At 48.4% G+C, this 133,071-nt stretch overlaps 4 protein-coding genes across 4 annotated transcripts in view; 3 read left to right on the top strand and 1 right to left on the bottom strand.

The window, feature by feature from the left end:
• Positions 1–52,827: 52,827 nt before the first annotated feature.
• Positions 52,828–55,104, bottom strand: LOC144100336 (uncharacterized). Its single transcript, XM_077633311.1, has 2 exons — positions 54,607–55,104; positions 52,828–53,313 (listed from the first exon to the last, which is right to left on the bottom strand). Exons 1-2 carry the CDS (start codon positions 54,840–54,842, stop codon positions 53,028–53,030), a joined length of 522 nt encoding a protein of 173 aa, XP_077489437.1. The 5' UTR covers positions 54,843–55,104; the 3' UTR covers positions 52,828–53,027.
• A 16,625-nt stretch (positions 55,105–71,729) lies between these two features.
• Positions 71,730–128,712, top strand: LOC144101676 (transmembrane channel-like protein 5). Its single transcript, XM_077634810.1, has 18 exons — positions 71,730–71,942; positions 78,237–78,308; positions 87,024–87,158; positions 88,666–88,844; positions 90,637–90,819; positions 92,150–92,314; positions 99,807–99,923; positions 101,812–101,966; positions 105,050–105,200; positions 107,418–107,579; positions 109,187–109,329; positions 112,095–112,158; positions 112,524–112,732; positions 114,047–114,250; positions 117,119–117,292; positions 121,031–121,109; positions 122,872–122,953; positions 128,418–128,712. Exons 2-18 carry the CDS (start codon positions 78,239–78,241, stop codon positions 128,582–128,584), a joined length of 2,439 nt encoding a protein of 812 aa, XP_077490936.1. The 5' UTR covers positions 71,730–71,942; positions 78,237–78,238; the 3' UTR covers positions 128,585–128,712.
• Positions 82,992–86,749, top strand: LOC144101507 (uncharacterized). Its single transcript, XM_077634683.1, has 4 exons — positions 82,992–83,405; positions 84,081–84,209; positions 84,849–85,243; positions 86,727–86,749. Exons 1-4 carry the CDS (start codon positions 83,062–83,064, stop codon positions 86,747–86,749), a joined length of 891 nt encoding a protein of 296 aa, XP_077490809.1. The 5' UTR covers positions 82,992–83,061.
• Positions 128,713–131,679: 2,967 nt separating the features above from the next.
• The window catches only part of LOC144101672 (E3 ubiquitin-protein ligase RING2-like), a 21,941-nt gene continuing 20,549 nt past the window's right edge, over positions 131,680–133,071 (top strand). The window contains exon 1 of the mRNA XM_077634807.1: positions 131,680–132,112. Within this exon, the coding sequence (XP_077490933.1) occupies positions 131,870–132,112 (243 nt within the window). The 5' untranslated portion in view covers positions 131,680–131,869. The remainder of the gene's footprint in view (positions 132,113–133,071) is intronic.

Genomic DNA, 133,071 nt, shown 5'->3' with positions numbered 1-133,071 from the left:
GCTAAACACCGCATTGTAGTGGATGAAGGCGAGAGGCCTGTACAACACCACCCCTATCGAGTGTCTGCGAAAGAACGGGAGGTGATTCGGAGGCAGGTTGAGGAAATGCTCCGCGACGAGGTTATCCAGCCGTCAACAAGCCCGTGGGCTTCGCCCGTTGTGCTGGTCGCCAAGAAGGATGGCACTCTCCGATTCTGCGTCGACTATCGTCGCCTCAACAAGATTACTAAAAAGGACGTTTATCCGTTGCCCCGAATTGATGACTCGTTCGATCGCCTGCGTCATGCCTGATACTTTTCCTCTCTTGATCTACGCAGTGGGTACTGGCAGATCGAAGTCGATGAACGTGACCGTGAAAAGACCGCGTTCATAACGCCTGACGGTTTGTACGAGTTCAAGGTGCTCCCCTTTGGCCTGTGTACCGCTCCTGCCACCTTTCAAAGAATGATGGACACTGTCCTGGTTGGCCTCAAATGGCAGTCGTGTCTCATCTATCTTGATGATGTGGTTATTTTCGCTGCGACCTATGAAGAACATCTCAAACGCTTTAGTGCAGTATTGACGGCCATCCGATCAGCCGGTCTCTCTCTAAAACCCGAAAATTGCCACTTCGCGTACCAACGGCTTAAGTTTTTGGGCCATGTTGTGACACCTGAGGGTGTCAGCCCCGACCCCGACAAGACGGCTGCTGTAGCTGCGTTCCCGACTCCCACTGATAAGCGAGCTGTGCGCCGGTTTCTTGGCCTCTGCGCATATTACCGACGCTTCGTGCAAGACTTCTCCAGGCTGGCTGAGCCTCTCACACGGCTGACAAAAGACGATCAGCCTTTCGTCTGGGCACAGGAACAGCAGGACGCCTTCGAAAAGCTCCGCAAACGCCTACAAACAACGCCCATTCTTGCCCATTTTGACGAGGAGGCGGATACAGAACTTCACACCGATGCCAGCAACATTGGCCTCGGTGCAGTCCTCGTCCAGTGGCAAGTTGGTGTTGAGCGTGTGATTGCTTACGGCAGCCGCACGTTGTCTCGGTCCGAGGCAATTACTCAACCACTGAAAAGGAGTGCCCAGCTGTTGTGTGGGCGATAACGAAGTTCCGGCCCTACTTGTATGGTCGCCCGTTTCGGGTCGTGAGTGACCACCACTCACTGTGCTGGCTCGCGAATCTTAAAGACCCCTCGGGCCGGCTAGCTCGTTGGAGCCTTCGCTTGCAAGAATTTGATGTAACAGTTGTCTACAAGTCGGGCAGCAAACACAGCGATGCAGACTGCTTGTCCCGTGCTCCTATCCCGTCCAGCTCTGATGACCTCGAAGATGACCCCCTCTTTACAGGTGCTCTGACCACGTCCGACCTCGCTCAACACCAAAGGAACGACACGGAATTGCGGCCACTCATCGATTATCTTGAGGGTACCGCCTCGTTACCGCCTCGTCTATTCGCGCGTGGCTTATCGTCGTTTTGCTTGCGAGATGGCGTCCTCTACAAACGAAATTACGCCCCGACGGACTCTGGTTACCTGCTCGTGGTTCCAACGGCGCTCCGCACTGACGTTTTGCAGGCATGCCACGACGAGCTTCCTTCCGGCCACCTTGGGTTTTCTCGAACGATGGCATGAGTTCGTCACCGTTATTACTGGCCCAGGCTTTCTGCGACTGTCAAGCGTTATGTACGTACTTGCCGCGAGTGTCAACGTCGGAAGAAACCACCTTTCAAGCCGGCTGGCTTGCTCCAACCCATTGCTCCGCCGAGAATTCCTTTCCACCAAGTCGGCATGAACTTACTGGGCCCATTTCCCACGTCATCATTGGGTAACCGGTATATTGTGGTTGCCACCGACTACCTCACCCGGTATTGTGAGACGAAAGCCCTTCCCCGCGCCACTGCTGCTGAAATTGCTGACTTTTTCATCATCAGCATAGTCCTCCGCCATGGCGCCCCTTATGTTGTTTTAACTGACCGAGGCACAGCGTTCACGTCCACGCTTACTCAGGAAGTTATGCGGCTCAGTGGCACAAGTCATCGTAAGACCTCAGCTTACCATCCTCAAACCAACGGCCTAACCGAGCGCCTCAATAAGACTATCGCTGATATGATTTCTATGTACGTCGACGACGACCATAAGAACTGGGACGAAATCCTTCCGTACGTCACGTTTGCCTACAATACTGCCCTTCAAGAGACGACGGGATTCACGCCATTTTGTTTGGTACACGGTCGTGAAGTCGTGACTATGTTGGACACGATGTTGTTGCCCGATATTGCCCGCCCATCCGTTGCCGACGCTGATACATTCGTTCGCCATGCAGAGGATGCCCGCTGGCTGGCTCGGCAACGAACCTGCGTGCGGCAAGAAGTCGATGCTCACCGCTATAACCTCCGTCACCGCGAAGTCATTTTCCAGCCTGGCGATCAAGTGTGGGTTTGGAGCCCCATCCGTCTGCGCGGTCGCTCCGAGAAGCTTTTGCGCCGTTACTTCGGCCCCTACGAATTACTCCGCCAACTCAGCGACGTTACGTATGAAGTGCGCCCGCAAGGGAGTGTTCGTTCTTCCAGACGCCCGCCGACATCCGAAATTGTGCACGTCGCAAGACTCAAGCCATACCATGCCCGCTAGGACAACTCTCACCACGTTCGGTGCCTGGGATTCTGTTAACACCAACACGTGGCTCCCCCTCACTGTCAGGCATCGAGTCGATGCCTTTCCAGAGGGGAGGGGCAATGCCGCACTTAGTTTAGCCATCACGCTACCGGCTCCCCTGTGCGGTCTGTCTTCGACCTTTGTCGCGCGCCGGACTTTGTCCTCTTCCGCTCGGTGCTAGGCCCTGCCGGCTACGCTCTGCGCAGTGTGCTCGCCAGGTACTGTTCTGCCAGGGCTTGAACGTCCTACCGGCGTCCGTGACAATATCGAACCCACAACGTGCAGGAGCATACGAGGCAACAAAGCTGGCTTTTGAGTGACGCCACGAAGGACGTGACGTTCCACCACTCTTCGCTTTCGCTGCGAACTTAAGAACAATGCCCAGCATTGAGTCCGAACACTGCGCGCACACTCCGAAGGCGCTCTCCGGGATGGCCAGCCGGTAGCGCACACTGAAGCAGCAATGGCGGTTACTTGACGATGGAAAGGGTGGCGGGTGGAGGATGTATATGTTTATGGGGTTTAACGTCCCAAAGCGACTCAGGCTACAAGGGACACCGTAGTGAAGGTCTCCGGAAATCTCTACCGCCTGGGGTCCTTTAACGTAGGGTGAAATAATGGATTTGGCAATCGGCTGCTTATCCCACCAGCATCGATGGAGCCGAAATTATAAACCTCCTGTGTGGTCTCTACTACATCAGTGTGTGTTGTTCTTCACAAAACAGCCGCTGGTCAATTTCGTTCGGAGCACGCGATGCTGGAAAATATCTTGAAAGGCATAGCAGTGGTGCTGGAGGCCGGGGGTATTGTGAAAGGGCGCACGTTTGTCTAATTCTCTAGTGGTCACTATAGCTCGAACGACTGCACGATGCATGCTACGCGTGGAGCACAACTATGGGGTGTCTGGTGTCATGTCCAACCTGGTAGAAGTTCCGCAAGGGCCGCACACTCTCATTTACGATTCGATATGGAGGCGTATAGGTACCCCTTGCAAATGTTTTTAGGCAGTCTACAGATTGTCCATTCACTTCGGTCTATAAAGTCTATAGACTCTCTGCAGACAAACACTACAGAACAGCCTATAGGCAACACCTATCATATAGACAGTAGACTTTTTCTGTAGACAGTCTACAGAGTATAAATAGACAAAAATAAATATCTATAGCAAGGCAATAGTCTATAAGAAGTCCATCTATAGGCTGTCTATAGGCTGCCTATAGACCATTTTCGTAGGCGACGTTCCCTTATTCCACATCATTAGAGCGAAGGACTGCAGTTCCATTTCTCCAGGGTTGACACCTAAACAGGGCCCATTTGAAAGATTCGTCAAGCAGTGCAGTAGCAAGGAGAACAGCAAACGAACCCACACTTTCCTGTTTGCGCAATCTTTCTTTTTTTCGCGTACGTCAAGGAAACTTTTGCACTCGTCACCGTGACATCCGTCAAGGTCACCGACAGTTGCTCACCCGCGCCAGAGGGGCAAGTGCAGAAGATATAAGAGACTGTGCATCGGCAAGCACTTGGACCCGGCGTTCCACAAGTGTTCCTCCAATTTTTAACGCGCTCTACTACAAAAACGGCATATCGAAGCGCACGAGCCAGTAATGTGCTCAACTCTGGCGGCGGTCCTCCACAACCTCACCTGTGAGAGCTTCCCGTCCCCAGCTGACAGGTGGGACGGCGTCGGCGTACCGTCAGCACCCACGCAACGAAAGCACTGCACAGAGTGTCTGCGATTCCTCACCCTGGAACCGCCCAGCCGCTGCCTTCTGCGGCGAGGGATGCGTGAGCCTGACGGCAGACAGGAACAGGCACCCGCCCTGCAGTTTGACATGAAATGGCGATCAGCGATGATCATGACAAAGGCAACTATATCGTCAACTGCGAACTAAATCGCGTTTCTGTTGTTTATTCGTTGAGAGCACAAGCAGAGCGCGCATGCACCGGAGCTTGTTTTCCGTACGCAAATTCGGCAAAGTTTCGGCTACTTAATTTTACTCTAGAGCGTGAGCTATGAATCCCCCTCCCTCCGTGCCATATACCGCAGCGGTGGCCAAGTGGTTCACGTCCGCCTCGCATGCGGGAGGTGCGGGTTTCGATCCCCAGTGCCGCCGGGTACCACCGGTTATACAATGGGTACAACCTTTTCCCTGGTCTGGTGCTCGGCTTATATAGGGTGACATGTTTGGAAAATGGGTCTCACCCTACCTTGAGAAATTGAAAATAACTTGTGTCACGTCGCTCTTTGGCCATAGATGCCCTTGCGCCATAAAAATTCATAATCCTGAACGCTCCGTGCCAAGAGGTCTTCTGTGCCCTGGCAGTCGTTTGCATGAAATAATGACGTCACCACACAGCGAAGTCACATGAGTAATTGTTTTCGGACACTGTCATGTAGAACATTGACCGCAAATCGGTAATCCGGCTTATTCACTAGTTCTTATCACCCAACACGATCTGCGCTCACATCCTTGGTTCAAAGTTTCTTACACTTAAACCTGACGGTGCTTGAAGGCAAGTACAAGCGTTTCAGCGTCAAAGGTGCGAGGGTCGGACCTACTAGCCGTACATCTCCAAGCGGCTAGCTTGGGGCATTTCGCCACCTATTCTTGTTTTCCGGTGTCATAATGATTACGGTGAAGCTTCACCGCTTGATTAATGACACAAAAAAGGAATATACACGTATACACGAATATTCTACACGGATAACTACAATGGACTGGCATATAATGTGAACTAATAACAAGAGACTCGGATACACTACTGGCATACGGATTAGCAACTGTCAAACACCTTCAGTAAAATCAGACAACCCAGAAAATACAATCAATATGCAGCCATTGCCCGATCGCCGTTCGCAACCTGGCACTGCGAAAAGAGCACGTAACACCCGCGTGAATCGCGCTTGTATATAGGCGTGTCTAGCGCTCTGTCGCCGCGTGGTTTCAGGCGAATGGTTTCGCCTTCGCCTGTATTCCGCCCCGAAAGTCCTTGCACCGCAGTGGTGACGAGAATACAGTTTTAGAAAATTTGAAACAGATAAGGATGCTATCTTACGCTGTGCTACAAACCTTTCAATAAATGAGATGTCTTGCAGTAGAAGTTAACTATTCAATTAACACGTGTTAGGTGTATTTTGATGCACACCACCACTTACAATGCAATGCCACACACACAGAGCGCTAAAAGTCTGTTTAAACAAATTTTTAGCCATAGATGAACACCCTGTATACGCCAGGCAAAAAATTGGATGACGCTTAGGATTCGCGTTTAAGAGTGGACGCGACAGCGTTTTGCAGCGTTATAGGAGTCGTTCTACGCGACGCCTTGCCCGTTGGACAATTTAATGAAATGAGGTCTGTCTCACATATCTCGGTGGACGCCAATGCCGCGCCGTAATGGAAGGAAAATGAAATGAAAATTGGTTTTAAGGGAAAGGAAACGACGCCTGTCTCACAAATCTCGGCGGACACCCGAACCGCGCCGTAAGCGAAGGAATATTTTCGAAGCGCGTTGTCGACAACTATACGACGCCGACGGCTTTTCGGCAGAACGGGCTGTGTACGCATTCGCAAAAAGAGAGAACGCACCTTTGACAGGCCACACAGAACATGGAAGTAACAATAAACACGGCACACATAAACACGACAATCGCATTTCTAACTATATGTAAAAAAAAAGATCACCATGCGTTCTCCTCCATGCCCCGCCGCGGTGGCTCAGTGGTTAGGGCGCTCGACTACTGATCCGGAGTTCCCGGGTTCGAACCCACCGCGGCGGCTGCGTTTTTATGGAGGAAAAACGCTAAGGCGCCCGTGTGCTGTGCGATGTCAGTGCACGTTAAAGATCCCCAGGTGGTCGAAATTATTCCGGAGCCCTCCACTACGGCACCTATTCCTTTCTTCTTTCACTCCGTCCTTTATCCCTTTCCTTACGGCGCGGTTCAGGTGTCCAAAGATATATGAGACAGATACTGCGCCATTTCCTTTCCCCCTAAAACCAATTATTATTATTATTATTATTCTCCTCCCCCGCCTCCTCCGAACGGTCTGTACAAGTATAAGGAGCTGCTCGGCTTTAGAGCCGTAGTACACGGGTTCGAAATCGACTGCGGCAGCAGCGTTTCGATGGAGGCGAAACGCAGAAGGCGCCCTTTAACTGTGCGATGTCAGCGCAGCAGTATCTCCTTCAGACAGTGCCTGGAGCGCGAGTAGTCCGAATGTCTCCCTGTCCCTCTCTTGTTCTCTCGTCCAAATTGGGCAATAGCGTAGCGCCACTTAGCTTCCACGACTCCGAACTACTCTCTAACGCACACGTCTCGTGGAATTTCGCTCATTTCCTATCAGCTAAAGTACTTTCAAAAATTTTTAAAGCTATTGCAATCATAATTTCTATAATAAAAATACTAAAAATAAAACTAGTGAAGTTGGGTAATAGGCTGCCTTCACTACATGGCCCCTCAATAAAACAGGTGGACAATCGCAATGCTGTGGAAAAGGGCAGGGCTCTGCACGCACTTACTAAAGGAGGTACCAGTTAAAGATCCCCAGCTGATCGAAATTACCCTGCAGACCTCTACTACTGCACTTCTCTTTCCCGCCTTCCACCCCTCCATCACGGCGCGGCTTAGGTGTCCATCGAGAGGTGAGACAGTTGCTGCGTCTAATTTTCTCAAAACAGATTTTGAACCCGCTGTTCCCGGGTTCGAACCCGACCGCGGCAGCTGTGTTTCGATGGGGGAGAAATGCTAAGGCGCCCTTGAGCACTGCCATGTCAGTGCTCGTTAAAGATCCCCGCGTGGTCGAAATTATTCCAGAGCCCTCCACTACGGCACCTTTCTTCTTTCACTCCCTCTTTTATTCCTTCCATTACGGCGTGTTTCAGGTGTCCACGAATATCCGAGACATACACTACGCCATTTACTTTCCTCAAAACCAATTTTAATAATAATAATAATAATATTAATATTAATTGGTTTGGGGGAAAGGAAATGGCGCAGTGTCTATCTCATATATCGTTGGACACCTGAACAACGAATGAAAGAGGTACTGTAGTGGAGGTATCCGGAATAATTTCGACCACTTTTTGATCTTTAACGTGCACTGACTTCGCACAGCACACGTACGGGCGCCTTAGCGTTTTGTCTCCATAAAAACGCAGGCCGCCGCGGTCGGGTACGAACCCGGCAGTCCTCAAAAACCAATTTTCAATTTTTTTCTTTCATGTAGGGAAGCAAATGTAAACGCCCTGTTTTCACCATCCTGAGTGTACGCAGTAGTCAGCTTGGAAAAGTGAACTGCTTTCCAAGTATCCATTACCGGTCAGACCATAAAGACAAGTCAGGCTTAACGTCGGCCATGGAGAACTTCAGTATGTTCGTCAGCCCACGCAGTAAGCTTGGCAGGTGTCTTTATGACAACTATTTCAATGGAGCTAAATATTGCTGCCAAGCGTGGTTCGTGGAAGCACACCTTAAAATGCGTGTTCGCGATAAGGGTAATTCTCGCCGCAAACTTGATAGCGTCCTAATCGTCGGCGGCGTCTTAATAAGCCGGCAGCGTTCTGTTTCAGGTTGGCAATTTTCGATTCCCAATCACAGTCAGCAGCGTACTAAACTCATTCTAAGAAGAAGTCAATAGTGTCAGTTTTGAGAACGTAGCGTTCCACTCTCGGTCAAGTTTCATTTTCAGTCGGGGGCGTTTCATTCTTAACCTCGGTCGGATGCGTATATGCCCTGCAGTGCAGTCTTAGTGGACAGACACACAATACATCGTCCCGTCAACTGCGGCGACGGGCAGCAACCATTACAGAGAACAGATTTTTACTCGGCTGCGTACAGAGACGCCCGCGAACTGCGCCGTCTGTCCGTGTGGCAGTGCATTGGGGACGTCCGTGGAGAATGACAAGTTGGAGCTGTCCAGAACCAGTAGCTCCCGTACGTACTACTCGGAGGCGCCGAATGCACTGGCAAAAAAAAATTTAGAACAATCGGAACTACTAAGCCTACCCCATGGTCGCCCGGCCTCTAAGAGAGCCTGGGCGGCGGCCAGAGTCCGAAAAAATCATTCGCCATCCCGTTGCTATAATGAAACGCGTCATTATTTTATTCCAAACATTTTGATCGACGCACTCTAATGTACAGAATTCTTTAAGTTTCAGTAGAACGTGGCAATTCCCGACGCTAGGGATAGTCGCAGAGACTCATGGCCACCATAGCCTCCCCGACCGACGGGGCGCCGTGAGGGTGAATCGCCGCCATCTTGCACCGCTTCAATCTATTATAGGCTTAGCGAATACGTAGAATCCCCCTCCCCAGTAAAATGCCTCGCAGGCGAAGCACGCTGTCGAGAATCAGATCGCACACTCAAATGCTGGCTACACCAAGTTACCGGCCGTAGACTGAAAGACAGACGCAGACAGTTCATCGGCTCAACTAGCACAGAAGTGCGTCGAACTCTGCAACGCATGCAGCTGCGTTTGCAGAACAGAGAACGCTTCGATCGCCGGGCAAATGAAAATGTAGGCTGCTTAATAATGCCTTGACGCTCAAACCACACGGCACTGAAATACATTTGTCTCGCTGTGAACCCCCCTGCCTACCATCACAGCTCTGCTACGGATGGAATCGTTTCGCATTACATGTGGACCCTGCAGTACTCACCATGTGGGGTGACGTGTCGATCCGCCGCAGTGACTGCCGCTGCTGAAAGCTGCTGCCGGTGGCATGTAAGTACAACTGCAGGTGTCCTCCAGAGTGTATCCGATAAGTCCAATTTCGGACCGCGGAGAGTGGGTACTGGCTTCCATCCTCCTAGCCACAAGTTAAAGACGCGACTGGTTAGGCGGATAGCTGCTCTGTGGGAAGCCCACTTCAGCGGATCACCGCGCGATCACGTGACTTCCTTTTCTCTCTCCTTTCTTTTAGTAGGGCTATTTTTTAAACGTACACTCAGTGCAAGCTGGTGTAGGCGAGTGGAGGGCGTGGCTAAAGCTGTGACGTCAGGCGCTGCACTCGTCTGCACTAGCGTCGGCCAATAGCGTGATACCGATCGTCGCCGTCCTAGGGAGCAGACGACAAGCTCTGAATGTTGGGGTCGTCGTAATATACTATAAAATAAAATGAGAAGTATACACTGCAAAAAATTTTTTGTGCGGCGTTTATGAGGGTAGAGAAATGCAAAGACATTTTCGTTTCCCCTCAAATGGAGCGCAACACACAAACTTGTCTGCTCAGCGGATGCATGGAGCGTACCACACAGCTGTCGCTAAATTTCTTGCACAGTAAGTCGGATGAAGGGTCGATGACGGGTTCCTCGTGCGAAATACAAAGCATCCATTCTTCTGTCGTGACTAGGGGAACAGCTTTATTCGCCGCGTTAAAATTGAAACCGGCGTTCCGCGGCATTTGGGTGCGACTTTCGATGACTGTTTCTCGGCTCTCAGTCAACGGGCTGGCCGATCGCTTCGAAACACCGCTGTATTAATACACAGACATGAAAGACAATACTGCAAGCTTAGGTACCTTCACACTATTATACATAGATACTTAGATTACCATGTATGCAATATACCTATATTTTTCACGTGAGTCGCCCAGCGCAGATACGAACTGAACGAACGCGGGGGGACCGCCAGGGGGCGTCGAGGAGTACGGACGCGTTTCACGTCGGCTCCGCGAAATCAGTGATTTCATGGCGGATTTTTTCCTACGTTGACCGTAAATGTCCTTGAAACCTGTTTCCTAAGGTGCAAGCAACCCGAGGATACGACATCTGTGCCTGTAAGTGCATCTTTAAAGCCTATATCGTCACTCCAAGTTCGCCAGCGCTACACGCTACGATAGGCCTACTTCGACCGGGAAGGCGGCGACCGGCGAGCTCCCGCCATCGCCGACCGCGCCCGGCTCCACGATGACGATGGAAGTGGCGGTGGTGGGAACCGACATCGACCCCAAAGAAACCGAAAAAGAAGAATGGATTATGCGACTGAAGAAGCGAGCGGAAAAATTGGAGAACAACGAACGCCACCTAGGACACCGACATGGTGCCGGAGACGCGGCGGCAGCGAACGCCGCCACTGTTGCGACGACCAACGGCAGCGACACGAGAGCCTACAGAGAGGCGGGACGGAAACTCGCTGAACGTTCAATAGCCTCAGACCTCCCGAGACTTCCAGCGACCGGATGGAAAGTAGTTCTGCGTCCCAAAGAAGGACTCACAATGCTGAAGAGCACCACCGAGATGAGAATTGCGGCGGCCATCAGGGAGAACGCCGGAATCAAGGACGAGGAGGCACTGAAGGACAGACTAGCTATAAACGCCAAGCAAGGAACGATTACCTACCACTCGCCTAGCTACGCAAACGCGAGGAAGGTGGAGAAACTTGAAACTGTCAAGATCGGAGACAAGGAACGCGGTGTGACCACCTACATGAACGCACCAGAGAGTTGCGGCAGGGGAGTCATCCATGGAATTGATGTGGAATACACACACAAGTATGTACTAGAAGGACTGAACATTAACGGATTCAACCCTCTAGTCATAGATGCACGAAGAATGGGGAAGACTAAATCTTTCCTAATCACCTTTGAAGAAGAGAAAGTACCACGCAGAGTAGTCTTGAGCGGAATCACTTTCAAGTGCTTTCTATACAAGAAACGCTATGAGGTCTGTTACAAGTGCGGAGGACTTGGCCACCGCTCGGACGTCTGTGACAGTGAGGTGACCAAGTGCCGCGGCTGTGGCATGACATCGCCCCCCGAGGGGCACCAATGTACACCGCAGTGCCAACTATGTGGCAAAGAACACTACACCGGGGACAAGAGGTGCAAAAATCTCTTTCGCACCCCTTATATTGTCAAGAAACGCCAATGGGAAGCCAAACAGGAGGCTGAAGAAGCGAAGCAAGAAGACCGAAGGAACAGCCGCTCCCGTGATAGATCCGGCAGCAGAACGAGGTTTCGGTCAGAGTCGTTCCCCCGGCTACAAACCGGACAGCAACAGCCACGCAAGGAGCAAGCTGCAAAGGTGAGCTGGCCAGCTAAAGTTTCCCAGGACTCCGAGACAGTTAAAGAATTAAAAGAACTTATTAAACAGCAGGCAGATCAGATTAAGACTTTAACTGATTATATTAAGAAGCAAGAAGAGCGGATCAAAATGCTAGAAACGACAGCTAAACAACCCGAGGAAAACAACCCGCAACAGGAAAAGGCAATGGCGCCTATGCAAGTGGAGCAGGATAGAGAGGTTGAGACAGAGAAGGTTGAAAAACTCCCTTCAAAAAAGAAACGTACCAAAGAGTCGGATCTTGAGACCAAATTCGAACAACTAAACGACAAACAACAACAGGACATGAAACTACTGAACGGAACACTAATGCAATTCATGAAACAAGTCACAGAAACGATCACAGCAGAATTTGCAAAGCGAGACGCTGCTCTCAAGGCGGAATTTGAGAAAAGGGACCAATGGATATACGCGGAATTCCAAGCAACCAAAAATGCCTTGGCCAAATAACAATAATACTATCTGGCAGTGGAACTGTAGGGGCTTTCTGCGTAAACGGGCCGTTTTACAATCGTTCCTTGCAAACGGAGACAAACCCGAGATTATAGCTTTACAAGAGTGCGGGAAAAACGCGAAGCTGCCCGGTTACAAGTCGTACCCGGGCCGAGGGGACAACACGCAGGTTGCCACCCTTGTCAAACGCAACGTTACCGCGCTGCAGCACGAGACAGGGCACGTCCAATTAGATCACACTCTAATCGAAATGATACCGCGTAAGCGGAGAGAGAAAAGCCTATTCGTCTTAAACGTATACAGCTCTCCGAAACCGAGAAAGGATTGCGGCTTCGACAGGCTATTCGCAAAAACGAAACAGATAGCGGGCAAAAACCCTATCGTCATTGTCGGGGACTTTAACGCTCATCATCCCGCATGGGGATACAAATATACGCAAATCAAGGGCAGAGAACTCTGGGACAGCATTCTCCACAATGAGCTCATCTTGATCACTGACCCCATCAAACCAACAAGACAGGGCAATAGCGTGAGTAGGGACACTACACCTGACTTAACACTCACCGGAGGCCAAATCACGGCAAGGTGGTGTAACACGGGGGAGGACCTAGGAAGCGACCACAAAATTATTGAGATTGTGGTAGAAGACGGACCGCCCACACCGAGACCCAAAAAGGTCGCAGCGGTAAATTGGGATCTATTCAGGGCGAACCTTCCTACCCGAGACGCAATCAGGGACATAGAATCTTGGGGCACAGACCTTCTCGCAGCAGTTAAAGAAGCCACCGAAGAGGTGGAAGCAGACGAAACGCAAGAGGAGGTAGACAGGCGTATGATAGGCCTGTGGCGCAAGAAAAGGGAGCTAGAAGAAAAACTTGCTCAAAACAAGGGGAACAGAAACATACGTAAGCTCCTAGCCAAACATAATAGAGATATCGAGGAGCACGCGCTGAACTTAACCAGACAAAACTGGGGTAGTATCTGCGAGCAGATGGACCGCAGAATCAGCAAAGCCAACACGTGGAAAGTGCTCAGACATCTCTTAGACCCGGACAAGACAAAGTATGAGGCACGACAACAACTACAGAAACTCGTATATAAATACGAAGGCACTAGCGATCAACTAATCTCTGAAGTGAGGGACAGGTACTTGAGGTGCACACCACCCACACCCCTCCCCGAGTACAAGGGCGCAGAGAATCCTCTTCTAGATGGGCCCATCACCATCGCAGAGGTTAGGGCGGAGTTGAACAGACTCAGAACTAAAACTGCGGTAGGTCCAGACAGAATCAGCAATCGCATGCTGAGGAATTTGGATGATGCATCAATTAGAAACCTAACAGCGTACATGCAGGAATGTTGGGACAAGGGCCGAATACCACCTTCGTGGAAAGAGGCCAACCTAGTCCTTATTCCAAAACCAGGTAAGAAACTAAGTCTCGAAAACCTGAGGCCCATTTCGCTTACCTCATGTGTAGGTAAGCTAATGGAGCACGTTATTCAAACGAGGCTAAACAGATTCCTAGAAGAACAAAAGCTTTACCCCGACACAATGATCGGATTCAGGACACATCTTTCTGCATGCGATGTTATGCTTCAACTTAAAGAACAAGTGCTAGACAACGAAACAGCTGATACCAGAGTAATAGTCGGCCTTGACGTGGCCAAAGCTTTTGACAACGTTGACCACGCAGCCATACTAGAACGCTTAGCAACTCTAAATGTAGGGGGAAAGGTATACAACTACGTGAAGGACTTTCTTTCAAACAGAACAGTTACTATCAGCCTAGGAGGGAAGGAAGAGAAAGGCATAAGGCTGGGCAACAAAGGTACTCCCCAAGGCTCGGTCCTATCACCGACACTCTTCAATATTGCAATGATTGGCTTACCACAGAAATTGACGCGTATAGAAGGGCTCAACCACACAATATACGCGGACGACCTCACCCTCTGGGTTACCAGAGGCAGTGACGCGCAGATCGAAGGTACCCTCCAAAGGGCGATCGAGGAAATTGAGTCGTACCTAAAACAAGTAGGACTCAAATGTTCTGCCGAGAAATCTGAAGCGCTCTTCCTCGGCCCACAAAAGAGACAAACAAAGCCCCATGAACATGGGATAACGCTAACGGTAAACGGGGACAAAATACCATCAGTGGAGATGATTAGAGTACTGGGTCTTTGGATACAGACAAACGGTAAGAACACCGAAACGATACGAAAACTCGAATCGAGTGTAAGCCAGACGTGTAGGCTACTCAAAAGAAAAGCAAATAAACACGCGGGAATGAAGGAGACGAACCTCTTAAGACTAGTTCAGTCATTTGTAATCAGCAGAATCACATATGTGGCACCATACCTACGGCTAACCAAAGCAGAAAAAAACAAGATTGAAATCCTAATTAGGAAGGGCGTCAAAACCGCTCTGGGCCTCCCCCCGTACACATCCACCCAGAAAATTCTGAACATGGGGATTTCAAACACCCTAGACGAGCTCATTGAGGCTACCAGAGTAGCGCAACAACAACGACTTCTACGCAGCCATTCGGGGCTAAAAATACTAGAAAAGCTAGGCTTCGAACCTCGTGCGCGGCTCAAACACACGGAGAATATCCCAACAGACATAAGGAACAAAATCAGAATCCCACCACTCCCAAGGAATATGCATCCGGTACACCATGAGGGTAGGCGAAAGGACAGAGCGAAAGCTCTGCAGAAAAAATTAGCCAATAGACAGGACGTGGTTTACACGGACGCGGCGGAATATGAAGGCAGAACGGGTTTCGTAGCCCTGGCGACCAGGGAGGGCGGAGACCGAGTCTCGTGCTGCAGCACCGAACAGAGTGATGCAACAGCGGCTGAGGAGGTAGCCATTGCGCTGGCTTTAACTCAACGGAATGTTAGGGTGATTATAACAGATTCCAAATCGGCTATCCGCAACTACAACGCAGGCAGGGTATCTGTCGAAGCAGTCAAAATTCTCACAGCCGGCCCGACACCGGCAGAACTAATTAACCTTGTTTGGACTCCGGCCCACGAGGGCCTCCGGGGAAACGAGACAGCGCACGCATTGGCCCGAGGACTCACACACCGGGACCCCAGTGCGGTCTCGTCGAGTAGAGAGTCCCTTCAGACGAGCGAGGAGCTGAACACGTACCAAGATATTCTTAACCATTACAGATTAGGAAGACAGACATTACCTGGAGCATGCAAGGGCCTCAGCAAAAAGGAAGAGGTCATATGGAGAAAGTTACAGGCGGGAGTTTTTCCGAACCCACTCGCACTAAGCAGATGGCATCCGGCGATCCAAGACCCCAGGTGTAAACAGTGTAATGAAATAGCAGACATGATCCACATGGTGTGGACATGCCCTAGCCACAACGAACCAGACAGGAATACAGAGTCCTGGGAGGCTTTAATGGCCAGCCAGAAAGAAGAAGAACAAAAAGAAGTCATCCGTCTGGCCCTGGACACCGCTGAATCCCAAGGGATCCCAGCCTGCTGAAAGGGGAGGAAGATGACGGCGGTCAAGACTCGTCTTTTTCGCCCTCTGATTCCTTGACGGGTGCAAATAAAGTTATTTCATCATGAACGAACGCGGCGTATACCTAAACGCGAAATAGCGTTCAGCAGACTAAAATATGTACTTTCAGTCGTGCAAGCGATTTTATCTTCGTCGAAGGTAAGGTTGCCACTATATTAGGGGGATGGGTGCACCGCCACAACGGTAACGTCGTCCTCGCGGATGAACTTCACAGACTTGCGAGGCTGCGCTGCAACCGCTGGTGGCATTTACCATTAAAAAATGGCGTTGTGCGTTTGAAACGCGCGCCTTCTTTTTTCACCTGCTATCCTACACCTCCAAAGAAAGCGGTGCAGAAAGTGTAGCTTTCGTTCTACACTACGCGTAAAAGAAATGCGTCCGTGTAGGTTGACGGGGCTGCACTTTTGCTACACTGCAAAAAAAAAAAACAAACCATGCTACACTGGGTGCACTAGTGTAGCCAGTGTAGGTAAAAAAATGGCCTTAGTGTCTTGTGCTCCCCCTCGCGCCAATCTTCTGTCCCAATTCCTCAGTTCCACTTAACTCGTAATAATGGTAATTGGTTTTTGGGGAAAGCAAATAGCGCAGTATCTGTCTAATATATAGGCGTAGACCTGAACCGCGCTGTAAGGAAAGGAGGGAGGGAAAGAAGGAAAGAAAACGTGCCGTAGTGGAGGGCTCCTGAATAATTTCGACCACCGGGGGTTCTTTAACGTGCACTGACATCGCACAGCACACGGGCGCCTTAGCATTTCGCCTCCATAAAAACGCAGCCACCGCGGTCGGGTTGAAACCCAGGAACTCCGGATCAGTAGCCGAGCGCCCTAACCACTGAGCCACCGCTGCGGGTTCGAAAAATTGGTCGAAATTGGTTTTTGGGGAAAGGAAACCACGCAGTATCAGTCTCACATATCGGCGGACACCTGTAACGCGCCGTAAGGAAAGGGATAAGAGCGAGTGAAAGAAGAAAGGAAGAGATGTGTGCAGTAGTGGAGGGCTCCCAAATAATTTCGACCACCTGGGGATCTTTAACGTGCACTAACTTCGCACACTACCAGACTCCATCAAGACGCTATTTTTGCCGCAGGGCAGTGCGCGCACTTGTGTGCGAACTTTGGTAAGCCTGTGTGCATTCCTCGAACACAGGGGCTTGACGTCCCGTCTGTTCTCCGTCAGGTAGTTACACGCAGGGACCGAACGCTCCGCGAGTTCTACCTTGAACGACTAATAACTGGATGCCCCACTCCAGTTATAACCAACACAGTGCTGTGCGCGTGAGTTTTAATTCGTCTAAAATGAACTAATCACGCGCACAACTTGGACACACTTATTATTGTGTAAATAGGTTGTATATATTCCTTCTCGCCCCATCCTCTCTTCCTGTCGCCTCCCCTCTTACGACCACCACATCGCACAGCACCTTAGCGTTTCTCCTTCATCGAAACGCAGCCGCCGCGGTCGGGTTAGAACCCGGAAACTCTGGATCCGTAGCCGAGCGCCCTAACCACTGAGCCACCGCGGCGGGTACGTTAAAGATCCCCATGTGGTCGAAATTATTCTTGAGCCCTCCACTACGGCGCCTCTTTCTTCCTGTCTTCTTTGACTACCTCCTTTATCCCCTCCCTTACGGCGCAGTTAGGGTGTCCGCCGAGATGAGATACAAATACTGCGCCGTTCCCTTTAGCCGCCCAATACAATTTTCTTCGCTTACCCCGGCTACTGATCCGGAGTACCCGGGTTCGCACTCGACCGCGGCGGCAGCGTTTCGATGGAGGCGAAACGCAAAAGGCGCGCGTGTGCTGTGAGATGTCAGTGCATGTTAAAGGTCCCCAGGGGGTCTAAATTATTCCGGAGCCCTCCACTACGGCACTTCTTTCTTCCTTTCTTATTTAAGCCCGTCCTTTATCCCTTCCCTTACGGTGCGGTTCAGGGGTACGCCGATTTACGAGACAGATACTGCGCTATTTTCTTTCCCAAAAACCAATCTCGCATTCAGTAAGGGCGGGGAACGCTCTCAACGTTACAGACGCCAAAAAGGGCCTACTTACCCAATGGACCACAGGTTTCGCTCTTTAATCAGATTAAGCAGTAGTAAAACCGCAGCTAATTTTTTTCACCGTCCGCTACGGCTCCTCATTCTCTCTTCTTTCAGTCCCACCTCCCTCCCTTCTCTTACAGCGCCGTTCGGGTGTCAAAAGAAATGTGAGACAATTACTGCGCCATTTCCTTTCCTCAAAAAACCAATTTTAATATAATAACAACAGCGTTTATTGTGGGCATTTCATGAATGTTTTCTTTTTTAGCTCTGTCTCCTCTTCGCCTACGTGACATTTCTTCTTTCTTTGTAGCTCTCGCGAATTACGTCATACCGTTCAAACGTTCATCACCATCGCTACCGTCCGCTCGTGTTGTGCTCGTGGCGCAGAATTTCTCTGGGGCACCTTGCAGTGGACGTTAATAAAGGACCTGCTGGTCTCGCCATATGTTTGTAGTGTTGCTACCTCTAAATGACGAGCAGGGTGTGCCATACGAGTCATTCATCTTGCTCTGCCTCCACAGTGTATGAAGAACGAGAATGGCAGTTAGACGCGCTGATGGGGATTACAAACACCTAAACAATTCTTAGAGCGAACAACCTTACTCGATGGCAGTGTTGAATGATACGGTAAAGTTAAAACTTTCTGTAACCTCAACGCAGCCTCAGTTGTGGCTGCCAGTTTGATTATTATTGTAGCGGAATTGTTATTTAGCTCTGCTGCTGTTGTCTTTTTGACCCTGAACCGGAAATAAACAAAAGCACCGGCAACATTCTGTTGTGTGGTGGCCAGCGAAGCTTCTCTTCACGACATTCCGAGGCAGAAACACAGGCGCAGAGAAGTCAAGACAAGGATTTCAGGAGACCTGGCTGACTTAAGACACTCATACAAATACAGCCATGGTCCATCAACATTTCGAGCAGCCGTCTCTACACCTTCGATGCCAAATATTTACTGTATTAGTCTGCCTCCTTAAAGTAATATCTTCTCGTTCTGCAGTTCAGATCGAATTCCAGTATTCTCGTTCATGTTGCATTTCAAATTGATAGTGCATTGGCATCACGCGGCTCACGGGTGTCTGAAGTCGCTCCATGAAAGGCGACCACTTCGGCCGGGCTTCCTTGAGCTCAGCAGCAATAATAGCATGGAGTCTTAACACCGTAAGGATTTAAAGGTGGAGGGTCAATTTCCATTCCGCTGAGGGGTTGCAGGCTACAGATCTCAAAGAAGGAGGCCTAGCATCGGCAGATTCCAATCCTTTTATTATAACCGGGAATTTCGCTCCGAGTTTCTTGTCTCAAGGGCGAATCCCGGCGTGATATCGAAACAGTGCGGTATGGCGCGCTGTTCGATTTGCTAGACGGAGAGCGCGGATGCATCAACAGACGCCGCCAAGAGTGCTCCAGGCGCAGGTGCTGACTCCGGTGGCTGTCGTGAGCAAACAGCTCACAGAAGTCGCGCGGGATGCGTCCCCCAGTCTTGTGGAACCGCCTGAAGGAAGCGGCTGCGTTGCGAACTCTGCGCCGCATACCAGGCAAAGCCGCTCTTTGATGTGCGTGCCCACGTGCAGAGCGATGGTGGCCTTGCTCCCCGCAGTGTTGCTGGCATATGCGACACGTCGGGGCGCAGCGGCCGGGGCGTCGTTGCGGTCATGCTCTTACACTTCGTGGGTTGCGAGCCTGGTGGAAAGTTGGAAGTTGACTCGGCACTGCAGAACGTACTGGAGCCGTCCTCTGCGCTGGGAGGTGTGGAGTTGCTGCATGGAGGAGAAATCGGGGTTCGTATGTACTATGACGATTAAACGTTTACGGGACGTGAATGTGCGGTGGTGGTGGTGGTGGTGGTAGTGGTTTTATTAAAAATAATAGCAAAAAGGAAGGAAAAGATTTTTGCTAGCCCCGGCATCTGCCATCGATACTGAAGCACCTGAGCTGGGGCAGCGGAAATAAAGGATATGACTCTGCGGGAGGAAGCTAATTTCGGCGCAGTCGCGTAATCCAGTGGCCTGAAATGTGTTCAGGTATTAGGAAACCTGCGTGCTCTGCCCACTGGTAGCAATACCACGCTCATGGGCTGCGAGGCTGAGCAATAAAATTGGAAACCACCCAGTTGCTCACTTTATGTGGAAACCTCAACCGCGCCGTTACAGAAAGGACGAAGGTAGGAATCCAAGAAGAAAGGGGTGCCGTAGTGGAGGTCTCCAGATTAAATTCAACAATCAGGGTATATTTTGCATGCAGTAACGTCGCACAGCACACAGGCAACTTCTTCGCTTCCCATCGATCGAAACGCTACCACCGAGGCCGGATTCCAAGTAGAGATGTAAAAGGCCGGAAAAAAAAACATTTCTGGCAAAAAACGCTTTCTCTTTCCTTCTTTCTGCAACTTAGCACGCGAAAAGAAAGAAGAAAATTTCCTAATAGCATTCTAGAGTTATTGCTTAGATTTGCGTCATTTTTAAGAATTTTTACGTACATCAGATGTATGCGCCGGGCTGAACTTAAACAATAAATATTTCATGTTTGATCTCAGGGATCCAGTAGAGCAAAATCGCTGAACACGCTGCAGCCTGACGCACGCGGCACAAAATGTGAAATGTTACAGCACACGTAAGCGGTTTTCTCCGAATAGAATTAATCTGAGCGAGCAAAGGCCTTACTTAGTAGGCTTGCTATGGTAACGTCTAGTGCCGCATCCAGCAACAATCCCTGCGCGTCCGACACGGAGTGTTTATTGGATAGTTGTGTAATTGAACAAATTTGTCCCATAAATATCAGTTTATATCTACACATTCGTTTTAACTAATGGCCATTGCTATTGAGATCTGTGCTATATAGAAATTAAAAATCTGTTCTTGTCGCGTTTCTCAGTTTTAGCAAAATTTCCCATTTTCTTTAAAAAATTCGAAACATTTTCTTTAATGCCATTCAAACTTTAAGGAAATCTTGCATGTCAAGTTCGACCCCATGTATTCCTGCTCAGTAGCCGAGCCTCCAAATCACTGAGCGACCGCGGCGGGACCCATACAACCTGGTGTTCTATGGCGTGGCGAACCTTTCAAATTAGTCAGGGAAACACATACGAGCCTTGAACAGAACATATGTGCCGACCAGCTCGGGCTACGGACGCATGGCTCGTGCAGGGCGAGGTAGCGTCATTGCGTCGCGTGCGATGGAGAATATTTCCCTTTTTCTTATTCCCTTTCTGTACATGTTATAAAGAGATAAGTTCCCCTAACTGAGCCGAACATACGTGGAAACGCCGCGTGCACATCAGTGCATTGAACACTGCGTTCAGCTGCAGTTTCGGTAAAATGAAAGCTCAGCGTACCGTTGTGCAGACAAGTGCCACCTTTGCATCACCTGCCGCGGTAGTTCAGTGGCTACAGCGCTCGTTCCAGCGTTCGAACCCGGCCGCGGCAGCCACATTTCGATGGAGCCGAAACGCAAACGCAGCCGTGTGGTGTGCGATGCCAGTGGACGTTAAGGATTCCCTGGTGGTACAAGCTATTCCGAAGCCCTCCACTACGACATAACTTTCTTACTTTTTGAAGCGAAAGTTTCACTACGCCAGTTTTTCATGAGGGTACCGTCAGCGCAACCTTAACCAACTTGGGTCGCACAATCCCTACGGGTGGCTGTGATAGGAGCAGCCACCTGTCTGTGCAGTGGCGCATCACTTAACCGCTGCCCCACTGCGCTGGTAGTGGTATGAGGACTCGCTGCCATTTATGAATGTTAAGTAGAGAATGAGCAATTCTGCATATATCGACATTAAACCACAAAATACATCGTGTCAGTGCCTCCTGCAACTGAAGAATCACCACCTGCTTTCGAACGTCTGCTCGGTTTTACTAAGTTAAACCCCTACCAACCTCCCCATATGATGCGGTTCGATTGTCCACCGAGATGTGACACAATTACTGCGCCATTTCGGTTCCTCAAAAATCTTTCTTTTCGTGCATCTTGAGCAGTGACCGCACATAGTCCGCACCCTAAAAGAACTGGTGTGGCTGCTCTCGATCTTCGCCACCCGAAGCTAAACACGCCCTAGGCGACCACCAGAGTACCATCGCGTCCGCTAGGATTTCCGACGGTTGGCGGGAGAGAGCAGTGCCTTACCTGCACAGCGGACAAGTCAGAGTCGAAACTGACAGCGGCCTCTCCTAGATACTGCGCCATTTCCTTTCCCCAAAAACCAACTATTATTATTTTTACTCTCCGTGCCTGGCTGCAGTCTCCGGTCGGGAAAGCCGCCTAGCAATCAGGAGCCTGACGGCGGCCTGAGGGTCCATGCCACCGGTTTTCTTGCAGCACCAGGGACGTGGCTCAAATGCGGGGCCAGTGAAGGTGCAACCGCCAACGTGGCAGCGAGCGGCGAGACTGGTGGGGCGGACGAACGCCCAGGAACGCTGTATCGAAATAACCAACCAATGGCGGCTCGAGCACGACACGCAAGAACGGATTCGAGGGGTGAGCAGTTTTGAACTAGCAATAATGCACTTCACTGCGTACGACATCGCATCTGCGCAAAGCATTGGCTACGTGTGGCCTGGGGAACGACGGGTGCGTCACGGAATCGCGACGAGTGATGTGTGTGATTGGTACGGTGCAGTGGAAAGACTAGAACACCTGTTCCTTCACTGTGCCGCGTTCGCCGATGCTCGTCGCGATATACTCGCGGCCTATAGGGCGCAGGGCATACTACCAGACTCCTTCAAGACGCTATTGTGGCCGCAGGGCAGTGCGCGCACTCGTGAGCGAACTTTGGTGAGCCTCGGTGCATTCCTCGAACACACGGGCTTGACGTCCCGTCTGTTCTCCGTTAGGTAGAGTTACACGCAGTGACCGAACACTCCGCGAGTTCTAGCTTGAACGATTAATAACTGTACGCCCCACTCCAGTTGTAACCAACACAGTGCTGTGACCGTGTATGACTTAATTCCTCTAAAATGAAGTAATCACGCGCACAACCTGGACACATTTCTTATCGTGTAAATAGTTTGTACTTATTACTTCTCCCCCTATCCTCTCTTCCTGTGCCCTCACCTCTTTCATTTCATTTCTCCATTCCGTCTGCTATCCTTTATTTCCGCTGCCCCAGCTCAGATGCTTCAGTATCGATGGCAGATGCCGGGGCTAGCAAAAATCTTTTCCTTCCTTTTTATTATTATTTTAATAAAAATCCCTTACTGCTGCTACTACTGCTATTTCCTTTCATCAAAAACCAATTTTAATGTTATTTTTCTTAATAGCAAAGGCGATTTATTATGGGCACTTTACGAATGTTTTCTTTTTTTTTAGCTGTGTCTCCTCTTCGCCTACGTGGCATTTCTTCTCCCTTTCCGTGTTTCTTCTCCCGTTCACGTGTTCATCACCATCGCCGCCGTCTGCACGTGTCGTGCTCGTGCCTCCATTCGTAGCGTGCCTCGATGCAGCATTCGTCGCTGCTAGTCCGCTCTCGCTCCCCGCTGCCACGTAGGTCGTTCTACCTTCATCGCCGACGCAGCAGTGGTGGGTACCAGCTGTTGCAAGAGTACCGGGGACATGGGCACGCCTCTCACCCCCTGCCTCGTTTCCACCTGGCGTCCTTCCATAGCGGAGACTGAAGCGAGGCACACGCAGGCTGCTGACAGTTTCGACTCTGTGGAGGTAAGCCCTGACTCTCTTCCGACAATTACAGGCAGTTCAGGACGCGAAGGTGCCTGCTGGTCGTTCGGCATGTACTAGCTTCAGAATATGTTTGAATGTAGTCGTGCCATTTCTATCGGGGGCACCGATAATGACAATCCTTCCGCACTAAGCGCATGTGCCAGTAGTCTGAATGAAGCCGGCAGTTGTCATTTTTCAGAAAGAGTAGCTGAACAAAGGGTAGATGCATTAACGTCCGCTTTCCGTTTGTATGTATGCTCGGCCTATTAAGCCTATCATTATTGTTCAAGAGACGAACCGAAGTGGAAGACGAAAGCTATTTTTATAAGAATGTTATAGAACAACCACGATGAGTGCGCAGGCCCAGCTCACAACCTAAGCTGCTCAAGACGCTCTGTTAAGGGAACCTTTCCGCTAGCCGTTATCGCAGTCTGACCAAACATGTGAAGCCACACGCCGAAGCGGCTTGCATATATCCCTTAAATGGAGTGGTAGGACATGAGCGAACGCGCCTTCTGAACAGAGCGTCTTGGCCGACGGCCTTGCTCTGTGCTTGAGCAGCGTCCGAGGGCGGCGCCTAATCGGTGTCATTCCCCCGCTTCCGATTGTAGTACAGGCGTTCTTGCTATATGTCCGACCGATTCATTTCTCAATTTTTCTACGCCATTCCTTGGCTTTTAGCAACTTATTCTGATGTAATCAGTGACTAATCAACGTAATTCACTGCGCACTGAGTGTTCGATGCTAAAACACTTGTTCACATTTTTAGACGAGTTTTCCATGAATAATTCTGGCCCAGCATTCCTGTAGCAGACTCGCTCTAATAATGGCGTTAGTACTTTAAGAGCGAAAGCTCAACTCCTCTACAATGACATTCAGTGCCTCAAGAGGCCAAACCGAACTTAACTGCGAGGTGCTATGGCCCAAACTATGGTAGCATGACCACGTTATCATATGACAGCATTCAGTACCTAACCTGGAAATTTGGCTCTGAAATTTGATTTGAGATAGTGGAGACCAGGCTTAACAGAGCTTTCACTCGTATAACTAGGTTCAAGCCACGTTAAGCCCAGATTTTTTTCAAAGAATATTTACAGTGAGCGAGAGCATTGCCTCATAATGAAGGACGAAATCTCTATAACAATGTGCACTGTCCGAACAGGCAGCATTTGATTATCGCACATCGGAGAAGGGAACAGCAGCTACGAGTGAACGCGAACCTATGACTTACATACCGATGAACTCCCCTTCCTTGTCCATGCAGCAGCTCCACATGTCCCAGCGCAGAAGGCGGCTCCAGTCAGTCCTGCCGCCTGGGGAGCAGACCATCCACGAATGCTGGGATTGCCGAGTCGACGTCCAACTTCCGACCAGGCCCGTAACCCACGAAGGATAGGAGCATGATCGCTATGACGGCCCCCTGTTCTTTACTCCGCTATGCCGCATGGGCTAGCAACCGTGCAAGAGCCAAAGAACAATGGCCCTGCACGTGGGAACCCACATCGGGGAGCGGCTCTGAAAAGCGGCGATGAATCCGCCGGCGCAGCCGCTGCTCAAGGGCGTTTCTGCAGGACCTAAGGAGACTTCTTGCGCGGCTTCTGCAAGAAGCTCTTCGCGCAGAAGAGTGACCGGGACGAGCACCTCCGCCTGGAGCACGCCCGTCGGCGTCGATTTAAATATGCCTGCTATCCCACTGGAGAATATCCCAGCGCTCCAGAGTATACTGATTCGATACCACGCCAGAGTTCGCTTTTTACAGTAGTAACTGGAGTGACAGACGTGGTTGGAATAAAAATATTCACATCTGTGCATGTTCAGAGCATCTTTTAGAGCGGTTGCTTGCGACTCATCGGCGAGACACAGAGTCCCAATGGCACCTTCGGAACGCAACGCTTTAAGCTTTGCATGGATGAAACGACAGCTTGTGTGTTGCGACCAACCAGGTACGTGCAAAAATCCGGGGTGAAGTTAAGCTCCGCCTTAACGGTGTGACGTGTTACCGCTAGTGAGTCCCTTCAGCGGCCTGGGGTTCTCTGTGCACATCACACTGCAGGCACGGAAAAAATTCTTTCAATTTCTCCAACATTTAATTTTTACAGCGAAAGCTCTTATGGCTTTGTAATAAGCCATTTAGGAGCTTCAACAGTAGCAATTACGCTTAATGTTACGCGGGCTGCTTCATTTTTCTCAGTGAGGGGTTCAAGTGTCCACCTAAAATGTGAGCCAAGAATGCGAATTTAATTTCCTCAAATGAGAGTTTACGCCCTTTACTTTTTTATTGGTCGTCGCAGAAAGAATACAAAAGACGAATGAAAGAGAGAGGAAGCCCAGTCCAGGTAATCTCCGGATGCTAAGACCCGCCGCGGTGGCTCAGTGGTTAGGGCGCTCGGACACTGCTCCGGAGTACCCGGGTTCGAACCCGACCGTGGCGGCCCCCTTTCGATGGCGGTGAAACGCCAAGGCGCCCACGTGCTGTTCGATGGCAGTGAATGATAATTGGTTTTTTGGGGAAAGGAAGTGGCGCAGTATCTGTCTCATATATCGTTGGACACCTGAACCGCGCCGTAAGGGAAGGGATAAAGGAGGGAGTGAAAGAAGAAAGGAATAAATGGTTGCCGTAGTGGAAGTCTTTGGAATAATTTCGACCACCTGGGGATCTTTAACGTGCACTGACATCGCACAGCACACGGGCGCTTAGCGTTTTTCCTCCATAAAAACGCCGCCTCCGCGGTCGGGTTCGAACCCGGGAACTCCGGATCAGTAGTCGAGCGCCCTAACCACTGAGCCACCGCGGCGGGTGAGCGATGGCAGTGCACGTTAAAGATTCCCAGGTGGTCGAAATTATTCCGGAGCCCTTCCCTGCGCCACCTCTTCCTTTATTTCTTCCTTTCTTTCTTTCTTTCTTTCTTTCTTTCTTTCTTTCTTTCTTTCTTTCTTTCTTTCTTTCTTTCTTTCTTCCTTCCTTGTGTGCCTCTGTCTTTTGAATACTCATGAATAAATGTTTTTCACCACCGCCGCAGCGCGATTTGTGTGTCCCTTGACCTAGTTGTGCGCCTTTCCTTTCCTCAAAACGAACGGAGGTTTTAGACTGCGAATAATACAACAGAGGGAATAGACTACGTGCTTCCTGCAAGCGGGTCCTGTAGTCCGAGAAATATGCCGGGTGGTGGTGGCGGAAACATTTATTGCCAAATACCGAGGGGGGCAAACACCCTAACATGGCACGAGGCAACCATTAGGGGGCTGTCCTTACAGGGCAAAGGACAGTCCTTGGAGGGCTATCCGCTTCAGGGCGTCGGTAATTATCCGGCGCTGGTCAGCAGCAGTGGAGCTGGCCAGGAGAGCCTCCCAGTATGACTCTACCGCGGAGCGGGATGGAGGGTGTGGGAAGGCAGGAAATGTGAGGAGGACATGAAGGAAGTCTCCCGGTTTCTCGCAGAGCTTACAAGAAGAAAGGAATTCATCTACTTTATGCCCGCTACCCCGATCAATATGCCGGGAACACGATCGGAACTTAGGCCGCAAGCAGAAGATCGAATATGCACGTGAGCGTATGAAGTCCAAAATGGGCCTGTGAGACGCCCTACTGGGAACCCGCCTGTCAAACGTCAGATTCAGCCTACCCCTACTGGCCTTTCGGCCGCTAATATCAATAAGATTTCGCTGATTATTGCGCTAAGAAGCTGAGAGCTAATCTTTTTTTATGTCTTTTCACGCAAGTGCGTCTTGAAGGAGCGAAAGTATTTGAAGGTGCATCTTCGAAAGCCGTGTTTCGCTGAGACGTCAGTCTAACGCCGTGAACATGCAACGCCCCAAGAATTCTAGCACGATACCGCCATTACCACTGTGAACACCAACAAGAAAAAACAGCAGCAACACAATATCACAACACCAAACTAGAGATATACTCGGATACCCATCAATCTTTTGACGGGTGCAAATATATGTTATTTCCCTCTCTCTCTGTCTCTCTCTCTCTCTCTTTCTGTGGCATACGAATGCATAACACTTGTTAAAGCAAAAAAAATGATTTTGGGGGCAAAGGAAGGGGCGCAGTATCTGTCTCCATCTCGGCGGACACCTGAACCGCGTCGTAAGGGAAGGGATATAGGAGAGAGTGAAAGAAGAAAGGAAGAAAGAGGTGCCGTAGTGGAGGGCTATTAGTGCGATGCCTTGGCGAAACATGACGTCTGAGTCCAAGCCTTGAAACCCCTCCACTGTCAACCCGCCGCGGCAGCTCAGTGGATAGAGGGCTCCGCTCCTGAGCCGCAGTTCGAACGCGGCCTGGAAGGCAGCGTTTCAGTGCAGGCGGACGCAAAACGCGCTCATGTACTGTGCGATGTGAGTACACGTTATATCCCCAGGTGGTCGAAATTCACCGGAGCCCGCCACTACAGACCCGCCGAGGTGTGTCAGTGGTTAAGGCGCTCGTCTACTGAGCCGGAGTACCCGGGGTCGAACACGATCGCGGCGGCCGCGTTTCGATGCAGGCGAAACGCAAAAGGCGCCCCATTGCTGTGCGATGTCAGTGCACGTTAAATATCCGCAGGTGGTCGAAATTATTCCGGAGCCCTCCATTACCGGACCTCTTTCTTCCTGTCTCCCCTCAGCCCCACTTTTAACCCTTCCCTTACGGCATGGTTCAGGTGTCAGCCGACATGTGAGGCAGTTGACTGACTGATGTTGCTGAAAGAAGGAAAAGGAAAGTGCACGGGCCTGCCTACTGGCTAAAGCCGAGCCACGCTCGCTGCCGCGTGCAGAAAGTAGAAGGGGGTAAAGGATAGAAGAGTAAAGAGTGAAAGAAAAGACGCGCCGCGCTAATATGCCCCGGGCCGATCCCGGAGGCAGTGCAATACCGGGCCGACCCGTGCCAGAGTGCTTCAAGCCAAGCACTCGGCCATTATCCAATAATAAGTTTAATATTTTCGGTCCAAGGACCCGCTGCAGATATTAAATCAGGTATCAGATATCATCGTGGTGATAAACCACCCTGCGCCATTTCCTTTAATAATAATTATTGGTTTAATATTAATTATTGGCAACATCCCGTGCCTTTTTAGATCTCGTATTTTCCATAAATTTGGTTCAACTTGTCAGCACGCCTACACGAATGCATGAATCCGGAAAATCCCTACTTGATTTAGTCTTTCTGAGTCAGTCAGCAACACAATATCATTCACGCTGTGACGTTATGAGTGGTCTTTCCGACCATATGATGGTAATCGTCCGGCTGGACATCAAGTGCCAAAAACCCAACCCCGCAAAAACTGCGCTAGTCCCTGATTTTGCTAGAGCAGACGATGTAGGAGTACTGGATTGTCTAGAACAAGGCTTCGACGGTTTCAGTAATTTTGTAACTCTTGAATCAACATCTGTAAATCAAGCATGGGAACGGTTTAAGAAAGTAATTCACAAATGCATAAAATCCTTCATTCCTATGCGCATCAAGAAAGTTTGCAAAAGAAATCCGTGGATATCACGGAATATTATTCACATGAAGCGCCAGTTAAAACGTATGAGAACAAGATGCGCAAATACAACCTCAAATGCAACAGATGAAAGGGTTAAAAACCCTTCCCAGGCATTTAAAGCAGAGATTGCGAGAGCAAAATAGCGGTTTATGAATGAATCATTGACTACGTTCATTAAAACATCTCCGGGAAAATTCTGGTGGTACCTGTCGAAACAGAAATCCCCCATTCCGTTCTTGAAAAAATGCTACTTGCACAGTTAGTGATAGTAGTGAAATGGCATGCCTTTTCAACGAATATTTAGAGTCCGTATTTACCTGGGATGATGGTACAACACCGCATCTAGAAGACTCACCAAACATACCGTCTTTACCGGATATAAAAATTAGTCACGACGGAGTTCTTAACCTTCTTCTTAATCTGGACACGAAAAAATCCGTGGGACCGGACGATATTCATAATACCTTCCTAAAAAGGTACGCAGAATGGTGTTCCTACTATCTTGTAGAAATATTTAACAAGTCTCTTCTATCTGGTGACGTCCCTGGCGACTGGAAGTATGCCAAAGTAATACCAATACATAAGCAAGGAGCAAAACATGATGTAACAAACTACCGACCAATATCCTTGACGAGTACGTGTTGCAAAACACTTGAACACATTTTAACTAAACACTTAATGGAATTTGCTGAAGCAAATGGGGTGCTGGGAAGCTGGGGTGCTGACCTATATCGGTCAAACGGGCCACTGCCTTAATGTGCGCTTGCAAGAGCATTTTTTGTCATTGAATAAGTCGCCTTCATCTAATCTCGCTAAGCACTGTTCGAAATGCAGCGGCTGCAAGCCTTTGCTTGACCAAACTAAAATCTTGTTCCGACATCCTAATCAGCTAACCAGAGAGATTTCAGAGGCCTATCACATCCGTAAGAATCAGCACACGTGTGTTGCCGACCGTATGGTGGTTTTGCATGAAAGAGAGTTTTGTTATCTTGACGCACCTGTATGAGCACTTTTCCTGTCACGCCTGCGCGATGGCTTTTGTTTTGTTTGTGATTGTTCTTCCTTTTGTGTGTTTCTCGAATAACATGACATTGCCAAATGTATCGACGAAAGAGGGCAAATAGATATCATCTTTATCGATTTTAGGAGAGCGTTTGATAGAATATCCCACCAAAAGCTACTACTGAAAGTTCACAACTTATTGAAAAATAATATTGTAATAAAATGGATTGAGGCATACCTAACGCATAGACAGCAGTTTGTTTTTCTTAATAACGTTGCCAGCTCAAATAAAAATGTACGATTAGTTGTTCCACAAGGCTCTGTGATAGGTCCTTTGCTTTTCTCTTTGTATGTTACCGATATGAGCACCGGCTTTTCACCAGAGATAACGATTAAACATTACGCAGATGATACTATTATTTATTGTAATGTAAAATCTTGTGATGATCAGAAGAGACTGAATGACCATCTGGACATAATCAGTAACTGGTGCAAACGGCGGCAAATGGACATGAACACAGAGAAGACCAACCCTTTGTATTTTCTTATAAAATTCATGATGTCATTCTAAAAGATGTCGCTAAGTTCAGGTACTTGGGCTTCTGTCTCAGATATGATCTAAATTGGTCATCGCATGTAGATCAAGTTTGTGATAAGGTGATCAGAAAGCTTTGGACGCTACGGAAGAAGCTAACTGATGCCACGCCAGATGTCAAGTTGTTAGCATATAAAATGACAGTCCTGCCACTTCTTACCTATGCAAGCCCCATTTGGGAGCCATACACTGAGCAGAATATTTTGAAATGTGAACGTGTGCAGAACAAGGCTCTTAGGTTCATTTATAATGATTATTCTAGAATGCAGTCAGTTTCAGAACTAAGAATAAATGCTGGATTAACCCCTGTTAAGAAGAAAATGAAACACAATAGGATTGTTTTCTTTTATCATATTTTACGTGGCTATTACAAAGTAAACCTCGAAAGGTACATTGTAGCAGACAGTTCCATCCAGTCAAGGACAAAACACAGTAAACATATCAAACCATTGACTTACAAGACACTCTTTTCATTATTCTTTTCTCGTGAGGACAATAGATGGCTGGAACAAACTACCCAATGAAGTTATAAATTCTGAGACTAAGGGCTTTGAAGCTGCACTACGGGAATATTCTATGAGTGCATAAAAAAAATGTATTGTATACTAGCCTTGTCACCTGTCACCCTCTAAGTGATCTATGTACATTGCTCTCTGTTTTTTTTATTTAACTTTTGCCAGTCGGACCTACTCTTAATTACAATTGTACTTTGCTATTACGGCCACGCGCCTTTTGTTCTTCACATTGCACCACAGCGGTTGACGTTTTTGTGCGCTATTCAAATATTTTCTTTTTTTTCCTGCCGTCAGTGACGTGCAAAAATTCCTAATGTTCAAAGAGTTTATTTTTATTTTGGTTGTATTTTACATGCAAAAGTTCTAACAAGATGGGTACTTTGTAAAACTGCAACTCCTTCCTTGGCCTGTGCCGGCAGTATGAATAAATAAATAAATAAAATGAAATGGCGCAATATCTGTCTCATATATCGTTGGACACCTGAACCGCGCCGTAAGGGAAGCCAATTTTCAGTTTTCCTCCACTTCAGCACCTCTTCCTCTCTTCCTTCACTCATTCCTTTATCATCTCTTACGGCACTGTTTGGGTGTCCACCGAGGTGCGAGATAGTTAATGCACCATTTCCTGTCCTAAAAAATTGCTCTCTAGCTTTGCTGAGCCCGAAATTGTATAATAATAATAATAATAATAATAATAATAATAATAATAATAATAATAATAATAATAATAATATTAATAATAATTGTTTTTTGGGGAAAGGAAATGGCGCAGTATCTGTCTCATATCGTTGGACACCTGAACCACGCCGTATGGGAAGGGATAAAGGAGGGAGTGAAAGAAGAAAGAAGAGGTGCCGTAGTGGAGGGCTCCGGAATAATTTCGACCACCTGGGGATCTTTAACGTGCACTGACATCGCACAGCACACGGGTGCCTTAGCGTTTTTCCTCCATAAAAACGCAGCCGCCGTGGTCGGGTTCGAACCCGGGAACTCCGGATCAGTAGTCGAGCGCCCTAACCACTGAACCACCGCGGCGGGTTAATAGTGTGCCAAAACACGGTTTTTTGCAGGTGGACACCACCGCACGTACATCAAAGCGCGATTGAGATGTCCACTGACCCAGGGAGCCAGTTATGTGCCTTTCTTCTCAAAATCGACTGGTTCTATACCTTCCGCTGGTTTTGAGAAAAGGAAAGGCGCATAACTACTTTGATTTTTACGTATACTTGCCACTGTCTACTCACATCAGTTGTCCACTGACCCAGGCGGGTCCAAATTCGCCGCATTAAAGTTTTTCTCTCTGTCTGTCTGTCCACTGACCCAGTGAGCCAGTTACATTTGCTACTGAAGCCCGGGGAGCGCCGATAGAAGCGCTTCGCACTAAGAAAATACCAAGGAACGCAGAACGAATTTTGTAGCCTTAGCAACCAGGGAGGGCGGGGACCGAATCTCGCGCTGCAGCATCCGACAGACGGATAGGATAGGATACACTTTAATGCTCTAACAAGGTGTTTCGGTCAGACAGAGGTCTTCATCTTCAAGCAGATGTCTCCCTCCGTCTTGCAGAGGTCGGCGCCCCTATTCCAGGGCACAGCTGAGTTTGGCCGCTCGCTGGGCATGGATGACCAATCCTCTTTGGCTGCCGCTGGAGAGCACACTCTCCCACTGCTCCGCACTCGGATTTTCTGAGCCATGGAATGCTTTATTTCTGTCACATTCCCAAGTAACGTGGTATAGGGTGGGTGTTGCACCGCACCATGGGCAGATGTCCCTGTATTGGTCCGGGTACATTTTGCTAAGGATGTGCAAATTGGGGAAGGTCCGGTTTGCAGCTGCTTCTTGTTGATTTAATTTGTTGTGAGGAGGAGGATACTTTAGTCTCGTCCCTCTGTAATAATTTAGAATGTCAGAGTACGTCGGGATTACCCTCATGAAGTACTCCGGGTCTTCGTTCAAGAGTGCGCGGTTAGTGTACTCGCGAGCGACTCTATTGACCCTTTGGTTGCCTTCTATCTCGGTGTGCCCCGGTATCCAGAAAATGGTGTGTCTAATGTGACCTTTGGGTAGGCCTGCGCGGAGGAGGATTTGGAGTGCTTTATGACCTATTCTGCCGTTAATGTAGTTACGGCATGCCTCTTTCGAATCTGTGAGGATTGTTAAGGACTTATTCGCGCGATAACCCTCCGCGGCCGCTAGAGCAACAGCCATTTCCTCTCCCTCGGTTACCGTGCAGTCCCGTGCCGACGCGCAAGTGATCTCCTTATAGTCTGAGCCTATTACTGTCGCGACGACTTTTTGCTCTGTTGTTCCCCGTCTCCGGGGGTACATCGCGGCGTCCGTGTAGACGGTGTTCGCCTCGACTGCCAAGTATTTTTCTACATATTTCGCTCGGGAATTTCGCCTAGCTGCGTGTAAATATGGATTCATATTTTTGGGGAGCGAGCCTATTTTATATGGTGCTGCGGAAATTATCAGGCAGACTCGCTGTTTTCTGTTCTAAGCGTTGCTTGATGCCCCAGTCTTATGAGGAGCGCTCTGCCAGTGGTCGTCTGCTGGAGCCTGTCTCGTTGGGACTCTAGTTGCGCTTCTTTGAGTTCCTCGAACGAGTTGTGAAGTCCGAGGGCCAGCAGCTTCTCCGCCCACGGTAGTTTACAACAGCGAGCGAAAAAGCATCGCGATCATGGTATTCGGCGGCGTCGACGTAGACCGCTGTCTGATCTGTTAAATACTTTTTATGCAGAGATTAAGCCCTGTCCTTGCGGCGAGCGACATGGTACTCTGGGTGCATGTTTTTCGGGAGAGGGGTAACCATAACGTTGCTGTGGCTATGGGACGGAAGCTTGGCCTTGTCGGCGACGGTCGTTTCGAAGCTTATTCCAAGCTTGTCGAGTATGTGACGTCCCGTTGAAGTGCGGGTGAGACGCTCATACCGAGCGTTGAGATGAGCTTCCGAGAGCTCCGTCACAGTGTTGTAGACACCTAATTCCTGTAGTTTATACATGGGAGTCCGGTGGGGGAGATGGAGAGCCGCCTTGTATGCCTTTCTAATAAGGCAGTCAACGCGATCCCGTTCCTGGCAGCTAAGGTAGAGGTAAGGGAGGGTATATGTGAGGCGACTGATAACAAACACCTGAACAAGACGTCGGAGGCCAGCCTGTCGCATGCCTCTATGTATATTAGCAATGCGACGACTTATACGAATGGTCTGGCAGACAGACACTGTGAGTATAGCCAGAGTGTCGGTGTTTTTCCGATTTCTCTGGATGAGAATCCCCAATACCATACTTCGCGTATGGGTTGGCCACTAGCGGTAATGCAGATGGGAGGATGGCCGTGAAGGCCGGGTTGACCTCGAATGAGCAGCAGCTCGGACTTCTGAGGTGTGCTAGAGAGGTCGGCTCTGGCTACGTGGCGCTAAATGACATCCACCGCTTGTTTAAGTGCAGATTCAACCTCAGCATCGTTGCCTGTTGAAACCCAGAGGGTGATGTCGTCTGCGTATAAGGTATCGAATAAGCCGGAGGATAGCGTTTAATTTTGAAGGTAGCGTGAGCAAGGCGACATTGAAAAGAAAGAGGGACAGAACGGATCGTTGGGGGCTGCCATTGCTACCGAAGGTTATAGGGTCAGAGAGGACAGAGCCAAAGCTAATTTTTGAAGGTGCGTATATATTCGTAGCTACGATGACCAGGATTTAGCGGAGAGAGGTTAGCGAGAATAGCTCCGTGCGAGACATTGTCAAATGCTTTAGTTAAATCAAGCCCTAAAATGGCCTTTGTGCCCGCTTTGGTAGAGGGGCACAGTATCTCGAGAGAGAGCTGGAGCATAATGCCTTGCGTAGAGAGATTTGAGCTCAAACCAGTCATGGTGCGAGGTAGGAGATCATTATCTTCAACATAATGATTAAGACGGTTGAGAATGACGTGCTCCATCAGTTTCCCAGCGCAGGAAGTGAGGGAGATTGGGCGGTGGTGTTCGAGAGCTATAGTCGTTTGCTATAAAAACGCATAAAGCGTTTGTCTTCTCAAAAAACAAATACGATGAAGCTGTCAGTGGCTCGGGATGGAGCGTTCGCGCTAGGTCAGCGGCCATTAAATCGTATCTCTGCCACAGTTCATCGCGCCTCATTCATTGGCTGGCCGCCACGGAACAATTTGTATTGTCGGAATTCTATTTTCCGAGTGGTTGTGTCGGCATAATACACTTCAAAAAAACTGCCTGTAGCGGGCAATGAAGCTTAACCTAAACGATCTCAGAATGCTACCAAACGACAACACACTCCAAGGGCAAACAGATATTGATTTATTCAGTTTTATTAATATATTTAGGAAGAGAAAAGAACAAAAAAACCTTCTCAATGGCTGCCTCGGACTGCTGTCTTTTGCGTCCTAAAATGCGTTGCTAATCAGCTAAGCTATAAAAGCAACCGATGGTAGTAGAGTATATTGTTACGAAAACAACAAAGCTTGCAGTGGCACGGGACGGTGTGCTCGCGCCCTGCCGCGGCCATTGAATCATACCGTCGTCCATGAAAAGATTTATCTGAAAAGCTCTCTCTGCTCCGCAATCCTTGGCTGATCCCCGTTTGTGGGCATGAGCAATTTTGTGAAGGTAACAACAACATATCTCTGTCATCGCCCATCGTGCCTCATTCTTCGGCTGGCCGCCACGTAACATTTGGTTGAGGTGCGGGGTTTCATCCCAATCCTGGAGCGTCGGCGTCCACAGTCAGCCATGGTCGTCGGCCGTGAGTTCATGGCCTGCGTCGCCCGGCCGTTTGCCAGCCTTTCAGACCTGAATCGACCTCGCCCCACCACTTGACACAACGAACCTAGGACGCAACGACCATGGACCTCCCGACCCCACCGACCCGAGACGCCACCCACCTGCGAGGACACAGCCCCCCTGCCCCAGACGTTCGGAGCGTCCAAGGGCTTCGGCCATCGGCTCCTGGCGACCTGCGGGCCGCAAGCTTCGCGAACCAGGAGCCATTTGCCCATCTCCTACATCGTCGCGGCCAGCACCTCATCACTTTCTCCTTACTGTTGAACCATCCCCTGAAGCCCATCACCATATCGGGCGTCTCTTCAACGATCGGGACAATCGCTCGGTGGCCCCGGGTAGTGTGACTAAGACGACGAAGCTGGCATGGGACAGAGCGCTCGCCCTAGGCCAGCGGCCAGTACGAGAGAACATCAGATATGTTGCTCGTTATTCGAGGTTACGAAGTCGCGTGAATCAGAAAAGAGCCTCGGGTATCCTCACCTTGAGTGGCACTGAGAACAATTTCAATTTGGTCAAATGTTTAGGGGAATCCCCCAAACTGGAGTAGATTCGTAATACGGGAGTTATTGCTAATTGGCATCGACCCAAGCGCAGCCAATGGCTACAAAGGAAAGCTTTACAGCTTGCGCAGAAACTTCGTAGTCAAAGAAAAAACCTACCTAGTCCAGGGTTCGAACCCGGTTCCACCTGGGCGAATCCCACTGTATATTTGACCAACACTGTTCCCACTTTGAGTTATTCATGAATTTTCTCTCGCCCTACGATATGCAAGTATAAGCTAGGAAAGGTAAGAAACTGAAATACGTCTTCACTGAATTCCAACCGCTTTAACCGTTAAGGCCCCATTACCCAGAAAATCCGGCATCAGCGTGTTCGGCGTTGTGAGCAAAAAATCACGAGCAAGACTCCGCAGAGAGCAACTTATAACGCAGGTGGGCCCGCTAGGTCACGTTACCTTGTGGCATCCTCACAACTTGCCCACCGGAATGTGACCAATGTGCCCACTGTGATAGGTGGATAGATAGACAGACAGAAAGACGAACAGACTGACTGACTGACTGAATAGTTGATTGACTGTTTTATTGATTGATTGATTGATTGATTGATTGATTGATTGATTGATTGATTGATTGATTGATTGATTGATTTATTGATTGATTGATTGATTGCCAAACAGACTGCCAAGATTGGAATGGATTGGATTGCATTGGTTTGGAATGCGATGGGATGGGATGGGGTGGGTGGATGGATGGACAGGAGGAAAAGCTCTTGAAGCAACGCCCAGTGGTTGGGGATATCTCCGCAGCTGATCACACCTTGTGTCAAAAAGCCACACACACTCGTGCTGTGCATTGCACATCGTCGTCTATATCAACTTCCATCTGCGGCGCGAACAGATCAGATCAGCTTAACATCGATCAGAGCTTAACCTGAGTCCAATATCCCAGCAAAGCAAAACCCATCCAGGAAACCAAAACCATAAGCCAACCAAGCTAAACACATGCTTTCGGACGTCTACTCGGTTTAACTACGTTTTAAAACCCTATCACTTCTTTAGGTAGTAGAACAGACTGACTTCGGCCAACGCATGGCCAATATAAGCGCCAGTGACTGCAAAACAAGAAAACCTCATGTAACGGCCAACTTATTTGGCCATTTTTTTTATTGCAACTTAATAATGTCAAGGCACACAAACAACAAAGTTGGCGCCCGAAATATTCGGACAGCCCATGAAACTACAAAAACAAGAAAATCCGTCGATCGCCTTGCGAGCCTGCAAGAAAACAAAAGGGTGGAATTAGTGGTGGCTTGGCTGACTTAGGCTAATTTCGAAATTGTTCCGTCGAATTTTGATCAAAGGCAGCCCGAGCCTCTAACAACGAACACCACCGATTAATAATTGCTCATACCAGGCTCGCTGAGCTACAACTGAAATATACTGATCATGCATTTCTTCCAAGAAAATAAACCCCTTACTTCATTGTTTCCGATTGTTTTCTATTTTTTTCGATCGCAAAGAACGGTTTTTGATCTCTATGTTCATCACATTGGTATCTATAGAGTATGCTGCAAAACAGTGACAAGTGGCACACACAGCGATCTCACAGAACGTACACCGAGATCCATGCTTCCGCTCGAAAAGGCCAGTGTCGCCTAAATAGGCAAATAGAAAACAACTCACCGCTATGAATTGAAGTCTCACCATTATACACTTTTCATGCAGTGAACACTGTCAGCCCCTTTGTAGGACATACTGCGCATCACCATTTAATGTCTTGTAGCGTTACTTGTCCATGTACCTCAGCCCAAATTAACTGCCCATTTATGCCTTGATCACATTTAAAGTAATTTTTTATGGTTTCACTGCTATAATGACATTTTCTGCGCTTCTCTGCTTGCGACTTTCTCTCCCCAATTCCCTTTCCCACGCAGAGTATACTCTGAACAGAAAGGGGTAAAAACGGGGTAAGAAAGAGGAGCAAGCAATCCTGTGCGCTAGAGGGCAGCTTACTCTGTTTTTTTTTAATCCCATATGGGCGTATATTTGTGTTTGGAGTGTAGCATGCCAGCTAAAATCTCTGGTTGAAATTAAAGGACTTCTCCTTCTCTCTATCGCAAAGGGATACCCGCGGGGCTTGACAATTATCTGACGCTATGCATTTGAACGTCGCGAAGGCTGCGGTTTTCTAAAGTTGGATCGCATTTTTGTGCAGCTACGAAATGGTCTCAAGCAGCACAAATTCAGTTTAATTTAGTTCAGGCTCTTCTGCCCTATATACAGCATGTATGAGTAAATCAAGCAAGGGCACATGCAGCGAAAAAAAAAGAAGAAAATATCGCCGAAGACTGGTCAATAGCATTTTGTTAAGAGCAGAAAAAAAATGTATCAGGCGCATGTACATTCTAAGCAAAATTTTGGTTGTGCGCTCATAGAAGATGCAGAGGTGAACTAAGCGCAATTTAACAAGCACGTGAAAGCCACACAACACAGGGCAGGCGCTGTGTGTTCATGTCGCTGTTTTGTTGCGCCGGTGTCATACCTGTGTAGCTTACAATGAACCAAATTGAACAACCTTAAATTTCGATTATAGAATTTGGATCAAAATTCTCTAGTTTTAAATTTCATCTGGTGGTAAAATTTTTGTTTAGGTAACACAAAAAGAATTTACAACCGACTATTTTTTTCGTCGTGGAGGAATTCGAAGCAGCGGCCCTGAACGTGGGCGGAGCAGCGCTCGACAGTTAATTCGTCTCTCACTACAACAAAACGCATTAAAGAAATGTTGCTGTAGGGCATGCGTGAAGCGGCGATCGTTATCGTCCATCCCATGGATACCGCTTCACCTGCGCCTTGAACACACAACATTGCGACGCCAAGATGGACGAGAGAAGATGTCCACTGCGTGTCACGTATATCTTGTCCTCTACGTTTTGCGCACATGTCCAACATTCTTGGACAAAAATTTTGAAAATTGGGAATCTAAGATACTTGTATAGAAATATTCAAGGTTCATTCTTCCGATATGTGGAAAAACCTTCCTTTTATTGTGCTTCCATCGCTCGCATCGACAGGTTAAGTCTGTCATAGAAAAGCAATGAGGAACGCTTTGGACTGTAGCAAAAACATTAATAGCAAAAAAAATGCAAGCCTACAGGTGGCAGGTTGCGGATATATTGATCGTTGTAGTAGAAACTTACAATATATGAAGAACACTGCGCTCATAATACCCTCCCTATACCCTATGTAACACCTTCCCTGCAAAGGCCTTTAAACGCTTTCCCGTTCAAAAATGCTTTTCTCCAGAGCTGTTGCGTATGACGTCAGTGGTACGCCTCCAGGCTCACCGTAACCGGAATGCAGGGGCAGCGGAGAACCTCCTCCATTACACGAAGTACATGGAGGCCTGCAGTTCCTGCAGCACCTTGACGGCCTCCACGTATTGGGCAGTGGTCAACACTGCGTCCCCGCCGCCCTCAGGCGACTCCCTGACAAGGCCGGACGTCTCCAGCTTGCTGGCGATGTGGTGTTTTGCGCGGAAGGCGGCCAGGTGCGCGTAGTACACAGGGGCCGGGATGCTCACGCTCCTTGCACACCGGGAGTATGTGTGGTACAGGTAGAAGCTGAGCTTTTGCAGATCGTCCGCGCTGAACTTGGAGTCATCCCACACGATATAGTAGTGGGCCGGCCGGCTGGTGCCCTGCGGGTGCGCAGAGGAGTACATTTATTCACATGCGCAGATTACGAGTCCCGTGTCGGGTTGGGTCGCGTCGTATCGTGGTATGTGGTGGTGCAGTGTGGTCCTGCTTGTGGTGCGATGTGATGTGACGTGATGCGTGCGGTTTAAATACGCTTATTTTATTAGCACACATTACGTGGGAAGCAGAGTGTTTAAACGCAATATACAAAAACCGGCGGTGCCTATGATCACAGCACGCGCTCGCCCTGCTCCTAATGCTGCATGCACATGTTTCTGGCTTTATTTGGCGTAGATGCCCTCCCGCCAATAAATATTGTGAATAACTATTATTTCCTGGCTGGCGGTCATGAGCGCATTGGTCGGTCATCGTCATCTATGTCGCTGTCCCGACTTCGGGACAGCATAAAAAACGCGGCATACAAGCCGACACTATATTAAAAAAATATCAATTTTTGGCCATTTTTTGAGACTTCAAAGCCGCGTCCCGCTTTACCATACGAGCAACCAGGCCCAGCCGAACATCAAGCGCTTCTCTTTTCACCCAAGCCTATGCATTCATTGTCTCAGTACACGCCACCCCGAAAAGAAAAACTAATGACCACACACACATGACGGCATCGCTCCGCACTGGCCCTAGAGGGCCCCCGAGCGCAACTTCCGATAACGCTTCCTCAAGGTCGAACGAAAACGTCTCAGTCACACACAGTGCTCCTGGTGGCCTCAACGTAAAGTGGAAAGCTTCCGTCACGGTCTCTCGCGCAGGTGATCACGGAGGCCTTCCGTTTTCCCAAGCTGTGGAAGGCATACACCGCAGGCGCTCCTGGTATTTGTAGCGCACTAACGACGCGACGCGACTGTGGTGACACCGGCGCCCGGACTATTTCCTCCGCAAATTCATAAACGAAAACACCGCAGACCATTTGTTCCCGCTCACAATAGCAACAAGAGCGGAGAAGAGGTCGCCTACCTGGATGCCGAAGTGGCTGCAGAGGAAGAAGTCGAAGTCCAGCGGGTGCGTGACCACCGAGACTACGGTCGTGCCTGGTGGGACGTTGCGGAACTTGCCCACGCCGTCGCGTTCGTTGGCGGGCATGAACCTCGTGTGGTGTCGCTTCTGGACCACGATGAACGTCAGCGGTGGCTCGTAGGTCTCGGTGGGAGACATTTCCGCACACGCCAGCCGGATGGCGCTCACCTGAGAGATTCGAGAGCGGAAACAAAAAAACTTGGTCAGGGTTTAAAGGTCATTCGACGAATCACGATATATACTTGGTTCAGAATGTAAACAAAACACTTTAGACCTTCACGAACTATGCTGTCCTATCTTATACAATTATCGTTTGAGAAAAACTGTATGGAGAAGAGCAGCGTTTTTTTTTTAGCAATGCTGTTATGGGTGATTTTGTGGTTAAACGAGCAGTTTCAGCTACCGTTCAGAACGGAAGTGCAGCTTTTCCAACCGACGCTGAAAGGAATAGCAGTCGGCTGCAGTTACACGGCACACTCCGCTAAATTGAGTTCATGCTGTTCACATTCTGGATCACGTGATCGGTTTATACATAACTCTAAGAATTAATTCCCTACTTGACTTCACTCAACTAAAACTTCTGTGCAAGCTTAGCGTTTGAGTATGACGCTAGTGAACAACCACACAGAGCAAAAAAAATTCGGTACAGGCACGTCCGGCTTCACCGCTCAGCCGTTGTTTTCCTAGTGCCACTTCGCGGGATTTTTTTTTCTGGCTACACTAATTCGAATATAGTCGTATACAACTCAAGAATGAAGCTGCTTTTCCTCGTTAAAGGACACCCTTCCAGCCAATGGCGTCGGCTTATTCTCACGAACCCGCAAGGTTGACAATGCAGCGAGCGCCGTGACAATGACAATACTGACAATAGTCTCCCCTGTGAGGGGGGAGACTAACCCCTTTCATCTGCCGCTCCCTACATGGTTACCCAAGCAGGCTCATTAAAATTGGTCTACGCCATTGGCTGCAAGAGAGTCCTTTCAGGGGGAAAAGCCGCTTGCTTCTTGAGTTGTATCCGACTATAATGGAAGTTGTAGTTGTACTTATATTAGCCAGGATAGCAAGATGTGGCAGCCGGAAATGCCGCCGACTCGGCCGATGCAGCGGGTCAGTAGACTGGTCTAACTGCGACCCCTTACTGAGCTGAGATCTCAACTGCAAGTCGCGCTGCCTTTAATTACCCGTGCCACATGTGCACTAGAAATAACCGCAAATGTTTGCAGCCTTATGTTTTCCTATGCCATTATTTTCGGAGCTCGCGCTACATGTCTATATTTAATGACATTATTATTGACAGAATTATTGGCATTACAGAATCGCGACTATAACAGAGGAGATTACAATCGAATAAAAGACGAACTTCAAATGTTTTCTGATAATATCCTGATGACCTCTTTTCAATATAGGTCAGTAGAAGATAACCACGGGTTCAATTTAGAGACAAGCTCGTCGAACTTGTAGCCAAACATGCCCCGCTTATCACGCTATCACATCATAAATCTAACCCTTGCTTTACAAGAAAGCATCAACGCATGAGAAATAAGAAAAAACGATTGTACAATATTGCAAAGCACGAATGTACGCCCTGCGCGCGTACTGAACACATGGGTTGAACACATTACCGCCACTTTCGCTAATGCTTCCCGGTCACTAGTTTTCATTCGCCGTAACCTGCAATGCACTACCCATCACGTGCGTGAACAAGCCTACATTACTTTTGTCACACCGCAGCTAGAGTATGCTTCGTCCATCTGATCACCTCATCAGAAATATCTAATAGAGAAGTTGGATGCTGTCCAGAATGAGGCTTGTCGTTTCATTTCGCAAAATTACAGTTATCAGTCCAGTATAACCCAACTAAAGATGAAACGTTCACTCCATCCGTTGCAAATTCGTCACGAGATTGCCCTTTTATCTATTTTGCACAAATACGTCCGTGCCACTGATTCACCGCCAGCACATCTGCAACGTCCCTCCTACTTATCACATAGATTACATAACTACAGCTATGCCTGCATTTATGGCAACACACATGCTTTTAACTTCTCATCACTCCGTCGTGCCATCCGTCTCTGGAACGATCTTCCGGACTGCATCGCCCAGCATGGTAATCATGACACCTTTCTCGAACATCTACTCAAACACTTAACTGATAACGCTTTGCACGTCATTTATATACTCAGCATTCGTATAACTTCGTTTTCAGCAGCTTTGAGACTATTGCCTCTTTGGTTCTGTCGATGCGCAGCGTTGCTCATTTATGCCTGATATGTTTTCTTTTGCTTTTGTATAACTCTCTGTGCATTTCGTCTGTTTTTTTTTTCCACGACGCAGAGTTGTTTTTTACTTTTATCCCTTTTTATGAATTGTGATATCTTATCTGAACTCATCTGTTTTTGTGTGTGTTTTGCTGTACTTTTACTATTAATTTTTACTTCTAAGCTATTTTGCACAAACTTCTGTATCCCCCCCCCCTTACACAATGCCTCTCCGGAGGCCTGTAAGGTATCTGTAAATTAATAAATAAGTAAAAAAATATTTTAATAAGTCACGGTGCCGATAACACCTTCAAGGCAGTAAAAAATCACCTGAATATAAAGAGTGTTAATGAGCCAGTATCTCAGCAATGTTATTCAAATATAATATAAAAATTAATTTGTAGAAAATGCCACTGTTCTTGGTTGACAAGTCGTAAAAGCAGAACTCGCGTGCCAGCTCACAGGCTAACAGTACGGCAGAATTGTTGGTAAAAATGGTGCTCTTTATGAAAAAACCATTATCCACAACTTCTCACACAAAAAGTTGCATGTTTTTCTGCATGCGGAATGGGGACAAGAGTATACAGTGCTCAGGAGAATGAGTGTTGGCGAACTCAGAAGGTCGCAAACGCCAATTAGTCTGTCTAATGCCATTAAATACGAGTGCATGGCACCGCGCCAATGGCGTTGAAACTTGATCTACTAAGTAACTGATGACATTAAACTTGACCGTGTGGCACGGGTATAACACCTCGAACTGTCGTTCAGTTCAACGGACGGTCAACTGCACAGCCGTTAAAATCGCCCGTGCGTAAAAGGGATGAGACGCGGAGCGGATACGCACAAAACCCAAAAGCAAGCCTCAGTCTTGGATGTTTACAACTTTTGGGAGAGGTCCGATCAAGCTGACGTCAGCTAACGCAGAGTAGATGTCTCCAGAAATGAATGTCTCTGATGTCCTGAATTTATATCACTGTGGAGATATATTCGGTGCCGTTATGTATATGCACAGCTAGTCCGCTTCTCAAAAGACAAAGGTTATCCAATGACATTAGCGACATTGAATGCGGGCAAAGCTGTCTTAACAAGATGATCGTTTAGTGGGCACAGTATTGTAGTAGGCGCAGTTGCTTACCTCACGGTTACGGACTTCCAAGAACTGCCCCTCGCTCACTCCGTTCCTGTAGAAGACGATCCGTTCGGGCTTGTGCGCGGTGGCGCGGTGGAAAGCCAGTAGCAGTTCTTTGATCATGTCCTTCAGGTCTCTGATGATTTCCACACGCGCCTTAGCCTCGGAGTCTTCAATCTGTACCCGAATGGTGGCGTGAAACTTGGACAGTACAGAGTCTAGGCTTCCGACGCACGCGGCGATGGATGGCCTGATCTTGTCTCCAGGCGATGGGTGCGACACGTCTGCTCCGATGACGATCACGGGCCTATGGAATAGCTTCGGCTTCTCCTGCATCAGGAGACTATTTTTGATGCCGCCCATCTTGGCGTTGATCTTTTGGCACAGGTTTTGGATGAGCGCTGCATTGCACTTTTGGACCACGTTGTTGTCCAAGATGCACTGTGTGCGCAGGGAGAGCTCAGTCTCTGCCACCTGCTTGATCTCAGCGTAGTTCGTGCCTTTTGTGATCACAGCCACAACCATCTCCGATTGCGGGTGCTGCTTGCGCTGCTCCGTGAGAATGGTCGGCATCGGCTTGCGGTTTGTGTCGAACGTGATGACCGCAAGCGGCTGCGCAATGCGCATGCCCAGTTCTTGGCCGATGCGGATCAGCATCTTGATGAAGTTGTCCAGGCAGTCCTTCTGCGCGAAGCGGCTCACGTTGCGAGCAATCCACTGTGTCATGGACATCGCCTTGTAGAAGCGCTGCCCTCGGAGTTCCCACGTACCGTCGCGCGGCTTGCACATGGTGTTGTTCTCAAAAACCAAAGACGGCGGGTCGAGCACTCTGCCCACAACCTGAGTGGGTTCGGTGTTATCTTGACGCCGAACTCTCGCAGGTACTTGTCCGTGCTGCTGACCAAGTCGCGCACAGACTGACGATTCTCCTGGAAGTGCTTGGCTAGCGGCTTGGCCGTGCGCTTGATCATCTCGGCAGTCTGACTCTCGTCGAGCTTCTTCCGACAGTGCTGGCCTTCGGCCAGCACGCACACCTCCAGAGGAATGTACACCGGATGCGTCGGGCTGCCACTCTGCATGCAAGGGAAGTTCGGGTACGACAAGCGCCTGTAGCGGCTCTGGAAGTAGTCGGCAACGGAGATCTGACTACCTTCTGATTCAGAATAGATGTCCTTCGCAGCATCCTTCGTGATCCTGACCACTTTGTACTTGCGCGGGTACGCAAGGTGCGTCACTTTGACGCGGAGTCCCTTGAGCTCCCTATTCAGCCGCGCGTACTGGTTGTCGCGCAATGACCGGAAGTCCGCAGGTGTCATCACACGCCGGCTGTCGCTTAATAACCTGCACATGAAATCGACCAGTGGTAGCGACTCGTAGAATGCTGTTGCTGACATGTCGACGTTAAGCATGGGCTTCCATTGAGCGGGTCGAACACTCGTGTAGTAGCCAAACCACACCTCCCGGCCTCCTCCGAGGTCATTGTGCTCGTTGGGTCCCGGCGGTCTGAAGAACGAGCGTCCAACCGGCGCAAGCTTTATCGAGGGGCCGTGCCTCAAGACGATGTCGATGGCCTGGAGGACTTCCTGGGGCACAGTTTGTACGCGCTTTTGGAAGACGCCATGCAGGGCGTCCAGGTTCACGGTGGCCGCGTACTGGATCTTGATGATAAACTTCTGGATTCTCTGGTCTTCCTCCAGGTCGACTGTGAATGTCCGCTCACGGAAGTTGAGCTGGCGGCGCGTGTACAGGTTCTTGCGGCCATCGAAAGCCGGGATGCAGTTGGCCAGGTCTTGCCGGTACTTCTTTACTAGGAGCTCGATGACTATCCTGTTGATCTTCGTGCTGAGGCATCGGTACTTTTTCTGCTCAGGAACCTTGGTCTCCTTGACAATCTCCGAGAAGATATCAACGTCGTAGTGGTAGACGCTGCCGGTCGGTATCTCAATGCTGAAGTGGTTGGCAAGAAGTTGTATGGTCCGGCCCAGCTGGCCGTGGGCGGGCCGGCGCGGGAAGTGAGAGGGCAGGGTTCGCTCGAGCTTCTGCGCCGTGATTGGTGTTAATTAGAGCAGAGGATGAACAATTAAGTATGCGCGCACTGTTTCGTGTGTTGAGCGTCACATAAGTCTGACCGAATGGTCTCCGATCTACACTACAGTGCAGGACCGGTTCCGGTGTGTCTTAACGGGAAAAGCCTCCTGCACCCCGTGTGTTGTAGCGACCCATTAAGGGACGGCGCTTGAACATGAATATCCTCCAGTGAGAATGTTTTAAATGTTTTGTGCAAGCAAAGTTATCTGCAGTTAAAATTTAAATTTCAGCGCCTTCGAGCCTTTCTATCTCCTTTCATCACTCTTTTCATGCTCACAGGTCGGCACTCTTCAGCCAGCCCTACACACTTGGCCCCACCGCCGGCTGCCGACGCGTTCGGCAATTCCCCCCCAGGGGGGGGGGGGGGGGGGGCATCTTGAACCGCCGAAACGACGCTTACCACTGGCAGTGGCCATAGTAGCTGCCTTACTTCTGAATCTAACCGAAAGGCACATCTGAAAAAAAATACACAGGAGCGCGACGCGGAGAAATGCGCGGGCATGAAAAAGTCGCTGGAAAGAGCTCGCCAACCTTAGCTCGGGATTGTGGGTTCTGTGCTCAATGTAGAAATATTTGGTTCAGGTGTTTATGACGAGAGAGCGTAGTGACTGAGCGAGGTTGTGTTCACGGTTGGTCAAAAGTTCCGGGGCCACAGGGCTTGCTTCTTTCATCGATATATCGTGGCATTTAATATGCGAATAAAGCTGTCAAGGTTCGCAGAGTATAGAACGATACCTCTACCGCCCTCTACGGTTATTTTGAGTCTTTGGTGGTGTCATGTCTGCCTGATTATACAGCTCAAAAGCAGACTCTATGGCCTGGGAACTTTTGACCGACCCTGTACTTTCCTCGGAATATTAAAGCGAAAAGCTTCACTACGCTAGTCAACACCGCGCTTTGCGCGAGCCGGCGTGTGTCGGAGCACGAGTGACGTCACGCACGGCGCATGTGGCCGCCGCCGACTCTTTTTCTCTCTATCACTCCCTAGTGACTACTGCTCATGCGCCACTACTAGCACTGAGCCACAGGTGTTCCCCCGATCTTTCTTCTTTCCCTCCCTCCATTATCCCTTTCTTTACGGTGGGGTTCGGGTGTCCACCGAGATATGTGAGACGGTTACTGTTTCATTTCCTTTCCTCAAAAACCAAACAAAACAAGTGAGCCGACGGCGTTCATAGAGTTCTTTCCCGTTGACAACTTTGCAAAGGACGTTCATTTTCACTGAAGGAAAGGCGCAAACCGGCTCCGTGGCTCAGTGAAGACCTCTGCACAGCGAGTCACGCGGTATGAGGTCACTTGCCACGCCACCGCTGCGCCGGCTCGAGGTCAAGCGCGCACCAAACTTGACATTGGGTTCGAACCCGGGAACTCCGGCTCAGTAGCTGGTTAGGGCGGATCCGGCTGATCCGGAGTTCCCGGCTTCGAGCCCCACCGCGGCGGCTGCGTTTTTAAAAATGGAGTCAAAACGCTAAGGCGCCCGTGTGCTATGCGATGTCAGTGCACGTTAAAGATCCCCAGGTGGTCGAAATTATGCCGGAGCCCTCCACTATGGCACCTTTAATTCTTCCTTTTTTCTTTCACTCCCTCCTTTATCCCTTCCCGTACGGCGCGGTTCAGGTGTCCACCGATATATGAGACAGATACTGCGCCATTTCCTTTCCCCAAAAACCAATTAATATTATCCTTATTAGTTGTAGTGCGGCGTTGTAGAGCAAGTTGGCTCTAAAATGCAAGAGTACATAGTATTCCTTCCGATTAACAAATAAGCTAAGGCCTGATTGATTAGCTACAGAATTGGTTTATTTCAGTTTCGGCGTGTACTTTTTTCGTAACGACACGCTTTTAGGAATTTCTTGAAAAGGGATACATCAGCTAATGCGTCTACGATTGCTCCGCATGTACAGTCTTTGTAAATAATATACAGCACAACGGGTTTGCTTCTAAGCCCTTGAAGCGGAACTCTTAGGCGCATCTGACAGTCCTAAGTTTGGGAGGGTCGAGGACTTTAGTTCCCCCCGCCTTCGTGAGATTGGGCCCCCTGAGTATGCAAGAGAAGCCGCGCTGCAGGGCTCAGAAGCAGACCCCTTGGGGTGTATACTTATGTACATGTAGTGCTGAATGCTCGGTGAGGGTGTTGTCTCTCGTGAGACCGGGGTTGGGAAGCTCGTTAAGCAGACACCGGGGACGTAATAAGCAGCTTTGTAGAATTAAGTGACATGCATATCGACTGAATATTGCCTCTCTCACATTTACATTTCTCCGCGGCATACCAGCTTCTGCAGACAGCCATCTCAGTGGTTTAACCTATTCCACGTGAGTGCTAGTTAAGCCTTGAACTCCCCTGGAAAAAGTACTTCATCTAAGAATCCAAAATGCAAAATAGCAACTGTAAGGAATTTGGGTTGACGAGTTTACCCAACAGTGAGGAACGTACTATCGCGCTCAGTATGAGCTACACCGCGCGAGCGCATGGCCGAGCGCTCGGCACGGTTGTATGTACAGTGGCATCGATCGCGCCGTTTTTTCGAACTATCTGGAGAGGGTGTAGCTGTTCCAGCAAGCGCACTGTAACCCCTTGGCCCCGTTTATCTGAAGGGCACATCATTTTTTTCTTGTTCACTTTGTTTTCACTGGGGAAGAAACTGCAAGTTTATGCAGCGCCTTTTCCATCGACGAGGCACTGCGTGCGGAAGTTGGTTATCACAGACTGAGTGCTTCCATCATCCGCGAATGGCTGTGCGTTTAGACATGATATCAGCACTGACAGAGCACGTTAGCGTCCAGCGTAAGGGCGGAAGCAGCCGCGACGTGGGCAACGCAGTGTTTTCAACATAGCGTTTGCATGGTCCGCGTACTAATGCGACAAAGCGTTGCCATTGCTACCACCGTCATTCTCTGTTGTAGCAACATTTCGTATTTGGCCATAACAGCCTACTTTGTTCACTTGCGGCAACTCCTGGGACCACGCGTCGGGTCGCCTTCACAAACTTCCCTCATGTGTAATTGCTCCAGAAAACACCGCTCCTTCTTAAGGTGTGTTGAATGATATCGAAATTTTACAGTACTCTAAACTAAGACCCCAAACCTCGATTTTGCCAATCATTACACACATTACGAGAATACATTAGTCCACAGTCAGGTCATGCAAAAGTAGCACCAGGAAAGACGTTTCCAAGAAACATGATCGCAAGATCTTGTGCATGGATTTTTTTTACTATGGTACTTAATTGACGCTCCGAAGGGTCGTGTGTTCACTGAGAGATATGTTCAGTCTGAATGAAAAAGTTTTGGATGGCACTAGGACAGCTTGCTTGCCGTGAATACGAAAGCCTGAGAGGAATTAAGAAGTCGATTATTGTGGAATAGGAGGTGTATCAGGAGGTTAAATTGGATCAGTAGTAACCACGTGTATATACTGCCTTGTATACCTTATGACCAATAACCGTTGACATCACGGCAATTTTCGGGGAGCAGTTTTCCTGGACAACCCCATTGACGCTGACAGCTTCGGTTGACAATTAGGGAAAAAAAAGGCTTTCTCAATAAAATAGATTTTTGGTATTTGAGTGAACTCCGAAGCTGCGTCACTTTTTGTTTCTTTTATTTTTGTGCGACTAAGAATTTAAGCTACAGTCAGAGATGGGGTAGTTAAAGAAATTATCAAATAACATTGGTAACTGTAATATTTCTTCATTGAAATAGAAAGCAAACTGCCATAAAATAAAAATTCTCCCTAAAGTAAATGTATTATACAATACGAATACTGCCTACCATTCCTTTAATATCACAATAGAATTAGGAAGAAACGCACGAGTTGTGCACCAAAATAAAAGCTAACAAATTGTAAATAAATGTTTGATTAGAAGGAAGTAGACGAGAACTGCAACGCACACGTAAAGGGATGTAGCAAATTCAATACAGCTAGCTGTTGGCGCCGAGAACTGCACTTTGAAAATGAAATCAGAAACTACAAAACCACGAACAACCAGAAAGGAAAAAAAAGTGGTCGTCACTATTTAGTATCGTGTCATCGCCCCTTGAACGGCGACCACTTCCTGCATCCTCGACGGAAGCGACGCGTACAGATTCTCCATAAAATCTGCTTCATATTTGATGCGCATCCATTCCTCTTCTACCGCGTTCCATAGCTCATCAGCGGATGATCGGGGCAGTCCTCTTTTGCAGAGCCCGACTTTCACCCTTCCCCATACATTTTCAATGATGTTGAGGTCGGCTGCTTTGGGCGCCCACTCGTCGCTCGTTAAGGAGTTCCTCGACAATTTTTGCGGTGTGCACAGGTGAGAGATCATGCTGGAAGAGGAAATCTCCTTCAGGAAAAGGGCCATCCAACGCGTAGGGAATCATGACATAATCAGTTATGTCACAATAGCTTGCCGATGTCAGGTGTCCGTCAATACGATATAGGACACCAAGTCTATCTCGGGACACAGCTCCCTACACATTGACCGCAGTGCGGCCACTTGATGCCACTTCCTGGACGCAACGGGGTTCGTGGCGGGTATAGACAGGCCGCCAAACTCTTTGTTTTTGATCCCAGCGTGTTGTGAATGTTGATTCGTCGGAAAATATTACCGTTTTCCAGTCGTCAGTGGTCCAGTCGACGTGTTCACTTGAGAATTTAAGTCGCGCCGTCTTGTTCGCATCTGTTAGGAGCGGCTTCTGAGCCGCCGGATGCCTCCTCAGACCTCCTTCCGCCAGCCTGCGTTTGACTGTAGACACGCTCGCCGACACACCAGCAGCAGCAACTATCTCCTTGGCGGTGCTGAAGGGGCTCGCCTGTGCGGCCTCGAGAATGCTCTTGTCCTGAGCTGCAGTCGTTGCTCGAGGGTGCCGTTTATGTGGAGCGTCGCCGATGCGGCCTTCATCCCTATAAGCCTGGATGATGCGGTTCACAGTCTTATTTGACCTTCCAGTCATATCCGCTATTTGACGTTGGGTATACTGCTTTAAGGACAGTTCAACTAACCGCAATGGCTCACTGTTGGGCACCCGGGACACGTTGCGATCTGACAAACGTATTGCGATTGGGCGGACCGAGAGGGCCCCGATCACGAAGTTTGGGCGTCGACGGACGGCTACAGTTATCATTTTCAAACCTGATGTCAAAACAAGAATAAACGATGGGGAAGGGGGAAGTGAGCAAGTGGAGGTGATGCGAGATGGCTGGAACAGCTACACCCTCTCCAGATAGTTCGAAAAAACGGCGCGACCGACGCCACTGTACAACCGTGCCGAGCGCTCGGCCATGCGCTCGCTCGGTGTAGCTCATACTGAGCGCGATAGTACGGTAAACTATGAGTTATTTTCGGAATAAACCTCTCTTGAGATCAATTTTTATTTATTTTCTGCTTGAAACGACTAACTATGTCTATGAAGCGCAGCCCTTAATTAATTTATGTACCACGCTATTGTTCCCATTTGGGACCTGGAAGGTGGAATCTAATAAACAAAAAAATCATATTTCTATGAAACAGGAACAAATTTGAAGTCAGTGACACAAACAAAAAGAGGATAACTTTCAACACTGCGTAGTAAGAATGTCCAACTCCAGACGGAAAATCTTCTCGGGTTTGCTGCACGTACAAGATGCAGAACTCGGTTTTAGTTGAGAGCTGTAAGCAGAAAAAAAGCAGTATGTATAAAGCCAGTCGACTGGCTCAAGCGCTGGCTCTTAACATTTTTTTACTTAATAGACCATGACTTCATCTAGACACAGCTGAACACACCCCGGCTCCCCATAACCACTTCCACAGATAAGCTTTACCCGACAGGTCTCTCCCATCCTCATCGAACTCTGTTATCTCTGCATTGCAACCGACAAGTGGCTCGCCTTTCCGGTACATCTCACGGGCGTTGGCTTCTCAACGAGGCTACTATTCCCCCATCTACCCAATCGGCACTGTAAATCCCTTGGATGTCCTGCGGACGTCCTGAACGTCCACAAGAGCACCACGGAAGTTTTAACGTCCATATGGGATATGCGGCCCTTTTCCATATTATCTCCCCTCCGGAGGCTTCTAACCTCCATACATATATTTCCTCTTCCCTCATCATATTGCCCCCTTCAATACACATGGAGTGGCGCACACGGATGCTTCTTACGTGGCTACTCGCGGCTCCGGGAGCCAGCTGTCATTGGCAGTCGCGTTGAGAGGAACTGTCGTTTTGCAGCAAGGCAGTAATTTAGGGTATAATTTTTATGAACTCTTGATGACGGCCGGAAAACGTGCCCTAGGCACTGTCACTGTCAAGGCAGCAGTCTATTCGCGGCCATTGTGAGGTTGCATCCCATTTTTTGTGAACCAAAGGCGGGCTTCCAAAATCGCAAAGACGATGTGTCGCACGGAAGCATAATAATTGTCCATTATCATAGCCTTCATTGCCGACATGATAGCATTTCGAAGGAAAGCCAAATATCTCGCTATGTTGTTTACAGCGGTCTTGAAACGCGCAGGTGATGTCTTCACATGGGTCCCACGTACCAACTCACTCCCCAACAGCTTCGAAACTACAATGTTCAAGGAAATATCGAGATTAAGGTTTCAGCAGAAGTCAGTCCGAGTCCTTGATGTCCTGCAGCAACAGGTATTGTCTCACGTGTCGCCAGCTGTCCGAGTCCAGCTCGTCCAGCTGCATACTGCCGTCGGCACGCGGCTGGCACATGACTCGCTCTTTGACAACGCCAGCCACTCGCATGAAGTCGTGGATGCCTTGGATGACGAGAAGCGCATTTCGAATCATAGATGAGCCCTCGGCTTCACTTGTCGACAAGACTTCCGCAAATTCTCGAACAAGGGCAGGATGCTGTGACACCACCTCCAGAGCAATGGCGTTGAATCTGCAAAGCAGTTGGTTTACGCCATTACGCTGTTCATGAATATGTCGAAAGTACCGTTTCCGTCAAAAATATGCAGCCCAAGGGGTCTCATCCCAAGTCATATAGCGGGGCTCTTTAGCACATTTTACAGTCCCAAGCATGGGAGGGTTGGGGACTGAAGTTCCTTCCGCCTTCGTGATATTAGGGTCCCTATGTATGCAAGAGCAGCCTTACTGCAAGGCTCAGAAGCAGACCCCTTGGCCTGTGTAGTTTTGGCAAAGACTGCACATGTATCGAGCTGAAGGTTGTTGCATGCTAGTCGCGGGAGTAGAGCATGAGCTTCGAAAATGGCTACGCAGGAACGAAACTTTCAACAGATGCCAGAGATTAATCGCTGCCTATAGCGAGACATTTTGTTTCCTTACACTGAGTCTCCACAGCCCTCATAACTGATTTCAATAGCACTAATGTCTGACCCAGTACTTGCTCCTGAGCTCATTTCAGAACAACCGTCCTGTCTTCGCCCTTCTACGTCCCGTCCATATACTACGTTTTTGTTTATAATAAAATCGGTTACCTCGCTGGAAGCCACACCATATCTTCCCAAAACACCAAAGCTATGTGGCATGCGTTTCTTGTTCACTAATAAATGTAGCACCCACCTAACCCCCTCCCCTGCCTCCATGTCATCTTCTAAAGTGCTTGCTGTTTATCGATCTTTCTGGAAGTATATAACATGCGAGAATGTGGTAATGGGCAGTGAAAAAAAGTTAACATGTCAAGAATTCATATTAAAAGACAAAGTTTGCAATTCTTTCAAACTTTTCTTTTTAACTTAAAAGTTTACCTCCACTGCAAGACAGAACTAAGCACTACCAGCTGTAGCCAATCAAAATGACTTCGATGGAGAGTAGTAGTTCAAGTGCAGAATGAGTGTCGATGGCAACATCGAACACTGGTGTGCTCAGATTCAATCGAAACCACGAGCACAAATGTTTTCATTGTCTTGCTTGTGCGATTTTCCCGCACGTAAACAGTACCCATGGCACCTTAAATAATCGTTTAATTTCATGTCTCTTGCTTTAAATTTATGTAAATATAACATTGGTGCACTACGGTGGCGCGTTTCTGCTTAACGCGTCGGACGCCGCCAGACAGCTTCGCCATCTATGGCATTATCTACAGCAGCTAAGGCTTCTATGAGAGGATTGTTGCTACGACGTATAGGGTATTGTTTGTCTAAATGATATAAATCTAGCGCCTGCAATTTGAGCGCGTAAGCAAGAGCATGCCCAACAGTGCAGGCAGACTTACTTGTCACATAAGGTAGCCGTCGCAAATAAGGTAGCTCCGGTCACGAGGTCAGAGTTGCGCCGCACCGCATTCAACACTGAAAACCAGTCCTTTGTCGACCTCACTCCGGCACGGAGAACGACCCCAGTGATCGTGTAGTTGGCATCAATATTCGCCGACAGCCTCTGGACAAAGGCACTTGGTCCAGTGGGAATACGAAGACACATGTCGAGTCTTCTTATATGTGCACTCAACATTACTGCGTCCGCCAAGCCCTCCACGTCTTCAAGGTTCACGTTAGTTACGGTGACAATCAGTTCACTTATGCTTCTGTTTGCAGACAGCGACTCGAGAATGACGCTCCACCAGGTATACGAGACATTGGGGTCGCTGTCATTAGGTGAAGCGAAGAGTTTAAGCACGCGCAGTGTTAACGTTTCGCGAATGTAATCGGCGATGATCGGAGAGAGCGAGAAGTCATCTCCGCATAGGGTAAAGCATACGGTCCTAATATGGCTGAGAGAAAGCAGGCGCTGTAGGGTGCTGCGCTCGAAGCTGCGAAGGTTGCGGTTGAAAAACCAGACTTCTGAAAAGCCTCTGCATTCCCATCCACTCGTGTTACCGTCATTGTAGTAAGTTCCCAGATGAACTTTCTCTTCAGCGCCGCTTCCGCTCAGCGCCTTGCAGACGTGCTGAAGCGACTATCTGTCCTACATGTAAGACAGACGGGTCACCTTTTGCGACATGAGTTTACGAGGCAGTTCCTTGAAAAGCTACTCCCAGCGTTCAGGTTGCCAGAATTGGACGGGAAGGCTGAGTTCTTTGAGTATTTCGTTTTCTATGACGGGCTCGAGGCAGCAGTCACAGACGTTGAGAGGTTGAGACTGCGATATCCCCGAAAATGAGTCAATATGAAGAATCCGCAGTACTTTGTTTCCTAAAATGATTTTCGCTAAGTGCTGCGCGAACTCCCGATCAATTCTAAAATATTTAAGGGTTACGGATGACAGGGTTTTGTTCGCCACGATTCCCTCGAGAACGGAGCTCAGCCAGCTTTGAGTATCCATTTCAAGGACTGCCACAATCTTCAACGTCGTTAGAGTGGCGGTGGTCTCCAAGTAATGGCACAAAGCCCGCCGATATGCGTCGGTTCTGGGCCGGTAACGTACAGCCAGTTCTCTCAGAGTCGAGTTCGCTGCGAGGGCTGTGAAGAAGGCCACTTCGCCTTCGTGGTTATCTAACAGTGCTTCAGACGTGTTCAGGCTCACTAGGGATGTTGTCGTGTGGACGAGCCTTGATAGTGCTGGCGCCATGTTTGTTGGACACATGCCGTTGGACTTGAACTCCAACTCCTCCAAATTTTTGAGCGTGGGGATGGCTGTACAGACGATCTCCGGCATGCAGTAGTGGGAAAAGTGCAGTTTCAGTACTTTCACGGATGTGTTGGAATGCAGGGCATTGGCAAAAATGTGAGCGTGAATGCTCAACGCGAGCGGGTGCACTTGTACGAAGGTAACGCAGTGGTGATGCCTGAGCAGCCAGTAGAGAAGCGTGGAAGCTCGGTGCGTTTGAGGTTGCTCTAGCTCATGCAGGCTGAGGTGGTCGCCAGGGATGGGAGTCAGGCAGAGATTTGCACTTCTTGCTGGTAAAAAAAGCTCAGTTGGAGGCGTATGTGAATCAAGAACTCGTTCCATAAGGGCAATTTCCGGGAGATCTGGCACGTGTTGTACTGCGTAGCTGTGCAGGGACAGCGGAAGTCTATGTCCGCTCCAGAGAAGCAACCCTTGGCGTTTTCCAGCCTGGCTAACGACTTCGGAACTGCTTGCTCAGGGTCAGGATCGGGGGGCGACGCTGCTTCCTCGGCGCGCCATTCAGGGTCCGCCATTTCTGCCTGCGGGTGAAAGAGACGCTCTAAGAATACATTGAAATAGGAATTGGTGGCTGCTTGTATACGCGCATTAGAATGAGTACCGCTAGCACCACGCGTTGCTTATCACACTGGACTATACTTAATGCACGTCGAAAACTACAGGAACATGATTGCAATGCATGGATAGCATCTACAAAGAGGAAGGAGCCAATTTGTTCATGGCCCTGGCCCGTTGCCCTGCTAGCTATGACTGAATTTTTAGTTGAGCCATTTTTTGTAAAGCCATACCTCGCGTATTAAGGCCAACTCACTTGGATCAATTTTCTCACGAAAAAGCGACTAACATCTCACAGCCAATCCAGGGGCGTCATGGGGGGAGGGGGCGGTGTCCGAGAGGTAGCTGTTAACCGTAGGTCTAGAAGAGGCAGATATGTTCGCCCGGAGGCCAGCCGCTCGCTTGATTTCCAAGTAACACAAATATTTTCCTCGGAGTAGCGAAGCAAACGGTTGATCTGGCGTAACATGGGAGGTTTAAAACGACTAAATGGAGCTGAATTTTAATAAAAAATTGGAGGGAACGCTTAAGCGCCGCCTTAGGCCTGTTTCACATGCAAGCGAAAATGCTAGCGAATCCTGCAGCCGCGATGCAAAAGCCTGTGTTTGAGTCGTCACGGCACCCACCGAGCGGGCTCAGTGGTTAGGGCGCTCGACTACTGATCCGGAGTTCCCCGGTTCGAAGAAGACTGCGGCGGCTGTGTTTTTACCAACTGCTACCTTGGTCGACGAGAACAAAGTTTATCCTCCTCCTCCTATATGTGCCAGCAACGTCTGAGGCCTTCCTTCCTTCCTTCCTTCCTTCCTTCCTTCCTTCCTATGGAGGCAAAACACTAAGGCGCCCGTGGGCTGTGCGACGTCAGTGCACGTTAAAGATCCCCAGGTGGTCGAAATTATTGCGCAGCCCTCTACTACGGCACCTCTTTCTTCCTTTCTTCTTTCACTCACTTTTTTATACCTTGCCTTACATCGCGGTTCAGGTATCCAACGATATATGAGACAGATACTGCGCCATTTCCTTTCCCCAAAAACCAATTATAGTTATTACTACTTCCCTCCGCGCGTTCTTTGCCATGTGCGCGAGTTTGAGTTTGAACCCGTAGAAACCACGTGACAGGTATGACGTCACTCAGCCACCGACGAAACCAACCGTTCACCTCTGTTTCGGCGTTTCGGGTTATCGGCGTTCATTGCGTTCATTGACGTTGGCGTCGATAACGCTCTAGACTTGGATGATTTTGAGGAAAGGAAGGCGCATAAGTGGCTTCCTAAGGCAGTGGACGTCTCAATCGCCCTTTAAAGTACTTGGCGGTGTTGAGAGGGAGATGTTGGCTGCATGCATCAGCGTTGACAAAGGTGTGGGAGACACGCGGTACTGCTTGAATAGGGCGCACCGTTCATTGGGTGAGTAGCCTGTCGCGATCAAGCATTAACTGCAACCTGCCATTGTGGTAGGGTGGGCGCGCTGCCTGTCCAACGTGCGGAACGCACTCAACGTTAGAGACGCCAGGCGCTTCTACTTGCCCGATACACCACAGTTTTCGCTCTCTAACCAAATTCAGCACTAGGTAAACCGCAGCTTTTTAACGCGATAGCGTTAAGGAGTTCGTGTCGGAGAAAAGCCGGTGTCATCGGCGTCGGCTGTGAAGGAAAAATTTCTCCTACTCCTCCTCGCAATGTATTTTCCTTCCCTTAAAGCGCGGTCCGGGTGCACAGCGAGAAATGCGAGACAGGTGCCATTTCCTTTCCCTAAAACCAATTTTCATTTCATTTTCCTTCCCCTACGGCCCGGTTTGGCTGTCCACCGAGATATGTGAGACACGCGTCCTTTCCTTAAATTATCCAACGGACCAGGCGGTCGTGGACTCCCTGCAGTGCTGCAACACGCTGTCGCTTTCCACTCTTGAAGGCGAAGCTTGAGCGTCCTCCATTTGTTCCATGTTTGCCCGAATAGAAACACACATATGTTTTAACAGTTTGATGCAACGACTAGGAATGAACATCGTTCGTTACATAAACAATTTCATGCAACAACTAGAAGAGAGCATGGCTCGTGACAGCGAGGGCCATTTTCTTTAAAGACGGTGAAGCTTTAGTTGCAAAACAATAAATGAGCTTTTCAAGCTTTCTGCGCCGACAGCGAAGGTGAGCTGGCACGGATATTCGTGCAATCAGCTTTTCTTGCATTCTCGTCGATTTCCCTCCACTTCCCAGAGGGCTGATTCTTCTGTACAGTGCCGCGCCATTTTAAGATAATTTATTAATGTCAAATAGCTACTGTGTACCTTTTCTGTGATCACCCGATGTTTAGGTGATTAGCCTGTTACACTCGTCGTGGACATGTACACATGGGTTTTGGTTGTGTAGATTTGGTTTTGGAGTTTCGATAACCTTCCCTTTACAATAATTTCTCCGGACTGTTCTGCGCAGAGACTGTGATTCGTTTAATGTCTCTCCTCAGGGATAGCCCTTTGAAATTTCCCCTCCCTGCAGCCAGTGCCAACAAAGAATAACGGTAGGCGTAAAGGACCAATTTGGTGCCCGACGCCCCCTCCATAATTCGGTTCTAGAAAATTAATCATGGGTAGTGCAATTAAAGGCAGTCAAAACACCGAAAAGCTTGAAATATGGCAGTCGGATTGCAGAGGATATAAAAAAAGAGAGAACTATTACAGCAATTCATAAACAACTAACCCGACCCGATGTAATAACGTTACAAGAAACGAATATGACGCTAACGCTGCAAGGATGCACGACATACGTGTACCCGGAAAGCGCCAAAACCGCAACGCTCATGCGTGAGAAATTATTCGCAATCATGCACAACAGCATAGCCGAGACGGAAATAGAGCGCGTAATTACAGAGATAGTTCCAAAAAAGAAAAAGCAGGGCAGCAGCACCTTCGTATTCAACATCTACAGCTCCCCTAAACAAGAGAAGGACACAAAATTCCATGAACTGTTCCACGGCATAAGCAGCCTAGCCAAAGGAAACAAGTTGGTAATAGTGGGAGACTTAAACGCCAACAACACAAGCTAGGGCTATGGCAGAGCAAAGGCAAGAATATAAGAGAAGCGGCAGAATCCACGGGGTGCCAATTGATAACGGGCCCATGTACCCCCACTAGGACCGGGAACAGCGTGTGCAGGGACACCTGTCCAGACCTGACGTACGTCAAAAGAACAGGGAAACGTCGTGGGAAAACCTTAATGAAAACCTAGGCAGCGACCACTATATTATCAGCACGCAGATTACAGCCAGCAGATTCAGGCGGAGAATCGGCACTGCCCAAATGACGGATTGGGACGCGTTCAGACAGGCATGCAAAGAAAACCCAACCGAGGAAATAGACTCGATTGAGGCATGGGGGAACATGCTCAAAGACAAACAACGCACCTACGCCAGGGAGATAGACAGGACAGAGCAGACACCCCTGGTGGACCCCGAACTCTTTAGGCTATGGGAAGCACGCAAGGGGCTCACCAAACGGTGGAAAAAGCAAAGATACAATAGGAAGCTAAAACTGAAAATTGCGGAAGTAAAGAAGAGGGTAGAGGAGTGCGCGGAACAGCTAGTGAGAACAAATTGGCAGCAATTCAGCAACTCGCTATGCGGCACTATAAGTACAGCCAGAACATGGCACATACTCTGAGCCTTCCTCGATCCAACTAAAACCAAAAACGAAAACAATAAGAGGATCCACAGACTGGTCCATCAATTTCAAGGTCAAGATTCGGAATTAATAGAAAACGTTAGGCAGAAATGCTTCGGCAACAGCGACCCAGCAGCGTACGCCGAACACTAACGAGGACAGGAAAACCAAGAATTAGATAAACCCATAACTAGGGAAGAAGTCTACGCAGCAATTAGAAGCACAACAAGAAATACAGCCGCAGGGGCGTACAAAACTGCAAACGCACTCATCCGTAAACTAAGCGACGGAATGATTGAAGAGCTGGCCGAATACTTTAATAAGCAATGGGAATCAGAGACTCTTCCAAAAGAGTGGAAGCACGCGGAAATAGTAATGATTCCCAAACCTAGGTAAACCACTGCAGATAGAAAAACTCAGGCCGATATCTTTAACCTCGTTCTTGGGGAAATTATGCGAAGGAGTTATAACCAGGCGATTGCAAGATTACATGGAGCAAAACGAGGTATACCCCCATAGCATGTTTGGATTTAGGGCAAAACTGTCCACGCAAGACGTCCTGCTGCAGATCAGGGACGAAATATTAACCAACGTACCCAGATGCGGCGAACGCATAATCATGTCCCTAGACATAAAGGGAGCTTTTGATAGCGTTAGCCACGAAGCCATACTAGCAGGCCTGTACGATTTGATTTGCGGGAAAAGAATCTACGGATACGTAAGAGCTTTCCTCACAAATAGAACAGCTACAATAGGGCTCGGGGAAATCAGGCCCAAGAGATTTCAAACACACAATAAGGGAACGCCGCAAGGGTCAGTGATTTCACCCATACTCTTTAACATAGTATGGGTAAGCTGGCTAGAGAGCTAGGAGCCATACAAGGCATCAGGCATGCAATGTATGCGGACGACACCACTGCGTGGGTCACGGAGGGCTCACTCAGCGAAAAGGAAGCGAAACTGCAGGCTGCTGCAACGTGCGTAGAAAATTATGTTAGACTTGGCTTGGCTTGTTCGACGGAAAAATCAGAACTACTAAGGGTCTGGCGAGGTAAACTCAACCGATACACACCGGAAACAAAAGAACTAAAACTAAATGTTCATCTAGAAGGGCAACACATACCGGAAAGAAGAACCATCAGAATATTAGGGATGTGTATTCAATCCAACCAAAGGTGCACGCAGGCGCTGAGACTAATACAGAACTCGGCGACACAGGTTGCCCGCAGGATAACCAGAGCCTCTATAGGAAAACGCACGGCATGCGGGAGAGCGACACGCTTAAGCTTGTAAAGAGCCTAGTGGTTAGCCGAATTACATACAGCATACCGTACTACAGCTGCAACAAAGCAGAAATAAAGCTAGCGGACACGATACTTAGGAGAGCATACAAAACAGCGCTACACCTACCGCAATCAACCTCGACGGAGAAGCTAACGGCTCTAGGTCTGCACAACACCTTATTACGAACTAGGGTGGAGATACCGTGAAATTGCGTTTAAGTTCTATGGCATTACATCCCAGATAAAACGAACAACCGTGGCCGCACCACTTGGCTATAACGAACGACAAGGTGCCTCGCAATCGCGCCCCGCTTTCGAAAAACGAGCGCTTCCGTCAGTGCGAAGACCGACGAGCGTCTCGCAGCTTCCGTGATACTCAGGATAAAGCATCGACCCCACCAAAAAACAACAAAAACTTGGAGGCCTTTTTAACGACATTCTTCAGGAAAATGCAGCAGCATTTGGAATTTGGCCCGCCCCCAAAACTTCCAAAGGACCACGATAATTCTGGAAGTAGGCTCACCCCAGCAAAATTTCAGGCGGATTAATGGGGATTAGTGGGTGGTTTAATGTGGATTACAGGAAATTAGTTGTGTATTAAGGGGATTGGCGTGGATTAGTGACCGGGTTAATGTGAATTAGTGGGCCGGATTAGTACACTCCCATATTATTATCCAGTGGAAGGTAGTCGGATTGGATTGAAAAACATTTATTTCGTCGGAAGGCAAAATGCAGATGATCCATGCTAGGCGGCTATCAGTCCACGGCTGACGGCGACCTGAGTAACCCATTCAATGGCCCGGGTTTGAACGCCCAGGTCTGAGCTGACCAACACGGCCTCTCATTGCTCGAGAGTAGCAACTTGTATTAAAGATTCCGATGGCGGCTCCTCTTTACAGTGCTACAATATGGGATCATAAGTGGCTATTTTGTCACATAGAGTACATTCCGGGTCGTAATCACCGGGTTAGAATTTTTATAGTAAGTAATGAGTCATTAAGGATCGCGTCTGGAGTCGCCTCCAGGTGTCCTCATTCCAGTCCTTCGAATCTTAAAATTTGGCTGTCCTAATGACGTCACAGCCTTTCGACCAATCAGGAAATTTTGTTACGAAGAAACCAGATATTTTTGGGGTGACGACAACCAAAATGCTACCGCATTAAAAGGTGATGGGTGAGCGCAGTACAAGAGCGGCGTTGTAAGCAAAATTACAGCACGGACCCGCTGATCAACCAATGACAGGGATTCAAGATGTCTGAACGCCTCTCGAAGTATGCCCACGCGGTCACGTGGTGTGCTTCGTCTGAGCAATCGTAACTCCGCCTTTTGCGCTGCTCCAGCCAGCAGGCAGGGCGCAGACGGCAGATGCAACTTGGTCGCTGCATCCTTACAACATAGTAGAGGATGGAATACTAAAAAACCGACCTTCCGTAACCAGTTACCGTGAACACTCCAATCGCTTTCGTCCACAGCAAGGGTCTGGGCCAGGAACACATTATCTGTATGGTCTGTTGTCAAGAAGCAAACGTAGTTCAACAGTACTTCTTGTGCGACTCAACAGTACGTTCGTGTGACTGTATTTTTTTCGGCTACAATAGGGCAAGTCCACTTACTACGATCTTCGGATACAACGAACGCAATTCTTATGACCGTCAGGTTTGCTACAAGTGGGCTCCACTGTATTGAATCTCCGATTTGTTTGTCACCGGTCCGGTTCGTGGTCGCTATGCTCATGGCTTCCGGCCGGTCTGGGTATCTTGCGGCTTCCGTATGAAGAACATATATGGCTTTTCCCCGAATTGACTCTAGAGCGCCTCAACTCGGGTTTGCCTCCTTCCCCTATTGTGTTCGGAGTGCATGTTTCTAGATATACTGGCGCCACTCGGATTTTCACTCGGGTCTAGGGTCCAGGGATATCGGTTGTTGTGGTTACGGAGTTTTTTTGGTAGGTAGCCCAGTTTTTCAAGGAGGGCTCTGCCAGTGCGTCTGTTTCGGAGCCTGACTGGGCTTCGGTAAGCTCTTTCACGGTGTTGTGAACACCTAGCTGAAGAAGTGGTTGCGTGGACGTGTGTGGAAGGAGTCCCCGACGCCTTCTTTACTGCCTCGCGTAGCAAGATGCTCAGCCGTCATAGCTCTGTTTGATTAAAGTTGTGGTACGGAGCGTGACATACGATGCGGCTGATGATCAACGCTTGGACAGTTCGTTGTTTATCTCTTTGTTTGATACCACTACGGCGGTTAGAGACGTGCCTAATTATATGCATGATTTGAATTATTTGCTTCTGGAGGAGTTGCACCGTATGGGATGCGCGGCCGTTTGACTGGAGATGTAGGCCCAAGACTCTTAGCCTCTCAACCTGCGGAATAGGCGTCCCTTCCAGATGTAGGCAGAGTTTAGGCGGCGATTCTGCTCTCTTATACTTCCTCTTTTTTAAGATAAACAGTTCGAACTTCCTGGCCGCGCAGGCCAGACTGCCGGCCGTTGCATAGGCTTGAACCGCGTCGGCCGCTTCTTGAAAAACATACTGCACGTTCCCGTCCGATCCTTGCGTGACCCATTTGTCGGATCCTGGGGACGTGCTGGAGGAGGAGGGGGGGGGGCAGTTTCGCCATCGCCACATTGAAAAGGGTCGGGGAGAGACCGACCCTTGCGGTGTGTCGCGGCCTATGAGTTTGATCACATCCGAGCGGTGCTACCCGATGCCTATGGTGGCCGCACGGAACGCCAAGAAGGCTCGTATGTGTAGTTGTATGTGCGCTGTCCTCAGCGGGACGAGGCTAGATCGTTGACAATGAGGTCGCTGGGATGGCCTATGACTACTTCCTTCAAATGTAGCATGACGCCTTGCGTGGATAAGCTAGATCTGAACCCGAACGTGGTGTCTGGAAAGAAGTTTTGCGCATTCAGGTTTGGGTTGAACCGCACGAGCGCGGCGTGTTCGGGCCGCTTTTTGATGCACGAGGTGAGATTTATTGATTGATTGAAAACACCTTTTTTGGTGCAGAAACTTTTGAGCATTGGGTGGGCCACCTGGTCCGGCAGTCCACTGGTTATTGCTGCCGTGTTGGTCCTCCCCACCAACCCAGAGGTGGTGGTCAGGGTCACCGCTGAGCAGAATGTCCTCCCACTGCTCCTCCGGGGGGTTTGGAACGGGATCAGCTGTGGGATTGATTTGATGCTCCCAAACCATGTGGTAGTGGTTAGCTACCTCTCCGCAGTGCGATGCCACTGGCGTAACCTAGCTAGTGTTGGATGTGTGTTTGTTTACATTCTCTTAGGGGTGTTCTCTTCTGACTTATTGATGGATTTATGTGGCGTTGGATGAGAAATGGGGCGCAGGTTGTTTAGTGGCAGGGGTTTTCCCGGGTTTAGTATAAGGATGATGTCTGCGTGTTTCCATTCTTGCGGGAGTATTTGCATCCGTCATGTATCATTGTAGCAGGTAATTGGGCTATAGCTATTCTTAAGCGCTTTGCATTAGATGCCGTGGGCTCCTGGTTCCGCATTTCTCGTTAGTTTCAGGAGCGCCGCACAGACTTCGGCCTCCGATATGTCGACGTCAAATGGCCACGTTGGTGCCCTCTTCCCGATACCGCGGGCGGGGCCCCGTGCCAATACAGCGAAGCTCCAGCTGAGCGAGGAAGGTTTTTATCTTGCTGTTCACTGTATATGGATGTTTGAACTGATTTGCCCGTTTCGAACTTTTCCTGTTTGGGGCTGAGCAGGACCCTTAGCAGAGACCACGTCTTCGCCATCCCGAGCGTCCCCTGCAATCTATCACAGAACCGGTGCCAGTTGGCGCTTGTTAGTTCCGTCGCATAGGTTTCTGCTTCTGCTGTGAGTTGTGTGGTGATTTTTTTCAGCCTGAAGTGTTTCTTCCACCTCTTGGCTAAGCTTCTACGTGTCTCCCTGAGGTGGAGTAGATAGATGCTTACGTCTGGTGCGTTAGCCGTGCCTTGAACCGTGGTAGTGGCCCGGTTGAGGCTTTCTTTGATGTTCTCCACCCATGCCGGGAGAGCGGAGTGTTGTCCACGCTTCACGGTTGCAGTCGTCACTGTTTCCCTTCCGGCATTTGCTGTTTCGAAAGGCATTCCAATCCGTGAGTTTTGACTTTTCGCCCGGGAATTCTTGGACATACGGCGTCAATTTCGGTTGTTGAAATGTAGTGGTCGTTTCCCAGTGTTTCCTCCAGGTCGGTCCACTTGCTTGGTGTGGTGGCGTGCACCAGCGTTATGTCTGGGCACGTGTCCCTCGTCGCACTGTTATCCATACGGGTTGGCTTGCAAGGTTCCGTGAGGAGTGTCAGCTGGTTGCTGGCAATGGCAAGGGATAGCTTTTGACCCTTGGGCGTCTCCGTCACATACTGCCTCGAAGGGTTGGCTGCGTTGAAGTCCCCCACTATAATCGCTGGACTGTTGCGGGGTTTTGCCATGCGGAGGGTGGTTTCGCATAGATCATCGACTGACTCTTTCTTGGCTTTTGGAGTGCTGTAAACGTTAAGCACAAATACGCTCATTGCCTTCAATGCCTTGCGTTTCACCGGTAAGTGCTCAAGCAGGAAATGTTTTGTATATGCTGATGTTTGTCGAGTGAGTGTTGTATGACGGCGATTTGCTTTGCGTCGCTACCGAGGTCAGTCGATCCTCAGCTCCAAGGTTTGAATAAGCCAAGTAGCCCTTGAGGGTCGGCACGCAGTCGGCTTCCTGTAGCGCTATTACGTCGACGAAGTCCATCTGTGTAGCTAGTAATTGTGTCAGTGCCCCCTTTTTGCGTCGATAGCAGCCATATTCGGAGGGGTTCGGGCTTGCTGGGGGGGGGGGGGGGGGGTTTCCTATACTGCTGCTGGTATTAAGTGCGGGTGTTATTGGGAGGGTGGAAGCGTCGCTATGCGTTGGAGTGCATATCTGAAGGCGCGGTGCTTGAAACCCCTTCTATTCGCGCGATGCCGGGGCATGGGTACGGGTGGATTCTGTGGGAGTCGCGATTGTCTCGTTCTGCGTCCGCCGGTAACGGTGACATGTCAGGTCGGAAATGTGCCGGGTTGATGACGACCCGGGGTGCGTCTACAACTAGCGTGCGGATGTGCTGTTGGATGGGATCTTGGCGACTCTGCAGCAGGAAATGATTTCGCTTGTTGTTGCCGCAGTTCATCAGTTTCTCTTGTTTGCTGCTGTACTGCCTTCATGTGCTGTTGGCGTACATCATTGATTTCGGTGCGCAGTTGTTATACTGCAGCTTCGAACTCGCGCTCCGCCTCTTGTTGAACTGCTTGGAATGTCTCGGGTATTGTTTGCGGCGTTTGGGACCCTGAGGTGTTCCAGCGGTGATGTCCCACGCCGAGGTTTTGAGGATGTGTTTTGGTGTATTCATCCTTGTGGAAGGTTGTGGCTGTTCTGCGTGTTCCTGACTTTGTTGTGTGGAGGTTGCGGTGGCGTTAGTATAAAGGATGAAGTGGGGAGAGGGTATACAGAGGAGGAAGCTGCTCTGTCCAGCTCACCCTTGGTCCCCGTTCCTGGTTCCGACTTGGCGGCTGCCTCTGCTGTCGGCTTTTACCGGACCCTCTCGACTGGCTTCGGCTCGTTGACCGCCCCTGGCCCCTGCTGCGGGTCTGATGTTGGGTTCCATTGCCCTCGAAGCTGCCTTCCTGACTGTTGCTCTGGGTGTATTTCCAAGCCCACCGGGCCTGGCCTCGGGTCTGACTCCGCGACTGGTGGCCTCCTCGACTAACTTGGTGGGGTGACTCTGTGTCGGGTGGGTCGACCCAAGCTCCAAATGCAGCTCCACTGGTTCGGCCCTGTTCTTGAGCCGGGTATGGTTGCTGCGGTGTACGCACCTTTCGAAGGAGGTGTGTCTTGTTGAGGGGTTCCGCTGGCGGATCGGGCAGCAAGGGTCCGTGACCAGGTGTTTCCCCCCACAAATGATGCAGCATGGTTGGCACACCTGACCTTCCTTGGGTTCGCACGCTCCGTATGTGGCACACATGGTGATAACCGGGTGTGGGAAGACGTCCGCTCTATGTCCGATGCCAAGACGTACTTTGCCGACTTGGTGGCGGGGCTTTGGCTGACGACAGTGAAACTCGCCGCCGTAGTAGTGCACGCAGTAGGGAACGCGGAGTCCCTCAAAGGTGATAATATTGCAGATGTCGACTTGCTCATCATCCTGGCGTGGATAATTTCCATGTCCAAAGATCTTAGGCGTTCGATTAGCTCGCCAGTTTCTGTCGCCACTCCCGTAATCACTCCCTTACTTCAGTTTCCTCGAGGGCGATGTCTTCAGTTGCCTTCAGTTGTGTGGAGGGCGGTGACTTCGTACAATTCGTCAGCAGAGATCAGTGAGGTGATCGACTGTACTTTCTTGGCGATCTCTACAGGTCCTGTGTGCTCACTACGGCTATGTTCTGCTCCCTGAGTATGCGGAAAATAAAGTCGTCGCGTACGCTGGCCGGCAGCTGTGCTGCACCTTTTGGTGCCGATTATTGCGGTTATGCTTTGCGTCAGGCATGTCTCAAAGTTGAGGCCATCTCGGGGTCAGACTCCTACCTCGTAGTCCTCCAGTGATAATAGTGTCTGGACATTAATACACCCATATGGGAATAAATTGTTTCCTAGAGCACCCCCTTCTATGAAAGGGGTGCACTGACGGACAGCTCACTCCATTTTTACACCTTTGCGTTTAGAGTGCTAAAGCTTCGGGCCTCGTCTCGTTAACGGTGGGGGTTGTCGGGAAGTGGAGGCATGAATAGTTGTCCTTGCCATATTGTCTTCTCCGTTCTTGGCCGCTTCAATTTGTTCTTCTGCCTGTTGGCGAAGGAGTTTCTGCTTTTTGCCGCCTGCGTTTATTTCTCTTAACGATTTCGACCCACTGGGTGGGACTTGAGTAGATGAAGCTCACAAAAACACAGCACACAGGAAAAGAAAAAAACACGAGACAGGCGCTTTCTGTGTGCTGTATTTTTGTGCGCTTCATCTACTCAAGCTTTGAACCAACTTGCCCAAGAACGTGTTCTACTGCACTGGGCGGGAATGTCCGGCGTACTACAATCCACCGCCCTGAATGGCGAGGGATCCGAGGCGGGGTCGCGGCCGTTCTCTTCGGTTTCCATCGACGAAGTGGCGGTGACGATGGTTTTTGAGGGCTCCGTTTCTTTTCTGCGCCGTCCGGTGAAATTTGAATCCGTGCAGCCGCCGCGCGGTGGCGATGCGGTCGCGCCGTACTCGTCACGACCAAGAGAGGCCTATAGCAGGGCGTCCGCTCGGCTTCAGAGCTTCGAAGACTCAGAAATTCCATATATAGGCCCACGTGATTTGGTATAAAACAAAGTATCCCTGGATGCCACTCATGCAGCTGAGTCGCTATGTGCCAGATTTGTAGCCAGATTTGTAGCGAAAGCTCTCGCTGACACTGGCTTCATCTCGGCCACATGGTGACAGCAGGCACCGACGTCAAGCGTGCTCTATCCCGTTCTCAGCCTTGTGACTGCACCGCAGCTCGGTTAATCACGTGTGTCTACAGGAGCAAATAAAGAAAGACATTATAGGCCAGAATGAATCGACAGAACTCGTAATTGTCAGAGCATTCGCGCCCGCGCAGCAGGCAATCAGGGGACGTTCTCTAGGGGACGAAGAGGTCAGCGTCGCTGACGCGTCCACAGAGTAAACATACCTCATGTCGTAACACCTACGACGAGTTTTGTGAAGTTGTAAAGTTGTTGGTTTGCAACATATACCGCATTTACTCGCGTAATTAGCGTCTGCGCATCATTTTCGCACCCCCAACTTTTACACGGATTTTTGAAGAAGAAAAAAATTGGAGGACGCTTAAGCTTCGCCTTTAAGAGTTGAACGCGACAGCGTGTTGCAGCACTGCCAGGGAGTCCACGGAACGCCATCGCTCGTCCGGTGAGTCGCCTTGCCCGTTAGACAAATCGCTCTGCTATGTACGGTGAAACGTATGCGCGGAGCGGCAAACCACGTACCAGGCGCCTTGCCGAAACGCGCGTGACTGCAAGTTGCAGTCGCAGTCCGTCGGCACATCGCTCTCGGCAAACCCGATGCCACGAACGCCAGCATAGCTTCCGCGCCGAACGAACGGGCAGCAAGCCGCAAGCTTCGTGGTGGACGCGCTTTGGATGTGCGCTGCATGGTTCGACGTTCACCGCGTGATTCCTGCGTGTCCGCACGGCCCCACTGCGCCCGAACGAGACGAGCGGGAGTCGCTGCCGTCGCGCGCCCTCTGTTGGAGCAGTGGGTACATTGCGAGGAGGAGGATTTTTCGCTCACGGCCAACGCCGCCGACGACACAGGCTTTTCTGTGACTCGGGGCCCTTAAAGCTGTCGCGTTAAAAGTATTACGTACATATTTTTCGTTCTCTGCTACTCCAAACCACCAACATGTACTTCGCGGGTGTTCAAGGCAGGCTTGGGAAGATCGGCGCGGCCGCGTCACCGAGTGCGGTTGCGATAGATGCGAGTGGAGAGGACACGAATTGCGCGCCGTTTACCCAGCTCGCTCACGCTGGCGGTCGCTTTTCCGGACGAACAGCTGCTCACGCGCTTGAATCCGAAACTACCTAAGTGTTCGGTTTGCAGCTATTCAGCCGGGTCGCACGCGAGGGCGCCTTTTTATCGGCCGCTATCTCCTTCGCCTCCCAGTGCTGGCTTCGCTATTGTATTGTTGCGCATCTGTTGCTTTGAACTGAGCATGCGCTGTCATGCCATTTCGCGCGGTGGTGGTGGTGGAAAAACTTTTATTTAGCAACCCTTAGCAGAAAGCCGGCGAAGGGGGGGGGGGGGGGGGGATATTTGCCTTATACCGCGCGGAACTACATAACGTGGGGCGGGACAGGAGGGGGCATGCGTCTGATATTTGGAGTCAACTTTTCGTTTGACCACTGAGGGGGGCGAAAGGGGTGTTCTACGTATAGGCGGCACTTTTAAGTATATGTCGCGAGTTACCTCTGCAGAATTTTTTTAGGACTCGTTCAGAAAATTTTCGCATAATTTGCGCACCCCCTTTTTGAAGCCTTAATGTAAAGGAAAAAGTGCGCAAATTATGCGATTAAACACGGTATTACTGTCGTGTTTCAGTTTCTAAAATTTGATATTGCCTGTAAAATAGCTACAATAAAACCTTATTAAAACATTTTTGTTAATTGTCAGCCACATTTTGGGCGATGCCGGGCGTTTGTAGTGGCTACCAACCTTTACACTCTGATGGCAGATGTGAAAATGTGCTTATGCAGCATCCTCTCTTTCAAAATGGTGCAGAAGAAAAAAATACCCTGTACGCGTGCTCATTTGACCATATACCCCGCGTGGGTGTGTACCATGTTTACTGAGGTCAACAACAAAGGAGGAGGACGAGGGCCGGGAGAGGGGGCGGGTACGGGAGGAATGCGCGTAGCCAAGGCGGCTGTGCTGGTACTCAAGCACGTACCGCTCTCTGCAACAACAATACAAACGATCCTCGTTTGCTCATCGCTTCATTGCGAGCAAGCCCCCAACCTGCGAGCGAAACGCCACCTGTTGAATTTAGCTGGTCGTCGCCCGCATTTTTCCAATTCGGTTAAATGCGCGAAACACGCACAGACACAAGGAAGGTATACGGTACTGATCGCATTGCGTCTGTGTGTGCGTTTCGCGCCTTTAACCGAAGATGAATAATTACCAACTAGCCCAACAAGACGCTCTTTTAAGTATGTATACCTATCCGGCCGGAAGAGATTCCATCATACCTCGACTTCACTTCAATTCCCGAGCTTTAAATTTTTATTAAGCTGAAGACTGCCTCAAGCTATAAAAGTGATCAGTTATGTACACAGAAACCAAGTTTGGGGGATTGAAAAGGGATCGACGATAGGGTCCCTAAGCTGGGGTCCCTATCTATGCCCACGCAGCGGTCCGTTGCTGCTTCCAGAGGCTGGTTGATATCGTGGCTGATATCAGCGCAGGATAGATCCACTTTTAACTCGCAGCAAGCGCCTTCAGGACATATTCCTCGGGGGAAAATCTGCTGAATTAAGAGCCACCTTGATTCGTATCCTGCGAAGCTTTCAAACGCTTCGAACGCATTTCAAGTCACCAAATAAGAACATTTCACCCGAATTGCAAATTATATAAGGCAATATTTCAATCGATGTTTGAAAGTTTCGAATATTTTCGTAGCCGTAACATAATTTGAGTTTTAATTTCCCGCAGTGGTGATGAAAAACGAAAGCAAGGAATATCGACGTCTGCCCGTGAAAATAAAGGTAGAGAAATTCTCACGGCTCCCGTTAAAATAACGTTGGAAAAACTCGTTTGGTCTGCTCGGTTTCGTGTGGGCTCGTACCCCGTGCTGTTATGACAAGGCCGCCTTGGTTTTGACTGCTGATTGTCCTTGCAGTGCGGCAAACTCGTCAGCGCAGAATGGCGTTGCCTAGCGCAAGCGTCGCTCGTCAACGGTGACTGCTCCGCTACCTGTCGCGGGCTCCCGCGTCAGTGCAACAGCAGCAGGTCAGTGGCACTCCCGCTCCTTTTTTTCGTGCATGCGGCTGAAAATAAATCACTGCGGACGCAGCGAACTGATGGCCTTAGATTGCAACGTGCTCCGAATTCCTGCGTCGCCGTCTCGTTAGTTATGTGAAGGCAATGTAACGTTGTTTCATGACAACCGTTCCATCGGAAGTGCTCCTGCGAATGAAACGGCGATGCATCATCCGTTGACGTCAAAACAGCGTTGGGCCGTAGCGTTGCACACTGTGGTGTACTTGAAACCTTGAGGTCCTGTCGACGTCAAGGACCTGTGCTTTAGATCTTTAATGATGCAGTTTCCGCGTTGCTGCAATGTGTTCTCTTTATGATCTTCGACTACAGCGAAGTATGATGGATTTGCGACTCGAAGCGGCGGTGTGTCCGCGACGATGCCTTTGCACGTTCGTTTGTTTTTTTCTATGTGGAAATCTCGGAATAGACCGGACTAGACAGGAGCACAGCTGTCGGGTTTCGCCTGTCCTGTGGACGTCGAACGTCCGACGGCGCGCTGTGTTATCTCCGCCTCACCTGAAGAGGAAGCTGCACGCGACAAATACATCGCGCTGATATCGTGACCTAATGCGACATCCCTGACGCAGCGATTGCCAATACAGTGCAGAAGCTGTGGCAAAGTCTTTTGAGCCTCGCTATTGTGTACCTCTTTCCGTCACGTTTGTCATATCTATTTCTGGGAATCATCTGGCCTGAAAGGTTTCTTACCTCTGAAGAGCAAATGCGCTTTGGTTACTCTGAGAATATTAATGGAGCGGTCATACACTGGCTCTACTCAAAAGCTACTAAATAATGCCACACTGGTCGCCTTATTATTTGAATACATGTGAAGTGTGGTAAAGTTCAAATCCAGTTATTGATGCCCGTTCACACTTGGTGCAAAACAAAATGAAAAGAATGAAAACCTACCATATTTATCTTACCATTTTTTTTTATCCACTTCCCAGCTACACTTCCAAGTGGGCACTGACTTCGGTCAGTATCGCTGATTGAATGCATGAAAGCTGCTGTCATTGACAAGTTAGATTCAAGTGAAAGCTGAGGCCGTCATCTTTTCACAAATCAGTTTAGGCTCATTGCACTTGTTAATTGTCCTCATGATGAATGACAACATTAAAGTGGCACTTATTTTGCAATGTATCCTGCCGTCACTATGTCACCTTTTCCGAAAACTAACCAAAGGTGAGAAATTAAAGAGGTAAAAGTGTGCACCTGTGGCTGCTGCCAACTGACAGACAACCCAAGGCTCAATTGCAACATCTCGAAACCTCTGGGAGGGTGATGGGACAAGGGCAGGTAAGAGCAGGCTATAGATCAAAACACTTGAAGAGATAAGCGGGCAAAATTTAAAGGGTTTCTCTGGGGGCTTTTCGAACATTTTAGAGGTGGTAGTCTCATCACGTTCCACAGAGCCCCGCTTTTCGCACCACAAAGACCCATTGTTCAAAATACAGTGTGGCACTGTTTTAAAACGGCGAAAACAGTAAATCAAAACAGACGGTGACGATACATTGTGTGACTGTGCTTTACGGGATGCAGAGATGATGTCACAAACATTGCAAGAAAAAAAACCTCGGTAATGCTTTGAATTGCTGAAGTAGTGACTGAAAACAGCAAGTCCTTTCACAAAGTGCCCGAGACAAGAGACAACCTAGAACAAGCCTAAAAATTTTGTCACTGAAGTGGGAAGCGAGTATTGACGTCTAAGGGATGTTTGTGGTGTCGAAAATGCACTTTTGCCTATGGAAATTATCTGAACTGAGGTCGCAGAAATGGCAAACATTAAAATCAGTTTGTTCCGGAATGAAATTTTCCATGGCTGCCTAACTTGATGGGAGTAAACAGGAATGAGAGGAAAACCTACCATATAAGTTTAATTCGAATATGGCAACATCAAAGAGCTCCCGGAGCTGCCCTTTAAGGATTTCAGTTTGTACAGAGCATGTGGGCTGTCTTCTGTTGTTGCTGACAAATTTGAACTTAGTCTATCCACCATTCTTATCGTTTACAAAGGTTGAAAAAATACGAATAAAGCTCTGCCACCATACGCCTGTTTGTCGGAATTGAAGACTAGCTATGCAGCTGCATAACACGAGGCCCTAACTGCAGTGCCTCCTCAGTTTATGCCCATTTGTGGAAAGTAAGAAAAACTTCCTGTGTGTAAGCATTACTGATTAATGCCGATGAAGAGTGTACATATCAGATCCATTCTGTTCCTATAGTGACAGACCTATGTGGACTCAAGGGTAGCATTCGGCTGCCGCCGTGGCTGAGTGGTTATGGCGCTTGGCTGCTGGCCCGAAAGACTTGTGTCCGATCCCGGCCGCGGCTGTCGAATTTCGATGGAGGCGAAATTCTAGAGACCCGTGTACTGTGCCATGTCAGTGCACGTTAAAGAACCCCAGGTGGTCGAAATTTCCAGAGCTTTTCACTACGGCGTCTCTCATAGCGTGAGTCGCTTTGGGATGTTAAACCCCCATAAACCAAACCAATCAAGGGTAGCATTAATAACAATCCAGGACATTCTGTTTATAGGACCAGTGTGCTATATCTGGGAATCTTGTTATTTCCATGGGCGTGTTCAGATAAAGACAGTGTTCAAGGTCCCGTGACTATTTTTTGTTTTCAGTTAAATTTTTATATGTAATGGGAAAATGGATCAGCACAGAGGAATGGACTTTAGTTTTGCAACAAATTCTATAGTTTTGTGGGAAATAGATGGCATATCACATAGGGTGGAAAATGTTGTTTGTTAAGCTGTAAGTTTGGAGCCCTGCTGCATACACACTAAGATTTTGTCGTGCATAAGTATTTTCTCTGTAAATCTGTGTAACTTGTAGTGTTTGAAAGACTGGAAAAACTTTTTTTTGTTCTGCAATCTAATGGGAAAAAATTGTGAACTTTGCTCCAGTAGCGGCACATTACAAGAAAGGCACTTTTCAGCTCAACCTTATCGTATGATGCGTTGAGATCTCATTACTAAATCTTATTTTCAGTATTCCCAAGTTCTTTTTCCTCAATTTTCTTGCAAAATGCATAGTTCTAGACGAGTTTGTTTGTTCTTAGTAGGGCCTAAAAATCTGCCTTAATTCGAAAAATGCAACTTTGATTTGAATTTTAAATAAGTATTATCTTCTATATTTTCTTCAATTTTTCTGTATTATCCTCAGTACTTCTTAACTATTAGGCAGCAGCAAAGTGTTGCTTTATATTATCTTAAAAGTGCACTAAATAGGATTCTGAGCTCGTCTTTTTACCACAGGAACTCTGTCCGCACACTCCAAGCATTCTTAGAAACTTCGAATTTTTGTTCTGTGCAGCTGATTTTCCTATTAAATTGGATTAAACGTCCCTGCTCCTGCCTTTTTTTTTTAATTCATCTATGAAATTAGGAGCAGTCAGTCAACCAACGTGTGGAGTTCCTTTCAGCCAATCACATGACGGCTTCGCTTTCGCTTTTATTTTATTGTTTAGGTTTGTCTGAATAAATAGTCTCAGGCGCTGACAACATAACCGCAAATTAGGCAGACTTGATCTATTCATTCGATGGTAATATAATGACAATAAAAATCTGTGCGCTTTCTAGACTTCCCCATAAATAAAGGTGCTTGTGTGTTAATGGTAATAATAATTGGCTATTAGGAAGGGAAAGCCATAGTCCCAGTCCAGGAGTAGACACCCGAAGAGGGCAACAAGGGAAAGGACAAAGGAGGGAGGGAAGGAGTCGCCGTAATGGGGGCTTCGGAAGCTGCCTGGGGTTTTTGAACGTGCCCCAACATCACACAGCACATGAGCACCTTTTTGCGCTGCGCCTTCCTCACAAGTGTGGCCACTGCAACCGTAATTCAGTCCCACAATCTAATGCTCAACAGTAGAAACGTCATCATGTACTACTCAACTTGTTGAATTTTATCACGAACTTGTATCTGAAGTTGACCGCGGGGGCCAAACAGACTGCATATTTCTGGATTTCCGGAAAGCGTTTGACACTGTGTCACACCGACTCCTTCTCTATAAACTAAAAATGTTGAATCTGGACACAGCTGTTATAGTATGGATTCAGAATTATTTGCTCGGCCGCCGCCAACGTGTAGTCCTTAATGGTGTATGTTCAGATTACGTTGATGTGACATCAGGGGTCCCACAGGGGTCGGTCCTGGGGCCACTCCTGTTCTTAATCTATATAAATGATATTTCACTCGGTATCTCCTCAAGTATACGTCTGTTTGAAGATGACTGCGTTTTGTACAGGAAAATTAACAATGCCAATGACGTCGTTCAACTCCAAACTGACTTAACACTTATCCACGATTGGTGTCTGAAATGGAAAATGTCTTTGAATACGGAGAAATGCGCTCATCTTTGTTTTTCACGAAAAAAAATCAAAGTCCAAGCTCAGTATCGCATAAGTAATGAATTGATCACACAGAAATGTACTTACAGATATTTAGGTGTTATACTAACGGATGACTGTTCCTGGAATGCTCACGTGGATCATGTGGTTACCAAAGCCGGTAGGGCACTAAATTTCATACAGCGGAGTTTAAGGTCTTCGCAGCCAAACCTCAAGGAAACTGCTTTTCTCTCTTGTGTTCGACCTATCATTGAATATGCCTGTATTGTATGGGACCCTGCACATCGGGTGTTAATTGAAAAACTTGAAAAAATTCATAACAGAGCAGCAAGGTTCGTCTTGGGTAGGTACGGGCGAAGGGATAGTTGTACAGCAATGAAAAAAGAATTGCAATGGGAACCACTCGCTTCCCGTAGAAGAAAATTGAGGCTAAAATTGCTGTACTTAATAGTTCACGGAAAAACGGGGATTGATTTTGAAAATTACTTAAAACAGCCCTTTTACGTTTCTCAACGACATGACCATTCCCGTAAAATTAGAGAGTACCGTACCAGGACGAACTTGTTTGCAAATTCATTTTTTGTTAAAACAGTGCAACAGTGGAACCGGCTTTCCGAGGAGCAAGTGTGCTCTGCAAGTGAAGATGTATTTTTTGCCAATCTGTAACCCCCCTGCTATAACGCCTTCGGGCAAATGCGGGGTAACTCTTGAATAAAGAATAATAAAGAATAAAAACCATTGAGAGAATTTGAATGTGTGCATTACTCTATCCTTTTTTCTTATCTAAAGACTGGCAAAATCAACCAGCCGCAGTGGCTCAGTGGTTAGGGCACTCAGCTAATGAGCTGAAGGACCGGGTTCAGTCCCAACCACGGCGGCCATCTTTCAGTGGAAGTGAAACACAAAAGGCACCTGTGTGCTGCAAAATGTCAACGCATGCTAAAGAACCCCAGGTGGTCTAAATAAATCCAGAGCCCTCCACTATGCCATCCCTCGTATCCCTTCTTTTGCTTCAAAATGTTAAATGCCACAGTCTTTTCTTTTAAGTCTTGGAAAACAGTTTGATACCTACCAAAACAATTGAAACTGAATATTTTGTATTAGTCTTCACCAAAGTACACAGAATTTTGTATGCTTAGTGGTTGTTGCGAGGGAGCATTTCAAATTCCGAAAGTGCACAGATGGCTGCTGATGATGAAATGACAATCAACGTAGCTATGTGGAGAATCAGACTAGTTGGTTTCAACTTTTATATTGACCGCAACGCTAATTGAAGATAGAGACGACAAAAAGGACACAGGAAAAGCACTGATTAACAGCTGGCTTTTTTAAATGTGGAAACAGTAAATAAATACAGTACAATCTAATCCAAAAGGAGCAACCTGTGTAACACCGAAGCAGCCAAAACAAATAAAGGTCTATAGGACTAGTTACAAACGCATTTTATTAGGATTTTTCTAGCTAGCGTGGTCTGCTATTGAGAAACTGAATAGAAAAGGCAGGGGCACTTTCGTTGAGGCTTTTCCTTTTGTGGAAAAGCGTGAGCATGCAACCCCGCTTGCTTTTTGACCTTTTAGTGGAAGGTGACCAGTGTGATGAGTGGGCTTATCATAAAACTGATCTTTGCTTGCAGCAGGAAGTGTTCTCCAGGCTCTCTGATAGCAGAGAGAAGCGCCAGAAGGAGCTGTTTAGGATGGAAAAGAGTTTTATTTTGCTTTAGATTTCTGCATGCTTTTCACAGGGCAACAAGGCTAAATGGCCTGTTAAAAGAATAAGCAGTAAGGAAGGTCAGTGCATCTTTACATTGACCTCTGGCTCCTCCTGTTTTCCGTAACTTGTAAGAAGTGCTGTAAGTCTGTCTACTTCTTGCTAATTAAGGCTCTCGGTTTCTTCGAATGTTGCACGTGCAGCCATGGCGGGACGAAGTTCGAAGCAGAATGGAGACCCTCAGCATCCACCAGATGACATCCCGCTGCACCTTAGTAAGTACACGGATGGCATGTTTGATCACAGGCATGCTACTCAGGATACTCGGCATTTACAAATGTGAACTTATTTGAAGGTTCGATTTGGCGTGCTTAAAACAAGCTAGACATGCAGAAGGAAGACAGATGTTAGTATGTTTAAGTTAATTTCTGTATCTCTGTCCAGTTTCGCGTGCACTAAAAATATTTTCTTCAAGTGCTCGGGGCCAACTAGCCTAGCTGCCTGCTCTGTGTGCTGGTTTGTCTACGGTGCTAGAGTTTTGCTTTGTGAAGCAAAGCAGGCGAAAATTTGGAGGAGGTACTCGGCTACACAAGCATTGCTTGTGTGCAAGAAGATCTGTGCAGACATGCAGGCAGCATAAGCGCGAGCACGGTGCCTTTAACAAAGTAGCTTTGGTGAGATTTCACTTCATGTGCTCTGCACCAGAGCGTACTTGAAAAGCCTACTCATGTCTGTCCATAGAACGTCAGACAAGTTTGGTAAATTTTTGATAGATTGGTCACAGTTGTTGGAGGAAACCGACTTGGCCTGACTGGCTTGCACTAGCTTCACACATTGCAATAATGCAGGCCTGCTCTCTGCCAAACCCGACTGATTCCTTGTGCATATTGTCCACATTCAACAGAGATTTGAAAGTGGCGTTTCAGCCAGTGCACAAGTGCCAGTGCATGTAAGCAGCAAGCTTGTCCGAACCTTCGTAGTGCTACAGCCAGTCCGTATGACATGACAAGGGCCACTCAGAGTTAGTAAAGAAGCATGCAACCAAGTCACATATGATAGAGCATTAGGGAAGCCTTCGAAAATGTTTTTAAAGCATGAAGGACCTGAGTCAACGCTTTTGGTGTCTGTTCCTTCTGCGTCCGGGGTCTTTTTGCATTGTTTTTTCCAAGATGTGTACATTACATACCTTCGAGAGAAAGAAAGACCCTAGGCCATGGCAGCAGTGGGCAAATTATGTCACAGCACCACGCGAAGGCAGGGCTCATACCCAAAAGACCCGTACATTGTACGCACGCTTGTCTACTGGCCGCTGCTCATTCACCAGTTTCGACTGCCCTAAGAAGGATCCATTCGGTCCAGTCTGCAGTGTAGACCTCTGTGGGTCCTAGGCTCATTTTCTGAAATGTAGTAGCTCAAATGCATGCTATAAAATGAAGAGGATCTATCTGTTAAAGGTGAAAAATTAAAAGGACTAGCAACAAAATATGCACAAACAATTTATTTGGCCAAGAAACATTGAAGAAGGCTTTGCAGTGGCTTAGTACTATGATTCTAGAAGCTTGGTAGCAGTAAGGCATGGATTCATGAGATAGATGATGACACATGTGTACCCAAATACCTTCTGTGCTGCTTGAACACTCGAGTCTGCGCTGTACCTCACTTCTCAGTAGACTTCTAATTGTGGTCACTGGTTTGTATCTGGAAAACAAGAATGCCAAAAAAATGCATTGAAAATAAAAGCCAGTGGGTGACCTTACTGTAATCACAAATTTTTGTAATAGCGATGCACTTTGCAGTAATAAGAACAGCATGTTGTCATTTTTGTTATCATCCGTGTCATTACACGTCATTTTACATGTGATTGGTTTAAGGTTAATCAGGCTGCCATGAGCAACTTTTTTTTAAATCCCCCATAAATTGTATATTTATGGAAACAGCGGCAATTCAATTTATTTCAAATCGGTTTGCATGCTTTCTCCTGCAAAACGGTGATGATGCGTAGTAAAGTCTCTTTTTTTTTTTTTTTTACTGCCCCTTCGACTCCAAGCAATCAGCTGTTTCAGATTTAAACATGTAATTGTGAACTTCTTGGAAGTGAGACATGCATAAAAACCAACAGCAGAAGTAAGGTAGCTTGTTAACCCCTACACACATCGGTCACGCTGTTCTCAGGTGCCTGCACGCCACACTTGTCTCAGTTCATTCTTAAATCGGCACGAACAACACAAGGACACAGACAAGAGACATACATACGAGTGCTGAATTACAACTGAGGTATTATTGCGGAGATACCTGCTTTCATATAGGTTGGTTGCGCAACGATGTTAAACCCCATGAACTAAACCAAACCGAGCGAGAAACATTGGGAAAAGACACAAGAAGCAGGAAATGGGGGGTTAACCTTTTCTTTCTTATTTGTTGTGCAACCTGCCTTTATAGAAGTGGGTAACTTTGCAATAAAACCTCAGTTTTAAATTAGCGCTCGTGTGTATGCCTCTTTTTCTGCGTCCCTGTCTTCTTCACGTTGATATCAGAAAGGTCTGCCACCAACTCGCCCAAGCTTCTACATTCACTTGTCGTAATCTAGTCTTATAGACTTGTTTACTCTAGAAGATGTGTAGTACTGCTAAATGAACCAACGCACACGCTGCGAGCTTCTGCACCTCAAAAGTGGTGTTTTCACGCAGGTGGCACTCCTCACCATGGTATTCAAAGAGGCACTTCCCAGTAAAGCTTAACTGATTGGCTTTTTTTTTGGGGTGCTCTGCCGGTGTTTATTTGACAGCAAAAGGTGTATTTATTGCTGGGAATTTAAAGCTAAAAATGCAAAATTTCATGCACCTTTTTAAGGTCTTGTCCCGAATGTTCAGTTGCCCCCCCTCCCCCCTCCTCGCTGACAAACGTTCAGTGGCATGGAGCAGGCTTAGGGGCCAAGAGCTGCAGAATTGAGCGTGGACAGGGTGCTCTCTGCAGAAATCTGTGTGAACAATTGGGTTAGATGCCTCGCTGTCCCAAATTCCCATTCCCAAAACCTCTTTGCAGGGGAGAACACAGGAGTCTTTTTGAGCCCACTCCTTCAGCAGTGGGATTGGTGTTAGCTTTTTGCTTATTTATTATTTTCATGCTTTGATGAGTTTTAAACTCTCTTCCTTATCGCACCTATGCACTGTCGATTTAGTATTATCAAGTACGCGTGATAAGTTATCAAGCACGCAGGCTGATGTATAGCTTGAGCCAAGACTGTGTCACACCTGCCGCGTATCATGCCAGTCATGTGTCATGTGACCTTTCCGGTCTTTATAAGCCAGCAACACCCGGCAATAAACGTTCTTTGTTCTGCCACTACCCACCGGCTACGTTCCGTTACTTCAGTGGCGACGAGGATGGGATAGCTGCACGATGACAGCCAGGCCACCCGAGTTCGACGATACGACAGGTAGCTGGAGCAGTTACCATGTTCGTTTGGAGGCCTTTTTTGAGGGCCACGGCATCACAGATCCGGGAAAAAAGCGTGCGCTTCTGGTGTCGGCCCTGAGCGACAACGTGGTTCGCGTGCTTCAAGGCCAGTGCCAGTCGGAATCGGTGAACAGCTTGAGCTACGAAGTCGTCATACAGCACCTGGACAACCACTTCGATCCAAAAGCCAATGAGATTGCAGCAAGCTACGCATTCTTTATGCGGAACCAAGCGGAAGGCAAAAAGGTACGGGACTACATCACCGACTTGAGACGTCTCGCAAAGGACTGCAGTTTCGAAAAGTTTTTGGACCGCATGCTGCGGGATAGGATTGTCTGCGGAATCCGTGATGAACAAGCTCGACGACACATGTTGTCGCAGCAGAAGTTAAGCCTGGCGGAGGTAGAAGCGTTTTCTCAAGCAGCTGAAGCCGCAGAAACGAATGTCCGGGCAATGCAAGAGAGGAGCTTCAACGACAACGGTGCTGCCAACTTCGTACAGAAGCACAGGAGGAATCCGCAGAAGTCTGGACGCGGGCATGGATCCATGACAGAGTCCACGCAGTGCGGAAGGTGTGGCTCGAACCATGGTTCGGAAGTGTGCAGACACAAGAAAGCGACGTGTCACAAGTGCGGCATGAAGGGTCACCTGGCAAGGATGTGCTCCAGCGGTCGCACTAACCGCTCAGGCACCTTTGCGGTGAAGGAGCTAGACGGCAGTGACGGAAGTAGCGAGGATATTCTCTACGCTTTGGAGGCTCACAACAACAGTAGGAACTTGTCCGCACGGCCATTTGAAAGGGATTTCATCTGGGAAGGCCGGAACCTGCGCATGCTGGTAGATACAGGGTACACTATCAGCGTCATTCCAAGAAGGGTATTCGATAATAACCGCGAATGGTGGCCGCCACTGGAGAAGACTTCACTGCGCCTGACGTGCTTCCTGGGGCCGCTGCCGGTTCTTGGCCGAGTAGCCATGAAAGTCGAATGCAGTAACACGCAAGTGGACAGCTCGCTGGTTGTAGTGGATTGCAACGGGCCTCTTTTGTGCGGCCAGAACACCATACAGGCCTTCCGTAAGGCTGGCCTGGCACTACTGGAAGAATGCGCGTCGCCGAACATACATGTAGTACACGGTGACGCCACGACGGCGAAACTTTTGACGGAATTTCCAGAAGTTTTCGAGCAGAGTTTGGGTTGCTGTAAGGGACCACCCGTGAAACTACACAAAAAAGATGCCGCTCTACCACGCTTCCTCAAGGCTCGACCGGTGCCATACGCGCTTCGGGAAAAGGTGTCTGCAGAAATCGACCGCCAAGTACAGGAAGGAGTGCTTTCACCAGTGAGAGTTTCCGAGTGGGCTACGCCCGTCGTGCCTGTAGTGAAGCGAAACGGGGATATTAGGCTGTGTGGAGACTTCAAGTTAACCGTGAATCTGGCGACACATCTGGAACAGTATCCGTTGCCAAAAATTGAGGACATCTTCGCATCTCTGTACGGCGGAGAGGTGTTCACTACTTTGGATTTACGACACGCGTATAATCAACTTCCACTGGACGACGAAGCACGAAAAATGGCCGTGTTGAACACACACAAAGGGTTGTTTGCATACAACCGCCTTGCTTTCGGCATCGCATCTGCTCCAGCTTTGTTCCAGCGCCGCCTCGAATCCGTTCTGCAAGGTCTTCCTCGCGTCAAGGTGTACTTGGACGACATCATTATTGCTGAAAAGGAGAACGACGATTCAACTCTCCGGCAAGTCTTCGAGCGACTGCGCGACAACGGACTCAAGTTGAACCTTGACAAATGCAGGTTCCGCGAGAAGCAAGTTACGTTCTTGGGCCACAAGATCGACGCAACTGGCTTGCACCCCCCTCAGAATATGGAAGCCATCACCGCCGCACCAAGACCAGAGACGGTGAGCCAGCTAAAATCCTTTTTGGGTTTGATCACATATTACGCAAAGTTTTTGCCGAATCTTGCAACCACGTTGGCTCCACTCTATAGGCTGTTGGCGAAAGGAGCACGGTGGCAATGGGCAGCCGAGCACGAAAAATCCTTTCAGGCAGCCAAGCGCGCTATGGGGGAAGCGGAACTTCTCGTCCACTACGACCCCGAAAAGCCGTTGCAGCTTGAATGCGACGCTTCACCAGTGGGGGTCGGCGCGGTGCTGTCACACCGAATCGGGAACAAGGACCACCCCATATCGTTCCGTTCGAGAGCTCTGACGCCGGCTGAGCGGAATTATTCGCAACTGGAAAAAGAAGCGTTGGCCTTGGTGTTCGGCGTTACCAAGTTTCGAGATTACTTGTTGGCAAATCATTTCACTCTCGTGACGGATCACAAGCCACTGACCGGGCTGTTTCACCGGGAACGGCCAATTCCGCACATGGCCGCGGGAAGAATCCAGCGCCGGGCCCTGTTGCTGTCGGCTTGCCATTATGATCTCGAGTACCGCCCAGGACACCTAAATGCTAACACAGACGCGCTCAGTCGCCTACCCTTGCCGGGCTTGGGTGAACGAGAAGGGCAAGAATCAATGGAATACGTGCTTTATACACGGGGCCTAAATTCCATGGCCCTTTCCGCTTGGCAACTAGCGGACCTAAGCCGCTCGGACGATAAGCTTCAGCGGATCAGGGGGTGGATCTCACGCGGCTGGCCACGGCACTTATCGGCAGCACAGCAACACCTGATGCCGTACTTTTCTCGCCGTAACAAGCTCGCCGCCAGCCACGACCTGGTATACTGGGGCCATCGAGTAGTGTTGCCGGAGGCGGCGCAGCGATGCATGCTAAAAGAACTGCACAACAGTCACCCCGGTATCACAGCCATGAAGCGCACAGCTCGAGCGCTATTTTGGTATCCTGGACTAGATAGGGACATCGAATTGTTAGTTCAAAGTTGCCCTCAATGTGTTCAATGCTGGCCCATGCCAGCTGCTGAGGTTCCGTCTCCATGGCCAGCGAGCAACAAACCATGGTACAGGTTGCATATGGATTTTGCAGGCCCCATCGATGGCTACCAAATTTTCGTTTTGGTTGACGCCAAGACAAAGTGGATGGAGGCCATACCTTTAAAGACCGCCACAGCAGAGACCACCATTCAAGTACTTGAGGGTATTTTCGCACGGTTTGGCCTACCATACTGCTTGGTATCTGATAACGGACCACAGTTCACAACTGCCACCATGTCTAGTTTCTTGCAGGAAAGCCATGTGAAACACGTTCGAACAGCCCCATACCATCCTCAGTCAAATGGGTTGGCGGAGCGGGCCATGCGGACGGTAAAAGAAGGGCTTCGAAAGAATTCAGCAGGGACATTGCAAGAACGAGTAATCAAGTTTTTATTCCGTTATAGAACGACACCTTTGGAGCGAGGGAAATCGCCAGCGGAACTGCTGTTTGGTTTCAGTCCCAGAACCAGGCTGACGGCTTCACTCACGGACATCAAGGTCACAGAAAATGATTCCGGTGAACCTGTGCCAGCAGTGACAAAATCACCAACACGTTATCAACCAGGAAAGCCTGTATGGTCGTGCCAGTTTCGGTCTGCTCGGAAATGGATGCCTGCGACTGTGGTGTCCACGACGGGAGCACGCATGGTTACTCTAGAAACACCGGAGGGATCGCAGCGCCGCCACGTGGACCAACTCAGGCCTCGGCTCGACGTGGGGTCGTCCCCTAGCAAGCCGAGCCCAGTCCAGACCCCTGACGAAGCTCAAAGTAGCTCTGAGGAGGCAGAAGATCATCAAGGTACGGAGACACGGGAAGTCCACTCTAAAGCTGAAGACCAACCACCACGTCGCTCGACACGCCCACGGAAGCCACCGGATTGTCTCACTTACTCCAGCTTAGGGGGAAGGGATGTAGTATTAACAAGTACGCGTGATAAGTTATCAAGCACGCAGGCTGATGTATAGCTTGAGCCAAGACTGTGTCACACGTGCCGCGTATCATGCCAGTCATGTGTCATGTGACCTTTCCGGTCTTTATAAGCCAGCAACACCCGGCAATAAACGTTCTTTGTTCTGCCACTACCCGCCGGCTACGTTCCGTTACTTCATCCGACATACTAAACGTCAGATGAGTTTGCACGCTATAAAATTTCAAAAAATCGCCACAAGCCAACAATACTGAAGCCTCTCCTGATTGAAGGCTATGGATAAATAGGACCAGCTCATTATCTACTACATTGAGTTCATGAACTGCATGCGATAGTGGAAAGCGTTATTTTTTCACTGCATTGACATCACCCGTGTCAACAGCTTCATCCTTTTTCAAGCCCGTTGTGGAGCTTATCGGTACATTCCAGAATTGGCTCCAAGCTTTCAGTATGACTTGCTTGCTTTTAGACTAGAGCTTCTAGTGCAGATTTTCGCCTGTGGCCATGTCGAGCGAAGCCACACCCTTCCTACACCTTCGTCGGGTTTGCGTCGTGAGCCCCAAAATGACAAGAATATGAAGAAATTGAAAGCTGTGCTATGATGAGCATAAGGTTATGCATTGAACAACAGTGTTCTGCAAGGCATGTGCTGTGTACTTGTGCTTGAGAGTGAAAAGAGGCTGCCTTCTTGAATGGCACGTGTGCCGTGGCTGCTGGCTGTTGACAGCTATCAGAGGCTGACGCAGCAACCCAAAAAGGCTGACAGCTGAAAGCGTAAAACTTCTGGTTGTGATAGCGGACAGTTTGAGAGCATCTTGTATATTCCAAAATTCTTTTATTGCTTGCTCACCTTGATATAACTTAGCATGTTTCGTTTTTTTTTTTTGTTATCCTTTCGAAAAACTGATGTATAAGAATTTTTCCTTAAATATTGTTTAACTTCTGAGCGTATTTTTCATATTGCAATAAATAACAACTATTAAGCTACATTTTGATTTACCCTGAGCAAGATACTTTAGTTATTCACTTGGAAAAAAATGTTTTTCCGAATAACACACAAAATCATCATTTTCTCCCATGGTGAGGAAAGGTTTAAGCCTGTTGTTTGAAGTGGTGCTATTTTTCATTCCTTCTTGTTTACCTCAATACAACTATGACTGGCCACTGCTCCATCCATACTTATCACCGCAGTAATGTGAAGTGCTTTAGAGACTCCGTAACTGCTGACCGAAAGTAGCCAGTGGTGTGGTTCAGCGCCCACAATATTAAATACGTACAACATCATTTCAATGAGCTTGTGAAAACGGCCTGTGACGATGCTACCTGTAATGAATTTTTGGGTGCCTTTTCTAGCTAATAAGGCTTATGATCAGTGAGAGTGGCGCCTTTGTCTCTAGAAAGCAGTAATGAACCAGTACAGACCAACTTCAATTTCTCCTCAGCGTGCTTTTAATACTGTCTTAGTAACACAGAGTGCAGATTGCGGCATCGAGATTAGTACAGTTCGCACCCCGAGTTATAAACAGAGTGCACCTCAGTTTGCCTTTGTTGGATGCTTTTTGTGGCAGAGCCGTGCATTTGTCTACGTGTAAATACTTTTCGGAGTATGCAGTCACAGACTGCTTTGGCCGTCGTGCCCTTCCCTTGCAGTGGAGGGATCCGAAGAGGACGAGAACGGCTACGTGCACTCATCCCGGGTGGACGCGGGTGGCGCAGAGCCGCGACGGCCCAGCGTGCCTTTCCACACCCGCAATCTCATCAAGCAGCTGCCCTCGAGGAATCTCGGCAAGTGGCCTTTCCCTCTCCGCTGCAATGTGTTCAATGTGTGACATAAAAGAGTGGGACTTGCGTGGAATTGTAGTAATAATTAATTTGTTGCGAGGAAAAGCGCGGTAACTTTCTTACTCAGGGTAGGCGCAACCTGCCGCAGTGCCATAGTGGATGTGATGTTCAGATGCTGGCCCCAAGGGCACGGGATTGAACCCCAGCCATGCTTGCCATGTATCGATGGAGGTGAAATGCAAACGGGCCCATGTTGTGTGCCCATGATGTCAGTGATTGCTAAAAAAACCCCAGCAGGTCAAAATTAATCCAGTGTCCTCCACTATGGCATGTATCAGAGATCATTTGCAGCCTCAGGACGTTAAGCCATACCATACCAGAGTGGACAGGCTAGTTGTATTGTGGGAAGCGATGGAGTGAAGGGTAGGTGATAGAAATAGTTGCTGTTGTGAAGCACTCCATAGTATTGATTTTTACCACCTGGGATTCTTTTTTAACATTCAAATTGAATGGTGCCATTTCGTGTCTTGCATATTTCGGTGGTCCACAGTTAGAGCAGAGCATCCTCCTTTTTACGAAGGTGGCTGTTGTGATCATCAGTTTTTAAGACTTGCGAGGCCGTGCTTTGTTTTTGTTTTTTGAGGTCGTCAGGAAATGCTGCTCTGTTCTATTTGTGCGCACACAACGCTCTTGATTCTTTTCAACCATTGTTGCCATTCTCTCCAGTAGGGAGTGGTACACCAGAGCCTGTTTGCATTCTTTGGCCATCGCTCCTCTTTTTCATTTGAGGTTTGTCATACAAGAATTCAGCATTTAAATGCAATGTCACTATACATTTACCGAGTAATTAATTGTGTAAAGTGCATCTACAGGTTTTGCTAAGGTAGTATGGAGCACGTTTCGGCAACTGAACTTTTCTCACATGTTCCGCAGAGAAAAATATGAAGGTTTGTTAGTGTTATACACGACAGAAACAGCATTGTCTGCTTGCGTATGTATAAAAACCTCAAACCTCCCAATTTTCTCCGACTAAGGCGTGAAAAGAGTTTTAATCTCCAAAGCATGCTCCGTACTACTGTGGCCACAACTGTATGTTTTCTTTGTATGGCTACAAACGATGCACATAGTAATTTTTAACCCCCCCTCATGCCATTGGCTAGGATGTCTGAGTGTTCACCTTTATTTAAGGCAATTAATGGTACACCAATCTGAATCACAGACTCGATTTTTGGCACTGCAATATTATTCTGAATGTCCACATTTTCGGCTGTCTGGGCCAGGAGATCATCCAGTATGACTGCCATGCATTGAATGACTATTCAGGAGAGAAATTTATGAGCTTCGTGCCCATGCCAGAGGTGTACACAGTCCACATGAAATAAAATGGCATCTCCCGACCAAAGATTGGTTGTCTGTCACCGCTCTAAACAGAAGCACTGGCATGGAGGCACCCTATGTGGAAAAGTGCCATGTTACAACGAAGAAGGGAACAATATTGCTGGCCTTGCAGATGACCTCAGTACGCCGGAGCCAGACGCGGTCATCTCAGAGAAGCCGCAGGGTGACAGGGCCCCATCGTCAGAGGCGGGCAGCAAACGGCAGCGGGATAACTGGCGCTACCTGACCCTGCGTGTTCGTGCAGCCACAGCCAACAATGCCAGCGACTTGAGCGCCGACGACCTCTACCACGTGAGTGGCAGCGGTAGGATGCGACACAGGCACTGCAAGTTGGGCTGGTCGGAGGCAGTCCGTGATCAAAAAAACTTGAAACGATGCTTAACCTACCCTGGAGGGTACAGTGTGATAGCATTAGAGATCCCTCCTGTGCAAGCATTCCTTCTCTTTCATAGATTCATAGATTGCGACGAGTTGTCACATCGCTACTGGCGCTGTGGTGCAGCGGTGCACTACACAGCCCCACCGGTGGAGCTTGTGAGACCTAGGTTGCTCCTCCCAGGCTCCCGTAAGGCTCATTTTGGCAGCTGGCGCAGTGCCAGAAATGTAACATTTCTGACCTTAGTCGCTGGTCTTTCGCGTGCTGGGAGCAAGGCAAAGTTTGAATTAACTGAATTCAAGGAGTAATATGGCATCACTCATAAAAGCGAAGAGCAGCTGCGACTGGTGTGTTTTTTTGCATTGCTCCCAGAGTTCATTTAATGCACACGTGAAGTTACTGACCTTTGTTCTCACTCCGCCATCTTGACCAGCAGCATATGAAATGTAGGTTGCCTGTGTTTCTAGACTGCAGCTAAATTATTGATTTCCAAGGCCTGATGGTGGAGACCAACCTGTCTTGTAAACTCAGCCGTCCTGTTGCCACAAAAACAATCGGCTCTTGGCACCATATTGCGCCTTATTGTTTGGATCACAGCTCACAAGCAGCCTGTAATTGAAAAAGACAACGTGTGGTCACTCGAGCTTGTCCGTTGCAAGTGACGCTGGTACAATCAAAAGGCCGGCACTGACTTTCTGTCGATGGTTGCATCATCTAGCGACCCGCACACAATATTGTTTGTGGGCAGTGCAGGCACTAGAGCAAAGGTCTGGCGAGTGAGTTTGTGTAAAAAAGAAAAAACGCAGTGATTCCAGTAGGCCCAGCCTCTGCTCACCTTCAACACCTGGATTGTGTATCAGGTTTTCACCTTGGCATATACAACTGCATTGAAGCACTTTGTCAAAGTACACGTAAATAGTTGGGGGCTGAGGCATACACTGACTCCTTGTTGCAATAAGCACTCTTCCAGCTGTCTTCTTTTGTACGGTCACATGCGACTGGGGCCTCGCTCTAGCCGCTACACATTTGCCCAAATGTAGCACTACTGCGAATGTTGAATATGAAAGTTCCTTAGTCTGATTGCAGACATGCTAAAAATAGGCTATAGGCCAAAAGTGAAAGAATATGGGCTGAAAACTGCCTATGGCCTTTGCAATATAGCAAGGGTTACTTTATGTGCATTACACAAGGGTGCAGTGCAAAGGTCACTTTTGCTAGCCAGGAACAAGGAGAAGTACTGACTTCAATTATTCAGTATTGTTAATTCAGTTGCTTCATCGGGGTGGTTTTTGTAGCGATAGCTGCATTGCGGTAGCATTTCGAGCCTTCAGTATGGCGGCGCCGTGACGGGGCGGCGCCGCCACCCCGTGGCTGCGCCACATTCACGTGGTGCAGAGCAGCTGCCGGCGGCGCGGCGCCGTGGCTCATCACGTGGTTGGTCACGTGACCAAGTTCCACTCAGCCAGCTGTAGCTATCGCGTCACTCCAGGTTTAACCAAAGCTAAACCACCCCCAATTTTGTTTGCATCTGTTATCAGCAAAAGAGTTTGGGTTACATTTGAGTAAACATGGTACCCATGGCCCCAAATGGCTAGGTTCTTCGTGCATGTGTGCATGCATTTCTTCCACAAAAGTTCTTCACTTGTCTACTCTAAAGCTGAATGAAAAGCCTGCATGCACCAGTGACACTTCTTAATTTGAATGTAGATCCTGCGGGCAGACAGCAACTTCTCCGAGGCCGTAGCCCTGGCCACCCTACGCAACTCCAAGCAGAGCCTGACACTCAAGCGATCGGTCAAGCGCCGCCTGACGTCTTCTCGGGCCGACCATGCTACCGCCGCTCACCGCAGCGTCTCATGGTGGCGGAGGACCAAGTTTTCACTTGCCATGGTAAGGCCAGCGCGTCAGCAATGTCACAGTTGCTAATCGTGCATGCACACCACGAGCTGTGGGCAGTGGCGCACGGTTTTAAAATAAATCCCATCAGCTAAAGACAGTTCTATGTGAATGCATTTCGCGTGCCGCTGCTTGCAGATGTTAATTTTGGGATGATACGAATATCGGATAATGCAAACCTTTTCCGTGACCTCATGAGGCTTTGTGTCATCAAGATTCTACTCTAGCTGAGTAGCAGGCAGCCATTGTGCGTGCGGGGAACACCTAAATACCATTTTGGGTCTTTCAGTTTACAGCCACCGTTAACCCAAAGTCTCACACCCTAACACAGGATATGGCCATGCCTTGCAGTGAAGCCTGTCCATTCAAAATAGGGCCAGTTGTACAAAACACACAGTTTGGAAAGATCTGTTGCTGGGCCACTTGGTGCAGACTGCTGTGGAACCACCAACTAGCCCCAGCAGCAGCTTTTGTTAAAATTTTGCTATTGGAAATTTGGGCTAGTTGGTCACTCGTGATTTCTTCAAGGCTGAGCCGCATAGCAAAAATCTAAGGACAAAGACTGAATAAACAAATAGACGAGGCAGTCGGAGGTCAACGCTTGTCCCACTCGCTCACTTCTCCTGTTATCTTTCAAACTGTGTTCCTTCTACAGTGGGCTCTATTTTGATTTTTTTTATGTGATGGCATAATGAGCCCATTGAGGCATTTTGCACTGACTTGTGACGCACCGTGCAGAGGAGATTGAATAAGTAAAAGCTTCACAGCCTAGAGCAAGATCCGAACCTGCGCCGGCACCAGCAGATCCACTCCGCTGTCCGGTGCTTCAGACCACTGTGCCATTGCTGCAGCTAAGCATGCCGTGTGTTAAGCAGCCAGTTTCTTGCGCAGTGATCTAGATGCTGTGGTCTTTGTCAAGTTCCTGCATTCTTTGGCATCTGGGGTGCCGTGACGCTGTGTGCGGCAAATGTGAATGCGTGTACAAGTCAAGTCGGAAGTGACGTCACCAGACCAGAAGTTCGTTGCACTCAGGCTATGGTGCTATGCTGTCACATCACACAGTAATGGAATTAAGTGTCGCCCAATTTTTTTTTCCGTAGTCCCCAGTCAACTAACTACGTTGCGTGTTAAATGTGGGTTAGTGCCTGTCCCATCCATTCTTCTTTGTGCCTATACCTTTTTTTTTGCATTAATGTGTTTCATAGCTACATTAGTCTACCGACTTTTGTTGTTCGAGATCAAAAAAGTCGTGGGGATAAAACAGAGTTCCCTCACTTGCCCTCTTACTCATACGTTCTCTTTCCTCCCTTCTTCCTATACCCAGGGAGTGCAACGGATGAAGCGCAACCTGTGGGACGCCCTGTCGCATGTGGACCTGTGGCACAGTCACCTCAAGGACATCCAGGGCAACTTTGGCTCCGGGGTGGCCTCCTATTTCCTCTTCCTCCGGCGCCTGCTGGCTCTCAACCTCTTCATGGGCGCCCTGCTGGTGAGACACGCACCGTCCTCTGGTTGACTGAGCCTTGACTAGGGAAAGCCGCGAGTCAACATGACAAATGGGAAATTTCATTTGGCCTTGGGGGGTTTAGGGGTACAGCGGGTTGAAATGCATAAACAGTGCAGATTAACCCTTTATAAGATGCATTTGCTTGTCTGACATGCATACTGTAAGACATACAATTGGGGTTTGGTGCCCCAGCGGCCAGTGCCGCCGAAGGAGAGAAAGCTGAGGCAGACAAAGCTGACGCAGTTCAGTTTGCGAAGAAGACGAAGCTGACGCTCTCGAACTCTTGGCTTGGAGCTACGCTGTGTCAACAAAGATTTTGCCTGTCCACATTTCTTGTGCGTCTGATTTGCGTCTTTACGTTTGGTGGAGGTGCTGCCTGTTCCCACCCTGGAGCTACAGACCTTACGGATCTACGGACCTGAAGATCTACACCCCTTACCAGCCTCTACCACGATGACTGACACCCAGCCCCAGCCTGGCTCCACTGTTCCCGCCGCCGTCGTCTGTTCCGGTCCCGTGCGTCAGCGCGACCCTATAATAAGTGGGACGACAGCGTCAAGCTGACAAACGTCATCTTTTATCTGACCGACGTCGCCAACTTGTGGTTTCGCAACCACGAAGCCGATTTTTCTACCTGGGCGGCCCTCAAAACCAGCCTTACCGACGTCTTCGGCAGCCCCGCTGTCCGAAAACTTCGGGCCGAACAACGGTTGCGCAGTCGGGCCCAGCAGAGCGGCCAGAATTTCACAAGCTACATCGAGGATGTCGTTGATTTATGCATGCGTCTGAATCCATCCGTGAGCGACGCGAACAAAATCAAACACATTCTTAAAGGAATTGAGGACGACGCATTTCAGATGCCAGTGTCCAAAAATCCTCAAACCATCTCCAACTTCATTTCTTTGTGTCAGAGCTATGACGAGCTCCGGAAACAGCATCTTGTCATCCGCGGTGCCATTTGCCCAGACAACACCCTTTCGAGCTTGGCTGTCGGCAGTCCTGCTCACGATCAGTCGACCCTTCTTCAGCAGATCCAGCAGTTTGTGCGGGAGGAGGTCTCCCGCCAGCTATCGCTGGTTACCTGCCCACCACTCCAACGCCAACGCTGTCGCCCTCCATTCAGCGTGTCATCCAGGAGCACGTTGCAGAGGTCCTGCCGCCCGCTAATCCACCTCCTATAGTCACTGCACCGCTGACCTATGCTGAAGCTGTCGTCCGGCCACGACCTCAGCCGGTTGTTCCTTCCTATGCGCCACCTTGCACCATCTTTCCTGACCTGCCGCTCGCTCCTACAATGCCTCACCCTCACCGGCCTTTGCCTCGCACCGCTCCACGGCCTCTGAATCCGTGGTGCACGCAAGATAACCGCCCGATTTGCTATATTTGCGGCCTCGCTGGTCATGTGGCCCGTTGGTGCCGCACCCGCGGATCCCGTTCTCACGACTACGGACGAGCGCCCACATACGACGTTCCCATGCCCTCCGCACCTGACTCTTCTCATCTGCCCCAGCATCCCTCTACCTATCGCTCCAACTCCTACCACCGAACCCCCCGGTCGCCGTCTCCTTGCCGCCGTTCGGTCTCTCCTATGCGCCGCCGGTCGCCACCCCTCCAAGCGGAAAACTAGACGCCGTAGTTCCGGAGGCAAGAACTGCGCTGTCACCGACCGTCTCAAGTCCTATTGCCACTCCTGTGAACATTCTTGAACTGCTGGTTGAAGGTGTTCCTGCTCATGCACTCATTGACACTGGTGCTGCCGTGTCCATCATTAGCCGCAACTTGTGCCGCAAACTAAAAAAAGTGATGACGACGCTTTCTGAAATTTCCCTTCGAACCGCCAGCGCTGACCCCATTCGACCTCTCACAGCGTGCACCGCTCGCCTCATCATCCAAGGCCTCTCCTACACCATTGAGTTCTTCGTTCTTGCCCGCTCCTCTCACGACATCATCCTCGGTTGGGACTTTCTGTCCGCGCATCACGCAATCATTGACTGTGCACATGCTCAAATTGATTTGTCACCACTGTGTGATACTCTTGTGGACGCCTCCCCTGCTACTGCAGCGCATATTCTCGCCAGCGACGTGCCAGCTTTCTCTTCTGTTCTTGCGCCCCTTGTGCTGCACTCTGTCGCTACTGTCCTTTTTTCGACCTCACCCCTTTGTGCGCACCGCAAATCTGTCATGCTCCCGCATGCTGTACTCACAATTTCTGGTGGTTGTGGCGACCTGTACGTTGCGAACCCATTGCCTATCCCGACCGCTTTATTTCGGGGAGAATCGCCTGGCACGGTTGATGTCATCGATCTCGATGACGCTTCACCTGTTCCGGATGACCCTCCCGCGTATGACATCAATGCCCTCACTCCTCTCATCGTCGCAACCGATCAGACCTCACCCCACAGGCTTGCCGATTCCATCGCTGCCGCTCTGCCACCTCCCCAACACGCCCAGCTTGTCGCCTTGCTTCAGCGCTTCCGCGCGTCCTTCGATTCTCATCAAGACACCTTGGGTCGTGCAACAGCGGTTCGCCACCATATCGACACTGGAACACATCGACCTTTGCGCCAGCGCCCTTACCGCGTCTTCTCCGCTGAGCGCCGCATAATTGATGATCAGGTGAGCGACATGCTACACCGTGGAGTGATCCAGGCCTCACACGGCCCGTGGGCTTCTCCCGTTGTACTCGTCAAGAAAAAGGACGGTTCCATTAGATTCTGCATAGACTATCGCCGGCTAAACAAAATTACTCGGAAAGACGTTTACCCCCTGCCTCGTATAGATGATGCGCTTGACTGCCTGCAGGGGGCAGAGTACTTTTCTTCGTTAGATCTGCGCTCTGGATACTGGCAGGTGCCGATGGCCGAAGCTGATCGCTCGAAAACAGCTTTCATCACAGCTGATGGGCTGTATGAATTTAATGTGATGCCCTTCGGTCTCTGCAACGCGCCTGCAACTTTCGAGCACATGATGGACAACATCCTACGCGGGCTGAAATGGCAAACATGCCTCTGCTACTTGGACAATGTTGTCGTATTCTCTCCGGATTTTCCATCTCATCTTCTTCGTCTTGAGAATGTCCTTCAGTGTCTCAGTGACGCTGGCCTGCAGCTTAATTTGAAGAAGTGTCACTTTGGCGCCCGACAGCTGACTATCTTAGGCCACGTCGTCTCCAAGGATGGCGTCCTCCCGGACGCTGCCAAGCTACGAGCAACTGCTGATTTCCCAAAGCCCACCTTCCTGAAAGAACTTAGAAGCTTTACTGGACTTTGCTTGTACTTTCGTCGGTTCGTCAAGAATTTTGCTGCAATTATCGCCCCACTGACACAACTTCTCGCCGGATGCCACGACTCACCGGCCTGGTCCACTGCATGCAATGAAGCTTTTGCCATGCTGCGCCGTCTTCGCACCTCCCCTCCGATCTTGCGCCATTTCGACCCTTCCGCCCCTACAGAACTCCACACGGACGCCAGCGGCATCGGTCTGGGTGGCATTCTTGCTCAGCGGAAACCTGGCTTCAATGAGTGCGTCGTTGCTTATGCAAGCCGTGCACTCACAAAAGCGGAGACTAATTATTCCGTCATGGAAAAAGAATGTTTGGCAATTATTTGGGCGATCACAAAACTTCGCCCTTACTTATATGGGCGCCCGTTCGCTGTCATCACAGACCACTATGCCCTTTGCTGGATGTCGTCACTCAAGGATTCTTCCGACCGCCTCGCTCGTTGGGCTCTCCGATTACAAGACTACGACATTCAGGTCATTTACCGCTCCGAACGCAAACACCCCGATGCTGACGCCCTCTCACGCTCCCCTGTGTCCTCTGAACTCGACCAACCCTCTATTTCCAGCCTCACGCCTTCTTCGAATACCATTGATATGGCTTCTGAGCAGTGCAAGGATCCTTGGATAGCTTCTATTCTCGATATCTTAGCCAACTGCTCTGCCAGGCCCCCTTCTAAAGCACTCCGTCGTCAAGCCCGTCACTTTGTCGTGCGTGACCAGCTGCTGTACCGTCGCAACTACCTACCAGATGGTTGCAAATGGCTGCTCGTGATTCCCCGGCATCTCCGCTCTGCTATTTGTGCCAGTTATCATGATAACCCGCAATGCGCTCATGCCGGTCTGCTGAAAACTTTTACCCGCTTACGTCTTCGGTATTATTGGCGAGGCATATACCGTTCTGTCCGTCAGTACGTCCGCTCTTGCTTCAAATGTCAGCGGCGCAAGGATCCACCACAGCACTCACTGGCTTCTCTGCAACCTTTACCTTGTCCGGCCTGCCCTTTCGACCGTGTTGGAACCGACTTTTATGGCCCTCTTCCTAGCACTTCTGCTGGGCACCGTTGGACCATTGTCGCCATAGATCATCTCACGCGCTATGCGGAAATTTTTCCGTTACCAGCTGCAACGGCCTCCAACGTCGCCAGTTTCATACTTCACAACATCATTCTTCGCCACGGTGCGCCTCAGGAATTGCTCAGCGACCGAGGTCGCGTCTTCTTGTGCGGCGTCCTGGAGGCCCTTCTTCAGGAGTGTCACATCGTCCACCGTACAACTTATCATACCATCCCCAGACGAACGGCATGACTAAGCGCTTTAACCGGACCCTCGGCGACATGATGGCCAAGTACATTTCATCCGATCACTCCAACTGGGACCGCATTCTGCCATTCGTTACCTATGCTTACAATTCTGCAATGCAAGCAACTACTGGTTTTCCCCGTATTTTCTTCTCTACGGCCGGGAGCCATCTTCAATTATGGACACCATACTCCCTTACCGACCAGATTCTTCCGAATTTACAACCGTCTCTCAAGCCGCTGCACATGCCGAAGAATGCCGTCAACTCGCCCGTTCCTTTACTGCCCACGATCAGTACCGTCAGAAAAGTGCCCGCGCCACTTCTACCTGTCTGCCGCCGGCTTACCTTCCTGACTCCTTAGTTTGGCTTCTGGTGCCCTCCTCCAGCTCGGGCCAGTCGACAAAACTGCTGAGAATATACCACAGGCCCTATCGCGTAGTTCAGCAGACATCTCCAGTTAACTACCTCGTCGAGCCCCTCACGCCTTCGCCTGATCATCGATGCCGCGGCCGCGAAATCGTCCACTTCGACCGCCTGAAACCCTACTACGACCCCGCTACCATCTCGTGCCCTTAGGCCGCCAGGATGGTGGCGCCTTTTCATCCAGGGGGTATTGTATGACATACAATTGGGGTTTGCTGCCCCAGCGGCCAGTGCCGCCGAAGGAGAGAAATCTGAAGAAGACGAAGCTGACGCAGTTCAGTTTGCGAAGAAGACGAAGCTGACGCTCTCGAACTCTTGGCTTGGAGCTGCGCTGTGTCAACAAAGATTTTGCCTGTCCACATTTCTTGTGCGTCTGATTTGCGTCTTTACAATACAAATGGTATAATTGCAGTCAGAATGACTCTATAAATTGAATGGCATCACTTTTAAGCCATCATGACCACTGGTTTTGTGGAAAAGGGAATGCATATTTGTAACAATGACTTCATAGAAAAACACTAAATGTGGCGTGTATCCGTACTTCAGTCTTTTGGACACATAATAAAATTTGCAATTGAATTGAAAAATCTCTTCAAGAAGGGCAAACGGGACTACTTTGCCTAACCTAGACTGGCTGAGTAATTAGCTTCAGTAGTACGGTGCTGTGGGTATGGACAGCAACCTGGGATGTAAAAAATATGCCAATGGTTACCATGCCCATGTAGCACGACATTCTGCGCGCATTCATGTAGCGACAGTCGATGCGAAGGCTTTTTTGCTCTACTTCGTGCACATGGCGCCACGGACCCGGCCCTGGAGCCCAGTCAGCTCGGTGGCACAGGGCCGCTCACCTTTCCTCATCTCCTTTCCTCACATACCTTCGTTTTAATGCGAGAGCATTAGGACAGCTATGGCGGCGAAAACTGTCCAGCGTTGGTGTCTGTGTTAGCCCCTCACCGGCCAACCGTGGCAGGTGGTGTTTATGGGGGGGAGAGTTCCCACTTTCTGCGTGCCATGTGCTATAAGAGCAGCTATGATGACACACAGAAACACCAGCTCTGATGAAGCACCGGCGGTAGCAGCTTGGTAAGGACACCTTAGTGACCGCTGGTCCTTAAGGGTAACGGAGTGGATTCCAGGAGGAGGCAACCGTAGCAGGGGGCGGCAGAAAGTTAGGTGGGCCGATAAGATTAAGACGTTTGCGGGGATATGGTGGCCGCAGCTGGCAAAGGACAGGGTTAATTGGAGAGACCTTTTCCCTGCAGTGGGCATAGTCAGGCTGATGATGATGATAGTATTGGGGTTCAAGTGAGGATAGTGGCTTAGTGAAGTTACAAGTAGTGGTAGCGGCCGTAGTGGTACAGTTCGTACTCCAGGCTGCAGAAAGATAGCACAACAGAAGAGAAGGTCGGGAAGAATGCTGAGTGACTTCGCCAAAGGCCAAGTCTGCAGGGAGGCCGAGCGCGGACTACGAACGACCAAACTGCAAGACAGAAGAGTAAGAATCAAGTGGTTTCCGGCGCACACGGGCGATGCGTCGGAACGCAGTGAGAACCACAATGAGACGGCACACGCAGCGGCGCGAGCGCTACCCAACCGTGGCCCGGCAACGCACCGTCCAACGTGGTTCGGAGCCAAGGACCGCATGACGGACTACAGCGAAATCACGAAGGCCTACCGCCTGGCTTGCAGGACTCTCCCACCCCCGCACCCGAGGCTGAGTCGAGTGGAGGTGGTACTACTGAGACAGCTCCAGACTGGATCGTTACCGAGCCCGGGACTGATGCATCGCATGTACCCCGAGACCCACCCCACCGATACGTGTAGAGTCTGCCGGAGGGAGACGGCAGATCACACGCACATCTTGTGGGACTGCATCAAAAATCCAAAGGAAGCAAGATCAAGAACAATCCCGCCGCTGGAGGCAGCCGCGAAGAGCAACGACCAAGACCAACAGCTATGGGCCGTCCAGCAGGTCCTCGGGGCGTTCGAAAGGCAGGGACCCAGCAAGCCGGCAACGGCGAGCGGAGACCCGCGCCGAGTAACGGCAACCTCGTAGACGACGTAGGCCTTCGTCGGGGCGCACGAACGCCCAACTGCAGGCACAAATAAAGTTTGCTCCAATCCAATCCAATCTCTCGTTTCCTCCGCATCAATCCATTTGATCGCCCTTCAGTTCTTTTCTACACCAATGCCACAGAACCAGGAAGCTTGTCCTTAAGAGCTGTTGTGCTAAAACAACACGAAGAGACAGAGCACAAGCGTGAGAGGCAGATAGGTGTTGCTTTTATGGAAAGTCTCATGTTGCTGTTTGTACCCAGAGTAGTGCACTACTAAAACTAATTATGATAAACCAGCTACCCACTTGCAGATTTACCAATATTAATAGTTAGCAAAATGATGTGCTGTTTTGAGGAAACTGGTTCAGTGTGCAACACCTACCTCATTGTGACCATTCCTTCCTTCCAGATGGGTTTCGTGACGGTGCCTCAGCTAATCTACGAACGGTCCCCGTCAGCCATGCGGTCGGACTACTCCGCTGATGTTGGCTACGTGCAAGCTTTTTTCAACATCTTCACTGGAGCGGTAGGTCTTCATATTGCACGACATTTTGTTTGCAGCTTTTTTTCTGTTATGTAATCTGCTGTTCAGGACAGCAGTGCAACACTAGTGTTATAGTGTTTGTTACCAGGGCAGAGGGAGGGACCGAGTTTTTCTTATTTGCATGTGTTGTGTTTGGTGGTGTTGCCTGTAGTCAGTCATGGCCATGCGTGAACAAATTCACTTTAATTCGTATGTTTTCATTTCTATCAAGTTTCGGCAGCATGCATATTTTTTCAAACCAAGAAGCTGGATTTTATTGCTCACGGGCTCACGTCTACCATAGGAGGAAGTGACGCGAGTGGTTTAGTGCAAGCACCAGCGTGTGATTTTTTAAGTGTCCTGGAAAAGACAGACTACTGCTATGCTAACAACGGCGTTGCCATCAACATATATCTGCAACTGGATTTTGCTGGTAGTACTGCCGGTGGTTGCGGATATTTGTGATAGATATCACCAGTCTTATCTTAGTGATAGTTTCTTTAAACCACCTTAGTGCTTCAAGGCAGAGTTTCTTGGCAGCAAACAGTCACTGTCGCATTAGTCATGTCGTAGTTTACAGATGCCATCCACCAAATGGAGAGGAACATTTAAAAATTTTGTTCTGAAATGACCTGTGTTCTCAGCGTCACAGCTTGGCATATATATATATATATATATATATATATATATATATATATATATATATATATATATATATATATATATATATATATTTATTTATTCATTGATTTATTCACTCGCAATCACATACACTTACCCACATTCACCCACACTCTATCCACGTTACAAACCACTAGGGCATTTAGTACATGGGTTTTCAGGTTAATAGTGAACACAGATATGAAAGAGCAATGCTGAAAAGCAGTGTGAGTTTTTAAACAAGATGCATCGTTATGTAGTAAGTAGCAACAAATGTAGGTTGTCATGGGATAGGAAAAAAACCAGCAAAATGCTACAGAAATAACCACAATGCACAAGTTTATTCAGTGATCATAAAAACATTCCAGCAGCTTCTCGTGGAACATTTAATGGTTAGACATAGAAGCAGTGCGATAAGAAAAATCATTCCAGTGCTTTTGTCGGGATGGAAATTTTTGTTTGCGGAGGTTTCAATTTTTTTATTATTTGAAGAAAGGCGCAGTAACTGATTATTGAAAAAGCTGGGCAAGTTGATGCAGATTCATGGTAGACAAGAGCGCTGTAGATAGCATGGACTTGAAGGGAAAAAGATAGGATAAGCATTGTCCCGTCTTTCTTTCTCTGTGCTGTCCACCACGCCATTGTTTACCATCACACAGTAACTGTCGCACTTCTTGGCGGACACCTCATCCTCACCACGAGGGAAAAGGTAAAGAAGGGAGTGAAAGGAGAAAGAGAGAAAAGGAGAGCTCCGGAATAATTTCGACCACCTGACATCACACGGTGCATGAGTGCCTTTTACTGCGAAAGCACTATTCCGATGAGTAAACCCCGACCAAGACCTTGCGATGTTTGTGGGTTCGTGCCAAGTATCTGGCCAGTGCACGAGAGTACTATGCTGTCGCCACAGCCGAATACACCTCATGTAAACTGCAACACACACTCGCACTGTGCATTGCACATTGGCATCTTCATCAGCTTCCATCTGAGACGTGAAGACACAGAGAATTCTCTGTCTTCATCTTCAGCATCCTTCATGCAATCCTGCTTTCACACACACGTTTATATAATTTAGACCAAAATTCTCTCTTTTTTTTGCCGTGGCCAGGATTGTACCTGGGTCCTCGGGCTCAGCGGTCGAGCACCCTAACTGCTGAGCCACTGTTGTGGGCAAACAAAACATGGTCAACACCCAGTCTTTTGGCATGCGCCGCTTTTCTGCTGCCTGCAGGGGCTGTTTGCGGACACGGTGATGTACTACGGCCACTACACCAATGAGACAGTGCGATGGCCGCCGCGCAACCCTCTGTCGTACGACTTGCCACTGGCCTACTTCTTCGCCGTGGCCGTCTGTCTCTTCGCCTGCCTCGTCACCTTGGCTTACAGGTGGGCACTGCCTGCTCCTGTCGTATATTGTTCCACAGATTTCCTCAATTTAGCATGCGTGCGTTCACATTTGAGTGTCCGGTTAGAGGGTCTGTTAAACCCCTATGTTATAAAATGAGTCTAGATCAGTAGCTTTCCTTACAGAGTTGTCAGATGAATAGATTACATTAAAAACGAGGCTTTTTTAAAGGGAGTCCGTGCTGCTGATTTTGGTTGTGTGTTAAATTGCATAAATTTTCACGTGAAGTTTGTTTACTTGTGGCAAATAATTTATAATTTAATTTCTTCTCTCGTGATTGAGTTTTGGTTGCAAAAGCCGAGCGGTGGCAGCGACATCAAGGTTGACTTCAGGTCACTCGAGGCATACAAAAACGAGGGTATAACAGCTGCTTGTTTATTTATCTTCATTCTGGCTCGTTCGTATAACACTGGGAGTCAAATAAAATGATGGAGGAGTGGTTATAGCACAGTTTCCTCGTGCCTCACATGACCTGAATTCAACTTTAATGTCGCAGCCACCGTTAAGCTGCTGAAAGTCAAACCAAAATTGCAAAAGAAGAAATTCAGTTCTAAATTATTTGCCGGGCGTATGTGAATTCTACATTCTAATCCGTCGATACTGAGGTGTTATTGACCAATCCAACGAGCAAAGCACGCAACTGAACATGCAGTGGCTATACTCCTCTGAGAGAAATCAGCATAAGCATGAAGTGCCTGTGGTCACACACCTTACACATTTCGCGAATGCAACACCAGATAAGAGTCAAAAGCCAAGCAGCCTCACTCAATGTGCCTTGTGAATTGTATCTGGGCGCTAGGAGCTTTGAGAGTGTGATAGAATGAAACATTTGGTGACTTGGAGGAGGCTTTTTAATGTGCTGCACGAATACCGCAGTCCTCGCCCCAAACAAGCCCAAAATTCTGAAAATAAAAAAAGAAATCATGAGCCGGCCCAATCTTGGTGCATGCTTTTGTGATGTTATGCTTGAAATTGCATTTTTGATCACTCTGGTTTAAAATATGAAATTGCTGACCTAATCAAAAGGTTCCTGGCAAAGGAAGCAGCAGTCCACTCCGAACTAATAATCAACAAGTATGTATTCAAGAGGGGCTCAATTATTTGACTGCAGAAAGGAAATGAAATGCTTCCGTAGAACATTAAAATGGTTCCTCTGAACTTTGATGCAGCAGTACCCAAAGGAGCTTCACATTTTTTCATGTGGTGTAATAACTATTGGCAGGATGAGCAAAAGTATATCAACCCTCTAACCACCGCCGCTACCGTCACGGTGGCTCAGTGGTTATGGTGCTCAGCTGCTGACCCGAAAGACACGGGTTCGATCCTAGCTGCAGCGGTCACAACTTGATGGAGGCGAAATGTTAGGGACCCGTGTACTGTGTAATGTCATTGCACAATAAAGAACTCCACGGGGTCGGAATTATCTGGAGCCCGCCGCTATGGCATCCCTCATTGCCCGTGTGTTGCTTCAAGATTAAATCTCGCATATTACTACTGATGAAGCTTGCCAGGAAAAACAATATCATTGTGATGAAAGGATGAAAAATGTGGTTCAAGCACTCGTGTCTTGTCCTCGCCTGTTGCTAGCCTTCCTATCCTCGTGAGTGTTGTAGCGTTGTGTCTATTGACACTGTGTTTATGTGACTGTCTCCCCTGCCTATTTTTCTTTTTCCCTTTTCTGCTTCAGCCTGGAATTGTGTGTAAGTTGACTTCTATTTTCTCCAACTGCTGGGAATGGAAGCAGCATTTGAAGTGTTGACGTGACACATAGCTTAAATTTATGACCGGTGTAATGGTGCTTTGAAAACGGGAAATAATTTATATATCGACATGCTGGCTAGCAGGTGTACATTCTTTGTTGTTACATCAGAATGTAAACCTAAGTGCACAGGGAAACAACGACTGTAGGTCATGGTTATTTATGCTTCATTTGTCTGTAGCTCCTACTGCATGTTGCCTAGTAAAGCTAAACCAGTGAGCACCCCTTGTTCACGTACAAGGTCCACAAAAACAGCTGCTCTGAACTGGAAGGCAACAGCTGAAGCTACAAATGCTGGCTTTTTTTTTTGTCTGTTGTCGCCACTTTGTCTCATATTTTAAAAAAATGGTCTTCTTTTTGTTGAGCAGAGGGGTATCACCTTACTTGTTATACCTATGGCCTTCTGGCATGGTGTCACTAGCACCTGTGTGCAGTCAGTGTAACAGATATGTCCAGGGCCGGATTTGTGGGCAATTCTGAGAGGAGAACGGTTCTTTAAGGGGAAGGGGGGGGGGGGGGGGGGGGGGATTTTGGCCGGTGTCATGTGAAGCGCAGAAAAAAAAAAAATTGGCGGTGGTTTAGCTCTGGTTAAACCTGGAGTGACGCGATAGCTACAGCTGGCAGAGTGGAACTTACTCGGTTGAATTGCAAAGTCAGTGTTTCACCGCTCCGTTTCGCTGGGCGTTCCTTCTTCATCTTCGTCCCACTCGACATGGTGCATGCGCACAGCTGTTGCAGCTCGGTTTCGCCGGCACACTGCTCCGCCAGCAGCAGCAGCTGCTCCACATCACGTGGCATCGTGGCGGCGCCGCCACGCTGAAGGCTCGAAATGCTACCGTAATGTAGCTATCGCTACAAAATTCTCGCCCAGGATCCATCTGTCACCCTTTCTCCTTAAGCCCACCTTTGAAAATTTTTTTATAAGCTGAAAACATGGACAGTATTCCGGGAAACGTTGCAGTAAGCTAGCATTTATCAAGTTACCAAAGAACAAATTCTTCAACACGTTGCACATTCGCACATTTGTGGACATCTTTGTCTTCCGGTAGTTCATGGTAGCGGGTAGTCTTTTTTTTCTTTTTCATTCTCAACACCTTCCGCAACAAGTACAAATGTGCTAGAAAGGCAGCTTCCGTACCTTGTGTGAGGAATGTTGTCTTGCAAGCTGCAGCTCCCTTTCAAAGCCCTTGGCCACTGAAATGTTCTAATCGAATGAATAACTACTTTGTTACTGAACCCCCAATATTGAGCAGTTCAGACCGTAATAGCTTGCATTTACACATGTCTGGCATCCTGCACTGACAGCCTGACCCGGTCGTACAAGCAGAACTACATTGAGACATCAATGGGGGTCAAGGACGTCTACTGCGCCAAGGTGTTCTCAGCCTGGGACTTCAGCATTGCTTCCCACGAGGCGGCCAAGCTCAAGTCACGCAGCATCTACAATGAGCTGAAGGTGAGGCCAGTTCCTGTCTCACGAGGTACCAAGCAAAGGAATGTCTCATTTTCTGTCTTAGTGGACACAGTCACAAAGTGACCATGTGCACTGATTTTTTGCGAAAGGGTGGATTTTTGCTCGTTATATACCATACACTGCAATGCACCCCTAATTTTTGTAAATAGGTGTTTGAGGAAAACGCTGTCCTCGTTATTCAAGTAGAGTAATTATTGTAAATATCTGCCTCTGGGATAGACATCTATGTAAATTACATGCCTTCTTTTTAACCTAGTCCGTCTGACACATTTTTTTTTTTTTTTAGGTAAGTAATGCTATGGGAATGCAAGTTCTCGACAAGTGTTTCGAACTTCTGGCATTTCATCGTCACCAGCCCAAATATTACAAAAATTAAGAATGCTGGTACATTTATTAAGAAAAATAATATTGTATAATGATTATTAGCAGATGAGGTTAATTTCTGCATGTGCAGTGACAATTCAACTGCGCCAACAATACTCGCACAGAAACAGTAAGTCAGTTACAAAATTTCAGGAAGTATTGGTGTTATTGTTCAAAGGAGGGCTTGCCTTTGCATTTGGCGAACTCAAAGAATCGCAAGCAATGCTGTATAGCATGCCAACCTGAAAAGAACCTAAAGAATGGCTTCTGTACCTCTTGGAGCTGATACATTGACTCTGCTTTGGGAAGAACAAAAAGTAAAAAAAAAATGTTAAATGCATTTTCTGCAACACTGTGAGGATTCAATATTGTTTTGCAAACAGAAACGTCAACTGTTGGCACCTGTGCAGTCTGTGTTATGTGCGATATGCGGGCATTACCACGACGCTAAAGCACCAGCTTTCGATTGGAGGTGCATGGACCCTTTGGTGTGCTTGGAGACATACCTGGAAACTTTGAAGCTTTCATTCTGTTGTGAGGCTTCCAACGCAGTTTGGCTTGACAATAAGACCAAAAATCAGCCTTATGCAATTGTTCATTTTAACTCCTAAAATGAATCATGCCTGATCAGTGACTTGTACATTTCAGCAGAATTGGTTTGTGTTATATATGCGTATTAGTGTGGGCTAAGTTGTGTAGTTCTGTTCGAAATGCAACCCATGCCCTGTATGGCTGTAACTAGAGTCACTAAATAAAGACTTGGAGTACCGTCACTGCAGCACGGCGGTAAGCAGGGGCGGCCATTTTGTTGTTTATCATTGTTGCCAGATTGCCGCTTCGGCGACCTCGTCGCTAACTTTGGCCCGGCCATTTTGTAAACAACGCTGTTAGCCACCCTGCGCTGCGGCGGGGATCGTAGCCGTACGGCATGGAGCCGCTCAGATGCAAACGGTACAGCTGTTGCCTTCAGTTTATGCTTTCGTCGTGCGGAGCTGAAATGCTGGGAGGCGCGGAATCCCTGGTCACTGAGTCGGTCACCGGCAGCACTCGCAGCGTCGCAGCACTAGGACTACCACAGTTGCCCGACTGAAAACGCATAAGCCACAAAATGGCAGCCCCCATGAACCGTCGCAGTGTAAACAAATATCACGTGATGCAAACTGACCAATGATCGTGGCGGCGGCACAGAACAATAGGAGAAAAGAGTGCCGGTACTCTAAGTCTTTATTTAGTGACTCTAGCTGTAACATGAAGACAGGGAGAGAGAAGGCACAACACAGAAGATGAGACAAAAGTTGGTAGTCTGTTGCATCGTCTCACTTTTTGTCTCACATCTGTTTTTCCTCACACGTCTTCACATTACAACCATACAAGGCATGAGTTTCTGTGTTGAACAGATTTAGTCTCTCCGGTCTTAATACTTGCGCAGACGCTTCCCCACAATTTTCAGTCACGCTGTAGCTGCGGCTGGGAGCACATTAATCGCATAGAAGCACCACGTTAAATTTGTGCAACTACCACAGTTACCACTTTGCATTGTTGGTTTATGAGACCCTGCTCTTTCATAACTTAGTGTTCCTGGTTAGCTCGGACAGGGGAGTGACTGCTGTATTACTGCAAGAGAGGCCCTGTTCTGGCTACTAGATGGCTGAAAGATTTTTCTTCCCTCAGCTCGGGCACAAAGTAAAGCTTGCTTTCGAGAAGGCTGCCACAGTTTAACATCGCTGTTAGTAACTCTGCACACTGCATGCTTATAGTGGAGATCTGATAATGCCCTATTACTCTGTGGCCATATCTTGTCAGTTCATGCCACGCATTCGTTGATGGTGCGCTCAGGAGCTGCTGTCGATGGAACGTCGTGCTGAGGAAGACCCACCTACATGCGGAGCCCGCACGGGCAAGGTGCTGGCCCGCATCGCAGTAAACCTGGTCATCATGGGCATCATGACAGTCTCTGGGTGGCTGGTCTACGACCTGCTGCAGAAGAAGTCTTTGCAGGTGCGGCTCCCTTTCTCTGATGCATTTCTCGCGCTAGCCAGGGGCCGATTCTGTCGGGAAGTGGTGCCGACACAGGGAAGGAGCTGTTAGCTGCTTTTCTTTCTTTTTTTTTTGTGCACTGTCCGTTCTCTTTAATGAAGTCGCATTGGTCTCAACATTGAAGGCTTATTGCCCGCACACGTATAGCTGACTCACATACCCATACTAATTTTGTTTTTGTCATCGTAATCATCAGCAGCAGCAGCCAGATCATGTGTGCTGTAAGACGTAGCCACCTCCCAGTGGTCACTTATACTCCCTGTCTTGCATTAACCGCAGCCAACAACAACGGAAAATTGAGAAGCAGCCCAATCACCTGGTCGTACTTGCTTCTCAAGCTTTATTACCATTGTCATCACTGTCTGTACTTATTGGATTTACGTTGTGTTACTGCTGTAGTGCTGGCAGTCCACTGGGACAGACCTTTGCCCTGCCATGGATGTGGCTTGGCTTACGGTGATAAAAGCACCATGATGAGACTTGATTTGACTGTTGTTCACCGTTTGAGTTTTTTTTTTTTCAGTGCGCTAGCACTTATAGTGGCCATTGCCCACTTTTAGCCACTGTGTGCTTGTTTACCTGTGGCAGGCTGCTCGCATGCCCACCGTGTCACCCCTCAGCTCAGTTAATCGTGAGAGGCTGGTCGGGAAGAGCAACCTTGGTCGCACCCTAACCCAGGCAACCCAAGTCCCTCCAATGGCAGCACCTGCCATAGAAGAGCAGTGGCGCATCTTAACATGACCGCTGCACCACTGCGCCAGCAGTGGTAGGAAGAGTCCCAGGCATCTGTGAATGGAGAGAATGACCAATTCCGCTTATGTATGGACATTAACTCATTATCGCTATCCGAACAACTGCCATCCGGAAACACTGGATCGACACCGGAACCGAAGGGAAAACCAAGCTGCCAGCACACCTAATTTGCATTTGGCCTAACTACGCAAATCGATCACCATATTTTTTAATTCAAAGAACAAATAAGCTGCCTGTGGTGCTAATGTTTACCTGGCCGCATTGTTCACCCTGCATGCGACGGGTAAATAATTTGAGCACAGAAATCCCCTCACACAATGGACATCCTGCAATTTTAAAAAAGTGGTGAGCACAACAGCACTGCTCAGCAATTGTTATCAAGCGTGTGCAAGGTGAACACTGATGGTTAAGCTAATCAGTGTTCATTGCATTTAAGAGCAGGCCCGCATAGGCAGGATGCATTGGAATGGTGGACACTGTTGTGGCTGCCAGTGCACAGCTGAATAGGGAAAAGGGCAAGGGAACAGGATGAACAATGAGGGAAGCATAGTTGCCCCGTGTCAGTGCTGTTTGTAGTTAAGTTAGGCAATGCCTTGTGTGTTCTCCCTGTGTTCACGTTCTTGCACTCTGCATGCATCCTAGTTTATGTTTAGGGGACGGTGGGACAGACCGAAGGGCTCGGCGATGGATTGGGGAGCAGTTTGGCCAGAACAATGGTTTAGTATTAATCGGCCTTGGTAGACAACAAGGATACGGACAGAAGGTGCAACTCAAGTACCGAGCCATTTCTGCGTTGTCACTGTGCCCTTGTGCAGTCGGACGTGCCCGTGCTGGGCGAGATGACGGTGTCCCTGACGGTCGGCGCCCTGTGCTTTGTTTTGCCCACCCTGTTCTTGGCCCTCTCCCGGCTGGAGTTCATCCATCGGGTCCAGACCAGGCTCTACCTCAACCTGGCCAGGTGTGGAGAATGAATGGCCCTGTCTTGTCCTGTATCTTGTGACTGGTGGCGATGTGAAGGTCATGGTGGGGTCAGGAGGGACATGTCTCATCAGCCTGTGTTTGGTGGCATACCCTTCGCAAAACCTTGTCATGACTGTAGGCCTAGTCAAGCGTTATAAAAACTATGTTGCACTTCCAGCATCCTTATTTTCATGTAGTTCCCAACCAACTCCCCTCCTGGTTCGTTTCCACATCTTCCACCTTCCTTTGCTCAGCACCAGGGGAGCCACTTGCCACTCTTGTCCCATGGGGCACTGGTGGCACCACCTGACAGGTTGGCATCCGGTACCCATTGTTGTGCCTGTTTTGCAGCAATGTAGCTGTATTGTTTAGAGCTTGATGAGTTAACAGCATCGCTATTGCAGTAGTAGCACGAATAGTCATCATGACAGAAAGGCCTCTAGACCTTTTGTTAGATTGTGTAATTCAGCCTTCCTGCTGAGTGAAAACCCATTTACTATGGCGATGCGGCCCATCCCAGGGGCAAGAGTTGTGTGCAGCGCCGAAGCCTACTTGGCAAAGTTGCTTTTCACCCTTCCTTTGCAAAGAGTTCAGCTGCTGGACGGCTGCCTCAACCGCTGCTCGCTGTGCAGTTTTTCACTGCGTCACTGAAGCAGGTGGCACCATCTATGAAAGCCTCTTGGAGCAGGGCACACCTAAACAACTCGTTATAAATCAAAGAAACAAATTTTTTTCCCTGACCCTCCATTTGAGATGTGCCTTTACGGTAGAAACGTGCTTTAATGAAATGTTAACAATGTACAATGTTTTAATAGGAAACTAATATTCCACTGCATAGGAAGAGTGTTTCGGCTCTGTAGCCTCGGCTCCATTGCCAAGGAAAGTTGTTGTGAAGTACAGCGCTGATCGCTTGTTACAACCTGAGGGTGAGCGGCTGTAATTTTTTGACTGCTCACTACCTCAGCGTCTCATCTAAGGGATGCCAACACACATTGGGAAGCACGTACGAGTGCAATGCATTGCATTTTGATGGAAGAGCAAGCAAAGCAGTGTGCGTATGTTCAGTGATGGCAGTGCCGCAAAGGCACCAGCACACTTTTCAACGAGCCGTCACTCTTTGCAAGGTGGGATGCTGGTTCTTGATGTCATTGAATGAGATGGGTGACGCAGTGGATCGGGCAAAAGAAAGGAGCTGCTTGGGAGGAAGCAGGCAGTAAGTATAATTGGACATAACTGCGGAGTGAAAAAAAAAAAAACTCGCAGGACTGTTACGACTGTGTAACGCGAGATTTGGCGATAGCTGTTGTAGTGGTCAAATGATGCACCCCTGCACTGGCAGGCGGCTGTTCCAAACAGAGCCACCCGTAGGCTTATGCGACCCAGGTTGACCGTAATATAATGTGAGTGCGTTAACGCACTCACTGGTTACGCCGACAGCGATGACAATGCGCAAGCCAGGGACGGATGCCTAACAGCTATCACTGTAAAAAGACAACCGCATAGGGAAGAAAGAACTCGACACAGGCAAACGCTGAGTGTCTTCAGTGTTTTCTTCCCTATGTGGTTGTCTTTTTGTTTTTGACACTGCAGTTATGTCCAAGCTAAGCAACCAGCTAGCCCAAAAGCTAATTTTGCTAACGTATAGGTGGGAATTATGGATGCGTTATGGGTCAGCCAGATGCACTGCTGTTGATTTGATAGGCATAGGCAAATCAGCTGTCCTGAGTCAAACCTGAGTCACCTTAAGTCGTACCAGTTATGTCATCTTGTGGTGTATCTTAAAGGGACACTGAGGAGAAATAGCAGTAAGCCTCTATCAATAGGGTACTGCATTCTAATCACGGAAACGTCACTCTTGACTGAAAACGGAACTTCTGTAAGCTAGAAAAGACCAAAAAGCGAAATGCAGGTGTCGCCACCACCGGCTGATTTCACAACTAAATGCATGCGGCAACATCAATTTTTGGGCGTGGATCCCAAGGTTGTTGCTACACCACCATTCACTTCAAAACTGTGGCAGCCCGTCCTTTTCAGTAAGGGTGTCACAAGTTATAATTGACTGGTGGGAAGGTGTCCAAATTCAATATCCTCACTGATAAATGCCATCTTTTGCTGCTGGATAAATGTCACCTCAGTCCCAGAAAATCAGATAATCAATTTTTACTGAGAACAATGACTGGATGAGGTTCATCTTGGCACTTAGCTGCTGACCCGAAAGATGCTGCTTCGATCCTGGCCACGGCGGTCGAATTTGGATGGAGGTGAAATTCTAGACGCCCGTGTAGTGTGCGATGTCAGAGCATGTTAAAGAACCCCAGGTGGTCGAAATTTCCAGAGCCCTTCACTACAGCGTCTCTCGTAGCCTGAGTCGCTTTTGGGACGTTCAAACCCCCTAAACCAAAACTAATGCAATCCAGTCTGTAAACTGTGCTTTGTTGGCCTCTTTTGAGCTCACGTTATCTCAGTATCCACAATACAAGCTGAGGGGTTAGTTGGTGCATGGTGTCATAAAAAGACAAAGTGCAAAAAGAAAAAGACTGCGCACTAGAAAGTGAGCATGTGTATGTCTGATCTCCCTTCCTAGTATGCTGTCTTTTTTGCACTTCGTCAGTATCCAGTCACCGGCTCACTCTCTTCACATGCTAGCTGTTTAAGGCCCATCGACTCCATCATTCTTTATTTTTTGTGCTCTGTCTTCGTTGAGAACTCTCACGGAGTGCAGGGGGCGAGCACTAACGCACCTTCCTCTGGCAAACCTTGCAGGGTAACCCTGGCCAAAATTGTGCTGCTTGGCGTGCTTATGTACTACTGGCTCGGCGCACAACGGGTGAGTGTTGCTCTGGGGGAGAAGGGACAAGAGACTAAAGGCGCTTTTAAAACATCCTTTTCTTTTGCATCGATAGCTACATTACGGTAGCATTTCGAGCCTTCAGCGTGGCGGCGCCACCACGCTGTCACGTGACCAAGTTCCGCTCAGCCAGCTGTAGCTATCGTGTCACTCCAGGTTTAACCAGAGCTAAACCACTGCCAATTTTTTTTCCTTTCTCTCTTTCATTCTTTCCTGCGCTCCTTTCATTTGTGTGTTCGTCAATGCGGCCATCTGTCCACATGCCCATTTGTCGATTTGTTTGAAATACTTGTCCACTTTGTCTCCCCACTGTGTGCTTTGCTGGTGGTCCGCCACCTGTCCAGCGCCAGGACGAGTGCTGGGAGAGCCGCCTGGGCCAGGAGCTGTACCGGCTGCTGGTGGTGGACACGGCCTTTGTGCTGCTGCTCACCACGGGTGTCGGGGAGTCCCTCCGGTCACTCGTCTACAAGCACATCACCCCGCGCGTGGGCCCCCCCGAGCTGGACATTGCGCACAACACCCTGGACCTCATCTACACCCAGACACTCGTCTGGTGAGCGCCACCACTTTTGGCTCGCTGTCTTGTGCGGCAGATGTGTTCACTGGCTTATGCACCTGTTCCCTTACCCATTTCATGTCAAGTCGTAAGAAAAACTTGTCATTCCGTCTTTCTTGCCTTGTATAAACAGCGATGTTCCGGTTAGGAAAGTTTCCCTTTTTTTCTGGGAATTTAAGGGGTAAAATTTGGCACAAAGGGAATTTTTGCGGAGTTTCAGGAAGTTTTCAGGGCCCGAAATTCTCTTTTCAAGTTTAAGAACTTTCTAGGCTCCTCCAGGGAAAAAAGCTTGAAATAGGGAATTTCAGGTCTAATTGAGGGAATTTTTGGCTACAGCATGGAGCACCACTGTGTAGCTTGAATGCAATCAGGTTACGTTCTCTCACTTTCTGTTCGAGCCTCCACCATTGTTGTTGGCGGAGATAAATTTTAATTGCATTTGGGGCAACAATTTTCGTGTTGCGAAACTCTGGGTCAACGAGTGCTATCATTTCTAAGAATTTGACATTGACATTCTTGCATGTTGGCATTCCCAGTTTGTGTGTTGTAACATGGTTTAGTGTCGCAGCAAGTAAAAGCAAAAACCACCGGGTGCATTGAATGTTTAGCATTTCTAGCATCATCCTAAGTACTTTTGTGTTGACAGGCACAGATCTATTTTGACAGTCTTGTGCTGAACTCTCGGGGTGCATGAAATGAGAAAATGCACTGCTTCAGATCTATCTTTTATTACTTTGAACATAATTTTTCAGTTTTATTTCCTGGGTGTGCACATAGAATTGTAAGCGAGTTTAGACATTTTACAAGCAAAGTGAATTTGTACCACCTTGTACACATCAGCACGAGCAGGCACCAGAGGTGTAACTGACTGCCAACCCTGTGGCACAGTGTTGGCTCCTAAAAACATTTCCTTGCTCATCGTTCATATATTCTGCGAAATATGCGGATGAATTTCTCCATTGTTTTTAAAGAGACTGGGAAAAAATTTACGCCTGTGCAATATTAAGTGGTAGGGAGAGAATAAAGACAATTTGGCAACAGTAGAGCTAAGATTGAATTAGAGAATGGGACTGGAGACGGGACATGCGATGCATCGAACATAGTGTCGGAGATGAGTGTCCGGAGCAAAGTTCACAGCAAAGAAAGGGAGCCAGGGTCGGGGGACATTGGAGAATCGGGCAGAGTTTTGAGATCGGATGGCTTGTGAGTGTGGCATGGATACGGGTGGTGATGCTAGACAGCTTCACTCGGGCGGTCGTGCTTGAAAGAGAGTGATGTGTCTCCTCTGGGGTGACAATTGGGTTTCCGCAGGGCTGGCCTGTTCTACTGCCCGCTGCTGCCCATGGTGGCCTGTGCCAAGCTAGTGCTGACCTTCTATGTGAAGCGGGTGAGCGTAATGTGCACCCAGCCCTCAGTGCGCCCCTGGCGGGCGGTGCACGCCCAGACCGTCTTCCTGGCGCTCACCTTCCTCAGCTTTGTGCTGGCCACGGGCACGCTGGGATACGCCCTGCTCAGGTGGGTTCTGGCTTGATGTATTCGTTAGTCTGTACCAGGTGTTTCAGGGAAAACTTTCAGAAATTTTCAAAAATAGGCTTTTTGGGGTAAAAATATGGCTTTCGCGCCATAGTATTACCAGTATTGGCGGACACCGGAAAGCTGGTGAATTGTCTTAAGTATGGAACTGATTAACTAATTTCTGATAACAAACTTTTTAACTGTCACAGATAAGAAACTGGTTGCAATTAAAGATTTGTAGCCATTAGTTATTAATAGCCATAGCAGTTTCTAGAATTTCAAAAATGCGATTACCCTCGCTACTGTGGCTCAACAAGGTTTGGCTGCATCGTGCGAAAATACATGCACTTTGCTTGCAGGCAAAGCAACCCCTCCAAGCACATAACTAGTCGAAAAAGCCAAATTTTGTCGAGCCACAGTGTGAAGGTTAATTGTGTTTTCATCATTCTGAAAACTGATATGGCTATTACTAATGACCAGCTACAAATCTCTAATTGCAACCAGTTGCCTAACTCAATTAAATAAAAAGTTAATTATTAAACATTTGCCTACTACTTAGGATGATTCACCGGTTTTCTGATGCCCCCCAACATTGGTAATACTATGCCGCAAAAGCCTTATTTTTCCCCGAAAAAGTATATTTTTGAAAATTTTTGAAAGTGTTTGCTGGAACACCTGGTATATTATTGATGAAGGGCCTGTTCTATGTTAAAGGAACACAGCAGGCTTCAAAGCATGCTGTAGTTGTGTGCAGGAGTTGATTTCTAGAAATAAGGAGAGTAGCATAGTTGCAAAGACACCATAGCCAGCAGTCTCTGTGCTGCTAAAGTGGTACATTAGAGTGTTAGAAAGGGCACAATTTTAATGTCTCTTTTTAAAGAACGGCTGTTAAGTTTATGAATGATCGGAAATACTCTCCGAGACAAGCTTATTATTTTTTTTTACCGTTTATAGGTTATTTCTGTGGACCTTCATTTTTACGGCAAGAGCAGTACGTGTGTGTGGGACTGTCTCTGGTCTAAATGGCACCCTTGGTGTCACCGTCATATTTTGAAGCTAAAACCTTCGCAGGTCAGTTACCACTCTGTAACACAATTGCAGCGACAGTTCAACATTGTAATTTATAAGTCAACTGGATAACAGGGTCGTCGTGGATGTCACTCGCATTTGAACGTAAGCAACCTAACATTCAGTGCTATCAAAGGCAGTGAACAAGGTTCACGTTGTTGCTTCATACACCCCGACCACATCATCCAGTGGACTTCCAATCTTGAGCTGTCTCTGAAATCCACATTACAGGGCAGTCACTGTCAGGCGAATTTTTTTATTTCTAGTGCGTCTTGTCATTTCATTGAACAGTGCTTCAGGAACCAACCCATTCACTTCGATCCATAGCACAATGCAACTTGCACCGCAGTCTGGTGGCAGCCACCACAGTTGCTTGCTTCACTCGCTACACATCACACCAAGGCCAGCCCAGACGTGGCACTCGCTTAAAATGCAAGGCTTTTAAAGAAAACTCAGTGGAAACTTGGAGGACCCTCAACTCAGGAAGGTGCATTTCTATTTAAAATGGGGGTAAAGTGGTCTCAAAGGCAGGTTTGCAAATTTGCAACATATTCCCGTTGATTCAAACTGCACATCAAACAAATTTTTGGTCCTGTGGGATGAATCAATCAATAGGCAAAAAGTGCTACGAGTCAGCTGTTGAGTGCACTGTAGCAGAGGGCTGTGTTGGAGGCCAGAATTAACAATGACAGTAATTGTTCTTAGTAAGGCTTGAACTGTGGTGCTGCAAACGATTTTGTGTTGATTTGGAAACAAGTCTCTGTGCAATTGAAGTATCAAAGAGCCACAGACAGCATGGGTCTACTTATGACGGGGATAGATCAGGTGCATGAAAAGATGGTTACTACAATGGAATGAGCTGCAGTGTGAGGCTTCCTGGGTATTTTTTGTCAACAGATCATGTTGTGAGTGCTGTGATTTAGGTAAAAGCCAGGAACATTGGTGCGAGGTAAATAACTTGATGTTTTTGTTAAGAAATCCCTTCCACCCTTTTCTTTTGAGGAGCATGATGCAAGATTAACTATGAATGTGCAAGAACTCACTGTCACTAGAGCATATTTTGCTGAATGTCTGTTTCTCTGCTGTTTTCAGTTCATCGTGCAAGTAAATAACCTAATCGTTCTTCTTCTCATTGGCAGTCGTAATTGAGAAGCTGGGTAAGGTAAACGGGGCCTCTTGCATATAAGATTCCAGCTTTGCTTCATTTAATAGAATGGTTTGTTGTGGCTTTCAAGCTGGAAAAAAAAAAATTCACAGGGACCCCTGATTACATTATCTATCAGCAGTGCGACAGCATTAGAGGCTGTTGGGGCCTTTACATAAAGTTTTGTGTCATTTGTTCATGGTGGTTCTTGCGAACCCCAGATGTCTGCACACAAGACATTCCTTCGGGTCATCCAGCTTGTGGTTAGAGGTTTCCTTGCAAATGTCTCGAGATGGCAACAAGGATGTAGTGGACATGTAATTGTCACTTCTGTCCAGTTAATCAGTGACTTTTATGACGGACGACGCATATTTTTCCCAATTAGCCTTTTAATGCTGTGCCATTCATTAAAATGCACACAAAGAACGAGAGACTTGCACTGGAGCTCACTTGTGACTCTTGTAACCTTAAATACCAGCCATTGCAACTTATTCCTTTTCCAACAGTCGCTTCATGTGATAGTGCGTCCAGGCTTATTTGCCACTGTTCTGAAACCGCCTGCGTAGATGTTGGCATTCAATGTCTGCCGAAGTGAGGACAATGTGGCAGCCAGGGAGATTTCAAAAGGTGGAATCGTTGGTCGTGCATTGCTGCAGCATCCAGCCATCGGAGGTGTGTGGGCCGTTCAAGGGCCTGGAGACAACGTACGCAGCCTTCCTGGGGCTCTTCAACCTGGACAGCTGGCAGGCCGGGGAGCAGACAGAGACCGGCCGCGTCTTCCAGTACCTGCTGTCGCCCTTCGCCTTCTTCCTGGGCATTGTGGTGCTCAGGTAGGCAGGCAGAGAAGCTGTCTTGCGTGATGGCCAGTTGGGGCGGGGGGCTGTCGTTGAAGACTTTCTTTAAGGGGCACGAAATGGTCTTTAAATTGTGGTTGAAGAAGGTGTAGAGTGAGCTGCATGCGATTCAGCTAGACCATACAGCCACACTCTAGAATTTTTATCAGGTTATGAAACCAATAGAAAAAAAGCCCCAACAAAGCCTCCTGTGATCTACTATATAAACGCGTGTAAGGGCCGCACCTTTTTTTTCCTGTTTCAAGGGCCAATTTTCTCAGCTGGGCCCATATACTTTATGTGCGAAAAAAAAAAAATTTAAGTAAAAAGACTTGAATCAGAGAATGAGCGGCATTTATTCGGCGTTCAATTGTCACTCATGGAGTCTTCAGGCTCCAAGCTGGCGCTGTGCCCTGGTGCATATGCTCATCCCACAAGAAGTCGCGCAGCATGGCCGCTGTCAACGTGTAGCCATTGTTCCGCACTTCCATCACATAGCAGAGCAGCTCTTCTTCTAGTTTCGGGAACTTGCTTCAGAGAGCATTTTGCTGCTTGTGTTCCTCAATGCACCCTTTTTGGTTGCACCATCGTCGGACGCACTTCTCGTCCATATCGAATTTCCTGCCCGCCACACACTTGCCATGTTCGAGAGCAATCTCCCAGCCGTGTAGCTATTAAGGTGCTTGCCCGTCTTGCTAAAATTGCAATGCTTGGCGGCAGCACATCAACGCCGCAACTACAGTGAATTACCACGCTACCACAACTCCCGTGCCTTTGACAGCCACAAAAAACTGGAGCTGGTGATACTGATGCTGATATGGATAGCGGGAGCTTGCGGCGGAGGTAAAATGATGATGCCCTGCGGCCTCGTGCGCCATCCGTGGGCAGCATCTGGAAGCTCTTGTACGCGTGCATTTCGAAAGCTATTCCCGCGTAGGTCGTGGAAAATTTGGGTGCAGCCCTCTCATGGATCTTCTTTATATATATATATAGTGTGTGTGTGTGTGTGTGTGTGTGTGTGTGTGTGTGTGTGTGTGTGTGTGTGTGTGTGTGTGTGTGTGTGTGTGTGTGTGTGTGTGTGTGTGTGTGTGTGTGTGTGTGTGTGTGTGTGTGTGTGTGTGTGTGTGTGTGTGTGTGTGTGTGTGTGTGTGTGTGTGTGTGTGTGTGTGTGTGTGTGTGTGTGTGTGTGTGTGTGTGTGTGTGTGTGTGTGTGTGTGTGTGTGTGTGTGTGTGTGTGTGTGTGTGTGTGTGTGTGTGTGTGTGTGTGTGTGTGTGTGTGTGTGTGTGTGTGTGTGTGTGTGTGTGTGTGTGTGTGTGTGTGTGTGTGTGTGTGTGTGTGTGTGTGTGTGTGTGTGTGTGTGTGTGTGTGTGTGTGTGTGTGTGTGTGTGTGTGTGTGTGTGTGTGTGTGTGTGTGTGTGTGTGTGTGTGTGTGTGTGTGTGTGTGTGTGTGTGTGTGTGTGTGTGTGTGTGTGTGTGTGTGTGTGTGTGTGTGTGTGTGTGTGTGTGTGTGTGTGTGTGTGTGTGTGTGTGTGTGTGTGTGTGTGTGTGTGTGTGTGTGTGTGTGTGTGTGTGTGTGTGTGTGTGTGTGTGTGTGTGTGTGTGTGTGTGTGTGTGTGTGTGTGTGTGTGTGTGCGCGCGCGCGCGCGTGCGTGCGTGCGTGCGTGCGTTAGCAGATAAGGTAAGGGAAGTGAGGGACTCGTTATGACAAACTTTTTAGGGGAATGTTTAATTTTTTTTTAATGTGTGATGCTAATCAGTGGGATAATCGTAGTAAGATTAATCTATCGCTTGAAGAAAATTACTTATAAAGCAGCAGAAAAAATAACCATGCCGCCGGTGGGATCCGAACCCACGACCTCCGAATATCGCGTCCGGTGCTCTTACCAACTGAGCTACGGCGACGGCTGTCCAATCTGCTGCTTTCGTGGGTATTTATATTTTTACTTGTAAGCTAACCTTGAGAGTGTTCACCAGGGCCACCCTCGTCCATAGCGGTGGACGTAGCACGTCCTGTAATAGCGCGCGTGTGACGTAGAACGTCATTTAGCGGCGAGGGCGCAAACTGTGCGAGAGCCCTCTTATGCTACCTATGGCATCAAGACTGCCAGAACCGAGACCCTCGTTAAGCAATTAGCAGATAAGGTAAGGGAAATGAGGGACTTGTTTTGACAAACTTATGAAGGGAGCCAACAGTCACCGAAACCAAGGTGCATAGGGGAATGTTTAATTTTTTTTTTTAATGTGTGGTGCTAATCAGTGGGATAATGATACTAAGATTAATCTATCGCTTGAAGAAAATTACTTATAAAGCAGCAGAAAAACGACTGTTGGCTCCCTTCATAAGTGTGTGTGTGTGTATACATATATATATCCTTCAGAAAAACAAGGTGTGGGCCCCCATACACGGGTGCGGCCCTTACAGGCGTGTATATCTTAATCATGGGACATATGCAGATAAGAGGGTCATTTCCACCATGTTAGCTGGTATGGCTCATGCTATTAACTAGACTACTGTGACCTAACCATCCGATACAGGTGGCATATTTTACAAACAGTGGAGCACGAAAGTTATAAGCCGCAAGAGTTTCATAATGATGTCACCAATGTGATGAAAGCATAAGAAACACAAATGACCGCATCAAAGGCATCTTTCTGATAATCAAAATACAATTCAGCATGCATAAATGCAGTAAAAGTGGTTCCAGGGCCCTGAATTCAATTTCCTGAGATGCAGATGAATGGCATACAAAGCCACCTTTCGCGTCACATGAAGCGTGCCTTGAAACACCTGTCTGTCAATCATTAGAAATACACTGGGATCGGCAGATTTGTTCACAATCTGTGCTGTCGCTTCACGAGTTCTTGTTAGATGCATTAAAAGAGCAGAAGATTAGAGCTGATGGTACAGTTTGTTCACGCTCAAAGGATCGATCCTTTTTGTTCTTCCTTGACTCGCATGTCTGGGAGGGATGGTTGCTATTGCTCGTGGTAGCCCAGCTCTCGCCTGCTATCTCTAGTGGCAGCATTGGTGGCTTCGTGGGCTGTCATAGGTGCTGGCTCAATAGGGTAAGGGCTAGTTGGTGATCCATGACTAAAATACTACAGTGTGACACTGTGTGTTTGTTTCAGTGTTGCACCGTAGTAATTTGGACAGGTGCTGATGTTGCGCAAGTAGCTGTTCTGCGGTGGCATAAATTAGACGGGGCAAGCCGCTGTAACACACAGTGTAGAGCGTACTTACTTTGGGCTTTATTGGTGTTTTAAGCGTCGTGTGGGGCTGTAGTAAGCTCACTCTCCTTTCTACTGTTGTTACTCACACACTTGTGTCTACTGTGCCCTACAGTATTTTTTCGTTTATCCGACCAAGACTATCTTGCGACTGCTGGCTAAAAAAGGGCTTCTGCATTTTGTAGAATCGTTATACAAATGAAATCTATGAAATTAATTGGAAAAAAATTAAAAGCATTTCTTGAGGTGTTCCACGCCGACGTATCCTGCCCATTGAATGTTTTAACTCTTGACACTGGAGAGTCAGTTCAGGGCTCGTACTACTGTCTAAGCCAGCCTTTTTTTTGAGCCTGCACAATGCTACGAAAAAATAGGTTCACTGTGCAGGGGTGTGGCGGTCATTGTCTGAGCCCCTTGTCTGGATAGCTTGAAATGATCGTTTGTCAGAGTGATGGACGCAGTTCATGCTCATATCTTCATTTTTTTTTCTTTGCACGCACCTGCAGCCTATGGCTATACTACATGCGAGCCCTGGCGCACGCCCACGCCGAGATGGTGGCCCTACTCAGGGAGCAGCTCATCATGGTGGGTGTACACGGTGGCATAGCCTTCTTTTCCGGCACTAGATAGTACGTCAGGACATAAGGAAAGTGTGCCCATGCATGGGAGCCATGTACCACTGGCTGAGTGTTCCCTATCTTGTTATCATCCCCTGGCAAATCGGCAGCCTAGGATAACTTTGTCAGCGTTGCTGCACTGCCATATTTTATTCAAGAATTTTATTTCCATGAGGCTAAGTTTTCGTTTGAGGGCATTGCCTTGTTGTTACAAATGGATGTGAGTGTGTATTTGCCAAATGCCTTTGTGTGTGTGTGTGCATGCATGCATAGTTCCTGCGCTGACCTGTCTTAAGAGTGTAGACACAGTCCGGTTCGCTAGGAATAAAGTGAGTTATGCGGCAGCACTGATGACAGGATACGGCATGGCAGCCGTGTCCACAGGTGGCAAACGCGTGCCTGATTGGGCTGCATGATGCCAGCAGTGCTCCATACTGTCCCCTCAAAGTGAGGCTAAGCGTGCACCAATTTTCGTCACACTGGGAAGCTGACTGTACAGCTTGAACTGTGTGCAAACCAAGTGGAATGAGTAATGGTAGGCTTCCAGTAGTTCACGTGCAGTTTGATCTTTGCTTGTGCCTAGGATCCTTGCACTATCTAAACGCGGCGAACATTCCTTGCAAGACCTGCAATGCTTAACCAAGCTCACATCGTCGTAGTTTTCTAAATTTTTTCCATGCTCCCTTAAACAATTGTTGACGCATCTGCCAGATTGGTCGACATAGGCTTTTTCGCACAACAGTAGAATCTCGTACAGCACTCCTGACTGGCACTGTACATAGGGCTTGGCGTGCTTTTTTCGGCATCCAGCTTTGGTGGCCTCTTTGTCGTCTTTTTTGTTTGTCTTTTTTCGCGCTGCTGTTATGTCAAAGCTAAGCAGCCAACTTGACCAAAAGCTCGTCTTACTAAAGCATATTAAGTTGCATATATACACCGTGTCTTCTACTGACCAACATACAGATTTCAGCCAAGTTCATTCGGGTGGGATCATGCCAGTTGAGCTAGGTATGCTCATGACTTACAGATTAAGCCACTTGGTATAGCATTTTCCACCCTGAAATCACTGCCTATGCCAGGCACACAGACAAACAACAAAAACGGACCATCCAAAGCAAGCTGCAAAGGAGGTAGACTGTGGCAGTATGTGGAAAAAAATCATCATCGAGCCCTCTGCCCCTGAGCGTGCTACTAGAACCATTGTGCTTTATTTGAAATGACTACTTTTGGACATATAGTGAAGAATATGTACGCTGAGGATTCCCAAGCTTTTGGTTGCTGACGATTCCCACATCTAAGCGGCAGCTGTTGATAAGCACAGCCGTTGCAGCCGTTCGCTGTCACATTGCAAGCAAATGGCATTCTCGTCCTTGCTCGTTTTGCTCAGTTCCTTTCGTAATATTAATCCTGTTGTTTCAGAATCACAAAAATGTGGTCAGTTCTTTTTCTTAATATCAACCCTCTTGTTTCAGAATTGCAAAGTGATAGCCGAAGGTGGTAGGAGTGCAAAACAATGAAACGGGAGAATAACCTTTTTTGCGCAATACACTGCCTCTGTACAGTGTCACCAGGGGAAGTGATGTAGGCTTTCACAGAGAGTAGGCAGGAAAAAGTGGACGTTAAGTCTGCACACGGTCCAAGACGTGCGTGGTTTCGGTTCTCGGAAGGGACTTGCGAAGAGCCAGGTAGAGTTTTTATACAGTTCCCTTGCCCCCCCCCCCTGTCTGTTTCAGGAAGGGAAGGACAAGGTATTCCTCCTGCAGCTCTTTGAGAAGTCCATGGAGCAGAAGATGGCCATGCACAAGTTCGGCACTTGTGAGTGTGCACCCACTTACAGTCGTCCACACACTTGTCTAGAACGCTCGAACTGCACGCTCTGTTGTGTATTTATCAGAATCGCTGCTGCTCAACGGGCCCGACGCAGCTTTTAAGGGCACAAGGTGTTACACACGATTCATGTCATCACGCATGCACGATAAGGTCAGGCTTCAAGCCCCAGGCCCCTCGCAAATGACACAAGTGTACTGACCGGTGTGGCGTTCGAGTGTGCTAGACAGGCGCGCGGACGACTGCTGTGCATGGGGAAGCAGCGTTCACTTTCTCTGAGCCGTTGACAACTTAGTAAACATTGGTTAGAAGCACTTGAACCTTGCCCAGTGAGGCTAGTGTATCAGTGCTGTTCAAGGAACTAGTGGGCATTAAATTGTATGCATATACAATGTTAAAGGGCGGGCACGTACTTTGCTTCCATGGGCTGGCGAGAAGTAGGCTTGGGATTTTTGATAAATAAGGATAAAGCTGGGGGGCATAGAGGAATTTTATACCATTAACGAGACAGTGGCAGGTATCATAATAAAGCTTAGTAAGATTTGGGAACTGAAGGTTGTCCAGGCTTACGCACCTACATATGGTCATGATGATCTGATAGTTGAAAGGTTCTGTGAAGACCTGGAATTGGCAATGAACAAAGTAAAATTACTGCACTGATAGATGACTTCAGTGCCAAGGTAGGCAAGAAGCAGGCTGGGGATCAGGCAGAGGACGACTATGGCATATGCTCTAGGGATAGCAGTGGGGGGAGTTATTAGTAGAATTTGTAGAGAGAAGTAATTTATGGATCATGAATACCTTCTTCAGCAAATTGGAGAACCGGAAGTGGACGTGGAAGAACTCTAATGATGAGACTACAAATGAAACAGACTTCATATTGTGTGCACATCCTGAAGTTATGCAGGATGTGAAGGTTCTCTGTAAGGTGACAAGTTGTGACAGGTGGAGAGGTCTGAAATTAGCCTAGGTTTAAAGACAGAACAAAGGAAACCTGTAAGCAAAAGGAACGTCAGATTAGCTTGAACTAAGGGGGAAAAGTATAGGAGTTCAGGGTGGAATTCAGGATGTCGCTGGAGAACAGATAGTCCACTAATACCGAGGACGATGACCTTAGTGTTCATTCCAGTAAACTGCAGACAGTAGACTGTATTCACACTATGAGTCGGGTGAGAAATGCGCAGAATATAACCAACCCTGTAAAAAACGGTCATCGCTTGTGAGAAAGCATCTGACTCAGTCAGAAACTCAGCAGTCATGCAGACACTGTGGAAATTAGCTGCAGAAGGGCCATACAAGTAAAGCCACTGCAAAATGTGTATAGGGTCTGCACAGCCTCCGTAATGCTGCATAGAGGAACTAATAAAATCCCAATAAGCAAGGGTGTGACGCTGGGAGACAATTTCACCAATGCTATTTATCGCCTGTTCATAGAAGGGGTGTTCACAACCTTGATTGGTAACAGTTGGGGATGAAAGGTAATTAATGCAGGGGATGAATTGCAAAGCATCGTAGAGTATCTAGACATTAAAAGCAGATCGGCGGGTCTAAATAATAATATGCAAAAAAAAAGCTAAAGTAGTGTTCAACAGTCTAGCGAGGGAACACCAGTTTAAGATAGGCAGCGAAGTGTGGGAAGTGATAAGGGAACACATCTACTTAGGGCAGGTAGTGACCACAGATCCGGATCATGAGAGGGAAATAACTGGAAGAATGAGAATGGGGTGGAGCGCATATGGCAGGTTCTCTCAATATCATGAATGGCAGTTTACCAGTATCCCTCAAAAGAAAAGTATACAACAGCTGTATCTTACCGGTACTCACGTATGGGGCAGGTTTCAACTTAAGTAAAGGACAATGCAGCGGGCTATGGAATGGAAAATGATAGGTATAATGATGATTATGATTCATTCTGACGAGTCCTGCTTCGAAGTATGCTGGCAAGTTGAAAACACTATTTTATCGTGTGTAAAAGACATGCATGCTCAAGAAATAGCGTGCGTAATGCAAGTGAGCATACGTTAAGGTTTCACCTGAAATAGCGTTTGGCGCATGTGCCCTGCAAAGTGCACTATTTTTTAGCGTACGTTGTCCCTTTGTATATGCTTGCTCAGGCTATACTAAAACTGCCTGTCTTGCAGATAATTTTGGAAAACAGAAAAAAAAAACTAATGGTAATGATGAGGCATAACGTTAAGAGACCAGAAGACGGCAGAGTGGGTGAGGGAACAAACGCATGTTAATGACATCCTAGCCGAAATCAAGGGGAAGAAATGGGCTTGGGCAGGGCACGTAATGCGAAGGCAAGATAACCAATGGTCATAAAGGGTAACAGACTGGATTCCAAGAGAAGACAATAGTAGGGCAGGCGGCAGAAAGTTAGGCGAGTGCATGAGATTAAGAAGTTTGCAAGGGTAAGGTGGCCACAACTTGTAATAGGGCAGTGTCAATTGGAGGGACATGGGGTCCAAGAGGCCTTTTTCCTGCAGTGGACGTAGTTAGTTAGGGTGATAATGATGTAAAATCAATTCTGTGTCTCTTACTGGCTCTGTTGATGTTTGTTTAGCACCAAGAGGCGAATTTATTGCTGAGGAAATGGGATTTAAATTGAAGCATTTTTTTTCCCACCACTTCGTTCAAACTCATGGCGTCAGGTCTGAAAAAGGACTCCATGATCCCTGTTTGGAAGTGAAAGGCTTTTGTTGGCTAGCCTCAAGGATCCGCACACAAAAAGTGGCCTCGACACCACTATAATTTGCATATGAAAATGGCCAGTAGCAGCCATACCTGTTTTTAATTTTTCAACCTCTTCCAGGTTATAAAAGCTGCTTTTTCAGCGGAAATGGTCTCTTTGGCATTGCAGCATGGTAATCTGTCAATGCAAGCCAGCTTGTATGGTGAACATTAGGCTGTTTAGTATAGCATATGCAGACATACATAAAGGGATAGCGTACGCTAAGAAATAGCGTGCTTAAAGGGCCCCAGAAAGGGGTGTTTGAGCTTGGCTTTAAAATGCTTGCACTATGTAGAGTACAGGCCACCGAGCAATTATGCCGCGTACAAGACCTCAAAAGCGAACGGGAAATTTACAATACATTTTTAAAAATACCCCCTTTCGCACCTCGCGGCGACGCGCGGTGCCGGGCTTTTGCGCGAAAACCTGGCATACGCCATCATATCGTGCAAGTGACGTCAGGAGCCGGGGGTTACTATTGGTTTACAGCGCCAAATTCTTTCAGACGTCACGCACTACTGCGGCCGCTGCCAATCTGCACACGCCGCAGCGGGTGGAGGTGGGGGAAGGGCCGAGAAGGTTGGGCCGGCGGAGGAGCGCTGTCGTTTTGGCGTGCAAAAGGAGAGGGAAAGGCGCGAAAACGTGGAAGCTCAAAATTTGTCTGCATATAACTCAGCTTCCACAAAACGCATTAAAAAATTCTTGCTGGAGGATAATTATGAATTGGCGTGTTTTAGCATCCCAGACATATCGCAACTCTACTGAGGACCTCTTTCTTGGTTCCTTTAATAGGCCGAATGCTATTTAAGATGAAGCCTTAATGTATGCTCACATTACGCAAGCTATTTCTTGTGCTTGCAGTACTCTTGCTTGCGATAAAATAGCGTTTTCAACTTGGCAGCATGCTTAGAAGCAGGACCGCTCGTAATGAATTCATAGTTGTTGCTGTGTTTTTCAGTACATTCACTGGCCATAGGGCTTTAGCTTTATCTCATCTCACCTGCAACAGAATGTATGAGCGATAAATTTGCTTTGTTTTTAATTTGGGGTGACGATCCTGCTGCTCCTAGGCCTGAAGAGAAGCGTCCGTTTGCTGGCAAAAATGTTTCCCATCTTAAAGACCAGGTGGCACCACTATGCTGAGGCTATTGTTTCATGTCAGTTTGCGTATTGCTGAACTAAAAGTGCGAATGTGATAAACAGCGTAACATCCCACATAATGCTTGTGTTTAGCACTCATAAGTGTGTATAGGCTTATATAAAACCACTTGTTAGTGGACGTAGGTCGCTGCATGAAACTCACCTGCACCTGGTAAATAATTTTTAGTTCATATTTTTCTTCCGCGTAGTTTCAAATTCAGCAGGCAAATGGCAGCCAGGACATTGCAAGTGAGGTTGAGGTCATGTTTGAAATGCTAGTCTTTGCAAAGCAAAGGCAGCATTAATCATTCATTGTGCACTAAATCAGTATGCCCACATGCTTACATTTTGCAAATACTCACCATAATGCACTCATTAAAGTGCAGTTCATTTATTCAATTATGCATATTTGCATAAATAAACACGAATGTAGGTGCTGTCAATTTGCCACTGAATGCATTGGCATTTTAAGTTGACAGCTGCTGCTACTAAAAAGCATTACCATAAAACCTTGCAAAGCTTTTTTGCATGTCAGGGGGAAAAAAATTCTATGTAACATAGCCAACCGAGAAAGTAAGGGAATGAAGCGCACTGCAAAAATTCAAATGTACACCTGCAATAAAAATAATTTATGGAATGTCATATTTGCAAAAAAACTTAATTTCTTCACCATCTTTACATTTGGCCTGGAGTAGATATGGGCACACCTGGTACGCGCATACGTTCTGGGAATGCACGCTGCATAGTGCACCATTAAATTTCAAACAGCGTGTCATGGATGGAAAGAAATTAAGTTTCTTCGCCAAAGTAGTGTTCTATAAACTCACGCCTGCAGGGTTACAGTTCGGTTTTAAGGCCAGGAACGTCCCAAAGCGACTCAAGCTATGAGGGATGCCACAGTGGAGGGGTTCGGATAATTTCGACCACTTGAGGCTCTTTATAGTGCACTGACATCAGACAGTACGTGGGCCTCTTGCATTTTGCCTCCATTGAAATGTGAACGCCGCCCAAACCTGCGTCTCCCGAGTCAGCAACCACCCACCGTAGTGGCTCAGTTGTTAAGGCGCTCGTCTACTGAACCGGAGTACCCGGGTTCAAACCTGACCGTGGCGGCCGCATTTCAGTGGAGACGGCCCATGTGCTGTGCGATGTTAGTGCACCTTAAATATCCTCAGGCGGTAGAAATTATTCTGGAGGGCTCACTACAGCATCTCCTTCCTCCTTTCTTCTTCCACTCCCTCCTTTATTCCTTCCCTTACAGGGGTGGTTCGGGTGTCCACTTAAATATGTGAGACAGTTACTGCATCATTCCCTTTCCTCAAAAACCAATTTTCATTTTTTTTAGTCAGCAGCTTAGCATCATAACCACTGAGCCACCATGGCGGCCACAGAGTTACAGTATATGTAGAAGTGCGCAGGTCCAGTAAAATCAAACATGTGACTTTACTGCATGATCACATCTATGTGGAGAAAATGTGGGGATCTTGAATGAAGCAACGTAGGGGTTTGTGAAGTTTCTCGGGGGGCTCTTTGATGTTGAGGCCACTTGTTCTGTCGGCATGCTCTGCATGAGTGCAGTGCGGATGCGAGAGCACGCCAGCGCCGACCTCACCCCCCTGGGGTCACTCCGGCGTCGCACTGGTGGCAGCGGAGGCGGGAGCTCAACCGAGGGATCGCCCCAACGCAGCCTGGGCAGCTTACCCCGGCCCCAACACCAGCAAGGATTTCGATACCTTGCACAGTGACCCGGGCACTCAAGACACACCAGGTCGAAGGCGCACCACTCGGCACCACTGCCATATGTATCAGGCCAAAGATGATTGTTTTGTTTGGAATAAAAGCGTTTATATATGGTTGCGTGATCACACACACACTCAGGCTCTCTCGTATTTTTTTTTTAATGCCAGGATGGGAACAAAGGTAAGGAATGGGCATAAGTTGCCATCCTAATTCATCTAGCCCAGCTTTCAAATGATGTGGCTATCTATTCTTACTATATTGATTGCCTTTTGTGCTCTTGCTATGGTTTTCTTTTTTTTGGAAGGCAACGAATGGGCAGGTAGAAAGAATGCCTTTTGAAACCTAGCAGGTCTAGGTCAAAGACCAGACAGGAATGTTTGCATGCAGACTAGCCCATTCACACCACTGTCTCCACATCAGCAGACAGAACAACGTGCAGTTGCCTTCATGTTTGGTTGGTACAGCAGAAGAGGAGAAAAGACCACCAAGAGATTTGTGATGGGACAAGTGTTGGTACACAGTTTTGCAGGTAGCACAGCAGGCTGAGAGAGTTAAGAAGAGTATAGCACCGTTATAGGCACATTTAAGTGCACAAAAATGGAACATTGAGGCAGCACTTGGACTACAATCAAGCCTGCTAAAAGACCTTAGAGGCACAGCACAAGGTGGGTGATGCAATGCATGAGGTTCATGAAGGCAAGGAATCCGCTGGTGTAGCTGCAGACATCCTTCGCTCGTCATACTTTGGTGAGCTAGTGGGTTGAACCTTTCAAGCATCATTTTCCTTGCCAGTGTCGCCTACAGGCATTTTAGATGGGGCTCTACAGCTTCAACAGAGAATCTCTGCTTTGACAAAGCCCGGCTCGCGGTTTGCGAGGCATCTTTGCCGCCCTGGTAGCTTCAGTAGTTGGAATAATTTTGAGATAAGGCCATTCAACGGCTCTTCTCTGTAACGGTTCTCGTGTGTGGCTGATCGTCGACTGAGCCTCGTTGCCGTAATCGATGGTCATGAGGTATGGCCGTACGGCATCCTGGCCCTGCGCATGACTCGTCTCTGCAGTCGTGGAGGAAGGAAAAATTTGTGGAGTACATCACACGAGGTTACATCATCAGCCTGACTGCACCCATTGCAGGACAAAGGCTTCTCCCATGTCTCTCCAATTAACGCTGTCCTGTGCCAGCTGCGGCCACTCGATGCCTGCAAACTCCTTAATCTCATCCGCTTACCTAACCATGCAACCTAACTTTCTGCCACCCCTGCTTCCCTTCCGCTGGAATCGGTTATCTTGCCTTCGCATTACATGCCGTGCTCAAACCCATTTCTTCTTATTTCGATTAGGACGTCATTAACTCGTGTTTTATCCCTGACCCTACTGATCCGGCTACTGATCCGAAGTTCCCGGGCTCGAACCCGACCGCGGCGGCTGTGTTTTTATGGACAAAAAACGCTAAGGCGCCCGTGCGCTGTGTGATGTCAGTGCACGTTAAAGATCCCCAGGTGGTCGAAATTATTGCGGAGCCCTCCACTACGGCACCTCTTTCTTCCTTTCTTCTCTCAGTCCTTCCTTTATCCCTTCCCTTGCGGCGCGGTTCATGTGTCCAACGATATATGAGACAGATACTGCGCCATTTCCTTTCCCAAAAAGAAACAATTATTATTATTATTATTATTATCCCTGACCCTCTCTGTCCCTTCCTGCCTCTTGACGTTACAACTATTTTTTTTTTATTTCCATAGGTCGCTGCGCTGTCCTTAATGTAACTGTTCCATACATTTTGTTTTCCTGATTGTGTGACGTGGTTAGGTGGCCGTAATGTAACGAACTAACAAGCGCCATGCGAATCCTAGGCTTTGTGATACTGGGAGGTGCTGCTCGATTTCATTTGAGTTAAACGGTTCAACCGTAAGTGCAACCGCCGCCAACCGCTCTTGACGTCGCTATCATCATCGCTATCACGATGGATGCATGGATGGATAGATGGATAGATACGGCTGAACCTTTTAAATCGGGCGGTGGCTCAAGCCACCTAGCCATGACATGAAATTTCACTCTTCTCTTGATTTTAGCCACCAATCAGATAACCTTCGCTTGGTTACTTCTACCCGCTTAAAATCTACTTTCCCTTCACTGTCTTTAAACCCCAATGCCTTGGATAAATCAGCCCCGCTGCTTTCCACTGTAGGTGCAGCCCTTTACAGTCCACCTGCGGTTCTATGCTTAAGGGCTGAAGTTCAGTCGCGATTAGAAGTAAATCAGAGAACTGTCGGAAGATTAGCACTAGGTGCCCACGGGAAAACCACAAACGAGGCAGTACAGGGGGATATGGGCTGGGCAACGTTCGAAGCACGAGAAGCTCAGAGTAAAGTACTATACGAAGAACGCCTGAGGAAATTGGATGATAACCGGTGGGCAGCTAAGGTATTTAAATACCTGTATAGAAAGAGCGTTGACACACAGTGGCGGAAACGAACTAGAAAGCTGACCAGTAAGTTCGCCAGAGACGAGGAAGGAGAAAGAGCATTAAACAACAGGTTAAAAACGTCGAAGGTAAAAATTGGATAGATTCAATGGAAAAGAAGCATAGTGTAGAAGTATATCGATGCTGGAAAAGGCAGATCAGGAAGGAAACGTTTTATGATAACTCAAGAGGCAGTGCCCTCCTCTTTGAAGCTAGGTCAGGGTGTCTTAGAACGCGCAGCTACAGAAAAAAAAAATTAACGAAGACGGCACATGTGTTGTGTGTGGTAAATCTGTAGAAACAATAGAACAGCTCATCCTAAAATGCGGTGGCATTCATCCCGACGTCGATGCAGGCACAGTCACTCTTCATGGAGCCTTAGGGTTTAGAGATAACAATTGTAGTCATGTAAATAAATCTGCGGTGGAAATTAGCAAAAAGCGATTGAAGAATTGGTGGCACAAAAGCAGAGAGGTGACATAAGTTTTAAAGTGTAGGAAGACGTTTTTTTAAAGGAAATGGCGAATTGTATTAACAACTTACAGCAGAGTAAACAAAAATAAAGGGAAAAAAACAGCATAGTGGCAACAACCACTGCCTCGTTTCAAAGGGGATGCTCCTACCTTCCATCCATCCATCCGCAGTCCACCGCAGCGTCCCCACGCGGCAAGCGTACCAGTCCGCATGTAGCACAAATTAGCGGCGGACAGCAGTCGTAACAACGGTTGTAGCATTTGCAGTATCGGTGGTGGTTGGCCGCGGTCGTGAAACAAAATACGTTGGCAGTGGTGTGGACGGTAGGTGAGTGGGCGACACATCCGGCATCCAAGATGTCGTCGTCGGATACCCAAACGACGAATCGGACCTGGGAGCTGAGCCTGTACGAGCTCCACCGTACGCCGCAGGAGGTGATCACGGACAACACCGAGATCGCCGTGTCACCGCGCAGCCTCCACAGTGAGCTCATGTGCCCCATCTGCCTGGACATGCTCAAGAACACCATGACAACCAAAGAGTGCCTGCACCGATTCTGCCAGGAGTGCATCATCACAGCGTTGCGCAGCGGCAACAAGGTGAGAAGGGAGCCCAGGGTACCCCCCATCGGCGTGCCTCGGTGGGAGAGCTCCTGGCGTCCCAGGGCCTCTTCCGTCACGGAGTTCGCTGTAAGCAATCGACCGCGGGCCAGCCATCTCCTACGCAGCTCAGCTGTGGGGTAAAATTACCGCACCGGCTTTGCTTAACCAGCTGGCGGCTGAGCGACGCTTCCGACGAACAGCGGTGTGGTAGGAACGCGCTCTGCATGCGTTCAGACGCGGAGATGGAAAAAGCGCCAGCGATTCACTCACCGTCACACCCTAACGAATCCTCTTTCTATGGAAAAAGCGCCAGCGATTCACTCACCGTCACCCCTAACGAATCCTTTTTCTGTGAAACCCTTATCGCGAAATTGTGGAAGTTCCCGGTGGTCACAAACCTCTGCAAGCTTCACAAGTGTTGCGAGTTGGCCCTGTTACCGATCATATTGGAAACATCGCAAGGACGGGACGCAGTAAGGAGACACCGCGGGCTCCGACTATCAGCTGGCTTTATTCCAAGCAGCTCAGGAACAGGCATAGGTTTGACAAGCTTAGAACAACAGAATTCCAAAACGTGTACAACGCAGCATGACAGAGGGAACGGCGCGTGCCCAGCTCGGCTGCTAACAGGATCTCGAAGGGGAAGCCGCAAAGAGTAACAAAACAAGTGTAAACAAGCTACAACAAAAAATTCATAAGTAAAGACAGCTAAAATCTAGCGGCAGGGCGCGCGTCACAAATCTGATTCCATGATTTCCTTGGGAAACAGGGTGACAAACGGTGTGCTCTCACATTGTTATTTCTTCTTAATCATGAATGCTTTCGATATCTCACGCGGGCGCTCTGTTGTAGTGACCATTTGTTAATTTAGAGCACATTGTAGTAGGGGCACGGAACTTTCGTAACACGTCATGCTTTGGGCTTGTGCCGGTTGAAGAGCGCCGGGTTCGGTTTTT

Source organism: Amblyomma americanum, chromosome 8 (assembly GCF_052857255.1).
Source record: "Amblyomma americanum isolate KBUSLIRL-KWMA chromosome 8, ASM5285725v1, whole genome shotgun sequence".
Classification (NCBI taxonomy): domain Eukaryota; kingdom Metazoa; phylum Arthropoda; class Arachnida; order Ixodida; family Ixodidae; genus Amblyomma; species Amblyomma americanum.
Note: the sequence above shows the minus strand (reverse complement) of the source record. Positions and strands in the feature narration are given on the sequence as shown.

What these genes read in the sequence shown, in the direction of transcription:
- LOC144100336 (XM_077633311.1), bottom strand. Translation starts at nt 54,842, where the DNA reads ATGTTGAGTGCACATATAAGAAGACTCGACATGTGTCTTCGTATTCCC. An exon ending in ACGGCTACCTTATGTGACAA is followed by an intron (nt 53,314 to 54,606) that starts GTAAGTCTGCCT and finishes ACTGCTTTGCAG; the next exon opens with ATTCAACGCCATTGCTCTGG.
- LOC144101676 (XM_077634810.1), top strand. Translation starts at nt 78,239, where the DNA reads ATGGCGGGACGAAGTTCGAAGCAGAATGGAGACCCTCAGCATCCACCA. An exon ending in GCGCCGACGACCTCTACCAC is followed by an intron (nt 88,845 to 90,636) that starts GTGAGTGGCAGC and finishes ATTTGAATGTAG; the next exon opens with ATCCTGCGGGCAGACAGCAA. An exon ending in CTGGGATACGCCCTGCTCAG is followed by an intron (nt 114,251 to 117,118) that starts GTGGGTTCTGGC and finishes GCATTGCTGCAG; the next exon opens with CATCCAGCCATCGGAGGTGT.
- LOC144101507 (XM_077634683.1), top strand. Translation starts at nt 83,062, where the DNA reads ATGGCCGTGTTGAACACACACAAAGGGTTGTTTGCATACAACCGCCTT. An exon ending in GCCGCACCAAGACCAGAGAC is followed by an intron (nt 83,406 to 84,080) that starts GGTGAGCCAGCT and finishes CCTTTCCGCTTG; the next exon opens with GCAACTAGCGGACCTAAGCC. An exon ending in TACTTTTCTCGCCGTAACAA is followed by an intron (nt 84,210 to 84,848) that starts GCTCGCCGCCAG and finishes ATTCCGTTATAG; the next exon opens with AACGACACCTTTGGAGCGAG.